We start from the raw sequence: 128,418 nt of genomic DNA, 5'->3' as shown, positions 1-128,418 counted from the left end.
TCAACTGGTATTCACTGACAGGGGAGAGGAGAGACTCCTAACGGGCATTATTGAGAGCTATGCAGGGTGCGGCTAAAATGAACTGCGAACTCGGAACAGAAATGCTGCATGGAGCACTTGTGAGACACAGACACGTCCTAGAGTCTTACTGGCGTAGGCTTTAACACATCGTCCCGAAGCTGTCTGACAGGATTTTTCAATTTGCATGTGTGCTGTTGAGTCAGCTCCATGTCTCCACTGCCTATCTCCATGTATTAAATCACAACATAGGTGTGGCACCACGGCGTCAAATGATTTTTCTGAATCACATTTTCACTGGTTTAATTAATATGCACGTTCACCCTCTACATCATTTTCAAAAATGCTTAAGAAAATGGAAAAGGGACTGAGCAGGGTTTGTAGAAACTCATGGGAATGTATCAAGCAGCAAATGAAAACGAGATCAAGGGCAGGGGCTAGGGGAGGTTGGACGCCCATTTCATGACGTCGGGAAGTCCCAAACTACACTGTAGATGGCGGTGTTGAGCCATTGTCAACCGATAGAATGGAGATTATTACAGTGCATGAAATGCCCTGTATTGTTATTCCTAAAGGCTTCTTATACTTCTTATTACAGTGCATGAAATGCCCTGTATTGTTAGTCCTAGGCTTCTTATAACAGTGCATGAAATGCCCTGTATTGTTATTCCTAGGGTTCTTATACTTCTTTTTATTATTACAGTGCATGAAATGCCCTGTATTGTTATTCCTAGGCTTTTCACAGTGCATGAAATGCCCTGTATTGTTATTCCTAGGCTTCTTATTACAGTGCATGAAAAGCCCTGTATTGTTATTCTTAGGCTTCTTATTCTTATTCCGCTCACCTTTTTCTGCTCGAACCGCTTAACTTAGAAACTTCGTCAAACTTTGTCGCGTAGGTCTTGTAAAGGACACTTATGCTATGTATTTTTCACTTTTCTATACTTTTTAACCTTTAAGAACGTGGGTTTTACATTTTTCCAACGTACTCAGCTGGGTGAGTGTCGCTGCCAAATGTGAGGACCCGCCTGATGTGAGTCCGCATGCGCAAACTTTGCGACACTATTGTAGTACAACGAGCCAGGTAATGCTGGTGGTGTAGGCTACAGCATGAAGTGGAACGACAAGCGCATTTGTTTACGTTTGAAATCCACCAAGGTTTATGATGTTAAGCTTCATGTTTATTGAATTATTAGTTAAGCAGTGCATTCATTAGCCTACTAGTAACAGTAATACAACATAGCCCCATATGTTGACACTGAGCCTTCTGCTGTAAACCGTTGACAAAATTATAAAACACTACGTTAAATAAACCTACATTATGCTTTAAGAGAAGCCAGATACGTTGATATTAAACCATGTATGAGCATGCACGTCTTGGATAGTTTGCTCCGGAGCCTTCTGCCGTAAACCGTTTGTGTTTGCGCATGCAGACTCACATCAGGCAGCGGCGGACTCACATCAGGCAGCGGACTCACATTTGGCAGCGACAGTGAGTTTTTTTTCTGGCTCCTTCACGAATGTTCTACAGGAACATTCTACAGTCATTGTCAAGGCTGCAAGGAAATTATAAATGTTTGCCTGATCTGATGTGCTACCTTCACGTTTTTATCAGCAGTGCATTCGCTTAAATATTTTACTAATATCAGACTAACTCAAGAAGTGGTTCTTTCTCAATCGTGTGACGTCATCGTAACAACGTAGGCCAACTGGTAATAGAGCTAGCTAGCGAATGACATGTGTGAATGAAAAACAATACAAACGTGAATACAATCGATGTCGAACAGATTGTAGGCCAATAGAGCTAGCTAGATGTGAAAGAAAATGTGGTCCAGAAAATAAACGTCTTATTACATCCGTTCAACAAACGTCCTGTACACACAGGGGTTTGACGACACTATCCCCTGTGGCATAGTGGACTTTTCTGGTTGAAGGACTCCACCTCACCCCTCTGCATTTTGGCATCCCTTTTCCTTTCCTGGTGGCCTTTTGCCCCTACACCTCATCCCTGCACCCCCCCCCCCCCCTTTACACCTCATCCCTGAACCCCCCCCATTACACCTCATCCCTGCACCCCCCCCCCCCTTTACACCTCATCCCTGAACCCCCCCCCCCCCATTACACCTCATCCCTGCAAACCCCCCGCCCCCCCTTTACACCTCATCCCTGAACCCCCCCCCCCCCCCTTTACACCTCATCCCTGAACCCCCCGCCCCCTTTACACCTTCCACCACTGCTGTGTGTTTCTCAGGAGACTGATGTTACCTTCAGAGCAGCAGGAGTAGGTAGACTGGGCTCTGTTCAGGAGTTGTGGCTGCAGCTCCACCCTCATCCAACCATGGATTTTACAAATGGTAAGTGGACATACAGTACTGTGCAAAAGTTTTAGGCAGGTGTGAAAAAATGCTGTAAACTAAGAATGCTTTCAAAAATGGAAGTGTTAACAGTTTATTTTCATCAATTCTTCATAAATTAACAAAATGCAGTGAAGGAACAGAAGAAAATTCTAAATTAAATCAATATTTGGTGTGACCACCCTTTGCCTTCAAAATAGCATAAATTCTTCCAGATACACTTGCGCAGTTTTTGAAGGAACACGGCTGGTAAATTGTTCCAAACATCTTAGAGAACTAACCACAGATCTTCTGTGGATGTAGGCTTCCTAAAATTCTTCTGTCTCTTCATGTAAACCCAGACAGACTCGATGATGTAGAGATTAGGGCTCTGTGGGGGTCATACCATCACTTGCAGGACTTTCTGTTCTTCTTTAAGCTGAAGATAGTTGTTAATGACATTGGCTGTATGTTTGGGGTTATGTTCCTGCTGCAGAATACATTTGGTGCCAATCATACGCCTCCCTGATGGTATTGCATGATGGATTAGTATCTGCCTGTATTTCTCAGCATTGAGGACACTATTCATCCTGACCAAATCTCCAACTCCACTTGCAGAAATGCAGCCCCAAACTGGAAAGGAACCTCTACCATGCTTCACTGTTGCCTGCAGACAGGGGTGGACTGGCCATCTGGCATACCGGGCACCGTCCCGGTGGGCCGCTGACCCAATATGGGCCGGTCCCGTCCGGTCCGTTTTTTTTTTTTAATGATTTTTTTTTTTTTTTTTTTCAGAGGGCTAGCAGTGTGTTACCAGCATTGACAAATATTATTGGTCTATTGTTTTTCATTGTCAATCAATCATGGGCTGACAGGCTCAGGGAGCCCTGACAGTGCTGTCAATCACAACACGAACCAGGGTGGGGCGGGACCTCATAGCATGGGCTGGAGTGCTGAGACAATTTTCTAACGGTTAACGTCAGTGTCAGTGAGCGAAAATGGATAGGAAGAAACGCATGGGTGGCGCTGAGAAACAGCGATTGAAAAAGCTGAAGTCTCTGGAGGTGGAGGGCGCTAAATGTGCAAAACTTACGGACTTATTTGGTGCCAGGGTCACCACCCCAGCGCCGGGAGACGAGAAAGGAGGACTCGACAATGATGAGCGAATGGAGGCAGACATGGTAAGTAACGTTGGCCTGGGGCTGGCTTGGCAAAAATGTTGAGACATGTCCAGAAAACGTTTTTACATTGAATGTGATGTAACCTAATTAGCTGCCTGAGGGGGCACATGAAACATTTGCTGTTTGGCCCTATTTTCACGTCAAAATAATGTCGCATAGAGGTAGCACGAGAGCTAGCATAGCTTGCACGAGAGCTAGCATAACTTTCACGAGAGCTAGCATAACTAGCATAAATTATCTTCTAACGTTTACGAACAGATATACGACGTCATGTTGAAGTAATCTATTAGTCTATTAACGTTATTGAATTCTGTTAAAAGTAAAACAAATATTCCCAGATAACTTTTATGAATGCCTGAAATGTTCTGAGAACTTAGTAAGTGGTTAATATGTTATTTCTGTGGTCGAGAATATCAACCTCTTTGCATATCATGTAGCATAACGGCAGTGACTGGGAGAGAGAAGGGGGGGTGGGGAGAGAGAGTGTGTGTGTGTGTGCTTTGTCCAAAATCAGCCTCTTTTAAATCAGCACGCTAATTAAGCTACTAGCTAATGACTGTTATCAACCTCAAGTTTGAGCTTTTGGACAAAGCAGGAGAAATTCCACGATGTTTACAAGCTTGCGCTTGTTGCACTAGTGGTGTGAGAGGGAGGCGCAGCCGCCTTGCCTATCCCAGCCTGTTGGAAACAGCATGTGAACCAAACCACTTTGAGGAATAGGGGGGTTGTCATGGTTTTTAAACTCTTGAAAAACACATATTTTTTTACGTTTACAATTAGCACCGCTTGTGTTGTCGTGCTTTTATCTAGTAATGCTGTATTATTCAAAATAATGTTTTTGTGTTTACAATGATTTTATTTTATTTTTTGGGGGGGGGCACTTTATGGCAGGGGAGGATACGCAACACTACTTTGTGAAAACTCAATGCACTGCTAATGTTGTGGAGTAAAAAAATATGAATGTGGTGTACTTACATTATTCTGTGGTTTTGAGTTATTTCCCCATTCAATGATAAATACTTTCCCCATGTCCAGCCCAGACAGGTTCAGGGTGAGAGCAGGATCGAGGCAGGCAGCTCAAAGACTGCACCACTTGTGAGGGAAAAGGCTGTAGAGAGTGAGGAGTGTGCCAGTCCAATGACAGGATCACCTGAGAGAGAGACTGTTGTAGAGAGTGAGGAGTGTGCCAGCCCAATGACAGGATCACCTGAGAGAGAGAGACTGCTGTAGAGAGTGAGGAGTGTGCCAGCCCAATGACAGGATCACCTGAGAGAGAGACTGTTGTAGAGAGTGAGGAGTGTGCCAGCCCAATGACAGGATCACCTGAGAGAGAGAGACTGTTGTAGAGAGTGAGGAGTGTGCCAGCCCAATGACAGGATCACCTGAGAGAGAGACTGCTGTAGAGAGTGAGGAGTGTGCCAGCCCAATGACAGGATCACCTGAGAGAGAGAGACTGCTGTAGAGAGTGAGGAGTGTGCCAGCCCAATGACAGGATCACCTGAGAGAGAGACTGCTGTAGAGAGTGAGGAGTGTGCCAGCCCAATGACAGGATCACCTGAGAGAGAGACTGCTGTAGAGAGTGAGGAGTGTGCCAGCCCAATGACAGGATCACCTGAGAGAGAGAGACTGTTGTAGAGAGTGAGGAGTGTGCCAGCCCAATGACAGGATCACCTGAGAGAGAGAGACTGCTGTAGAGAGTGAGGAGTGTGCCAGCCCAATGACAGGATCACCTGAGAGAGAGAGACTGCTGTAGAGAGTGAGGAGTGTGCCAGCCCAATGACAGGATCACCTGAGAGAGAGAGACTGTTGTAGAGAGTGAGGAGTGTGCCAGCCCAATGACAGGATCACCTGAGAGAGAGACTGTTGTAGAGAGTGAGGAGTGTGCCAGCCCAATGACAGGATCACCTGAGAGAGAGAGACTGCTGTAGAGAGTGAGGAGTGTGCCAGCCCAATGACAGGATCACCTGAGAGAGAGACTGTTGTAGAGAGTGAGGAGTGTGCCAGCCCAATGACAGGATCACCTGAGAGAGAGACTGTTGTAGAGAGTGAGGAGTGTGCCAGCCCAATGACAGGATCACCTGAGAGAGAGACTGCTGTAGAGAGCCATGAGTTTGCCAGTCAAATAACCAATTTTTTTTCACAACCTGATCAGAAAAATCTCCAGTCATTTTTAAATTACCACCCTCAGCAAATAAGTAGCAATCCAGTGGTGCAGAAAGTGTTCTGTAACAGAGACAACACCAATAGAAAGTGGCTGACATACTGTCCAGAGCGTCACATGCTGTATTGTTTCATCTGCATGGCATTCGGTAAGAGAACTGATAGCAGTCTGTTCATCAGTGGAATGTCAGATTGGAGGCATACCCTGTAAATAAAATGACGTCCCCTAGACGTCCTGTAATGGTCTCTCTGAACGTTCTAAAAACGTAAATGTGTATGGTTCCCGTGACAACTTTAGGACGTTTTGCACGACGTTCCAAGACCGTCCCGAGGACGTTGCGGTGACAACTGGGAAACGTTTTCTATAGGTCATGGGGACGTTATGCAGGACGTTGCAAGCACCTCCCGAGGGCATTGTGGTTACGTCTGGGGAACGTGTTTCTATAGGTCCTGGGGACGTTCTGCAGGAAGTTGCAAGAACGTCCTGAGGGCATTGTGGTGACATCTGGGAAACGTGTTTTAGACGTCCTGGGTACGTTATTCAAGGATGCACCGCGGACGTAGCAGGCACGACCGTTTTTGCTGAGCTAAATGAAGAAAATAAAATAATAATAGATCGCGGAGCCGTCATTTTGCTTACAGGGCGCACATACACACAAGTTCATTTATTTTACACATTTCATATGATATGCATAGACACATACACAGACACACACGATTACGGGCATGGGAATTGAACCGTAAACCTTCCTATTACTAAACGAGATCGCTACCTACTGTCCTAACACTGTCTGATTACGATTGTGTCACTTTAACAGGTTTATCACAGTGTGAGACAGCCAACAAACTTAGTCTTTTTTTCCGAGGGTTTGAGGAAAAGCATATTGTAGCAATCTCAGTCACTACGCATTGAGGGTTTTCCGTAATGATTACTTTTTAAATTAACATCCATGGCACATCACGGACGTGCGGGCAGGGAGGCAGAATAACTAGCCAAACTAAGAATGATGAAATAAAATAAATATGAATGCTTCTTTACTGATCTGTGCTATAAATGTAATGTCTGCATGATTCCAATACAATGCATACATAGGAAGGTGACCAAGTGTCTAGCTTTAACATATTGAGCTTTCCATAGGCCTTCAAAGATGCTGCAACAGAACGAAGAGCTCACCGGTCAAATTGTCTGATTGGAATTTCTTTAAAAATCCCGTCTCGCAAGCAGAATCTGGATTTGACAACAATTCTAATATTTAGGCCTATAAAGCAAACGTGCACTGCCCTTATTATGTTTTAAAGGAACAGCCTAATCTGCCGTTAGAAAGTTATTTAACAACACGCATATGCTGCATTTTAAATAAAGCGCAAACCCTTGGTTTCAAACGAGGAGCGAACTGAGTGAGAAGGATCCAACATGGCCAAGCAGACTAGCCTTAAAAGCTTTTTTTCAGAGGCCAACTGAACTGAACAACAGTGATGAGGGTAAACCTTCTGACGAGGATGAACCTGTCCTGTAATACCTGCAGTGTTGCGCGTTTCCTTTTATTATAGGCCTACTGCGCACCGAAGAGCCGCGAGCGGTATTGCAGACAGAGATTTTGAAAAATTATAGCACTCGCAGCATATTGAAAATTGGAGCTTTGAACTTAGTTCAAAATTTTGAATTATGAACAATGAACTGAGCAAGTTCATGTAGAAAGTGAACTTTCCAAACACTGAATACCTGACTCATTGAACAGAGCAATGACCATGTTGCGGCGCTCATTTTAACGCCACAGCAGGTTGCGCTTAAAGGCCACTTATTGACCCGCATCAGACATAAATGTTTTTGTTTCCCATTGTAAACTTAGGAAAATAAACATGTTGCATTCTAAACTACCTGATTATGTTATTATAGTTTTCTTCAATACGCTAATTTAGAAGCAGAAATAGGTTAGATATTTGGCCGGCTTTTCATTAAAATGTCGGTCAAATGAAAAACATTTTTCTGGTTCAGAGAGGACCATCAGAGGACGTCAAGGGGACGTTTTGGAAGGACCAAATGCGAATGTCCCGCAGAGGACCACAGGTAAAGGTTACGGGGACGTTTTTAAAGGACTTCCTGGGGACTTATGCTGAGTGACCAAATTATAACGTTCCTTAATAGTCCGTTTTAAGGCTGATGCGAACGTCACGCAGAGGACCTGCAGGTAAAGGTTACGGGACGTTTTTAAAGGACGTCCTGGGGACATGTGCTGAGTGACCAAATTATAACGTTCCTTAATAGTCCGTTTTAAGGCTCATGCGAACGTCGCGCAGAGGACCTGCAGGTAAAGGTTACGGGACGTTTTTAAATGACGTCCTGGGGACGTGTGCTGAGTGACCAAATTATAACGTTCCTTAATAGTCAGTTTTAAGGCTCATGCGAACGTCACGCAGAGGACCTGCAGGTAAAGGTTACGGGACGTTTTTAAAGGACGTCCTGGGGACATGTGCTGAGTGACCAAATTATAACGTTCCTTAATAGTCCGTTTTAAGGCTCATGCGAACGTCGCGCAGAGGACCTGCAGGTAAAGGTTACGGGACGTTTTTAAATGACGTCCTGGGGACGTGTGCTGAGTGACCAAATTATAACGTTCCTTAATAGTCAGTTTTAAGGCTCATGCGAACGTCACGCAGAGGACCTGCAGGTAAAGGTTATGGGGACGTTTTTAAATGACGTCCTGGGGACGTGTGCTGAGTGACCAAATTATAACGTTCCTTAATAGTCCGTTTTAAGGCTCATGCGAACGTCACGCAGAGGACCTGCAGGTAAAGGTTACGGGGACGTTTTTAAATGACGTCCTGGGGAGGTGTGCTGACAGACCAAATTATAAGGTTCTCTAAAAGTCCGATTTAAGACTCATGCGAACGTCACAGAAGAACCAAACGTAGACTTGCTACGAACGTCAAAAACGTTCTGGTAACGTCCTCTAGCGAACGTTGTGGAGGGGACCAATTGGGGACGATTGGGGACCTTGCGAATGTCCTGTTAACGTCCTGGGGACGTTCCCTGTTTGCGGGGTATACACCAGCGCACAGAGGAGCATGAGAGAAGCAGTGCACACAGAAACTGTGCTGAAGCTTACCTCTTGAAATCTGCCAGTGCTGATATCAGCAGTATGTTTGGTGGCAGTCAGATGTCGGCGCACAGAGAGCAGGTCAGAAAGAGACGGCAGGTTTTGGAGCGCATCATAGATGTCATCAAGGTTCTGGGGAAGAGGGGGCTTGCATACAGGAGGTCAGAAAATGAGGCAGCATATACCCTGGAAGACCACACAGTTGATCATGGTAATTTCTTGGAACTCATACTTCTACTGGGGAAGTATGATTTCTGTTTAAAAGAGCACCTGGACAGCTGCATTGAGAACAGCAAAAAGTTGCATTTGTCTGGTGGCACAAGAGGCAGAGGCTCCCTTGTAACTTTACTCTCCAAAACCACAGTCAACTCAGTGATAGATGCAATTCACCATCTGATTCAAGAAAACATCTCCACTGATATCCAGAAAGCAGGAATGTTTTCAGTTCAACTAGACACAACGCAGGACATCACCTCTCAGGATCAATGCTCTATCATTGTGAGGTATGTTACTGATGTTGTTCATGAGAGGCTTGTTGCCGTGCTGAAGTGCAGTTCATCCACTGGACAGGCCTTTGTCGACATTTCTGTCGTCAGAAGTTCTGGACAAAATGGGCCTCAGCAAGACCAAGTGCATTGGAAATGCAACTGATGGGGCATCAAACATGCAAGGCCCATACTAAGGATTCTCCTCATTGTTGTCTGCACAATCTCCAAACCATGTGCATGTATGGTGCTACGCACATGTTCTAAATCTGGTGCTAGCAAACACAACCCAGGTTGTTATTGAGAGTGGGTCCCTGTTTGCACTGCTCAATGGCATTGCAGTATTCATCAAAGAGTCTTACCAAAGGATGAATGTGTGGGAAGAGTCTGGCCGAAACAAAGGGCGTAGACGCCTTGCCCCTATTGGTGAGACACGCTGGTGGGCCAAGCATGAGGCCCTGAAAAAGGTGTTTGGCTCCTTTGGAAAGCCGGAAGATGGGCTCTACGTTGATGTGCTGTTGACATTATCAGCTATACAGAACAAGGCAACAGTGAAGCCATGTGTCCGTGTCATGGCCAGAGGATATGCAGGGTCATTGCTCAAGTATGAGACAATCTTGACTGCTCAAATCTTCCTCCGCATATTTGAACAAACCTCCCCATTGTCAAAATATCTTCAGACAGCCGGATTGGACATCCTCTCTGCTCACAGAATGGTGGCATCCACACAGGATACACTGAAAAGCTTGGGAAGGGATTTTGATTCAGTAAAAAAGGCAGCAGACACATTTGTCAACTGGACAAACACAACAATCCATGAGGGAGATGACACAGACATTGAAGTGGAGGCCACACTGCCACAAAAGAGGAGGAGGATGAAGAAAGTCTTGCCTGGAGAGATGGCTCAGGATGAGACCCTGGATGATGCAGAGAAAGCCTATGAGGTGAATGTGCATAACCAGATCATGGACACAGCAATTGAATCCATTCATAGGCGCTTTTTAACACACGGCAATCTATATGCTGACTTGTCATGTCTGGATCCCAGAAACTTCCCTCAGCTCTGCACTAGTGCTCTTCCCCAGTCTGCCCTTCAAGACTTAAGCAAGTGCTTGCAAGGATTTTACAGCAGGGCAACCAAAGAAAATATGCAGGCCGAGTTGAAAAGCTTTGCACTCCAGTGGAAAAGGCTGAAGGCATCCCCATTGGCAGAGTACAAGGCAAGAACAGTTGAAGATGGATCAGGTGGTGAGGAGGACAACACAGAAGAGGTTGAGATCACTCCCATAAGCTGTTGCTCCTGCAAAGAATGCCCTCAGTGCTGCTACCAGATACTTCGCCGTTTCAACATGCTAACAGATGCATACCCTGTCCTTGGTCTTGCTTATAAATACCTGCTCACATTATCCCTCACGCAGGTGGCTTGTGAACGCACATTTTCAATCTTGAAGTTTGTTAAAAACAGACTCAGAAGCACCCTCTCATCTGATAAATTAGAGGCATTTATGTTGATGGCCACAGAGAAAGATATTCTCATTGCCTTGGACTCTGACTCGGTGATAGACAGACTTGCAGAGAAGAGTGAGCTGCTTAAAAAGCTGCTCCACTGATAAGGCGAGAAATGTTTAATTACAGTGCATGAAATGCCCTGTATTGTTATTCCTAGGCTTCTTCTTCTTCTTCTTCTTCTTCTTCTTATTCTTGTTACCTTTTTCTGTGATTAATTCAGCCCGAACCGCTTAACGTAGAAACTTCATTCAAACTTTGTCACGTAGGTCTTGTAAAGGACACTTATGCTATGTATTTTTCACTTTTCTAAACTTTATACTTTTTAAGATATTAAATAAAAACGAATCGAAATTTTCCCATTGACTTACATTGGGCCATTATGACATCATAATAGGGTCTTTAAACTGGCTTGCACCTGTGCTTCACTGACAGCTGCGCCAAATCAAAGTAACCTCTTCTCTGTCCCTCTCAATTTAACTGTAACTAGGAACATTAAGACACCTTCCATTCTCTACTTTTTCTCTCTCCATCTCTCCATCTTTCTCTCTATCCCTCTCAGTCTACTTTCTCTCACACTCAATCTCTCTTCTTCACTCCATTTTTATCTCCTTTTTTCAATATTTTCACTCTTTTTTTCTCTTTCACTCTTCTTTCCTTCTTCCACTCATCTTTCCTTCTTTCACTTTTCTTTCCTTTCTTCACTCTCCTTTCTTCTTTCCTTCTTTCACTCTTCTTTCCTTTTCTTCTTTCCTTCTTCAACTATTATTTCCTTCTTTCACTCTTCTTTCCTTTCTTCACTCTTCTTTCTTTTCTTCTTCCACTCTTCTTTCCTTTCTTCACTCTTCTTTCTTTTCTTCTTTCCTTCTTTCACTCTTCTTTCCTTCATCCTCTCTTCTCTCCTTTCTTCCACTCTTCTTTCCTTTCTTCTTTCCTTCTTTCACTCTTCTTTCTTTTCTTCTTCCTTTCCTAACTTTTGCATTTCATGCACTGGTATTTCCTTCAGGAAATGCATTTTCTAGTATTATTGTTATTATCACACATTGTCATTGTTTAATCATTTATAAACATTATGGATGTAGTCATTTTTTATTTGTCATTCTAATAATTCTTTTCAGAAGTTTTATTTTGCTTAATGTGTTGATCCTTAGTGGTGTGATCGTGTGCACTAAATTATCAATTATTCTCCAATACAGGTTGTTCGGATATATTTGAGGAGTCGTTCTCCCTCTGTTCTATGGACTTGTTCTCTCATTTGGGACCACTGTTAGAATTTGGTAAGTTTATAATGTATTTTTTAATGTTGTATAAATTCATACTTCATAATTATAATAATTTAAAAGAAAGTTTTAAAAGAAATGCACATCCAAACAGTTTTTAACTCAACATTTTCTTTATTTTTCAGACTTGTTGTTCCCCCCTCTGTTCATGTTTGAGGACTTGCTCCACTCTCTCCACTGCACCAAAGTTTGGCTGTTTAGTCTCCTCTACTATGGTGAGTTTATCATGTTTTTGTTTCATGAAATCATACTTAATTTGTGATGATTAGGGACTTAATAATGTCCATGTCCCTCTCAGGTTGACCACTTGATATGTCAGAGCCTGAGGAGTTGTTCCCCCTCTGTTCATGTTTGAGGACTTGCTCCACTCTCTGCCTCCACTGCACCAGTGGCTATGACACTATAACTAGAAAATGCATTTCCTGAAGGAAATACCAGTGCATGAAATGCAAAAGTTAAGAAAGAACTAATAAAAGAAAAGTGAAAGAAGGAAGGAAGAAAGGAAAGAACAGTAAAAGAAGGAAATAAGAGTTGAAGACGGAAAGAAGAAAGGAAAGAAGAGTGAAGAAAGGAAAGAAAAGTGGAAGAAAGAAAGAAGAGTGGAAGAAGGGAAGAAGAAAGGAAAGAAGAGTGAAGAAAGGAAATTAGAGTGGAAGAAGGAAAGAAGAGTGGAAGAAGGAAAGAAGAGTGGAAGAAGGGAAGAAGAGTGGAAGAAGGGAAGAAGAGCCGAAGAAGATAAGAAGAAAAGAAAGAAGAGGGAAAGAAGAAAAGAAAAAGGTAAGAAGAGTGGAAGAAGGGAAGAAGAAAGGAAAGAAGAGTGGAAGAAGGAAAGAAGAAAGTAAAGAAGAGTAGAAAGAAGGAAAGAAGAAAGGAAAGAAGAGAGGAAGAAACAAAGTAAGGAAAGAAGAGTGAACAAGAGTGGCTCTGGATAAAGACAGTAAAGAGAGAGTGAAAATATTGAAAGAAGGAGAAAAAAGTGAAGCAGAGAGATGGAGTGTGAGAGAAAGTAGAGTGAGAGTGATAGAGAGAAAAAAAAGTAGAGTATGGAAGGTGTCTATTAATATTCCTAGTTATACAGTTGAATGGAGAGGTACAGAGAGAAGAGGACCCTTGGAGGCTTGCTGCAGGTGTCAGTGAAGCACAGGTGCAAGCCAGTTTAATTACCCTATTATGATGTCATAATGGCCCAATGTAAGTCAATGGGAAAATTTAGATTCGTTTTTCTTTAATAACTTAAAAAGTATAAAGTTTAGAAAAGTGAAAAATACATAGCATAAGTGTCCTTTACAAGACCTACGCGACAAAGTTTGAATGAAGTTTCTACGTTAAGCGGTTCGGGCTGAATTAATCGCAGAAAAAGGTAACAAGAATAAGAAGAAGAAGAAGCCTAGGAATAACAATACAGGGCATTTCATGCACTGTAACTAGAAAATGCATTTCCTGAAGGAAATACCAGTGCATGAAATGCAAAAGTTAGGAAAGGAAGAAGAAAAGAAAGAAGAGTGAAAGAAGGAAAGAAGAGTGGAAGAAGGAAAGAAGAAAGGATAGAAGAGTGAAGAAAGGAGAGAAGAGAGGATGAAGGAAAGAAGAGTGAAAGAAGGAAAGAAGAAAAGAAAGAAGAGTGAAGAAAGGAAAGAAGAGTGAAAGAAGGAAATAATAGTTGAAGAAGGAAAGAAGAAAAGGAAAGAAGAGTGAAAGAAGGAAAGAAGAAAGGAGAGTGAAGAAAGGAAAGAAAAGTGAAAGAAGGAAAGAAGAGTGGAAGAAGAAAAGATGAGTGGAAGAAGGAAAGAAGAGTGAAAGAGAAAAAGAGAGTGAAAATATTGAAAAAAGGAGATCAAAATGGAGTGAAGAAGAGAGATTGAGTGTGAGAGAAAGTAGACTGAGAGAGAAAGATGGAGAGATGGAGAGAAAAAAAAATTGAGAATGGATGGTGTCTTAATGTTCCTAGTTACAGTTAAATTGAGAGGGACAGAGAGAGAAGCGGTTCCTTTGATTTGGCGCAGCTGTCAGTAAAGCACAGGTGCAAGCCAGTTTAAAGACCCTATTATGATGTCATAATGGCCCAATGTAAGTCAATGGGAGAAATTTATATTCGTTTTTCTTTAATATCTTAAAAAGTATAAAGTTTAGAAAAGTGAAAAATACATAGCATAAGTGTCGTTTACAAGACCTACGCGACAAAGTTTGAATGAAGTTTCTACGTTAAGCGGTTCGGGCTGAATTAATCGCAGAAAAAGGTAACAAGAATAAGAAGAAGAAGCCTAGGAATAACAATACAGGGCATTACAGTGCATGAAATGCCCTGTATTGTTATTCCTAGGCTTCTTCTTCTTATTCTTGTTACCTTTTTCTGCGATTAATTCAGCCCGAACCGCTTAACGTAGAAACTTCATTCAAACTTTGTCGCGTAGGTCTTGTAAAGGACACTTATGCTATGTATTTTTCACTTTTCTAAACTTTATACTTTTTAAGTTATTAAAGAAAAACGAATCTAAATTTTCCCATTGACTTACATTGGGCCATTATGACATCATAATAGGGTAATTAAACTGGCTTGCACCTGTGCTTCACTGACACCTGCAGCAAGCCTCCAAGGGTCCTCTTCTCTCTGTACCTCTCCATTCAACTGTATAACAAGGAATATTAATAGACACCTTCCATACTCTACTTTTTTTTCTCTCTATCACTCTCACTCTACTTTCTCTCACACTCCATCTCTCTGCTTCACTCTTTTTTTCTCCTTCTGTCAATATTTTCACTCTTTACTGTCTTTATCCAGAGCCACTCTTGTTCACTCTTCTTTCCTTACTTTGTTTCTTCCTCTCTTCTTTCCTTCTTTCTACTCTTCTTTACTTTCTTCTTTCCTTCTTCCACTCTTCTTTCCTTTCTTCTTCCCTTCTTCCACTCTTCTTACCTTTTTCTTTTCTTCTTTCCTTCTTTCACTCTTCTTTCTTTTCTTCTTATCTTCTTCGGCTCTTCTTCCCTTCTTCCACTTTTCTTTCCTTCTTCCACTCTTCTTTCCTTCTTCCACTCTAATTTCCTTTCTTCACTCTTCTTTCCTTTCTTCTTCCCTTCTTCCACTCTTCTTTCTTTCTTCCACTCTTCTTTCCTTTCTTCACTCTTCTTTCCTTTCTTCTTTCCTTCTTCAACTCTTATTTCCTTCTTTTACTGTTCTTTCCTTTCTTCCTTCCTTCTTTCACTTTTCTTTTATTCGTTCTTTCTTAACTTTTGCATTTCATGCACTGGTATTTCCTTCAGGAAATGCATTTTCTAGTTCTTATTCTTGTTACCTTTTTCTGCGATTAATTCAGCCCGAACCGCTTAACGTAGAAACTTCATTCAAACTTTGTCGCGTAGGTCTTGTAAAGGACACTTATGCTATGTATTTTTCACTTTTCTAAACTTTATACTTTTTAAGTTATTAAAGAAAAACGAATCTAAATTTTCCCATTGACTTACATTGGGCCATTATGACATCATAATAGGGTAATTAAACTGGCTTGCACCTGTGCTTCACTGACACCTGCAGCAAGCCTCCAAGGGTCCTCTTCTCTCTGTACCTCTCCATTCAACTGTATAACTAGGAATATTAATAGACACCTTCCATACTCTACTTTTTTTTCTCTCTATCACTCTCACTCTACTTTCTCTCACACTCCATCTCTCTGCTTCACTTTTTTCTCCTTCTTTCAATATTTTCACTCTCTCTTTACTGTCTTTATCCAGAGCCACTCTTGTTCACTCTTCTTTCCTTACTTTGTTTCTTCCTCTCTTCTTTCCTTTCTTCTTTCCTTCTTTCTACTCTTCTTTACTTTCTTCTTTCCTTCTTCCACTCTTCTTTCCTTTCTTCTTCCCTTCTTCCACTCTTCTTACCTTTTTCTTTTCTTCTTTCCTTCTTTCACTCTTCTTTCTTTTCTTCTTATCTTCTTCGGCTCTTCTTCCCTTCTTCCACTTTTCTTTCCTTCTTCCACTCTTCTTTCCTTCTTCCACTCTAATTTCCTTTCTTCACTCTTCTTTCCTTTCTTCTTCCCTTCTTCCACTCTTCTTTCTTTCTTCCACTCTTCTTTCCTTTCTTCACTCTTCTTTCCTTTCTTCTTTCCTTCTTCAACTCTTATTTCCTTCTTTTACTGTTCTTTCCTTTCTTCCTTCCTTCTTTCACTTTTCTTTTATTCGTTCTTTCTTAACTTTTGCATTTCATGCACTGGTATTTCCTTCAGGAAATGCATTTTCTAGTTAATAACTTGCTTACTGACTTTGCACAACATTCACAATACTGAATTGCACCACACGTTTGCATTCTTTAATAAACTACTTTTATTATATTTAAACCTGCGTGGTCTCCCCTTTATGTTTGTGCTGTGAGCCGGGCACGTAACAAGATTGATTGATTGAGTTCACAGTTACGTGCTTTATTTGTTAACTGCTATCAAGGAATATTACTCTCCTTTGTAGTATGCATGAGAGAAGACGCCGCGAGATTTGTGGACTTCTACGCGGTGTCCGTCGAAAATGTAGTGGGCTGGTCTGGACAGAAAATGCCAGGGCTGAATTTTGGTCCCAGTCCACCCCTGGCCACAAAACACTCTTCTTTCCTATCTTCACTCTTCTTTCCTTCTTCCACTCTTCTTTCCTTACTTCACTCTTCTTTCTTTTATTCTTCCTTTCTTAACTTTTGCATTTCATGCACTGGTATTTCCTTCAGGAAATGCATTTTCTAGTTATTCTTTGTACCTTTTTCTGCGCTTAATTCAGCTCGAAAAACACTGGGCTAAAACGCCTTATTTCCGGAGATCTTAATTACGTGAGACTACCTGATACTTAGATTTTCCGGACAGAAACACGCTGTTTTGACTCCGGAATGGGACTATGTCACACGCGACAAATCCGGACCCCGGATACTCACCAGAAATCGCCCGTGTATCTAATATTCTGCACGGACTGACAGTCATCGTTTCCGTATACCCACAGCATGGACTGGGCCGCGCGCACGATCCAAAAAGCTTCAGGACCCGAATGTCTATTGGCATTTATCTCATGCCTGTTTTAAGTAGTAGCCTATATTATGTTTAACATTGCAGTATTTAAATAATAAATCGGCATGTATCAACCCTTTTATCATATAAAACATTTTATCTTTTAAATCTTAATCTTCAATTAAAAAAAAAAAAAAAAAAAAAATACTTTTCTTGTCAACTTTTTTGCGGTGGAAAACACCTGCAATTTCTATAACTGCCAACTCACAGGTTAGCGGAAGGCGCTGTCGTTCTTTTAACAGAAGGCAGAAGAAGAATTTTATCCTACAAACATTAGGTTTTTGCTTCTTCCTGTGAGTTGTATAGATCACTAAACTAAATGTATCACTACTTGTCCTCATTTGGACTCTGAACAGCTAGCAAGTCTAGCAAACAAACACCAGGTAAAGCTTAACGTTTAACTACTTCACCGCGAGTCACCGCAACATTGTAGCAAACAAAACACATTAACGCAAGTTTTGCCTGCCATCTGACATCACCACGATGCCTCCCGTCAGTGGTGCACCTGGATGCGACTCCTGCCTCCTACTCATCCAGCAGGTAGTAGAACTCGAAGTCAGGTTAGCGACTCTCTACCAGATCAAGCTGGATGAGCAGTTCATTGACTCCATTGTCTCCGTGGGTCCTCATCACACACACACACACACTGGACATCTCAATCCCTCTCCACCCTGCATGCACACAAACCCAGAACACACACTGATGGGGACCCAGCCCACCCTGCCTGTGAACTCCACTCCTCACCAGCCATGGAGAACAACAGGCAAAAGCAAGCGGGATGGAAGACGCTCGGGACGACACACTGAGCCAGGCCCACCCCTGCAACTGAGGAACCGCTACACTGCACTGATGGATCAGGAGGAGCCTCCTGAGCCTGATGAGTCCCCTCCTCAGCCCGCCCCGAAACGCCCCTGCAGACCAGCTCCAGAGCAACACCAGCATCGCCCACGCCGCCCTGCTCCCCATCCTGGGCCCTCAACACAGTCATCATCCCCTCAACGACTTCTCCCGCTGGATGTGACAACCACCACTCTGGTCATCGGCAGCTCCATGGTCCGAGATGTCCACATCCCCCCTTCGACAAGCGGCCCCTGCAAGGTCCACTACTTCCCCGGAGCCAGGGTCCGTGACATTCAGCGTAGACTCCCCAGCATCCTCGCTGGCTACACCAAGGTTAGCACCATAGTTGTACATATATGTACAAACGACATCAGGGCAAGACAGTCAGAAGCCCTGAGGGCAGACTTCAAAGCACTCCTCACCACCCTCGCAGACACAGGAAGACGGATCGTCATCTCTGGGCCTCTCCCGACCTACCAGAGAGGTGTGGAGAGATGGTCCAGACTGTTCGGCCTCCACACCTGGCTGCAAGCGACCTGCGGCTCATCAGACACTAGCTTTGTTAATAACTTTGACTTGTTCTGGGAGAGGCCCAGCCTGCTGAAGCATGATGGCCTCCACCCGAACCGGAGCGGAGCCAGTGTGCTGTCAGACAACATAAGGACCACCCTAAGGAACTGACATCCTGTAGAAAACATCACAGACTCATGCCCCCCAGGTAGTAACTCTAACACTTTCTATGAAAATGATTCTGAATCTGTCATTGTTTTCTACAGAGCATTATATGATTCCACTACCTCAGAACAGGCTGCTTCATATAATTTTATGGCATGCACCTATAATCCTATTCCAGTTTTAATCTCTACTCGACGCCTAATAAAAAACAAAGGCCATAGTTACAATAGTAAAAATAGAAGCCCAGCAAATATTCTATCTATACCCCGGCATATTCCTCCTTCCTGTGACCCACTATATCCAGAAAATATTTCAATGGCAATACTAAATATTAGGTCACTATCAGGCAAAACATTTCTCATTAATGATCTTATATGTGAACATAAATTAGACTGTATGTTTTTAACAGAAACCTGGCTAAACATAAATGGGTCTGCAGCTCTTATTGAAGCGTCCCCTCCCAATTACAGCTTTTTTAAGTCCATTAGAAATGGTAAAAAAGGGGGCGGGACAGCCACCATAGCCACGGATGCCCTGTGCTGCAGGAGCATCTCCTTCGATGAGTTTGCCTCATTTGAATATCATGCCATAGTTCTTAAGTGCCAGCCTCCTGTTCTGTCAGTAACTGTGTATAGGCCACCCAAGCAATGTCCCACTTTTCTAACAGACTTTTCAGAACTACTCTCCATTATCCACACAAACTACGATAAGATTATTATCACTGGCGATTTTAACATACATATTGATAATGGGAACGACTCAAAGGCCCGGGATTTTATGAATCTCTTAAATTCCATGGACTTTACCCAACACATCACTGAACCCACTCACAACCGTGGCCACACCCTTGATCTAGTTATTACAAAGGGTCTTACGACTGTTATATCGTCTATCTGTGACCTTGCTCTTTCAGACCACTTTTGTATTTTCTTTACAGCACTGGTACCTAAAGTAAAAAATAGTGCCGAAAGTTTTATTAAGAAACGCTATCTTAACTCTGCAACAGCTGAAAATTTCAAAATAATGAGACAAGACATAACTAATACAAAAACGCCAGAGCTGGGGCCATCATGTGTTAATGATCTAGTAACTACTCTAAATACAAAATTAAGGACAGCACTTGACTCTGTAGCACCATTGAAACAAAAAAAGGTTTTAGCCAAACAAAAAGCTCCATGGAGAAATGAGGAAATTATTAAACTTAAGAGATCCTGCAGAAGGTCTGAGCGTACATGGAGAAAGACCAAGCTACAGGTCCACCTTGATATTTTTAAGGATCAACTCTCAGTTTGTAATAAAGCTATAAAAAGAGTCCTCTTTTCAACAATAGATAGCCTTATAAACCCTGCACCCAAAGTAGATGATAGTCTTTTTTCCACCTCCAAATGTGAGGAATTTGCAGCATTTTTCAGAGATAAGATAACAAACATTAGAAATACTATTGCTCAAGAAATTCCAAATGTTTTGTTTTCCGATCCCCCTCCACCATGCTGTACCAGTATTAGCTTTTTTGCACTGACTGATATAGAAACGCTGAACAAAGTAGTGTCACAAATGAAGCCGTCTACATGCTCTCTTGATCCCATTCCCACCAAATTTTTTAAAACCATCTCTGACTCTGTGTCTAAGGACATTCTAGCCATTATTAACTGTTCCTTGCTTACAGGTGTTTTCCCATCAGAACTTAAAACTGCCCTGGTGAGACCACTGATGAAAAAAAGCAGTTTAGACTCTTCTGTTCTAAACAATTATAGACCAATCTCCAACCTTCCTTTTCTTAGCAAAATCCTAGAAAAAATTGTCTTTAAACAGTTAAATATTTTCCTAGATGCTAATTGTGTCTTTGACACTTTTCAATCTGGTTTTCGATCCTATCATAGCACAGAAACGGCATTAGTCAAGGTTGTAAATTATCTCAGGATTAATGCTGACTCCAAAAAGCTATCTGTCCTGGCCCTTCTGGATCTTAGTGCAGCCTTTGATACTGTTGATCATGATATCCTTATTGACAGACTTGAAAATTGGGTTGGCCTCGCTGGTCCAGTCCTAAACTGGTTTAGGACCTATCTAACAGGCAGGGAATACTTTGTTGCCCTCGGAGACCACAGCTCCAAAAACATTTCTATGACCTGTGGGGTCCCTCAAGGATCCATTTTAGGGCCCATACTTTTCAGTCTTTACATGCTACCCCTTGGTAGTGTAATAAGGAGGCAAAACATCGACTATCATAGTTACGCGGATGACACCCAGCTCTATATTTCTGTAACACCCAACAACTACAGCTCTATTGATTGCTTGGTAAATTGCATTTCTGATATAAATGTATGGATGTCACAAAACTTTCTCCAGCTCAACCAAGATAAAACAGAGGTATTAGTCATTGGTGAAAGAAATGAAAGAGATAAACTATCTGCACATTTAAAAACACTAGCACTTAACACCAAGCACCAAGCCAGAAACCTAGGTGTCATATTAGACTCAGATCTCAATTTTTAAACCCACATCAAAAATATAATTAAAACATCTTTTTATCACTTAAGAAACATTGCTAAGGTGCAACCGTTTCTCGCTCAGGCTGACACCAAAAGACTGATGCACGCGTTTATCACAAGCAGGCTAGACTACTGTAACTCTATTTTGTCTGGTCTACCAAAAAAAGCCATTAGTCAACTACAAACCATACAGAATGCAGCAGCGCGAGTCCTCACTAAAACAAGACGGAGAGCGCACATCACACCAGTATTAAAAACCCTGCACTGGTTACCTGTTAGTTCTAGAATAGATTTCAAGATTCTCCTACTAGTCTATAAATCACTCCATAGTCAAGCACCTGAATATATAACAGACATGCTCTCAAGGTACACACCCAGTAGAACCCTGAGGTCCTCCGGCACTGATCTCCTAATAGTACCAAAAGCCAGGACTAAGAGACAGCTTTTAGCTTCTATGCCCCCAGCCTTTGGAATACTCTGCCAGAATACCTAAGAATGGCTGAAACGGTTGATACATTTAAACATACACTCAAGACATACCTCTTTGATCTGGCTTATCACTCACTGTAAAAATGTATTAATTTAACATATTTGAAACATTTATTTATTTACGAATCCGTGTCTCTTTACAAGTGTTTGTAACCCCCAATTAAGTACCGCTACATCAAATGTGTTTCCTGTTTGCCGAGTGGATGCATGTACGGCCCCGGCAAACAGAACGTATGAAATGCGCCGTACAAATAAAGTTTGATTTGATTTGATTTGATTTGAATTATCCATGTTGAAGTTGTAATGAAGCACCATTTGGCCAAAGTCTACCATGCAAACAGTAAATCCTCCTTTTTAACCTAAGTAAAAACAATGTTGCTTAAGTGACTACGGTTAGGATATTCATGACCAATCTATAACCTCTATGACTGATTGGTACTAAGTTACACACTATGACAACAAAAACAATATTATTTAGAAAAATGTATTTTAATTCTCAACATTCTCAACATAGGCCTCTTTTTGGGCTGGAGGGCTCCTTGTAGAGAAGCGGCCCCTCTGTCACTCACCGCCTGGTATCACCCGGCTTGATGCCCCTCCGGCAGGGGCGCAACTACTCATTTCTGGGGGGGGTATGCAAGAACAATGTTGGCGCCCCCCCCCCCCCCCCCTGAACCCCCCCACTGAACAAAATCTGCAACCAAATAAAAGCATCCTTTGCAGTGAAATTGCATTGAACACCAGATCAAAACAAGCCTAGGCTCAGGGAAAACAATTGACAGTGACCTGCAAAGGTGCAAAGGCTAATAGACCGTGACCTACCTGATGTCATCATCATGTGCCTCCTCTCTCCATCTCTGTCTCTGCTATTATGTCCTCCTGGCTCTGGTCTTGTGCACTTACCCATACATAAAAAAAATCTTAATGACTTGCTATGCATATTGCATATGAAGTATCCAGTTAGCTGAGTTTGTGTGAGACTCTCTACACTTGCACCTCATATTACACCTACCTGTTGCTTTCCCTTTCACCCCTTGATCCTGTCTCACTGTCACACCTGAATGAAATGAATAATATAGAAAGAAATACTCTATCATTTCAAATGAACACATCACATATTGGCCACATTTCACAATCCACTGTACATAGATGGCTGTCTAACAGTTAAACATGCAAGACAGGCACCCACTTGTGAGGTTTCATAAGAAATTGCAGATACATATTTTCAAAGGCTCCTGCTGACAAGTCCAAGAAATTGAGCTCCAACCCAGTCATCGGCATATCGTAGCCAGCCTAGTTGTAAAATGTAGCATATGCCTCGATGCAAATAAGAAGTTGGCTACAGTCAGCTTGTTGTGCACAATTCAACTCATTCTGTATGCATTTAATTACCCACATGCGACTGAAAACAGGATGGTTGTTTCATGTATGGTTTTCTTGGCTGCATTCCCATACATTTTTGTCAGGACCCAAGGAATGGATTGACATGTAACTGACGGCAAACTGTTAGTGCCTTGTGAAGGAGGACCACTGACACTGACGTTTGAAATGCAACATGAAATAGAGCGTTTAATCCACAAAAGTAAACCCACTATTATTCGTCTTGGATCATCCATTCCCTATACGTTCTAGAACTATCTATTCCAAATGGAACCGCTGCGTTGTGTGAAGTGAGTGGGAGAAATTCGCACTAGCTCGTAGAGCTTTAGAGCACCGGGTTGCTCAACCAGAGTCTGGAATTAGCAAGCTATCAGGGAACTGTGAATACGCTGAGATAATGGGCCGTCTTATCGAACGGCGTGTTTCAGTTTCCCGACGACAAAAGCTACACATTTAATTCAACAGACAGCTTCACCATCCTTGAACGAGTTTCTATGTCTAAAATCGCAATGCATTTCCAGCTACCAACCAGTCAGTGAATGTCAACTATTTAGGCGCGGGACGCTAGCATTAGCATTTACTGACGTACGTTTGTATCATATATCTCCATCCTGAAAACGGGATAACAGACTACAAATTTGCATTTAATGGCCAGGTTATTCTCGTTAGGCTACCTGCTGTTGTCCACTTATTTTCTGGCGCATCCCTTTACAGTCATCTTCCCTTCTTTTCTTTTTTTTCTGCCCTGTGCACCTGACAGCCTCCTAGCCTTCTCCATTTTTTCTCACAATGACAGTAAAACCACGCTTTTACCCCGTTTACAGTAGAACTCTGCCTCCAACACTAGCAGACCACGGTGGAGCAATGATGACCAATGACCAGTGAGAAACTGACCATCCTGAGCCATGACAGGGAAAGTGGGCGGGAGCCGAGGGTAGAGTAGTCCCTGTATCGCCATAGTGACAGACTGACAGCAGCACAGAGCGCTGCGCAGAGAACACGGACCTGATCGTAATGCTGCTGTCACTCAGCCCCCCCCCCCGACTGTTGTGTAGTGTAAACCAGATTGCCAGTGATTATTACGCAGCTTGTCAAACAACCATTGGAATATTTGTATCTCTTTTGGAATCTTATAGTAGGTCTACTCCCTCTCTTACGCCCCCTCTGGTGCAGCACCCCCCTGCAAGGCATACCTCGCATATACCGTAGTTGCGCCCCTGCCCTCCGGCCATTGCTCTCGAGCGCCTGCTGGCAGCGCAGGGTGAGGCGGCTCAGCCGAGCGCACCTCCACCTGGGAGGCAGGGCGTTGATTTTAAGCTTGTCCTCTTCATCACTCTCCTCATCAGACATGAAGCTGGCGTCTGCCTCCTTGAAGAACAGGTGTTCTTCTGGTGCCAGCAGATCCCGCGCCGCCAGCAGGCGTTTCTGGAAAAGCTGCAAAAGAAAGAGACATAGTGTCAAACAACGTCAAGACCAAATAGTAACTAGAGTAGACTCAGTTTACATGAATGCCTAGTTCGGATGGCAGTGTTTCTCCTACATGCATTCGCTGCTGAATTTTCAGCGCCACCGCAAAACAAAACAAAAAAGTGACGATTAACGTTATATTCACTAGACCCGTTGCGATCTTGCATTAAACTTTGCTAGCAGCTAGCTGGATCTCTACTTGACAGACCTGTAGGTTCCCACTGTATACAAGGCAAAACGCTACTCTACTGAAACCAAAGCGAAGCTCTGGAATATTTGACTGGAAAAAAGAAACATTACAAAGCCAACTGTGCAATTTACTTTGTTGCTATGTTGTTCTAATGACCAGAAATCAACATTTAAACATTTCCTCCGGGCGGGGGCAAGCCCGTTGAATGGCAAGAAAAGCAGTCTTCCACAACTGTCTGCCACTGGAATTTACATTGGAAACGATCGCCTTTCATTCAAAATCATTTTGATCTAATGTTTTTGTGTTAACATTGTCTGACTAAGGTAGTACAATGCAAGGCAGTTGTTGCTCGTTTGGTTGTTCAAATCAGCCAGGAGACAAATCCGGACTATGTTTTATCGCATACCAGCTGCAAGAGAAAACTGAGACATATAGGCTATACAGTCACTAAAAATACATGCTCCTATTTTGGAGATGCTACCAAAGTTAGGCAACCCTCAAAGTATACACGTCTTTGCAGTGATCATTTCATCAACAGTGAGTTCAATTTATGCAATTAAAATAAGTAAATTACCGTCACCGTGTTATAAATCGTGCAATAGTTTAATAGACTGTCTAGCTGAGCTAAAGTTAGCTAGCTCAGATGGTGCTATGCTATCCCTAGTCAGGATAACAGTAACCTAGTTTAGCCTGCACTTAACCAGTTAGCTGCTACCGCTGGTTAGGAAAAACTATATCTGCAAATACACCAACGAATAAATTGTACCAATCAGAATGGAAAAGAGCCCCTCGTAATAAAGCTTTTGCACCCTCTGAACTGGCTAACTTTAACTCACAAGCCGGCTATAGTCAGCTAGTCTATGAAACTAATACACGATTCATAACACGGTGACGGTAGTTTAAGTATTTTAATTATGTAACTTGAACCGCAAAGACGTGTGAACTTTGAGGGTTGCCAAACTTTAGTAGCATCTCTGAAGGCAGGGGGCATGTCTTATTGACAAACCACAACATACGCCTACGGGTTTTCTTTTCTGCTGGTATGTGATAGTCCGGGCTTGTCTCTTCGCCGAATAGAACAACCAACCGAGCAACAACTGCCTTGCATTGTACTACCTAAGTCAGAAAATATTAAGGTAGAGTCATTAAGTGATTTTGAATGAAAGGCGGTCGGTTCTTCCAGTGGCATATAGCTGTGGCATATAGCTGTGAAATGCTTTTCTTGCCCGCCAACTGGGCATGGCTACGTTATACAGTTATACGTGACTGAAAAACTATGAATTGCTAAGTCACCAACTCAGCGCCACTGCTACAAACAATCGAGGGGAAACACTGGTGTACTTATTTATGCCGAGCACTGTTTGATCAGTTGCTAATAAACTGATTCAAACCGTTTATTGGTTGCATGAAAATTGACTCCTTTTCAGATGGGGTGATATTTTTTTTATTACACTTCATGCCACGTACCCACTCTCGCATGCTTCGGAGAAGTTTTTTTCTCCTCACTTCCTCTGTCCTCTTGTCTGGGAATTCCCCGCCCCTTCACTGCATTTCATTTGTTCAGTTAGTCTGGCCAACTCCTCAATGGAGGTCCACTTCACTCACGTAATTGGACACGCCTTCAATCAGACCAACGATACTATACAACGATACAACGGACGGTAATAAAGCAAACACATCTTTTTTCTGTATGAATGGTTCCAGAGCAGGTTTCTGTTCTATTTTCAAAGAAAACTTGCCTTTGAAATCATCCAAGACAGCCGCGAAAGCAGTATATAGTTTACTGTGCTTTTCTCTTAAGTTTCGCTTTTGTTCCGGTAGACGTGGTTATTTTAAATCCTCCAATGGCGCGCCAGGTAGCCAAAAGCCAGTTTGTGATTGGCTCCAAGGATTCTGGAAATCTTGAAATGAACGGCTATCCAAAGTTTGCCAGACCCAGTTCTGAGGCAAAATCAATTTGGCCGGAAGAAGTGGGGCGGGACTTCCCAGACTATCTGTCCTCCCCACCAGGTCCATTTTCCGCTGACTTTTTAAGTTTTCAAAGTACCTGTTGCAGGCTCCTGTTTGAAACAAACCAATGAATAAAACAGAAGAATACAATAACCTCTCTCTCAACATCAGCAAAACTAAGTTATGTTGTGTTATGTTAGTTGTGGTGCGGTGTCCTGTCCTAAGAATTTCAGTGCCCAGTCTGACTCTATTGTACTGTGCATCTGACAATAAAATACTTGACTACATTGCACAGAAAACCAAATAATTGCAAAGTTATATATGTTTAACAGTAACAGTATCTTAATTCTTATTAGGCTCTCCTTTCCCCAGTTCTCCCCGAATCCACATTGGTCTGAATGACCGCACGAGTCACCTCCTCATTGTGAGACGACTTGAAAACTGAACAACAATAAAATACAGTAATGTGCACAGAATAAGTTAGAAAGTTTTGTATGAATGAAACAGACCTATGTATAAGTGCATTGAAGATCGATTCATTTTAAGCGCAATGCAATTACATGATGAGGGGAAAAGTGTACGTTGATGCTTAATCTATTAGATTTATGTCCAAAAAATCCCACCCCTTCACAACAACTGTCTTTTTGTACCTGAATCATGCATGAACCGAACATAATACTGTACAAGGATTTAAACAGAGCAATGGAACAGAATTTGGAGTCGCTATGTTTGGAGGATAAAGAATCAAGAATACCCATGAACAGTAAACCCTGCTTTTAAGTGAAGCATGGTGATGGCAGGCAGATGGACAGGTGTCGCTCTAGGGCTATTTGAATTCCTCTGGCACTGTGATTCAGTAGCATGTGGGATGAGAAGATTTATTCATTAAATTATTTGGATATTTAAGACAGGGGTCTTCAACGTTTTTCAGGCCAGGGACCCCCAAACTGATGGCGAGATGAGCAGGGACCCCCTACTATATAAATTGCATAACATTTTGTTTATAATATACTGGGCCTAGTGCCAAATAAACATAGCTACCCTGTTATTGTGTCGATGGCACACATCCTCCCACATTAAGGAGATGTATCTTCTTTTCAATTACTCCTGACTGACACGATCCAACGGATGACGGAGGAGGAGTCTGGCGCATGGAGTTGTGTTGACAACGTAGACGTTATAGTGAGATTGACAGGTCAACAAACCAATCACACCGCTAGCAAGTTGTTAAGATTGTAGGTAGTAGCTTGCTAACATTAGCTAGGAGGCTCACACACCTCGCAAATCCTCTGACTTATTTTTCAGTTACAATTAACGTTTTTTGACCTTGTACAGTGTCTATTTCTCTTTATTTATTTATTTTTTTAAATCTAAGCAAATGTCAAACTAACAATTTATAGGTACAAACAAGACCAGCTATGGAGTTTGGTTCGTCATCTTTTATTTTTGACCTTCGCGCTCTTTAGACTTGAGCAGAAACGCGATCTGATTGGCTAGTGCCTGTGCATGAAAGGTGCTGTGAGTGAACCGGTGCCCAGCTTGAGAGAGCTCCTGTGGGTAGCTGAATGTGTCGATTGGACTGAAAGATAACGTCTTCTCGATCAATTTATATGTTCGCTACAATATGTCGGATTTATGTTAATGTAAATTTAAAGGGAATAAATACAATTCTGATTTGGAAGACATTTAAATTTGTGGAAAAAAAATTGGTTGAATTTTTATTTATTTATTTATTTTTTTTTAAATATTTTTTTATTTTTTTTTTTAAATATTAAAACAAATTATCTTATCAACCAAAGATTTCGCGACCCCCCTGCAGTACCTCCGCGGACCCCCTGTTGAAGACCCCTGATTTAAGAAGTATCATGCTGTCCCAAGAAATCTATCTAACTGTAAAGTTAGTCAACTGGATAAATTTTCTAAAATGCTGCCATGTTCAAACTAATAGCTCTGAAATTGAACTTGCAAATCCTGAGGACCAACTTGCCACTGCAGAGACTCGCCCAGACTGCGATGTATTCGCCTCACTCGTGCCTGACAGTGGCATCACATTGAGGGAGAAGCAAATGTGTGCAAAACGCCTGTTAAATTACACAATGACCTATGGTCCACCGACTTCTGCATTTCCTCCACTTATTGCCCTGCATCACAACACACAGAAAATCAGACATGGGTGAAGAGGATCTTTGGAAGGGAGGAGTAGGTAGGGGTGATAGAAATGATGCCTCATAAACATCAAAGGCGTATCTGAATAATTCACAATTATAAGTGGAAAACCAAATATGCAGTAGAATATTTATAAATACTGCTCATTGTCTTCTAGCAACATACATTTAAATGGCAGTGGCAATTGGCCAGGAAGGCAGCATTTGTGCATATTAACATGGCTACCGGTAGACAGAAACCCAATGCCTCCATCTAGTAGCTATTAGCTTCCTTGATAGTTCGGCGGTGAATTGGCCATCTGACCTGGCTACTGGGTGTAGCAGCGAGCTATCTAGCATCATGTGTTCACTTTCACATGATTTCTGCTAAGACCTAAGACATTAGCTTGCTAGTAGCTATAGTTATCCAGACATTCCGGATGTCTTATTAAACCAAATGACAGTGTGATTGTGCTTGTGTTATCGCTGGACTGATAATGGGCATTTATGTCAACCACATAACTGATCAAATGGCTTTTCCCGAACGACGATGGTAAATCAGTCGAGTTCAGCGCTAGTGCTAATGCTAACTTCTCACTAGCTGCGCATTGGTCAGTCAATAGGTGGGTTTCCATCCCATGTTTTAATGCGCATTTTCTCTATGCGAATATAGAGAAATGTGCATTAAAACATGAGATGGAAACCCACCTAATGACAGGAAGCTAGCGGATTCTTGGGATACTTAGCAGCTAGTTTAACTAGCTATTAGCTAGTTTGGTTAGCTTGCTACCTTCTTATAATCTAACAACTTCGAAAAACATTTTGTACATGACGTTTGTTTGCATTTTGTTCATAAATTATACTCATCAAACTTACCTCAAAACGTCTCTAATATTTGCACCCATGTCATCTCCGTTCCCTGTGCCCTCTCTAGGGCTAGTCCCTGGGAAAAGGCGGGCACTTGCCCGCCAAGCACTAGCCAACTCCTCTGACGACCGCCTTGGTGTGGGCATCCTTAACCGCTCCTCATCCGCGAGCCGTTGATATACCGGGCCATCTCAACGTTCTATTGAATATCCAGTCACCAGATCTCCGGAAACTTGCATTCACATATCCGGAGCCAGAAATCATCAATATTTTCCAGGATTTTTAATTAGTCCGGATAAGACCAAAATCTACTCCGGAGATGTGCTTTGTCATTGGAAATTTCCTAACACAAGATCTCCGGATTCCAGCCTATTTTGCCCAGTGGAACTGCTTAACTTAGAAACTTCGTTCAAACTTTGGCTCGTAGGTCTTGTTAAGGACACTTATGCTATAATACTATATGCTATATATACTTTTAAAAATATTAACGAAAAACTTTTACAATTTCTCCCATTGACTTACATTGGGCCATTATGACATCATAATAGGGTCTTTAAACTGGCTTGCACCTGAATTCGTGGTCAACAGGGAAAAGAACATATTATGTCCACAGCAGACTGCTCATTTCCTAGGCATGACAGTAAACTCTGTCTCAATGACGGTCGGTCTGTCGCGGGCACGAATAGATGTCATCAGGGCATGTGTGCAACAGTTCAGGCTTGGGCAAAAAGTCACATCTCTTCGCTGTCAAAAACTGATGGGCTTGATGGCGGCCGCCGCCATTGCGCTCCCACTAGGGATGCTGCATGCGCGGCCATTTCAGGGGTGGTATCTGTCAGAGACAAGTTTCACTTGATCACGGTGGATCGCAGATGCTGGCAGGCCTTAGCCATCTGCGAACCCCGTATTTCCTCTTGACAGCGGCTCCACTAGGCATAGTGACGCGCCACATTGTCCTATCCACAGACGCCTCCACTACAGGCTGGGGCACGATCTGCGAAGGGGAATCTGTGAACGGGCGTTGGTCATTAGCGCAAGCCGCGTCACATATAAATGTGTTAGAACTGCGAAAAATGTTTCTATCGCTTCGGCATTTTCTAAACATACTAAGCGGGTAACATGTACTCGTCAGGACGGACAACACATCCGACATGGCATACATAAACCGCCAAGGGGGGGTGCGCTCCCCTGCGCTTTACCTAGGGTCAAACCGACTACTCTTGTGGGCAGCGGACCATGTTCGCTCTCTCTCAGAGTGGTGCACATTCCAGGTCATCTCAATTACGGAGCAGACCTATTGTCGAGGGGCAACCCTCAAGCAGCAGACTGGTGCCTCCACCGACAGGTGGTCGACCAGATTTGGCTGAGATTTGACAGGGCACTGGTAGACCTGTTCGTAAACAGGCGGAACACCTGCTGCCCTCTGTGGTTTTCGCTAGGAGGCGACAACCCTCCACTAGGCGTAGACGCGCTGAGCCAGCAATGGCCCAGCATGCGTCGTTACGCATTTCCTCTGATCCCTCTTCTGCATCAGGTAGTCTGCAGGGTGGAGGAGGAGGGCATAGAATTGATACTGGTAGCGCCCCATTGGCCCAATCAGCCATGGTTAGCGGACTTAATCAGAATGTCAGTGCAGCCTCCGTGGGAGCTTCCTCTGCGCAGGGATCTCCTCTCGCAAGCTCACAGGATGGTCTAGCACCCCAAGCCAGAGCTGTGGCAGCTCAGGGCCTGGCACCTGAAAGGAACAGGCTCTTTGCTTCAGGCCTGTCGGTTCGGTGGTGGATACTATACAGAGCGCTTGGGCAACGTCTACCCAATCTCTGTATACGCTCAAGTGGCGTATGTTCGAGCGATGGTACGCTGCACGTCAGCACAACCCTATTGACTGCGCCCTGGGCATCGTCCTAGAATTCTTACAGCAATTATTTGATGAAGGAAAGGCGACTTCTACTATCAAAGTATACTTAGCAGCCATTTCCGCCTGCCATACTGGCATTAATGGCAAATCTCCCGGTAACCACCCATTGGCTTCACGCTTAATGGCTGGGGTAAGGCGTCTTAGAGTGCCTGTCAGGCATCTTTTATCCTCTTGGGATTTGCTAGTTGTGTTATGGGCGCTCAAAGGTCCTCCGTTCGAGCCCTTGGAAATGGTAGACATGAAGTTGGTGTCTTTAAAGACCGCGCTGCTCCTGGCACTGGTGTCAGCGAAGCGCGTCGGTGACATGCAAGCGCTGTCTGTCACCCCTTGCATTCAGTTTTCGATTGCCGGGGACTAGGTGGTATTGTGGCCTAACGCAGCATATACACCTAAGGTAGTGACAACTCCGTTCCGTAACCAGGTTATTGAGTTGGCCGTATTCTCGCCCCCTCCTTTCGCATCAGCGGAGGAGTAGCGTTTGCATAAGCTCTGTCCGGTTCGCGCTCTGCGCACTTATGTCAGGCATGCAAACTGGTCAGGGGTGAAAAAGGTGAGAAGGTTGCGTGACAGGAAAAATTGCCGCTTCTTCACGCAGGGGTTAAAGCCAAAAAAAATCCTGAGCCTGAACTTTTTTTTCTAGGCCTATGTGGGTGAGTGCGAGGGTGGTGGGGTGGGGGGGGGCGTCCTGTGGCGAGGACACATTTACAGGGTCAAAAAAACAAACAAACAATCAAACAAAAAAACATTTAGAAATGAATGATGGCAGATTATGGTGGGACTTTTGAAACTGCAATCCCAAGAGGGTCAGCAATACTCCACCTCACTAGAATATGGTACTAACACATGTCGCATTTACGATTTCTTTTGATATCAAGTTTTGCTGCTAAGCTTTGTCCTTGGTTTGATTTAAGCTTTGATTTCAAGATGACCTACAACCACAAGGTGACATGTTATAAGGGTATGTGAAATTCAGTCAGTGAAAGAAGATTGGATTTGCAACCATTTCATTGAGGATATATGAAAAAGGACAGTGATTCACTTTTTAAACCGTTAAAGAGCAACAGTGAGCTGTAGAATGTAGTTTTATATTGCAACATTTCCATAATTACTTCGTTCAGAAGAAATAATCGTATAATAAAATATACATCTTTTATTCTAGCATACAGTAGCCTAATTGCTGAGGCATTGGCTACATTTACATTTACATTTACATTTAGTCATTTAGCAGACGCTTTTGTCCAAAGCGACGTACAAGGGAGAACAATCAAGCTAAGAGCATTAAAAAACCTGGTATAACCATAAATATTGCTTATAAAATGACATAGAAAGAATAAAAAAAGAAGTGCGGGCCTGTTGCTGCTTAAGTGCAGGTTGAGCCAAGGTGCCAGTTTAGGAAGAGAGGTGCTCTTTGAAGAGTTGGGTCTTCAAGAGTTTCTTAAAGGTAGGGAGGGACGCTCCTGCTCTGGTAGTGCTAGGCAGGTCGTTCCACCAACGTGGAACTACAACTGAGAATAGTCTGGATTGCCTTGCTTGCACTGGGGGCAGTGCCAGACGACGCTCACTGGATGAGCGCAGCGTCCTGGGTGTGACATTTGCCCTTACAAGAGCATTTAGGTAGGTGGGAGCAGACCCAGTAAGCACTTTGTAGGCAAGCATAAGTGACTTGAATTTGATGCGAGCAGCTACTGGCAGCCAGTGGAGCTCAGTGAGTAGCGGTGTGACATGTGCCCTCTTTGGTTGGTTGAACACCAGGCGCGCCGCTGCGTTCTGGATCATCTGTAGTGGTTTTACCACGCATGCCGGCAGGCCCGTTAGGAGGGCGTTGCAGTAGTCGAGGCGGGAACCCACCAAGGTTTGCACCAGGAGCTGGGTGGCATACTGGGTTAGGTACGGCCTGATTTTGCGGATGTTGTAAAGCGCAAAGCGGCATGACCTCGCGACAGAGGCAATGTGGGCTGTGAAGGTTAGTTGGTCGTCAACAATGACCCCGAGGTTTCTTGCTGTTTTGGATGGAGCCAGAGATAAAGAGTCAGTCTTGATGTTGATGTTGTGGTGGATGAACTGTTTGGCTGGGAAGACCTATATTCATGGCTATATTCATGTTCCTGCCTGGCAAGTGTTGCGTTTTTACTGCGTTGTATCTTCAACAAAAAAACAAACGAGGACATTGTCCAGGTTCTTGTTGGTGGCTTCGTCGACATTTAAGGAAAGCTTTAGCTTTTCCGAAATACGTCTTTTAAACTCTGGTGTTATGCCGTGTGTGTTAAAATAGCTGGCATGCTGATTGGATATTGACAGTTTAGTCAAAGCAACTTTGTCTTCAGCTATTTTTTGGCATAAATTCACCAGGGGTTGGGCGAGCTTGCCTGGATTGTGTTCTGCGATGAACGTACACACGCATATTTTCAGGGCACATTAACGGTCAGTTATTGATGCCGGAACATCAGATGTGGTTGTTGCTCCCGGTAAAAGCGTTGTGTGTTGGATAGCACGAACAGCTGCTCTACGAATAAGTGGAAGCACTGGAAGCACCTTTTTCCCGCTAGTTGCATACAGTAGCTTTCTTGAGCACAACAAGAGAGCACCTGCTTCTCTTAACTTCTTACACCGGCTAACAAAAGGCTTACCGTCCTTCCCTAGCTCTTCTATTCATGCCCAGCGCCATTTCTTTTTCAATCCTTCATCAACTAGGAGGGCATCTTCCCAAGGATTCTTGAACTTACTCTGCTTCGGTCTGACAGTATCTCTACTTTGGCATCTACGTAGGCAGAGCGATACAGAAAAGTCGGTGGTGAAAGCACATTTTCCCAAGACCCGCCCTAATCTACTTCTGATTGGCTAATTATGTTCTTTTGACAGCCTGAGAGTTGTGCTTTTTTCATATCATTGGCAGACGAACTCATAAACTCGAAAGTAATGGTGATGATAACGAGTTTTCAATATTAAAAAAAAATTATATTAGACTTTTTTCCCGCAGCCAAACGCTGCACGCCGGAAATCCCTTTAATCCCTGTTCACGAGACTCACCTCAAAAGTAATGCAGCTGTTCTTCATCTTCCTCTGAATTGCCCCCCCACCAAAAAAAAACCTCCTCGGATCTACACGATTCACGTAAATGGCATATTTCGGTGGGAAAACGGCGAATTTCGCCGAAAAGCGACAAGTTTGCATGCCTGTATGTGGAGCGCACCAGTACGTTCAGGCAATCTGATTAGCTATTTGTGTGCTTTGGTGCAAACGCCAAAGGGAACCTCTGGCAAAGTCGAGCCTCTCCCGTTGGCTGGTGGAGGCTATTACTTTGTCTTAAACAAATTTGTCGTTGGTGCCCCTGGAGAAGCTCCACGCGCATTCTACTCGTGGGGTTTCATCATCCTGGGCCCTGTTCAAGGGAAACTCAGTTGATGATATCTGCAAGGCAGCGAGCTGGAGCTCTCGCCACACCTTTATTAATTATTATATGTTGGATGTGGCAGAGCCTGGGTTCCTGCAGAATGTATTGCAGGCGGGTGATCTGTGATCCTCTGTGGCCTGTGAATATGCTAAATTATGTGTTCATCTCCCTTTATGTATTAAAGGCGGATGGCGCAGTTGGGGTGTAAGTTTTCATAAGCAAGGGATCAGTGATCCCGTTCACCTTAAGTTGAATTCTACCCCATATAAGGCACACTGCCGCCCACCACATGAACCTCTCTGAGGGCAAGGCGAATAGGTTGGCGTGTGTGTATGTATGTTGGCCGACACTGTTGCACGCGTGAATGGACTCGGTCCCGAATGTTACATCGCAGTACCTGCGCTAGGGAACGTCTCGGTTAGCGGGACCAGATGTAACATGTGTTGCGTGCACAGTGCGTATACTTTTCTGGTAGGCTCATTGCTCAGAGTCTTCAGAGGAAGAGCGACGTAGTCACCCCCTATTTAAGGGTACCTGAGGGGCGGGCTCAGGACGGTGATTCGTCGCAATTCGGCCTTCTGGCCTGAAAAGATAGTGCTTTGATTGGTCCATAACAGTGTCATGTCCTGAATGTTACATCTGGTCCTGCTCAGGGAACCGAGTTTACATCCGTAACCGAGATGTTTATTTTCATGGTTCTGCCGGTGATAGGCTACAAACTATAAGACCAGCTAAAGTTAACTTACAATCATAAACTGGTTTTCAGCACCTTCTAGCTTGAGCAGGTTGACCACTTCGATCAGCATACAGTTGTTTTCGTATTTTTTTTTTGATGGTTTATAGTATGGAGTAAGGAAGCTGTCAGAATGTTTGTGTGTATAAAATAGATATGCGTGCATATTTTTTGAAGTTGAGCAGAAAATACATATTTGTAAACTCTTACAAACACGAAATGCAACTTCACGATTACTATTTCTTCATTACAAATACGAATTCACGAATTACAAACACGAAATGCAACTTCACGAATACGAATTCACGAATTACATACACATACAGATACAGTACATACAGTCTGAATCATTTTTATCTGCGCTGTATAATAGGCCTACATGTCTGCATACCCGTTCGGTCAAAATTAAGATTTACTTAAAACGAAAAAACGAGCAGTTTCACTTAGCCACCCCTTCTAATATCATTTGGTAGGGTAAAAGCTAAATGTGTGCCAAATTTCATTATTTTATCACCCCGGTCACGATCGCGTTGTTAAGCCACTACTATCAGTTTCTCTTGGCTTTGGTCGGGAACTTGAATGCATGCGCAGTCTGTGGGATCGATGTATCCTCTGCTCAATAATAATGTCTGAGGTGACATATGGAAGCGGTGACGTATTTTTGACAGTTTAGTCCCGTTTGTGAATTCGTACATTCGTACTGAAGGAACCGTAACTGTGAAGTTGCATTTCGTGTTTGTAATTCGTGAATTTGTATTCGTAATGAAGAAATCGTAATCGTGAAGTTGCATTTCGTGTTTGTAAGAGTTTACAAATATGTATTTTCTGCTCAACTTCAAAAAATATGCACGCATATCTATTTTATACTCACGAACATTCTGACAGCTTCCTTACTCCATAGTTTAGCTGGTCATATCAGTTAAAACCAGCTAAGAAGTTAAAAACATGTACCGCCTGTTTTTTTCAGCAGAGTTTTTCTAAATTTGACAGTACAAAAACCTTTTCCTTGCAGGCCTATAGTGACTTACCAATATTATTTTCATCAGTTAACAATTTGCCATGGTAGCCATACGTTCTGAAACAAAAGATTTGAAGTCAACAGAGAGATGGGGAAAACTTTACATCTCTGATGTCTGAGAGCTGCAGATTAAAGTGATTAATCACACATGGGGCCCTATTTTAACGATCAGAAACGCAAGTAGGACAGCGCCAAACGCTAGTAGCTGTGTGGGCGGCTCTATGGCGCTTTTGCTATTATAACGACGGAAAAAACACACTTGCTCCCGGCGCAAATGTCAAATGGGTTGGTCCAAAGGAGGTTACTCAGCCACAGGTGTGGTTTGGGCGTAATATGCAATAAACCAATCAGAGCGTCATCTCACATTCCCTTTAAGAGCGAGGAGCGCATATTCCATAGCGGCTTGTTATTATAATGGCGGAATTACCTGGAGGAAGACCGTGAGGCCACCTGAACGTGTGTTACCAGAAACAATCACGGCAATATTTTCCCATGCTTGTTTGGAGAAATGTTTCTACTTTTCATTTCTCGTTTGTATTTTTTCAGTTACTAGCATTCGTTTTTTGGTGGCAACATATTTGAAATAAAAGTCACAAAAACATACTTTCTGATGTTTTGGGTTCACCCTCACTGAATCACTAGGTTATGTTTGCATGGTTATAATATTGCACCCATCGGCACATGCAGTTGAACCTCACGTCTTCTAAAGTCCTCTAATCTATCCTCATTTATGTCATTGACACATCCATGATTCATGGCAATGTTGTGTAAAACACTGGGGGGGCACGTATGTGAATATGGGTGCAGTCTATAGCGCCAAGGACGCCAGGGAACCCATACTTCTCCCAGAACGCCTGCTTAGCCCTCTCTTGGCTGTCGGGTGTTACGGGAAATTTTATGAATTCCCCAGCATGTCGGACTAGACCTGACGTAACTGCATGTATAGCCGAACTTATTGCAGACTGTGATAGGGACAGTGTGTGTCTGTCCCCAGCTCATCTGCCAGGAGATGGCAGACATCAGAACCGCCATTACAATTAACCTGAATCATTTGGGTCAATGTGTACGCTAGATGTATGCCTATTTTTAAGCTAGTAGCGTCGCTACAAGCATTACTCACTGAACAGCCCGCTAACCAGCTCAGGTCGAGGTACGTCCTCCCGCTGTCAGTGCTTAAATCCATACATTCTGGTCCCATGTCTTTTGGTCTCTTCTTATCGACATCTGATCGTCAACGAAAGGTGTTCCACGAATAGCTACTACGGAGTTTTCAGTCGCCATACTTTCAGATTCAAATTCTCTGCTAGCTATGGTGCTCCGGTAGATATGTGATATTTAAATGAGATGTGAGGGAATAACAAAAGGTCTTTGATTTGACAAAGTCCAGTCACGATGATATAAGAAACCCTGTCATTGGCTGTGGGCGCAATGAATTACGCCCATGGCTCGAACTGTCATCCGCCAATGAGAAGCTGTCCTTGCTCAAATGTTCCTTCCCATTTTTCTGGCTCTCATAGAGATCCACTTGGCCGGCGCCCACCCGGGGAGGAGTGGTTTCTCTCAGTGATAACGAATGGAAATATATTATATTTGGTCACAGTGGCTGTTGACAGGGTTTTTTTTTTGTTTCATATCAAAATTGTAGGGTGGGCGGCGCCCCAGCGCCCTGTATTGACGCACCGCCACTGTGAAACAAATCTTTTTACTTTGTGAAATAATCTTGACAGTGACACATAAGTAAGGGATAATGTATACAGGCAGGGTGAACCGGACACCGACGCGAAGCGGAGGTGTCTTGCTTCGCCCTGAAGGGACTTATTTTCCGATAAGGACCTGGGCCTCGTTTCCCGAACGCGCACTTAGCCTAAAAAGCACTTGAAATCGTTCGTAAGAGGAATCCTACGTTGCAGACGGGTTTCCCGACGGGGCACTTAGCTTAAGTGTATCTTTCGTTGAGATGAATTCTACGTGTGGTCAGGACCAGTAGTAACTTCACACTTAGCGATTTAATCCACCAGGGGCGTCGTTCGGAAGAAAGGGGATTAAAAAAAAAAAACATGGCTACTTGAAGCGAGGAATAATTTACATTAATAAAGCTATCTACACAACTCTTTATATGTTTATAATGACTCGGTTTGATCTGAAATGTGCTACGCGACCAATGCAGAGTATGAAGATCATGAGAATGTCATTGTTTCACCTGCCTATTCCCATCAAAATAGAAATAAAGAATATTGAGTATTTGAAAATAAAGATTAGGCTATACAAAACTAGTGCAGTGCCCGTAGGAATTATGCATTCTGTAGTGTTAGCAGACGTAGAGCTGTTGGGTAGTGTAATGGCAAGACATATTTGCACTCCACATAGGTACAGGTTACACTGAAGTATTATTGTGATGCATGTTTCCTTTTCATTAAGAAACGTGTTAATGGTAGCCTTTTTGGAGAGTTACCAACAAATAAAGTTTGAGATTATGTAGTGGATGCAGTTGAATATACTGTAGATGTCAACGTTGCTGTCTAAACTATAAACTAAATGTCATAAAGAAAGACATTATTTAAAATGAAGTTATGGTTGAAATAGGATCACTTCTTTATTGTAAGGGTAAGTGTAGGGTAAGAATGGTCATGCAGTTGGACTCAAATGTAGGTTAATTTTATTGAATGTATGTAGCCTACTGTACTGTATGACTTCGATGATGCTAGCTTTGACAGCCCACTCTCAGACAGATCGTAATAAATGTCCTTACAATGGGAACACAGTTTAAATAGGCTACTCTGCTGGAGATGGCGTTACTATCCCCGCCCCGAATTCAGTGCACATTGCACGTTCGATGCACGCATAGGCTAGCTAATTTCACAGCAATTAACGTAAACAGGTTAACCTGACGTAAACAGCTCCTAAGAGCTACTTAAGAACTCGTGCACGTTGCGCTCGTGCACCTGACTTTAAGTTGATGGTTGGGAAACGCACGTAAATAGAAAGTGTTACTTAGTCTACGATGTCGCGAAAATCCACGTAGGCCGTTAAGATACGTCGTTATCGGGAAACGAGGCCCTGCGTTCTATACATTATCCCGCTTATTATACGGTTACTTGCCACAACAAAACAAAAAAACAAATACACTTAACACAGTGTGTCTTTTTACAATGTATTTGTTACTATACGTAGTGTTAAAAAGCAGAGAAATAGTTCGCCAAAGACGTTGAACTTCAAAGACGTTGAACATTCTTTAGAACACAGCTGCTCAACCGTCCGCTGAAACTCCATTGATAAGTTATTGTGGAATACTTGCGGAATAATACGAAAGACCTATATCAGAAGCACAAAACCCGTTGCCATTGACAGCACACCATTATATGCAGGTCATTATATGTCATTATTACACGGCTCTTCTTAATGCTCTAGAATGCTCCATTCACTTGAATGGGGCTTCCCAACGTTCTGCGGTCAACTATTTTCCGATAACTGACCGTTGCTATGCACTTAATGACCGCTGTCAAGGAAAGTGGCCTTTTTGCCTCTGATTCACATCATTCGTAGCACTCCGCAAGTAGTACGGTAACTTATCAAGCTTCGCGTCGGGGTGCTGTTCGCCCTGTCGGAGCTTATTTTCCCGACAATGACCTGCGTTCTATACATTATCCCTTACATAAGTACCTGCGAAGTTGGGGATGGCCCATTCAAATCAACGGGGCTTTTTGGAACGTTCTGAAGAGCCGTATAATAACTGCTCTGAAATTGGAGTTATATAGCCTACGGACAGGTGAGTACTTAAACATTACAGCCATCAGTCGATTTACCATCCTCAGAGACTTAACGACAGGCGGAGTTTTTCACTATCTCACTTTTTGACACCAGTAGACTCAGTAGCATCGTTCAACTTTTTCCCAAGGATGCCCTTATCAAAAAGTCCTTTTGGATTCCAATAGAGGAAATCCTGTAGGATTTCTATCAGATTTTGGAACCGGATCCCATAAAAAAAAATCCTACAGGATTTGAATTCCTATAGGATTTCGGTTCCAAAATCTGATAGAAATCCTGTAGGATGTTACTAAATTAAATCCAGTGGGATTACAAAATTCCTATAGGATTTCAGTTCGAAAATCTAATAGAAATCCTGTAGGATTTTCTGTAGGATGGAATCCCACAGATTTCATTCCTACCGGTTTTACGTTTACAGGATTTTAAATCCTATATACATGTAGACTGCAGAGGCCGGAAGTAGATGTTTCAGATGTTTATTGAAGTACAGGCTAGGCAACGGGCAGTAGGTGTCTAATGGAACTACAAGCCCCTGAATAAACTATCATTAGATCATTAATGAGGGTCGTATCCTACAACGCTCGTGGCCTCCGAGTAGGACATACTGCTGCTGATAGATCAAGACGTTTGGTGGTGGACACATTGCTGGACGAGAGTGACATTGTCTGCCTCCAAGAAACCTGGATGGCCAAGCAAGATCTAGACAAATTGAACACCCTACACAAGAACTTTCATGGTGCTGGAGAGTCCACTACCGATCTCAGCATGAGAATGGTTCGTGGGAGGATAGCTGGTGGCGTGGCTATACTTTGGAACAAAAAATATGACCCAATGGTGAAGGTGGTGCGTCTTAATGTTGACTGGGCTATTGGGTTGGAGTTTAATCATAATGAAAAGAAATTTACTATTTTAAATGTGTACACACCATTTGAATCCTATGACCATGAGGATGAATTTCTGAACAGGTTGGCTTTTATTCAGTCCTTTATAGAGGACAACAGCTCATGTTGTGTCTATGTCATAGGTGATTTTAATGCTGACATGTCAGATAAATCTTTATTCGCAAAACATCTGCAGCAGTTCTGTACTGAAACTAACTTAATTATATCAAGTAAAGTTTTTTTGCCTGATACAAGTTTTACCTATGTAAGTGAAGCTTGGCACACAACTTCCTGGCTAGACCATATTGTGACAACAGCCGATGCTCATGACTCACTGAAAAGTATAGAGATATGTTATGGACTGGCCACCACTGATCACATACCAGTTGCTATGCTGCTAAATGTTGAGAGTGTACCCCTGCTGGCCAACAATGGTAATGCTGCTCCCTCAAAAAAACTGGACTGGTCAAAATTGACCAAAGAGGATATGCACAGATATTCTTTATTAACTGATAGCTTACTCAGTGATGTTGAATTGCCTAGGGATGCCCTTATGTGCACGGATATGAGCTGCAAGGATAAACATCATACTGAAAAGCTCTGTGCCATGTATGATGATATTGTCAAATGTCTTTATACTTCCAGTGAACCTTTTATTAATTACAAGAGGAAGGTCCCTAACATACGGCCTGGCTGGAATGAGTTTGTGTCTGAGCAACATGCTGCTGCTAGAGAGGCCTTTAGACTCTGGTCAGAGGCAGGCAGACCCAGACAGGGAGTGTTGCTTGAAAACAAAAAACTCACAAATGCTAGTTTTAAATATGCACTTCGTTTTGTTAAGAAAAATGAAAACACAATGAGAGCAGACTCGCTGGCCAGAAAGATGCAGAATAACAATCTTACTGACTTCTGGAAGGAGATCAAGATCATAAATAATAACAGAACTCCCCTCCCTTCTGATATCGAGGGGATTAGTTGTCCAGAGAAGATTGCTGAGCTATGGCGAGAGCATTACAGTAAACTATTTAATTGTGTTAAAAGTAACACCGTTAGAATTGATAATGAATGTAAAGGTCTCTCAGCAGACATGATAGTTAGATCAGTAGATATCTATGATTCCATCCACATGCTTGACAACAACAAAGCTTGTGGTATGGATTGCATTTCTGCAGAGCATCTAAAAAATGCCAGTTATAGACTCAGTCCATTACTAGCCATGTGTCTTACTGGAATTATGGTTCATGGTGTTCTACCGAACTCTATTATGTCAGTGCTGTTAGTGCCTGTTCTTAAGGATAAGTCTGGTAAACTGAACAGCAAAGACAACTATCGACCCATTGCATTAGCCAGTATCTTGTCTAAAGTGTTTGAGAGAATTCTATTAATGAAATTGGAAATGTATGTTCTGACTGCTGACAATCAGTTTGGTTTTAAAAGAAAACATGGTACTGATCTCTGTATCTATGCTCTGAAGGAGATTGTCTCTAGGTACAAAAGTCTAAATTCATCTGTATTTTTATGCTTTATTGATGCTTCCAAAGCTTTCGATAGAATTTGTCATGAAAAACTGTTTATGAAGCTGCTAGCGAGAGGTGTCCCTAAACCTTTTTGGTGTTCTGGTATGCCAATCAAACTTTTCATGTAAAATGGGACAATGTTGTATCAGCTCCTTTCTATGTTGGCAACGGAGTTCATCAAGGAGGAATTTTATCTCCCTTTTTGTTTAATGTTTATATGGACGATTTATCAAGCCAGCTGAATAAGACAAATACAGGCTGTCTTGTGGGGGAATCTATTGTCAATCACCTGATGTACGCAGATGATTTGGTCTTACTCAGCCCATACAGTGCTGGGCTGCAACAGATGCTGAGGGTGTGCTCTCAGTATGGCATAGACCATGATATTAAATATAATGCAAAGAAAAGCCACATAATGATAGTCAGAAGTAATCAGGATAGGAAATTAACCTTCCCTACCTTTTATCTATCTAGCAGTCCCCTTGGTGCCCGTGAGGAAATAAGATATCTGGGCCATGTCATTTCTGATGATTGGACTGATGACAACGATATATATCGACAGCGCTGCAAAATATATTCTCAGGCCAATATGTTATTAAGAAAGTTTTCCAAGTGCTCAGATTCGGTTAAATGTTCCCTGTTTAGAACCTACATAACACCAATGTACACTGCTCATTTGTGGTCTAATTACAGGAAAAGGAGTATACAGAGACTGAAAGTAGCTTACAATGATGCTTTTAGATTGCTGCTTCATGTGCCTAGGTGGCATAGTGCTAGTCAGTTGTTTGTTTCTAAGCACGTACCAACTTGTGAGGCGCTCTTGAGAAAACTGATGTATGGCTTCATGTGTCGACTGGACAAGTCTGAAAACTGCATAGTAGAGGCTCTGGTCAACCCTCTAAAGAGCTGTTATCGCTTTACCTCAAACTTAAGACGACATTGGCACAAATGTCTTCATACTTTTTAATGCACTGTATTATGTGTGTTGTATCTTTTTGTTTTGCTCTATTTCTATTTTTATTTATGTATTATAATTGTATGTCTGTTACTTTATATGGAACTTGGTGTCTGAAATAAAGAATAATATAAATAATATAATATATACGACAAATAAATAAGTTAATACACCTTCGCTCGAAGCTAAACCCGTTTCACTATCAGTGTACTCTTCTCAGCTCTGAAAAGAATCAAACGTAGAACTCCCACATCTAATTGAGAAGACACAGGTGCGCACCCACATACAGTCACTAAATCACTCAGGGAAATAATAGTTAGGCAGCCAGAGGGTATGCTACAGGCATTGCGCTATATTTACAAGAAAACATCAGAGAGCCCCACATGAGTGTTAAGGTTTTAAAGTCTTATCTTCAGTGGTCATGTTCTCCTGTGTGATCTGATTGAATTCTAACGTAATGTATTTATCATACTTAACGTAGCACACAATTGATAAGGCTATTCTACATAATGTCGAGACGAAAAAGAACCGAGGTGAGGAATCTTGCCATACCTGTTTGTCTCTCACCTGAGGGTCAGGCTCAACCGCCTCGTTTGGGCGTGGAAGAAGCAAGGACCTGGAAGCTTATGAAAGTCTGGTTGGCTATTTTTTTCATTTTGCTTGAGTGAAAAGGGCTAAAGTGGTAAAGTAAATTGACACGCTACCCGGTTTGTTGAGGGCCGTTTTTGGCCATATATTTTGTATCCATCAAGCCCTCACGGCAGAAACCTAGACTCATTGTATCCTACTTTCCAGGTAGACTAGCCTACAGGTCACACACCCTGGATTATACTACGCTACGGAAAATGAGCTCTGCACAGTTTAATCAGGTAGGCTGTATCCTAATCAATGCTTGTAGGCTACTTGCTGTACTAAGCGTCTATGTATGTGGAGAAAAGCATTTTTCCAGCCTGCTAGTGTCATGAAGAAAATATATTTGAGTATTAAGGAAGGCTACCGAATCAATAGCTGTCAAATCGAGAGAAAAAAGGTCGTTGAAGAAACGGCAAGTTAAACTTGTTTGCAAGGCACAGTTCATACAAGTTCATAACTTAAATAAATTGTTCATCTATAGCTTAGTTCACGCACGACACGGCCTTTTACAAAAAGTTCGATAGGTCTACCTGGTCTGAAATTGCTGTGCTTTAGATCTAAAGCCTACAATCCTTAGGACTACACCTAGTCTATAGCCAATGCGTCAGCAAATCTATTCAAAACATTGAATCCAAAACAGACCACCTTTTTGTTGAATTTCGCTATAATAATTGCTTAATTTTTATTTCAATTACAAAGACTAGTGCAGTGCCCGTAGGAATTATGCATTCTGTAGTGTTGGCAGACGTCGATCGCTGTTATTGATGGTTCAATTCACACTGGTCAAGGTTATCATCTAACTTGGAAGGCTAACAATCTAAATGGTTGGATGAGTTCTGTATCTAGGCTATAACTACGTTCTTAAGTGTATTTTCAAGGATTGTCAGTCACAAACTAATTCCAAGTGTCTGACTAAAGGCGGCTGCTTGGTTCAGCGTTGGGGGTTAACGGTTGCGCAAAATTTACTCGGTGCAGTTCATGCTCCCAAAGGTTGCGCGTGTTGTCATGAGCCTGCCATTTGCTTGGCAGATAGAAAGCTGTTTCCCTAACAGAAAGTCTGAAGCTTGAAGTTCTTTTCAAACCTTTGCTTGGGTAGCACTGTTAAACTGAGCAGACATGCAGACTACACTTGAGTAATCTCATCACGTAACATTCGTTTTCTAAAAACAATCACATAGTATTGCATGTTTTACTGTGGTAGAAAATACGTTAGCTTAATGCTAACGTATATGGAAAATCCTATAGACACCGCGCTAGGTATTAGCATCAAGTAATTCACGTTAACGTTTTTGTATGAGCCTGACATTTGCTCTGCAGATAGATAACAGGTAGCCTGGCCGTTACCAGACTGTGACTCCATTTAATTCCGTCAGTCAGTCTGGGCCAACCCAATGCATTTTGGTTTCCGAGATGGGCGGGTGCTTATCTTGAGGTTTAAAATCATTGGAGTTCCCTTAACCAATCAGCAACGTTTAGTAAGCATTCGGTAGATTAAACTCTTCCCAAAGCGAGTTGGGAGAAGAGCTACGACGTCCTTTCCAATCATAAAACTTACAAGAAAATACTCTTGTTCTCCTTTTAATTTTCTGATGTTCTCGAGAGTTGAGACAACTTCTCCGATAGCTTTTCGTGTCTCTTCCTCCGTAGCAATTTTTGCTATACTGTTAAACTACAAACTCGGCTGGACTACATGCAACTCGGCAAGGAGTTTTGCGTCACAGCTCTGAACTGTTCGCTGATTGGTCCGGCAAAATTTTGAGTTCTGGAAACGATTGTCAATGGGGCTGGGCCAGACTGAGTATGAGCTTGAAATCAATTCAGGCGGAAATACGTAGGCTGGTGTCACCAGGCTAGATAACAGGTTCCCTAACAGAAAGTCTGAAGCTTGAAGTTCTTTTCAAACCTTTACTTGGGAAGCACTGTAAAACTGAGTAGACATGCAGAATATTTTAGTAACCTCATCTCGTATCATTCGTTGATAGAATGCAGGCTGCGAGGCTCGCGTAAGGGCTTACGTAAAAAATGACGCAAGTCTAGAAAAAGGGGCCGACGCACGCAAGACGTAAGAAGTCGCGCCTTGCGCGGCCTCTTGCGCTTGCGCTTACGCTTACGTAATGAAGCATGAATCAGCCTTAAAGGCGGCTGCTTGCTACAGCGTTGGGGGTTAACGGTTGCGCAAAATTTACTCGGTGCAGTTCATGCTCCCAAAGGTTGCGCGTGTTGTCATGAGCCTGCCATTTGCCTGGCAGATAGAAAGCTGTTTCCCTAACAGAAAGTCTGAAGCTTGCAGTTCTTTTCAAACCTTTGCTTGGGTAGCATTGTTAAACTGAGCAGACATGCAGACTACATTTGAGTAATCTCATCACGTAACATTAGTTTTCTAAAAACAATCACATAGTATCGCATGTTTAACTGTGGTAGAAAATACGTTAGCTTAATGCTAACGTATATGGAAAATCCTCTAGACACCGCGCTAGGTATTAGCATCAAGTAATTCACGTTAATGCTTTTGTATGAGCCTGACATTTGCTCTGCAGATAGATAACAGGTTCCCTAACAGAAAGTCTGAAGCTTGAAGTTATTTTCAAACCTTTACTTGGGAAGCACTGTAAAACTGAGTAGACATGCAGAATATTTTAGTAACCTCATCTCGTATCATTCGTTGATAGAATGCAGGCTGCGAGGCTCGCGTAAGGGCTTACGTAAAAAATGACGCAAGTCTAGAAAAAGGGGCCGACGCACGCAAGACGTAAGAAGTCGCGCAAGGGGCTTGCGCGGCCTCTTGCGCTTGCGCTTACGCTTACGTAAGGAAGCATGAATCAGCCTTTAAAGGCCGATTTATGCTCAGTTACGTAAGCGTAAGCGCAAGAGGCCTCGCAAGCCCCTTGCGCGACCCTTGCGCAACTTTTTACGTCTTGCGTGCGTCGGCCCCTTTTTCTAGACTTGCGCCATTTTACGCAAGCCTATTGTTCTAGGTGTGAATTGCTTGGCAACACCCCCAACGCAACGCGTAAGCACCTAGCAATTCATGCTCCCTTTAGAAGCATGCAAGGGCCTTAAAACATGGGTGGTTGCGTGCGTGTGTTTGGGCCAGTCGGCCAATAATCTCTCGAGAACCAGCCTGCAGACTGGCCTCCGCAGCCGTCGTGTCAAATTCATGAGCGGCCCATCGAGTCTGCATGTATGTCAAATCATGGTCCCGTGAAAATCTCTAAGTTCTCCAAGAGTTATACGGTACAGCCGTCCAACCACAATTTATAGCACTATTTGTCTCTGTACATCACACCTATGGTGTGTGTCAAACTCACTCCCATTAATCCAACCTTCTGATTTTTGTTTAGCCTCCTATATTGATGTAATTCTTTTTATTCAGACGCTCCATTACTTTCATGACCACAAATATAAATTGGCCAGCGATTTAATTCGTTTTTTTGTTGAATGTAGAATGGTCGGAGCAAAGGCTCATGGGAAATGCGTATCGTTCTGCCCATAGACATGTATAGATAGACGCCGCCTCCACTGTTTCAGCCCGTTGCCTCGGCGAAACGCGTCGCCGCCATTTTGGGAAAGGAGCTCTCTGCCGTCAGAGGTCTGTCAGACGTGTCAAACAAGCGCAAGTTGCCAGGAGCTGCGGTTTATCTGGATAAAAATCACGAAAACCTTTTACATTTCGCAACCAATTTCATGGAGTATTCAAGGGTTTATGCTCTACGTGAAGTGTGTGAAAAAGATTTGCCTCTACGTTACTTTGAATCTCGCTAGTTAAATCGCCAGTCATACATGTGCATGGGTCTATGATAAACGCTCACTTTTCTTGCAAAGCTCGTGCATTTTGAAAATACTGAGAAGATCTATAAACTATCGAAATAGTGCTTCTTTAGTTACTAGTATTGACCATCATTAAGAGAAAGAGCATACATCAAATAGTGAGAAACTGGCAGTCAGTGTGTTTTTCATAGTTTAATAGTTCCTTTTCAAGTATGTGCATTAAGAAACCTTGAACAGTGCAATTGGCAATACACAGTTATTTCACAATTATATATTGTGTCAATTGCACTGCATAGATCTGAAAATGTTAAGAGCATGATTGTATATTATGTCAAATTGTACAAATGTACACACACACACATATATATATATATATATATATATATATATATATATATATATATATATATATATATATTATAATATGAATATATACTTATACTTAAAATATATTATATTGTATCACATATTATATATATCATATATATGTTATTCCATTGCACATTATACTGAGTCATTATATTATATTGTATTATATATATGCTATGTTATTTATATTACAGTTCAACTATTGAGATGTGTAGGCTATGTATATATTGAGATGTGTATATTTTTACTGCTATAGAAATATATAGCTTTTTTTTATGTAATGTTGATTTGTGAAATAACTGTGTATTGCCAATTGCACTGTTCAAGGTTTCTTAATGCACATACTTGAAAAGGAACTATTAAACTATGAAAAACACACTGACTGCCAGTTTCTCACTATTTGATGTATGCTCTTTCTCTTAATGATGGTCAATACGTAGTAACTAAAGAAGCACTATTTCGATTGGTTTATAGATTATTTTCAAAATGCACGAGCTTTGCAAGAAAAGTGAGCGTTTATTATAGACCCATGCACATGTATGACTGGCGATTAAACTAGCGAGATTCAAAGTAACGTAGAGGCAAATCTTTTTCACACACTTCACGTAGAGCATAAACCCTTGAATACTCCATGAAATTGGTTGCGAAATGTAAAAGGTTATCGTGATTTTTATCCAGATAAACCGCAGCTCCTGGCAACTTGCGCTAGTTTGACACGTCTGACAGACCTCTGACGGCAGAGAGCTCCTTTCCCAAAATGGCGGCGACGCGTTTCACCGAGAAGCAGTGGAGGCGGTGTCTACCTATACATGTCTATGGTTCTGCCTTTATCAAGTGAACCTAGGGAGATAAATTAGCGGCTATCAGGGAGAGAGAGCAGGTGAAGCGGACCTGATGGAGGGACATAAGAGAAAGGAGAAAGGAGGGGGCAAAAAGGCGAGACTGAAAAAGAGGAGGATGCTGGAGGAAAGTGCATCAAAATGTACAAGAATTACGGATTTATTCAACCAGCCGTCAACTAGCTGCGAGTGAGTTGACAGGACACATTGTTGCGAATTAGCATAACATTTGAGCCAATACGGGACGCGATTTGTTCCGTATTTCCATAAATGTACATATACAAATACACTGTCACTGTCACAGTCATGACTGTCACCCACACATCAACACTAAATCTAACAATAACTGACTGAGGTTTATAATATTGCAATAATGAGAAAACAAAGTACACACGAATTATAACAGATACATCGGGACACTAATACATCGGAAAACCTCTCTCATTGCGTCAGTAGATGCATGCCATGAACACATGGTCACTGGTCTAGGCTAACCGGCAACGTTGAATAGAAAGCTAACTCTTATACAAATACATCAAACTACAATATACTACTTAACATGGTAATGAGAGTTGGTTACATGCCAGGCCCATACGCATCAGCTGGGGTAACATCTATGACGACGACTGTTCTATGACTATGACATAATTCACATCGCTAAAATTCATGCGTTTTGCATATGCCATGAATAAGTGCTGTAATCACAGTTACATTTCAACCATGCTTATGAGTTTGCCAAGTTGTAAGTCGAATAAGTGCAGAAATGTACTGTAAAAATACGCTATACTAATAAACAATATGAATATTTTTGATTATTATTCCCTGTCTGTTAGATGACTGTACAACTCTAGACATTACTTTGAAACTTAATATAAAGAAGCTCAAAAATAAACGAATAGATAAAATCAATCACTGTTTTAAGATTACCTGAGCAAAAGTCTGTATCTGTTCACCAAGAAGAATTTGAATGCGGACCTCCTTATCGTATCCAAAGCTATTCTGAACTTTGAGTGAAGGCAGGATAGTTTTAATACCGCTACGCGTTTATGTTCGATTTGACGTCATTTCGGTGCACAGTGGGACTTGCTACGGGAAACGATAACCCATTAGTGCCTACGGGAAACGGTAAAATACAAATATCTCGCGAACTATGAATTCAAAATTCTTCAAAATCAAGGATGCACAGGTTCATGACATGCGTAAGCTACATGCGAAATCTCATAACTAACCTAACTACCGTCAGGGAGATACGCCCTAGACAGACTGACACCCACACAGAGATTCCTGGATTTATAGATAGATTTTGAAAACTACAGGTCTACAAACAAGGTAACATCCTTCTACGAAGCTGTTATTTTTTTCATCTTGGCTTGTAAATACAGTAGTTATGATGTAGAGTGCGGAGACTCAGTTAACAGACTCAAGTTATTCTGAGTCCCTCACTAATCAGATCCGGGTAAAGGAGTCCTTTGAGTCACTTGACTCAGTATCACTAAGAGTATAGAAATCCTAGTGGTGAAACATGTCTCCAACTACAGTACAAGAAAATCAATTCAAATTTGAGAGTTACATTACAGTGAGAGGGTCAGTTTAAAGTTTGTGTAGTTGTAATTCTAATTTAGGAAATGAAATGCTGCATTTTGATCTTGTTAAAAAAAAAATAAACATTAGCCACTTGGCTGTAACAATAGTTCAAAATATTTATATTCGGCTAACATTAGGCCTATATTAAGCTTGCTACTCAAAAATGAGCTATGGGTACAACGTTTGTGAGTTAACCTAATAGGTTTGCATTTATTGCAGTATTTATCTTGAACTTGACGTGATGAAGTGAAATCTGCAGTTTAGTCAATATGTGCACCGCATCTATTAGAGACAGGAGAGCCTGCCACTCATCCACTGACCCACTGCTACACTCAATTAGCCTTCAACTCTTCTATTCTCAAAACTCATACAGCCAGCATCACTCATTCAACTAGCTTATGCCACTTGAGATGATAGAAGTGTGACAAATATAAGACCATAATTACTGATAACAGATGATGCTTGTGCATAAGTCTGCAGTTACGATGCTGTCATGTTGTCATGTTGTTATATCAGCCTATAAGCTAAGTTAAATTAGCCGCAGCTAGAAAACAGAATCTAACAACAGTTCTGTATTTATGTTTTCATAAAGTTTTCAAATCATATGTGCACAGTATGCATCTGATGTTATCACACACAAGGCCTGGCCCCAAATAACTCACTCCCTGAAATCCATTGACTAGTCCAACCATTTCTAAAAGTGAAAGACCAACTTGTGTTAAGTCGGCATGTTTTGCGATGTGTGTAGGAGGTTGTTAGCAAGCGCTTTTACCAGTGCTTACTAGAATGTAAAAAATATCACCAACTCATTACCATGCTATTTTCTCAGTACATTTTCTGCACAAAATTGGCTCACAATTGAACCAGGCCTACTGAGTCTGGTATTGCTTTAGGAGACTCAGAGCTTAAGAGTACATTCAGCAGTGTGTCCATCATCATAGGATGGGGCAAGACTCAGTGTGGGGGAAACAATATCAAGAAAGACTTGCTATTCAATGATAATACCTGATGTGAAACACCTGTAAAGGGACCCACATTTTCCAGAGGTTAGTAAACAGATAAATGTTACAGTGAGTATAAGCGAGACCAATGAGGTATGTCTTAAATACCTGTTTAAAGGTCTCCACTGTTTCAGCCATTCTGAGAATTCCAAAGGCTGGGGGCATAGAAACTTAAAGCTGCTCCTCCATGTCTCTTTGTCCTGGCTTTTGGAACGGTTAGGAGTTCATTCGGGGATCTACTGGGTGTGTACCTTGAGAGCATGTCTGTTATATATTCAGGTGCATGACTATAGAGTGATTTATAGACTAGTAGAATCATCTTGAAATCTATTCTTAAACTAACAGGTTATTAAGCTATTCATTTGTTGTTATGATGACAAATCTGACCAGACAACTGAATTGCTCATTGACAAACACAGGCTATCAGGTATCCTGTGGACTAAAGGAGCGCTCATTGTGGTGTTCCTACTTCTGCATAAAGTATTCATGGGAGTGGAGAGGAAAAAGTGCGAGTTTCAGATGAAACAGTCGGAGGAGATGTGTAAGGAGGGACTCATTACGTGTTTGGTTGTATGTGTGGAAAACTGGTGAGATCACATGTCTGTTTTGCAGTGAAATGTTTTAAAAGCAGGTGTAATCCATGTAGCGAATCTGATGCATGCATAAGGGGAGCCCCCAGAAACAATGGCAGATGTAGTCCAAGTTAGGGGTTCAATTGGGATTTGTGAGGAAACAATTGTACAGTACAAGTGGTATGTGAGTTGGTAATGCTGTGATACTGAAGGAGGCGGAGCTGCTGAGCTCTGGGAGGGAGAGCCATTTGAATGGCAGGGGGTGGAGCTCAGCTTCAGCCTGGTGACCTCTGGCACAATATTAACCCCTGGTCCAAGCACCGTCTTTTGCTCACTTGTGCCATTTTGAAAGCAACGTTTTCCTTTGTCATTTTTTTTGTCTTGCTATCTCTTTTTTTCTACTTCATCCATTGAGTGGGTGTGTAATGTTGATTACACCTTATCGGATCTCTCTGTTTAATGACACCTCAGTAGCATGTATAGCAACTTCCTGATAGCTAAACCTTTATTTGCTTAAATAACATCTATTTTTTCTCTAGGAACAACATGAGCATGTCACTTTTCTGACAAATCAAGAGAAGGTGACATCTAAGCGGAGGGTCATCGTTGTGTTGGGTATCATCCTAACACTTCTGGTTATTGGGGCCATTTCAGGGCTGCTCATTTGGATTTTCAGAGGTAAGCAATTCTTTTTTTTTTGTTTTATTGGCCTTTGTCACAGAGGTCAAACGCTATTTGATTCAACAATGAAGCGATTAGGTTTGAAAGATCATCATTATATGAGATACATTCGTATTACCAATTACGTTTCAAGTGTGACATTTGTCATTTTATGTTAAACTTCAACTAAGGGTATCATTAATGTACACACATGCATGTGATCAGGCAAAGATAATACTGAGGAGGGTGCTACTCTGAGCCAGAAGAGGAAACCAATGGTGAGGGTCTTCAGTGGTCACATGCAGTTGTCTGGAATTCCATATAAGGATACTCTAGAGGATCCCAACAGCAGTCAATTTGAAGATGTGGCAAACACGTTGGAAGAAACTGTGAGTAAATGCATATCCTTTTAGTGAATCTCTAGAATCTCTACAATGAGCATTATCAATCACTGTGCTCCCACAGTACCAAACAACGTATTGTCTTGTCAGTGGTATGTGTTTTCAGGTTACCCCTTGCAAAACAATGCACTGTACTGTTATTCATAGGCTTGTTGTTATTATCAGAGTGCCTGCAAGGTCATATCCAAAATAAATAGTTGCTAGGGTGTCACTATGGTACCCAAGGTTGGTTGGTGTTGGTGTGGTAGGTGAGGTGGTTCCTAGGCTATTACTATGGTAGTTGAGGTGATTGCTAGGGTGACTGTGCTTTGCATGCACTATGTAAGGGATAATGTATTGTCCGGAGGTCATCATCCAAAAATAAATCCCGACGGGGCGAACAGCACCCCGACGCGCAGCGGAAGGGTGTTGTTTCGTCCTGAAGGGATTTACCGACGGACAATACATTATCCCGCTTATTATACGGTTACTTGCCAAGACGATAGAAGACATTCCTCCTACATACCTCTTTTTAATGATTTAGTTGCCGTTTCATGATTCCCGTTTAGAAATAAATAGTTCTTCAAGCAAATAGAACTTTGAAGTTGCAGGTGTTGCGTAGCAACCCATTACTTGCTGACTTCAAATTACCATGAGTCTGTTACGTTAAATAACCGGACTTCTTGCAGAATGATATGAAAGATGTGAATTAGAAGTACAAAACCCGTTGCCAATGACAGCGGTCAATATCTTTTTAACGTTGGGATGGCCCATTCAAATCAACGGTACTTTTTGGAACATTCTGAAGAGCCGTATAATAAAATACAAATAAGCCTAGGAATAACTATTGCTGTTTTCTGTGGTTTAGACAAATATTGTAGCAATGTTTGGACCTCTTTCTGTTCAGCCATTCCATCCAGCATAAAATAGGAAAATCTACAGGAAATGTTGAACCGGCAATAAATACGACCAGGGCCCTGACATTTTGCAGGCTAAGTTACTCAGCTCCAAAGATCCGAAAAATGCCTGTGACTGAAAAAAATGCTTACTTTAAAGGTAATCATCACAAGCACTAAATCAATTCTAAATTGAACATTTTGGAGTAGCAATCTCAAGATTTAGGATATGTCATCTTAGAGTGTATTTGTCAAGGGAAAATGATCAGCCATTTCTGAGATGGTGTGATGGATAGATGGAATGCCATGGAATGACCCAACTTTCAATATGAAGACTCCCTTGTTTCTGTCCCTTTCATTAAAAATATATAACTAGGAGTACTTTACTATTTGTTTTATTTCCATCTGTTTATCTTTCTATCTATCTTCCCCTCTCCCTCTTTCTCACACACTATTTTTCTGTCGTTTTCTGTCATTTTTCTGTTCTCCACTTTCCATCTTTACTCTCTTCACTCTTTTTCTTCAACCTGTCTATTAAGCATATCCACTAGTCCTTTTTATCTTTCTATTGCTCTGTCCCACACTTTTTCTTCTTCAGGTCAGACACAGACTTTCAAGTTATCTTTCAACCCTTCAATCTTACATCTTTATCATTCTTTCATGCTCTCTCTGTCACTCTCTATCTATCTTTCTTTATGTCCTTCTCACCTTTCTAGTCTCACACTCCATGCTGTCTCTCTTTATCTGTCTCCCGTTCTTTCTCTATGTCTTTACACACCCCTTTCTTCTCTTCAATTTTGCCTTCCTTCGCCTTTGTGTGTCTTTCTCTGCATGCATTGAAATTAGTTAAATATTAAACTTTTACTTATACTATATTAAGTGTGAATTGAAAGTGATTTTTTTTCTGAAGAATACATTATTTAAACAAATGTATTATATGATCACAGATTTGTGTACAGATATACATAATGATTAATCTCTCACTGTTATTACTATTACGTTGATCACATTTTTTTTAAAGTTGCTTCAGACAAACGTGACTGCTTAATACCTAAACTTTCACTATAGCTGATTGTTAAACCCTTGTAAATCCATGAGATGTAAAAGAGTGTTTTTATTCTTAGTGATATTTACTATAGCAGGATACAGACTTTCCAGCAACAATATGGGCCTAAGTCATTGTTTTTATATTTCTTTTGTGATCTACACCTATAGTTGACGCAAGCATACAAGAAAGACCCCATCCTTACCAAGTTCTTCACCAAATCGGTAATTTCAGCCTTCAGGTAGGACTCAAATTCTTCTGATTTTGTAATGCTTACATTTATGATTTTTTCCATGACATTAGCTAATACTGTAGGTTCCATGAGAAAGTCACAATATATATTATATATATATCTCGAATAAAACACTGTACCAAATACAGCTGTGTCCAAGAAATACATACAAATGTATTAAATTAAGTATGTACATTAAGACAAGAACTGCAGTATGGACTTGGGCAATTTTTACAATATATCATACAATATCACTCAATACAAGAGAAATTTGCAATATATTAATTGAAGTGGTTACTATGTGGTTGCTAAGGTAAATTAGGTGGTTGCCAGTGCATTGTAATGGTAGTCATGGTGGTTGCTTTGGTAATTTAATTAGTTGCTATGCTGGTTGCTGGGGCGATGCTAGGTAGTCATAGTGGTCGCTAAGTTGTTGCTAGGGTAATTGAGGTGGTTGCTAGTGCATGTGCTAGTGTAGTCATGGTGTTTGCGGTATGTCCATGCATATCAAAGCATAACACTATAATGTTGAAGTTACATTAAATAAATAAGTCTGTGGCATCTTTTTCATGTAACTTTAAACTATTTTATTGTAATTAATTGATGGTGTGTTTTTTATAAGCAGGGCTGTAGTGGAGGGTAAACGCACGTAAACGCCGTTCACGCACCTTTGGAATTTTGGAAATAGCATTTACGCACCTCTTAATATCGTTTACGCACCTGTAAATGGCGTTTATGCACCTCAAAGTTCCATGGGCATTGTATTCCGCCGTTGGAATAATCAGAAATAAATTTGGTGTAATTTTAAAACACCTACATTTCAAATTGTGAGTCATGTAGTCATCATTTTCATCTGTGCTGTACTATTGTCTGTGACCCACCAACCAGTGTCTTTGCTGCGACAGCAATCAGGACCCAGGAATTATGTAAACACATACACGTTGTGAATTTAAATGCCTGCATACCTCGGAATGGATTAATTAGCCATTGATATCATGCAATTTTTGAAGAGACTATCGAGTGCTCCAACTCCCAAAGATGCCCTCAAAAGGCCTGAAGTAAAAAAGTAAGACTGAATAAGATCAATTCACGTTTTTAAACGTTGTTTTGGTTCGGACAACATCGCATTAAAACAGGGACAAACTCTATTAGTAACGCATTTGCAATTACGATGATGTAGGTAACAAGCCAGCCTTCCCGGTCCCATCTAAATAGGCCTAATAAAACGTACATTATTTCAGCAATTGAAGATGCATGAGTAATTATCCACACGCATATCGCCGTAGATAAATAGCTAATAATAAGCTAATTCATTAAAAATTGTAGACAGATTCTTTGCAAGGCAGTTAGACATAGCTAAGTGAATTGCTAGGTGAAGTGTTTTAGCTTAGCTATGTAATCTTTCATTTTCGAGGTCAAGGTCAAATATAAGTCTAGAAGAAGAGACTGCAGAACAAGCATAAACCCGACCGGTTAGGCAGAGGCATAGTCATAAACGTTCATTGATGTGCATTCATCTATAGGCAGAGGTACTGTTTACCTTCCCTCCGTGTATTTTCACTTCGTTTTAATGTCAGATCAGCAAGACTAGTTTCTACGCATAAGCTCACCCCATTAGCGAGGGGTTGCGCAATCTGAGATGAGGCACAGCTCATTGCTGCCTCACCGTCTCGCTGTCTCCTGTCAGTTTGAACAGGACAAGCGCAAATTCAGCGATTTTGATTATATAAATGCTCACAATGATTGGAATCATCCAACAAATACATTAATAGCACAGATCAGTAGAAATATGTATTTTACTTTCATTATGAATTGTGTTGTTGTCTTGACATTGGAGGTTTCTCCAATGGTTAAAGAACAGGGGAAGTGTTTAATTGAAGCATGGTTTCTTTTTATATTATACTTTTCAGACGCTTCTAGACGCCTTAATATTGTTTTCGGTCCTATATTTACTTACTTTTGTCTCCCCCTCCACCCCCTTCATTGTTGTGAGGCCTACACATACTTTTCTTTACTGTTTTCTTGAAATTTAATAAACTACAAACTCACTTATTCAATCTCATTGATTCAGTAAGACTTTAACTAATAACATAATGGAATATAGCCAGGACAGCCTTACAGAGTCGCGACGCTTTGTGTTGCGTTGCTTCGTGTCGAGGTCTGTCTGATCACAAAATTCATAGTTTACCCACCTCTAATTTTACCACTACAGCACTGTTTATAAGGGACCTACACATTTTTTAATTATTATGTTATAAATGTTGTTTTAATTTAACACATTTCATTCATGTGCAACTGATGACCACATCACAATAAAGGCTCACCAGTACTTTTCTTTTTAGTGAGGGTATTAAGGCTTATCACTGGGTCCAGTTTGACATTCCTGCTGAAGATCTGGAGATGCTTCCAGAAGTGTCAGAGGAGCGTATGATGGAAATACTGAGTTCACAGATCCAACTTGGCAGACAAATTCAGAAGCAATTGACTGTCACTGATATTACCGTGTCACGTAAGTATGACCAAAATGTCCATTGAATGGGTAGTGTTGTAAGGATTAATGCTTGCAGGACAGTCTTTTTAACTTCCTACCCAAATCGACTACAACATATTTAGGTTTCTGACTAAATGTATTTACAAAAATCTAACCTCTAATTGAAGTAACATGTGTGCATCTCACCATCACTCACATTCTCATGAATGCATCTCACCATCACTCTTCCCAAACTTGTAAGGTACTATTAGTCTAAGCCCTTTTGGTGAACAAAGTTCCAGAATCTACCTGTGTCTTACCCCTGACCTACTAGAAGGTTCACTGGTTTAGCTTTTTGTGTCAGTCTCTCAATTATCAACATATTTCTCTGTCTTTGTCATTGTCCTTTGTATGCTTTATGTAGGCACAGACCCTAGGATGGCCAGGAACCCTCGAGCAAGTAAGTAGTGCTCCCTTCTTATGTATGTCCTCAAGGAGCCACTTAATGTCATTACATTTCAGCTGTTAAGGTCCGGAGGGAAAAGAGACCCAATAGCAGACCAAAAAATGCAGGCAAAAAACTGGTATTTTTTTGTACAAAAAGGTTAATCTAAAGCTCGAAAAGTCAACACACAAAAGATCCAAAAATTCAGAGCAGGCATAGCAGAAGGAAAAACACAAATAAACTAAGCAGAACTCCAGTTTTCAGGTCAAACAGGCAGAGTCTTTCACACATACTTTTGGTGACGACCAGACAGGGAACAAAGGGCAGACTGAACTTAAATACTGGAGGGGAAACAGGTCATTGGTTGGAAGCAAACAGCTGGCAGGGTAAACTAATCAGGACAATAAGTAGACTCATTAACAGGACAGGTGTGGAAGATGGTGACAGGGAAATCCAGGAAGTGACAGAGGGCAGGTGGGGCGGAGTCTCAGAACAAAACAGAAAACACATGGCATAACAACAACCCAAGAGCACATGTCAAAACAAACACAAGAGGCACATGACAGCCAGTGTCCCTTGAGCAGCAGAGAGGATACTAACATCAGCTTGAAACATAGTGTCCAAAGAAGAGTGACACATTGGGAGTTTTATTTTGAGGGTCACATAATAGCAAGAACATAAACTAAACATCCGAAAGAATTGTCATTAAGTAAAGTGAAATGTAACCATTATATACAGTACTGTTCAAAAGTTTGGACACACCTTAAGTGTTCTTTATTTGTATTAGGTTCTACTTTGTAGATCAATACTGAAGACATCAAAACAATGAAAGAACACATGGGATTATGCAGTAAACCAAAAAGGGTAAAACAAACCAGAATATGGTTTGTATTTTAGATTCTTTAAAGTAGCTACATTTTGCTTTGATGACTGCTTTGTATTCTCTAAAATCAGATTCATGAGGTAGTGTCCTAGTGGGAGCTGGCAAAGATGCCAGATTTACTCTTGCAGTCAGTGAGGCTGCGGGGCCCCAATCTCCACCTGTTTAAGCTATGGCCTTGGTCACCATGACTATCAACATCACTGTCCAATCCCCACCTGTTTAAGCTATGGCCTTGGTCACCATGACTACCAACATCACTGTCCAATCCCCACCTGTTTAAGCTATGGCCTTGGTCACCATGACTATCAACATCACTGTCCATTCCCCACCTGTTTAAGCTATGGCCTTGGTCACCATAACTACCAACATCACTGTCTAATCTCCCCAATCCCCACCTGTTTAAGCTATGGCCTTGGTCACCATAACTACCAACATCACTGTCCAATCCCCACCTGTTTAAGCTATGGCCTTGGTCACCATAACTACCAACATCACTGTCCAATCCCCACCTGTTTAAGCTATGGCCTTGGTCACCATAATTACCAACATCACTGTCCAATCTCCCCAATCCCCACCTGTTTAAGCTATGGCCTTGGTCACCATAACTACCAACATCACTGTCTTATCTCCCCAATCCCCACCTGTTTAAGCTATGGCCTTGGTCACCATAACTACCAACATCACTGTCCAATCCCCACCTGTTTAAGCTATGGCCTTGGTCACCATAACTATCAACATCACTGTCCAATCCCCACCTGTTTAAGCTATGGCCTTGGTCACCATAACTACCAACATCACTGTCTAATCTCCCCAATCCCCACCTGTTTAAGCTATGGCCTTGGTCACCATAACTATCAACATCCCTGTCCAATCTCCCCAATCCCCACCTGTTTAAGCTATGGCCTTGGTCACCATGACTATCAACATCACTGTCTAATCTCCCCAATCCCCACCTGTTTAAGCTATGGCCTTGGTCACCATAACTACCAACATCACTGTCCAATCCCCACCTGTTTAAGCTATGGCCTTGGTCACCATAACTACCAACATCACTGTCCAATCTCCCCAATCCCCACCTGTTTAAACTATGGCCTTGGTCACCATAACTACCAACATCACTGTCTAATCTCCCCAAAGCCATCTCATTCATTTGTGCTGATTAGTACCTTTAAAAGCTACATGTTTTTTCAAGTTACCCATGTGACACATAAGACCACTTTGGATCTACTTGGACAATTATGGAGAGGACTGAGCCAGTGTCTTAGCAATCCTTGACGTTCTGTTACTCCAAAACTACAATTGCATTGTGGGGGGAACAGGGATGGTTTATTCACCTCTCATACAACCTAATCTGTACAGAAATATCCACAGTAATAGGTGCAATAGGTTTGGGCAGTAAAACGAAAGTGATGCATACCTCCAAACAGACACACAAATGTACAATCATTTCTCAGTTATACAGCTCAGTTGCAACCACCAAATGTCATACAACAACATACGCAGCATGGAATGCGAGTGATTATTTGCTTTGAATTTACTGAAAAAAATATTGAATTAGCCCAGAGTTACAACATTTATAATAGCATTTTGAACCAAATTTCACTTTATTGAATTCACCTTGTCTAACTGACATTTACTGCACCTTGTGCATCCTTATTTTGGACCATAATGATCAATGTTCTTGGTCAAAGAAAATGTACTTAACACACCACACAAAACCTCTCTAAATCGCTGATACTACCTGAAGTTATAAGGCTTAAAATGTCAGACATGCTGGTTAAACATGAGATAAATGGATATCTAGATTTGTAACAAATCCAGCGTCAAATGTAATATGATTAATAAGAATTGTCTAAATCATAAGTTCTCATTTTTTATTAATAGCTCCAGGGGTTGTTTAGTTCTGCATTGTTGAAACTAAGAGAAGATTGGCTGGTCACCTATGAAGCATTGTGTAATATAGATAATGTACGTAGGTCTTCAGGAAGCATGGAATAATGCATATTGCAAGGCATTCATTATTGGTATATCTGGTAATTTGGAACCCCTTTGAATTAATTAATACATTAACCATCTTAACCATCTCATGAATGCTGCAGTCCAAGGCTTTGAACCGGTTCACGGAACGAAAACGAAAACCAGAAACGTTTGATGTTTTGCTTGGAACAGAAACGAAACCAGAAACTTTAAAACAAATTATGTTCCGGATCAGAATCGTTTACCTAAAATAATGGTAACCGGTTAATAACGTTATTTTTTCGTTCTTTCACAAGATTCCCAAATGCAATATGATTGGTGATTCACTTAGATAGAGAACCTTGCTGCACACCGCCAGCTAGTAGCCTTATCGGATCAAATCTATGCACAAGCTGTAGCCACCAGTCTCTCGAACTCAATCTCAAGTGATTGGATACTGAGGCAGACCGACGCAGTGCTTCAGTGCTCAGTTTAGTTGGCTAATGCGAAAAGTACATCGGTTTCAATGCTTATTATGCTAGTTGTTTCAATTGGTAAGACTAAATATAATTACATTAACCAACTCAAATAAACTAGTTTACACCAACTTGATAATTCCAGTTTTTGAAACAATTACAACGCCATTTTCAAGACGGAACTTTCAAGAAAAACTCGATATCGTGAGAATCCGGTAAGTTTAATGAAACTGCTTTGCAGGTGGGACAATGCGATGTTTAGTGGACAAACTTGTTAAAGCTCACATAGGCTACTTTCGGTGGACTAAAACTTTGTAGACTAATCTCTGAAAATTGCCTTTTATTTTTAAGTTGTGACAGTAATAGCCAAGCGATCATATAACTGAGAGTTCACTACTCTTAATGTATTGTTAATACGGGTGTATTGATTTTAAATGCTCCGGAAAATATTAATACAGTCTGTTGTACTCGACTATGTTAAGGTGATGCAATGCTCACTTATACTGCCTTTCTGTATAAATATATGGTTCGAGAGCCATGGCGTCATAGTGATGGTATTAAGAGGTGGATTCACTCAGTTTAACATCGTGTAGGACATCGCTGAAGGCCTAGACGTGAAATGCACGGACCGCCACTGATTCTGTTGCAGTATAGGCAGAATCCTTTTTTCATTTCCCTCTAGGCCCTGATAAGGTTTTGGGCATGTGTTAATGAGTTAAATATTCACAATGGTAGCTTTGTAGATACCATTGTAGTTTTGTAATATTTGTATTGTCTCTGTTGACAAAAATGCACTAATTAGGCCCTGACGAGGTTTGGCCAAATGCTGTTTTGTTTTTGTTTGCCCAACCACATAGCATACATTTTCCTTGTCTTAACTCATGTATAATACTAACAAAATGTCAGAATTACAGTTATGTCGCTTACATAATGTAGCCTATAGTGCTTTTTTAAGGTTTAATGACAGGATAGAGACATATAAGATCATTTTAAAGTCCTAATGATCAGCCTACTTATTTGTATGTACCGCAGCTGACATGGAACGCTATTAACCGGTTCAGGAACTTTATTTTTTTGTTCTAACCGGTTCAGGAACGTCAATTTTAGGGTTGAAACGAAACCGGAAACGTTAAAATACTGTTTCTGTTCGGAACGAACCAATTGGGAAAAAATTCTGGTTCAAAGCCCTGCTGCAGTCACACAAAAACCACAGGTTGTGTATCCACTAGACCTTGTCATCTTTTCTACTTCTCATAAATGTTAATGTTGATTTAGGCTGAAGTGTTGATTCCTTGGCAAAAGACTGGATTAATCCACCATGATGCTCTTTTCCTCCCAGAGGAGTGCTTCTTCCGCCTGGAAGCTGATTCTTCTGTGAAGACTTTCGAATCGCCAGAGTTTCCAAAGAAGTACCCACCACGTATGCGCTGTCAGTGGCAGATTCGAGCACCTAAAGACGCCGCCATCTTTGTCAAGTTCCCATTTTTCCATGTGGAGGATGATTGCACCAATGACTTTGTGTTCATTTATGACTCACTCAGCCCAGATGAATCCCAAGCCATCACCAAGTCAGTAAAACTCCTAGAACACGCCAATCCTTTTTGTGAGAAGAGACAAAGATTCATAAAGATGAGAAGACAAAGTGCAGTAGGGATGAGAGAGGAGAGACAAAGTACAGTAGGGATGAGATAGAAGACAAAGTACAGTAGGGATGAGAGAGAAGACAAAGTACAGTAGGGATGAGAGAGAAGACAAAGTGCAGTAGGGATGAGAGAGAAGACAAAGTACAGTAGGGATGAGAGAGAAGACAAAGTACAGTAGGGATGAGAGAGAAGACAAAGTACAGTAGGGATGAGAGAGAAGACAAAGTGCAGAAGGGATGAGAGAGAAGACAAAGTGCAAAAGGGATGAGAGAGAGAAGACAAACTGCAGTATGGATATCAGCATTCAGCATTTTGAAGAGGAGTTTTGTTTTTGTCTGGTTTGTGTTTAATGGACTGAATGTAAAGTAGTCTTATACTGGTATTCTTCCATGGTTCTAACAGGAAGTGTGGCCAGCGACCTCCCACTAACCATCTACAAGTGGTTTCCTCAGGCAACATTATGCTGGTTAACCTCATCACTGACAGCGTTATGCAGCAGCCAGGTTTCAAAGCAGAATACTCAATCATCCCCAAAACCACAGGTTTGTGTCTTTTTGGTCTTCACTCTACCATTCATAAGAGTTGAAAAAAGCAACTTCAAGGCTGATCGATTAAGCTTGTAAGAATTACTGTAGAAATATCTAAAGTGTACTCCCACTCTGAGCATGCAGTAGGACTTTGTAAATGAATGACAAGGTGCAAGGTTTGTTGGACTGGATTTCTACTTGAATCTATGCACTCATAGTGCAAAGTCTGTGTGGATCAGGTGAAATGGCTTAGAAGCTGTGTTGTTGAATTAGACTCTGAGCCAATCATAGGGTACCATCAGGGATTCTGATTTGTGCAATGATCACAAGCAGTCTTGTCACTTGTTCGGTTCAAGTCCAACAGCATGTTATTAAAAAGCAAAATTGTCATTGTAAAATGGAGTTAACCATTGGACAAAGAAACAAGGTGGGGGTGTGGTGGTGAAAAGAGAATGACAATGAAGTAAATTAAGCATTTGGCTAATCTTTTACCAATTTGTTGGTTGTGTTCACATTTTCAAATGGAGTTTCCCGAACAGAACATACTAAGAGAATCCATTGGACTGTGAGAGGATATGTAAATGTGAATGACTGGCTATAATCTCTAGATTAAGGTTAAGGTCTTGGTAGATGCTTCCATACAATTAAAAAAAAGTTTTGGAACATTAGTATTAATATACAGTATGTACATGGTAGTTGATAAACCAGTGTTACTGGAACATAAGTATTGATATGTGTACATGGTAGTTGATAAACCAGTGTTACTGCAACATTAATATTGATATGTGTACATGGTAGTTGATAAACCAGTGTTACTTCATCATTAGTATTGATATGTGTACATGGCAGTTGATAAAACAGTGTTACTGGAACATTAGTATTGATATGTGTACTGTTAGATTCCAGTATTTTCTGTGCTGATCTTAACTGTACGTTACCAGCCGTACCAGGCGCTCCAGAGAGAATATGGAGGCCCCGAATTCCTGTAAGGTTAATAGGTTACCATAAGTATACTAACTACACCATATGGTTCTCACTGAGAAACAGCTCCAGTGTTCATAAGATGCCTGCTTAGGCCTCTCTGTGTGTGTGTGTGCTGTATAGCATTCCTCAAAGGCCCCCCTTCTATCAGGCCCAAGGGCAAGGGCATCGATGCGCTCATGAAGTGTTCATATGTGTTTGTGTGATACTTTGGTAGAGATGTCATACATTCTGTTTGAGTTACGTATTCCCGCCGGTTTAAAGGGTGTGCTGTACAGCACTTCCCTGATCAACACCACGGCAGAACCATCATCAGGAGCACGAGAGCAGCATCCGCGCCTTAAGACTCTCGGAGATCCATCCACGCAGCTGCGTGCGCCCCACGAATCTTAGGCTCTGCTCCGTGCTTAGACGCTTAGACACTTAGGTTTCGCAATGTACTTAGAGTATCTGTAACTATTGCAATAAACCTTATCTGGCTCTGATCCGAACTGCTTCAAGCTGCCTTGATTGAGAGTTCAACCTACAACTATACCACCTCTCCTAATTTAAGGGTATTAGCCTAAATATAGAAAGTAATCTTACAGTACATGGTAGTTGATAAACCAGTGTTACTGGAACATTAGTATTGATTTGTGTACATGGTAGTTGATAAACCAGTGTTACTGCAACATTAATATTGATTTGTGTACATGGTAGTTGATAAACCAGTGTTACTGGAACATTAGTATTGATTTGTGTACATGGTAGTTGATAAACCAGTGTTACTGGAACATTAGTATTGATTTGTGTACATGGTAGTTGATAAACCAGTGTTACTGGAACATGTCATGCATACTGTGTTTACAGTCATGGCCCAGAATGTTGACACCCCTGTACTTTTTTCAGATAATGCACCACTTCTCCCAGGAAAAAGCATTTGCAAATGCTGTGATGTAGCATATGACACATGTTTAAGTCAACGGCACATTTGAATGTGTGGCAGTCATGCAAAAAACAGCAGGCTACAGAAATAAATGTACTGCAATAGAGATATTTCCCATAGAGTGGATGTGTTGGTCTATTGATAGCTGCATGTATTGGTCTATTGATGGATTTTGGTCAATCAGGTGGTGTGCCACTTCTGGTCCACTCTCAGACCACCATCATCTTTTAAGTACCTGGACATGGATAATAAGAAAATTACATCAAAAGTTGGCAATTCTTGGAATTTCTAAATCATATCCTTTGCACATTCTGTTTAAATATCAGCTACTTACGTAAAAGATGAAGTGAACATGAAGATCTCAATTAAAGACATACAAATGTGAAGGGTTGACATTTCAATTAAAGACAAAACTATTTGAAGGTTTGAGATCTCAATTAAAGACATAAAAAATGTGAAGGTTTGAGATCTCAATTAAAGACATACAAATGTGAAGGATTGACATCTCAATTAAAGACATAAAAATGTGAAGGGTTTAGATCTCAGTTAAAGACATACAAATGTGTAGGGTTTAGATCTCAGTTAAAGACATACAAATGTGAAGGGTTGAGATCTCAGTTAAAGACATACAAATGTGAAGGGTTTAGATCTCAGTTAAAGACGTGTAGGGTTGGTGAAAATGACTGAGGAGATATAAATGAGTAAGGAAACATTTTTTCGATGAGGAATTTGTGACTGAGCCACAGTTACAACAGAAGGTCCCAGCCTGAAACTGAGAATTGAGACTTTTGGATTGGACTTGTACCCTAGACCTTCGGATCGCAAGACAATCAGCTCACCACTGAGCCACTAGGGAAAGGAGCAACTTTGGCAATTGCTGATATTTGAAGAATTCTTAAAAATAACAAATTTCCCTGATGCATCAGTATGAGTGACCTGGCTAGAGTTGTTCAGAAGGCCAAGCCAATGTCCAGATTTGAACTGGGCACCTCCACCATGTTGATCCACGGAGCATACTTAATTGGTACTCTCAAATTCACCCAGTCAAACTGTTGTAAGCATATTTGTTGTAGCGCTATTTTCCATGTGTATTGGACGGTCACAGTGGAAATTGCAAGTTGCAGAATTTGAATTGGCTGCTGCCAGCACTTTGTTTAAAATGTGAAAGCAATATTTTCAGAAAAGTTTGAAAACTATGAACCATTGTTCCGGCATTGAACTTTTTAGAGAAAGTTAAAAGAAATGAAATTACATTTGTAGGGCAAAATACTAGGGAAGCAAAGATGCAGCTGACTGTTTTAAAGGAATAAAGATGCAGCTGACTGATTAAAAGGACTAAAAAATGTAAGGAAGTAAGCATGATTATTACAGCGCCATCTTATCCCTTTTATTTTTATAAAAGCAACAAAAACCCAGAGGCCCAGAAACAATGACTACTCATGCACATAAAATGACACATGTGCCTGAGCAGTAGTCATTGTTTCTGGATCTTTGCTGTTAACATAAAAAATAAAGCCTTACGCCACTTGGATATGTCGACTATAAATGTATGATCCTTTACCGAGTTTAAAAATACTCCCACGGCTCCCAAGGATTACTCGGATTGATACTGCAACATGCTTTAAACAACAACACAAATAATGATTGGTACTGCAGCATGGCTTAAACAATAACAATAACACAAATAATGATTGGTACTGCAGCATGGCTTAAACAATAATGTAGCGCCCCCTAGTGTACAGCTGACTACGCCACCCCTTGAGCTAACGGATATGATAAGTGTCAGAGCAAGGGGAACTCTGCCCCAATAAGTGTACGGACACAGGTAAGCTTTAGGAAAGAACAAAAGTATATTCTTTATTTAATACAAGGAAGGAGGTTGTACTGGCTGGTCAATGGCGTCAGTAAAAGGTCAAGCTAAATAGGGAATGGAAGCTACGGTCTTGATACCACACGTGAATAAAGTGCACACAACCCTTAGGGCAACACACTGCAAACTTCACTTGGTGAACCACTCAGCTAAGTTAAGTTAAGGATTACACAGCAATGCAACACTACTCATTCAGTGAAGAAAAGACTACGGAGACCGGCTTCCTTACAGTGTGTAAAGGCTGCTGTGACAAATACAGGGCCTGACTATGGGGAAAACACTGGACAACATAAAAGAAAGAAAACCCCTCTAACCTGGGACTCACAACACGTTTACCACGACATACAACAGTCCCCAGGCTAGAGGGAAAATCAAAGTCAAGTCACTCGGAGTAGCACTCCCTGAGCAACACCATACACACATACCAATAAACACTCTCAAAAGAACAGCAGCTAGCACACTGTGAAGCTGCGTTGTCTAAAAACAAACAAACAAACAAACAAACAGTTAAATGTTCACATTCCATAATACACATATTTCATTATGCTTTAATAAATAAACACGATACATTGCACACATCTCTTTATGATCTAATAAATAAACATGATACATTGCACATACCCCCTGTAGTTAAAGCATACGGTGCCGTAAGGACACAAGTGTTGATGTGCAAACAAAACTCTTGGGGTGGTTCCACATACCTATGCACTACTAGTGCCGTCTGACTGGTTCACTGCAGATTAAAACGTCGCTTCGGACCACGAGTCACAGCCACGTCTGCGTTGGCTCCCGAACTAAACAAACAGAGACCCACATAATAGGTTGGCACATAGAGATAGAGAGGCTACACGATAAGCGTATGAAGACATACCTTCAAACGAGCCACAGCACCCACCACGCTGCCTCGCACAAACACAGAGCTAGCCGCATGAACGAGTTACCTGGCTAAGGACCCCAGGTATCTCTGTAAAAGCCCGTCTTAATCACTGCCCCTTCCCAGCCCTTAATGATGACGTAACCGATGTACGAGAATAAGACAGTGAAGAGAAACATCAAAACAGAGAGTGCCCTCAAGCAAGTAGTTCCACAGGCTACAATCCACCCCCTCCAAATAAATCGGCGGCCCGACGATGGCAAGTTACACTTGACCATCTTGGCGTTCACCGTCCACCACTCTTCCCTGGTCTTCATGGTTTGGCTTGGTGCACGGACATTAGCTTCTCTCTGAGAGTCAAGCTCTGTCTGTTGAAGGTGACCTAATGAAGCTTCTAGAAGTATTTCAAGCTTCTGCTGAAAAGTCTGCATGTCCTCTTGTTCTTGTCTTGTTCTTGACAGAAGGTGCTGGTTCTTCTTCAAGACTTCTTCTTTCCGGTTCAAGTGCCCCTGAATGCTGTCTATAGTTTGTTGAGCACCATACATTTCATTCTGTCGTTTCTCAAAGTGCTCCATCTGGCGCTTGAATTCCACCTCCCTTCCTTCCCAAAGCAGCTGCCGCTCCTCCTGAAGCTTTCTCTCCTGAATGTGGTCATCCTCCAAGGCACTGATGGACTGTTCTTGTTCCTCTACCACATTTGTCAAGGATCTGAGTTCCTCCTTCTGAATACCCACTTCTCTGCTATGTTTCATCTCCAGGAGTCGGGTCGTCTCAAATTTCTTGTGCCACTCAATCGCCTTTTCATCCAGCTGCTGTTCGGCCCGCAACATCTGCGCCTCAAGTTTACAAAGCCGGTTAGTGTTGTTGTCAGGGGATAGGGGGGAAACTGGCCTACAGCTTCTCAGAGGGCAGGATGCCTGACAGAAACGAGCAATGTGTCCATGAATGTTACATCGGTGACAAACAGGTTTGCCATTAGGTGCACCTCTAAACTGACCCCCCGTGTGCCTGAGGAGCTGAGGCTCGTTGACTAGATTGCCCTAAATGTTCGATCAGGGCATCTATTTGGGCTTGCTGTTTTGAGACAATAGCTATCAGCTCAGCCAGTTCAGAGTTTGGAGTACAGGTGACCTCACCCTGTGATGAATACTGAGCTCCATCAGCACTACGCCCTGAAGTCCGCTGGCTCTTGTCACACCCTGCCTGTCCCTCCTCCACCCACCTGATGGCTTCACGGCGTACGTCTAAAAGTGTAACTGTCTGATTAGCCCGTACCAGTCTTTTAAGTTCCCTCAGTAACAGGTGGTCATTAACATTTTCACAGAACTGGTCCCGCAATACTAGGTCAGGATTAACAATGGCATCCGTCTTTGACTGTTTCACCTTTTCCATAAGCTCCATTAATGCATGGGAAAACTGGAACAGTGACTCATTTCCTTTTTGTTTCCTATTAAAAAAACATTGTTGCCAGAACACATAAGACTTTGAGCACTGGTAAACGTCTTTCGGAATCTCAAAAATGTGTATGGGGCTTTCTCTAACCGCCGTGGGTCTATACTTAATTTCATCTCGAGCTTCACCCTCTAGGTGGTCATACAAAAAAATTGCTTTTTCAACATCAGACAAACATCTTGACCTGATACAGCTTTGAGCCTCCCAAACCCACTCCTCAATGCAAAGGGACCCTGCAGCAGCAGAGCCAGAGAATTTCGGGCACCGCCTCTCTCTATGTAAATAGGAGGCCTGTTCCTGTCGCCCCGGCCGGGTACCCTGATCACCAACAATGTCCCAAGTACATCCATTTTATGCACAAGAAAGTCTCTCATTTTCAAGTTGGAGCTGGTCCACACGTTCCCGCAGCTGCTGTAGTTCTGCATTGGATCCTTCGCCGGTCTCGCTCATGTTGTTGCCAGCTGCTGTTCTTTTAACACACACACACACACACACACACACGCTACTCCCTTGACCAACCTAGCACAACACTTCCAAAGAAAAAAAAAAAAAACCTAAATCCTGCCGGGCTACGCCAATTTGTAGCGCCCCCCTAGTGTACAGCTGACTACGCCACCCCTTGAGCTAACGGATATGATAAGTGTCAGAGCAAGGGGAACTCTGCCCCAATAAGTGTACGGACACAGGTAAGCTTTAGGAAAGTACAAAAGTATATTCTTTATTTAATACAAGGAAGGAGGTTGTACAGGCTGGTCAATGGCGTCAGTAAAAGGTCAAGCTAAATAGGGAATGGAAGCTACGGTCTTGATACCACACGTGAATAAAGTGCACACAACCCTTAGGGCAACACACTGCAAACTTCAAGTCTTGGTGAACCACTCAGCTAAGTTAAGTTAAGGATTACACAGCAATGCAACACTACTCATTCAGTGAAGAAAAGACTACGGAGACCGGCTTCCCTACAGTGTGTAAAGGCTTGACAAATACAGGGCCTGACTATGGGGAAAACACTGGACAACATAAAAGAAAGAAAACCCCTCTAACCTGGGACTCACAACACGTCTGCGTTGGCTCCCGAACTAAACAAACAGAGACCCACTTAATAGGTTGGCACATAGAGATAGATAGTGATGTTACAAATGAACCCGAGGCTTGGGAGCTTGTGTCGCGAAAATGAAGCACTTCCTCACCGGAGCGCGTATCGAGGCTTGTATCGTTTTGCCGAGATGATGTCACTGGTGGCGTCTGAAGCCTCATTTGAATCAAGTGCTTCACCAAGTGGTTCGTTCGTTCACTTTTCGCGGGACGCTTCGACTATACAATGTCCCAAAACGTATCTTGTATTCGTTCGTGGTAGTTATTGTCAGTGGTTGGAGAATTAGCGATAGTTGGAGATTTAAATTGTTTGGTGTTGTTGGTAGTATAGATTATTGGAGATAGAGTTATGGGAAGAAGCCAGTTAGGAAGAGAAAGACCTTGATCCAGTTGCACAAAGCACTTTCTCCCCCTTTTCAGTGCCCTGCACTGACTAGTTGGCCAAAAGCACTCATTGGTTTTACAAAAGTACTGACCAGTATTCCAAAAGCACTTTCACTCTGTTCCAATGGCATAGAGAGTAAAGATAATTTACAGGCTTTTTTTTTTTTTTTTTTTTAAATCTAAAGCATCGTTTAGAATTCGCTTTGGTCAGGATTCGAAACTAAACAGACCAATGTTTAAGCCGACGTCGCTTACCGTTGTGCCACCATATAATCTTTAATGTGTAGATCAAACTATTATTAGAACAAAGAATACAAAAATAAAGCCTTTATTGTCATTGTATTCGCCTACAATGAAATTTGAATTAATGGAGAAACGTTTTCTTCCACCATACGTTTGTGTGCGTGTTATTTTAGCAGGCCTTGCGCACCTCAACAAATTTAACAAATTCACTGTCCCGAGAAAATCTTTCTTACCGTATTTTTATTGATATGCAGGTGTCACTGGAGAGCGAACGACGCTTCGAGTAGTGAACCTTTTTTTCAACACGTCTGGCTGGAAAGCTTTGAGGGTTCATGAAGCTTCATTTCGCCATCACTAGAGATAGAGGCCACATGATAAGCGTATAAAGACATACCTTCAAACGAGCCACAGCACCCACAACGCTGCCTCGCACAAACACAGAGCTAGCCGCATGAACGAGTTACCTGGCTAAGGACCCCAGGTATCTCGGTATATGCCCGTCTTAATCACTGCCCCTTCCCAGCCCTTAATGATGACGTAACCGATGTACGAGAGTAAGACAGTGAAGAGAAACATCAAAACAGAGAGTGCCCTCAAGCAAGTAGTTCCACAGGCTACAATAACAATAACACAAACAATGCTGGGTACTGCAGCATGGCTTAAACAATAACAATAACACAAATAATGATTGGTACTGCAGCATGGCTTAAACAATAACAATAGCACAAATAATGATTGGTACTGCGGCATGGCTTAAACAATAACACAAATAATGATTGATACTACAGCATGGCTTAAACAATAACAATAGCACAAATAATGATTGATAATACAGCATGGCTTAAACAATAACAATAACACAAATAATGATTGGTACTGCAGCATGGCTTAAACAATAACAATAACACAAATAATGATTGATACTGCAGCATGGCTTAAACAATAACAATAACACAAATAATGATTGATACTACAGCATGGCTCAAACAATAACACAAATCATGATTGATACTGCAGCATGGCTTAAACAATAACAATAACACAAATAATGATTGATACTACAGCATGGCTCAAACAATAACACAAATCATGATTGGTACTACAGCATGGCTCAAACTATAACACAAATAATGATTGATACTGCAGCATGGCTTAAACAATAACAATAGCACAAATAATGATTGATACTACAGCATGGCTTAAACAATAACACAAATAATGATTGGTACTGCAGCATGGCTTAAACAATAACAATAGCACAAATAATGATTGATACTACAGCATGGCTTAAACAATAACAATAACACAAATCATGATTGGTACTGCAGCATGGCTTAAACAATAACAATAACACAAATAATGATTGGTACTACAGCATGGCTTAATCATAAAAACAAATATAGATTGGTACTGCAGCATGGCTTAAACAATAACAATAGCACAAATCATGATTGATACTGCAGCATGGCTTAAACAATAACACAAATATAGATTGGTACTGCAGCATGGCTTAAACAATAACACAAATATAGATTGGTACTGCAGCATGGCTTAAACAATAACAATAGCCCAAATCATGGTTGATACTACAGCATGGCTTAAACAATAACACAAATCATGAGTGGTACTGCAGCATGGCTTAAACAATAACACAAATAATGATTGGTACTACAGCATGGCTTAATCATAAAAACAAATATAGATTGGTACTGCAGCATGGCTTAAACAATAACAATAGCACAAATCATGATTGATACTGCAGCATGGCTTAAACAATAACACAAATATAGATTGGTACTGCAGCATGGCTTAAACAATAACACAAATATAGATTGGTACTGCAGCATGGCTTAAACAATAACAATAGCCCAAATCATGGTTGATACTGCAGCATGGCTTAAACAATAACACAAATATAGATTGGTACTACAGCATGGCTTAAACAATAACACAAATAATGATTGGTACTGCAGCATGGCTTAAACAATAACACAAATCATGATTGGTACTGCGGCATGGCTTAAACAATAACACAAATAATGATTGGTACTGCATCATGGCTTAAACAATAACACAAATAATGATTGATACTACAGCATGGCTTAAACAATAACAATAACACAAATCATGATTGATACTGCAGCATGGCTTAAACAATAACAATAACACAAATAATGATTGGTACTGCAGCATGGCTTAAACAATAACAATAACACAAATAATGATTGGTACTACAGCATGGCTTAATCATAAAAACAAATATAGATTGGTACTGCAGCATGGCTTAAACAATAACACAAATATAGATTGGTACTGCAGCATGGCTTAAACAATAACAATAGCCCAAATCATGGTTGATACTGCAGCATGGCTTAAACAATAACACAAATATAGATTGGTACTACAGCATGGCTTAAACAATAACACAAATAATGATTGGTACTGCATCATGGCTTAAACAATAACACAAATAATGATTGGTACTGCATCATGGCTTAAACAATAACAATAGCACAAATCATGATTGATACTGCAGCATGGCTTAAACAATAACACAAATATAGATTGGTACTGCAGCATGGCTTAAACAATAACACAAATATAGATTGGTACTGCAGCATGGCTTAAACAATAACAATAGCCCAAATCATGGTTGATACTGCAGCATGGCTTAAACAATAACACAAATATAGATTGGTACTACAGCATGGCTTAAACAATAACACAAATAATGATTGGTACTGCATCATGGCTTAAACAATAACACAAATAATGATTGGTACTGCATCATGGCTTAAACAATAACACAAATAATGATTGGTACTGCATCATGGCTTAAACAATAACACAAATAATGATTGATACTACAGTATGGCTTAAACAATAACACAAATCATGATTGATACTGCAGCATGGCTTAAACAATAACAATAACCCAAATAATGATTGGTACTGCAGCATGGCTTAAACAATAACAATAACACAAATAATGATTGGTACTGCAGCATGGCTTAATCATAAAAACAAATATAGATTGGTACTGCAGCATGGCTTAAACAATAACAATAGCACAAATCATGATTGATACTGCAGCATGGCTTAAACAATAACACAAATATAGATTGGTACTGCAGCATGGCTTAAACAATAACACAAATATAGATTGGTACTGCAGCATGGCTTAAACAATAACAATAGCCCAAATCATGGTTGATACTACAGCATGGCTTAAACAATAACACAAATCATGATTGGTACTGCAGCATGGCTTAAACAATAACACAAATAATGATTGGTACTACAGCATGGCTTAATCATAAAAACAAATATAGATTGGTACTGCAGCATGGCTTAAACAATAACAATAGCACAAATCATGATTGATACTGCAGCATGGCTTAAACAATAACACAAATATAGATTGGTACTGCAGCATGGCTTAAACAATAACACAAATATAGATTGGTACTGCAGCATGGCTTAAACAATAACAATAGCCCAAATCATGGTTGATACTGCAGCATGGCTTAAACAATAACACAAATATAGATTGGTACTACAGCATGGCTTAAACAATAACACAAATAATGATTGGTACTGCAGCATGGCTTAAACAATAACACAAATCATGATTGGTACTGCGGCATGGCTTAAACAATAACACAAATAATGATTGGTACTGCATCATGGCTTAAACAATAACACAAATAATGATTGATACTACAGCATGGCTTAAACAATAACAATAACACAAATCATGATTGATACTGCAGCATGGCTTAAACAATAACAATAACACAAATAATGATTGGTACTGCAGCATGGCTTAAACAATAACAATAACACAAATAATGATTGGTACTACAGCATGGCTTAATCATAAAAACAAATATAGATTGGTACTGCAGCATGGCTTAAACAATAACACAAATATAGATTGGTACTGCAGCATGGCTTAAACAATAACAATAGCCCAAATCATGGTTGATACTGCAGCATGGCTTAAACAATAACACAAATATAGATTGGTACTACAGCATGGCTTAAACAATAACACAAATAATGATTGGTACTGCATCATGGCTTAAACAATAACACAAATAATGATTGGTACTGCATCATGGCTTAAACAATAACAATAGCACAAATCATGATTGATACTGCAGCATGGCTTAAACAATAACACAAATATAGATTGGTACTGCAGCATGGCTTAAACAATAACACAAATATAGATTGGTACTGCAGCATGGCTTAAACAATAACAATAGCCCAAATCATGGTTGATACTGCAGCATGGCTTAAACAATAACACAAATATAGATTGGTACTACAGCATGGCTTAAACAATAACACAAATAATGATTGGTACTGCATCATGGCTTAAACAATAACACAAATAATGATTGGTACTGCATCATGGCTTAAACAATAACACAAATAATGATTGGTACTGCATCATGGCTTAAACAATAACACAAATAATGATTGATACTACAGTATGGCTTAAACAATAACACAAATCATGATTGATACTGCAGCATGGCTTAAACAATAACAATAACCCAAATAATGATTGGTACTGCAGCATGGCTTAAACAATAACAATAACACAAATAATGATTGGTACTGCAGCATGGCTTAAACAATAACACAAATAATGATTGATACTACAGCATGGCTCAGACAATAACACAAATAATGATTGGTACTGCAGCATGGCTTAAACAATAACAATAACACAAATAAATATAGCTGCAAGCAGCGATGGCGGTTTCCTCCTTCAAACATTGCGAACCAGGGAAAAATGAAATTTTGTGACAATTTGTCACTTTATAGAAAAATCCATGCTGCAGACTTGCCAATGGGATATTACATTTCAAATCCAACATTTACAATGCTTTTGCCTTGAAGTTAAGACTGAGTGGAGGTTGTGTGTGTGCGCTTACCCTGTGTGTCTGTGAGAATGTATGTGTGTGACAGCAAGCTGTGTGTCTGTGAGAATGTGTGTGCGTAAAACAAAGCCTGCGCGTGTGTAGCCTATGAAACACTTAGAATTAGTACATGGATCCTGCCATTCTCAATATTCAACCACGTATGATAATCGGTTTAATAAAATGAACAAGCTATATTTCACTTACATTTGGTGGGCAGGTATCAGATTCCATTGCTTAAGATCTCAAGACAGATGTCCGTTCCTATGGCGGGTGGTTGTAATCCATAACGTGATTGGCTAAAATTGGAAGAGCTCTGATAGGCTGCAGAGAATATCTTTTAGAAAAAATGCATTTGTGAAACTGTGTGCGTTAGGAAAGTGTCAAAAATCCAAACGAACGAATGCAGGGATTTGTAACTCGTGTTCGTCAGGTTTCAAACCAATGTCATGGGGTCATATATTTGTGAATCACAAAATACATTTGTGAAAGATGAAATACATTTGTGAAACATGAAATACATTTGTGAATTGCGTTTCGTTTGTTTGAATCGCGTTTTGTTTGTTTGTGACTCGCGTTTCGTTCGTTTGAAACACGTTTCGTTGGTTTGTGACTCGCGTTTCGCTGGTTTGTGAATTATGAAACTAATCTAACTCCATATTAATGAGTGTGCCAAATTTCACAAAAAGTTACCATATGGTTCTAGGGGCTGCCATTGACTCCCATGGTACAAGAATAATAAATATAGCTGCAAGCAGCGATGGCGGTTTCCTCCTCCAGACATTGCGAACCAGGGAAAAATGTATTTTTGTGACAATTTGTCATTGTATAGAAAGATCCATGCTGCAGACTTGCCAATGGGATATTACATTTCAAATGCATTACTTTGAAGATCCTCAAGGGCCATGGCTTCAAGCTAAGAGTGAGAAGGGGTGTGTTCATCCCTACATTTCCTTAAATGTTGTGTGTGTGTGCTTGCGCGTGTCAAAGGAGCCTGTCCCTGTCCCTGTGTGTGTGTGTGTGTGTGTGTGTGTGTGTGTGTGTGTGTGTGTGTGTGTGTGTGTGTGTGTGTGTGTGAGAGAGAATCTGGAGCACACACGCGCGCAAGACCAGAGGGGCAGGGGCAGAGAGGCAGACTTGAGAAACACCCTAGCAATAAGCCAAGCATGCGTATTTCAAATATTCACCAAAAATCTACTTTTCATCTTACAGTCAACTTTTTTTCAGATTTGTGTACTAAACATTCTCAAGTGTCTTCATATGAACTTGTGATTGAATCAGAGTTTCACTTTTTGACCTGCAGATGTGTAAAGCATTATTTTGGCGTTAACAATGTATCCAATTTGCTTTATATCAATCATTTTTCAAGATATGAAGTTGCCTTTGCAAATGGGAACATAGTGTAGTGTCATCCAAGTGATATACCAGTTTGGTGTTGATATCTCAAAGATTAGCTGAGATATGACTTCACTTCCTGTTTGACCGCTTTTCTGCTGAATTTGAGTGGCTGTACCGGACAAACCATATGGTAACTTTTTGTAAAATTTGGCACAACCATTGAGGACAGTCTCTTCTTTATTCATACAAAGTTTCATGTCTCTCATTATACCACTTTAGCGCCACCAACGGGTCAAAGTTGGACTTGTGTTAACACACGCAACTTTTGAACCGTATGACCGATTTTCAAAAATGAGGTAACATTGGATTCCCTGGATCAAGACGAACTAAAACACCCTATGGCGTAAATTTCACTCAAATATTTGCTGACATATGACTTCACTTCCTGTTTGGCCGCTTTTCAGCTGAATTTGAGTGGCTGTACCGGACAAACGGTTGTGAGGATCACAATTATTTCCATAACTTTTGTGAGGCTAGGTCTGAAGATCATCTTTGGTGATTTTGAATAAGATTTGCCAAAAATTGTAGGAGGAGAAGGCTTTCAAAGGTTTTTGATAAAACCGGAAATAGCGGAAAATCTATATAACCGGAAATTGACGCCATCAGGTGTGTTTAATTTGTCTTGATCCAGGGAATCCAATGGTACCTAATTTATGAAAATCGGTCAAACGGTTCAAAAGTTGCGTGTGTTACAAAAGTCCAACTTTGACCTGTTGGTGGCGCTAGAGTGGTGTAATGAGAGCCATGCAACTTGGTGTGAATGAAGAAGGGACTGTCCTTAATGAGTGTGCCAAATTTCACAAAAAGTTACCATATGGTTCTAGGGGCTGCCATTGACTCCCATGGTACAAGAATAATAATAATACCTACGATAAAAATAGGTTACCTCCTACCGGAGGAAACCTAATGATTGATACTACAGCATGGCTCAAACAATAACACAAATCATGATAGGTACTGCAGCATGACTTAAACAATAACAATAGCACAAATAATGATTGATACTACAGCATGGCTCAAACAATAATATTAACACAAATAATGATTGATACTACAGCATGGCTTAAACAATAACAATAACACACACTGCATGAAATGTGGGATTTACGACAGTCTCCGACCCTGTGTATTGCCGTAGAAGCCCACATTGGTGTGAAAGCCCCCCCACCCCTTCCTCTTGGCCAGGCCTAGGTTTTGTTATGTTAATTTAATTGACCTGGATTGAACACAACAACCCCCCCCCCCCCCCCCCCCCCCCCGCCAGGGGAGGCACCCCGTCACTGCTTCACTGATTTAAAAAACCTGAAAGTCACAGGTTCGATCCCCACTAGTGGCAACCATGGCCCAAGTTGCTTAACGACTGTTAACGACTCTTAATGACTGTTATCAGAGTAAGCCTGACTCTGTATAATTACATGCCATTAACGAATCTCAAGAACATTAAGGTGAAATAATAATATATAAGTTAGGAACATTACACATAGCCTAAGTTAAAACTTTTAAACACATACCACCATAAACATGTGAGATAATTCGACAAGAGACATTAAAAGACAGCTAACTCACTGCTTTGTCAAATAAGAGAGATCAACTATATATATCTGGAAACCACTTACAGATTCCGATTAGCTAAGTTTGCGTCTGGATGGAAAGGTGTTATCTTTCCCCATCCCACCCATGCTAAGCCATTTCTAGCATAATATGCGATCTACCGTGGAAAACAGAAGGCAGGCGATTTTTTTTTTAATCAGTTCTCACCACACAACGACGTCGCATCTTTGCTCCTTGAATGTCCAGTGGTGTAGTCCAGTATATACGCAGGTATACGGAATACACCCACTTATTTTTCAGTCAGCATTGGGTATACCCACTTCTCAAAACAGGGTGTTTATCCTGTGCTGTATGAATAAATAAAGAGTACCCACTTCTCCAGGGACAACTACACCACTATGAATGTCGATATGTAATGGTATGGTGTTATTGAAACTTACTACGTGTAAAAAAGACTAGAAATTGAATGTTTATTATTTCAGGTAGGCGCATACCTACGTGACAATAAATCTGTTTCTGTTTCTGACTCGAGTCTAAAGTTTCTAATGTTGCCTCGGGCGCCTTTACGTGAACATAATTAAAACGTCACATAAGTCCACTAAACAATTCCCGATTCGCACGCTCCAGTAACAGAAGAGAAATACCCCAGAGGAGGGAGGAATGATAAACCAGGTACTTGGTCGCACCGACGATCGCCATCAACCACAGACCATACCACTATAGCCAGAAGAAATATTTAGAAGGGAAAAAAAATAGGGGTAATACATTTACTGCAGCTGTCCTAACATTTTTATTTATTTAACCTCGACGAAGTCCCTGTCTGAGCTCCAGTGTGGAGATATTTACATCTACCTAATAGAAACTCCGTCCCCAAACACATCTCAAAAGAGAGAGAGGCTACAAGGCTACAGCACAGATAGTTATTTAATTTTCAGAAGTGGTTGGGTTCACAACGATGTCGTCTGGAAGGTGAAAACTAAAAACATCTTCATAATCAGAGAAAAGATGAGTGCTATTTAATAGCTAGCTACCAGCTAGCAAGCTACCTGCTGTAAGCTACCTGCGGTAAGCTAGCAACCGTAATCCAATTTGAATCGTGTTGATGCTTTGTTTCTTGTCTTTATTACTAGATCTATTCCAATTTAATGTAGTTATTCTGATAAATTAGGCCACCAGAACAGGGTGACAGCTTTTATTTCCAGCTCCAAAAGTAAGGCTACTTTACTGTGTGTCCGAGAAAAGTTGACCCAGAAGACGTCTACGGGCAATCAGCTGGCAGCAATGGCGAAATAAACATATTTTTTTTATCAGCTGGCAGCAACGTGTGCAGGTTTTAAATGCGATAAAAACAAAATCTGGGCTTGTCTCCTCGCCGATTTAAACAGCCAACCGGGCAACAACTGTCTGGCATTTTACTAACTTATATTACAAGAGCTTGAAAGGTGGGTGGTTCCTGTATTAACTCCCGTGTTAAACAGCTGTGGAACGTCTTTTTTGCCCGCCAGCTAGTCATTCTGACGTCAGCTGAAAACTATCAATTGGTATATATAATGTAAATGTTTTAATCGAATCCATTACAATATGTTTACAGCCCAGACCTGTGGAGGATCCTTCACCAACACTAGTGGTAGCTTCAGCTCACCTCACTTCCCAAGTTTTTATCCACCAGCCTTAGACTGCAAATGGACCTTTTCAGTAAGTGAATTTACAAGGTTTATTAATGTATTATTATTAATATTATTATAATGTATTCATATTATATTAATATTAATGTCGGATGAAATACATCTTCAGATAGTTTCATGGTAAAATTGATCGTATGTTCAATTTCAAGAGACTCTGGCTACAGTGATAGTGATATTTGTTTGCAGGTGCCTGAAGGTATGAAGGTGCGTGTGACATTCACAATGTTTCGCATGAAGGAGCCAGGCGTCGACATTCGTGTCTGTCACAAGGACTATGTGGAGGTCATGGGTGTGAAGTAAGGGCAATTCCATTTGTGTCATTCATTCATTCATTTGCTTTGCTTGCCTTCTGCATTCTGGACACAGTTGGTTTCTCAAAGATAACAAGTGACAGCGCTTCACCAAAATAAGACTGTCAAATGTAACATCTACAAAATGTAAACGTATCTGCACACATTTTCTCTGAAGAACCAATGGAATATGTTTTAAAAAACAATTCAACAATCCAACCAATTTTGTCACTGAGAAAATATTCAATGTTTCAAAGACAACAAAAAACTCAATTCAGTATCTTCCTGAGATCATAAAAACTAGTACATTATTTGAGAGACTGCATTATTTTTTACTGATGTTGGTGGATGACTGTTATTGATCATTGTTAGTAAGAAATAGTTACTTCTCTCCAGGCTCAGTAACATATTGCCCATGGTTGAGTTCCTCTGCTATGTTTGATTCTCTTCCCTCCCCTCCTCCTCCCTGCCACCCACGTGATCCCAATTAGTGCTAGCTAACGCACTCATGCTAAATCGCTCATGCGAACACACACTTACGATAACTGCCATCAGTCACACTGCAGGAGCGGGCAGGCAACGACTGTTTTCTACCTCGGCACAACTAGCACTACTGAAATACAATAGATCACTTATCAGGATAAGGATGTGGTAAATGTACACATACAAAACATAAGATGATTTATACATGATGCATACCACATTCATAGTGAATAAGCATTCAGGTATTGTAGAACAACTAAGTAACCTCATAAGCACACTGTATACCCACCATTACAAGGGTAACCAGAGCAATGACATAGAAACTATGCTGATGGTCGCAATTATTTAGATTTGAGGTAAATAGCTAGCACAGAATGCGTAGATGAATCATGATCTGGTTAGAATGAATGTATGACAGAGTGGTGTGTAGGTGAAGGCAGAGGGTTTGTGTAAGTTGATCTGGTGGAGAGACTATAGCATTATCCCACAGCTGAGACAGGAGGAGAAGAGGAGTGCTAGGTCTTGTGTTGCGCTTACTTGAAGTTTGGCTGTGTAAGGAAAGTTGCTTACTAGCTAGTTTTCATCATAAACATCCCTGCCAATGTTATTTATGAAAGAATTGAACATAGGATGTCAACATATTAATGTCATCCCTGTCTCACGGAGATTTGTAGTTTTTCCAGTCCTGTCTCAGGCTAGCATCCAAATACATTTATCTTGTGTCAAAAAGTTTGATCATTCTTCGTAAACCTCAAGCCAATAAGCTTTGAAAGTTTTCAACCTTGACAACTCAACTAGCTTGTAATGAATTACACTGTGCATTGTATATTAATCATGTCGCCAACAACATTTTATTAGATTGTGTAGACAATGTACTTGGGAAACACCAGCAGTATTTCAGCAAAATTAAAACGTGTGTCACTCTAATGCTGTCTTAGACACAAAATAGATGTTGCACAAAATGCCTTCAACAGAGGTAAAAACTTTAAATCATATGAACACAACCTCCCACTTAGGCCTTTAAATCACATGAACACTACCCCCCACTAATATACAAACAAGGCTGACTTCAGTCTTCAGTCAGACAAGGCTGACTTCAGTCAGTGTATTTGGGCACAACGACACTCAACAACACACATGTGCATGTATTAGGTGGCCACACAGGACATGCAAACGCAGGCCGAGGATGCCGTGAATTTGTTTTCTGCATTTCTCCCATCCCGGACTGTCCTTCCTCCAGGACCCCAGGAGCAGAAGGTTGCCTTTAGGCACCTGGGGACCAAGTTGAGTGAACCGTCCGTCTAGGTCAGGGACGGCCAGAAGAGTGTTCTATACTTCTGCTTGTTTTTTGTCTGGGTTCTTAGTGGAGGAAAGCACCTGAGCCACCGTGCCACGTATATGTGCACAACTTCCCACTGACGCCTTTTAATCATATGAACACAACCTCCAACTGAGGCCTTACAAAACAGCGTTATCTCGAGGTCTCATGCTCCTGGGAAGCTTCACTGTGCCAACAAATGAACAAATTTAAAACATCATGTTTTGATCAATAATCTCTCGCTAATTAAAATCAACACATAAACATGCTCCTCAGCTAATCCAAAACCACCTATTTCATCTATCACAGTCTCACCCCCTGCAACAATATGAGCATCTACGTAGACAGTATATGGAAAACACCAATATCCTTCAGTATTATAGACCATATTGTTGACATTTTGTCATGACCAAGTAAAGATGACGTGGCATAACAAACCTTTCTCATGTCTTTGCCAGGTATTGCGGAGAGCGGTCTACGCTGGCACTCACAAGCACATCGAATAGTTTGGAGGTGTCCTTTCACTCAGATGAGTCCTACACAGACAAAGGATTTAAAGCAAAATTTAATGCTTATGACCCTGGCAACCGTAAGTGAAAATGTATTTTGTGAAAGTGAAAAATGTATCCGTTTTTACCAGAATGAAGGAAATGTCGTGGGTGTTCTCCCACAGCAGATTCAAACTCAGCTCTTTGGTGCACGACCCAATTGTAGAGACAACAGAATTGGTTTTTGGTTTGAGCTTACCTAAAAAAACGGACATATCCCAATTCACTGTCTTATATCATGTGTCACAAAAACTGGACAGAAGTTAAGGTTCCAAAATCAGACACAAAAGGGCCAACAAATCCAAATCACAGTCCAAGTTTCAGACAACAGTAAACAGACACAGTTAAAAAACTAGACAGAGGGAAACTTGAGACTACCTTTGTTGGTGTGTGTGTTTTCATTAATTACAGATTTTGAACTGGTAAAATGAGGTCATAGTAACTGTTTGCCCTTAAATGTAATCTTTTGTAGTGAAAGAGCAAACTGCTACTTTTGAACTCATGTTTTCAAAAGCTGAGTTTCATCTTTGTGTTTCACTGAGTACCTGAGGTGACATCCAGGATATCTCCAAACAGAGGCTCATTTCAGCAGAAGTTTAGATCAAATGCATTGAATGTCATCTACAGTATGTTATCCACATCCCTCACTATGTTAAAACATCCTATCAAGAACAATCCAGAGGTTTATGTCGTTTCAGCTCAAGGGTTCATTTTCTCTATTAAAACAAAGCAGTTGCAATATTGGGCGGAAAAACAATGTACTTTTTATTTCAGTCAATATGTATCTGTTTCAAATGTAACATGCTGTAGGACTCAGCCATAGGCTGCATTTCATTTTGACGTGGCAAATATTTTGCAACTACCAAGCATTTCATGGTTATTTAAACAATTTTTAAATGACATCCATGCCTGTCATCAGCTAAAAGCTGACAGATGTCTGTAATTTTTTAAATATAAAAATTAAAATTAAATTGAAACTAAATAGACGTGGATAACAAAATCCTTTGAGACGAGCGCATGCTTAATTCAGATAAGACTTATTAGTTTAATTAATGTCGGCTATGTGTGAGAGGGTGTGACTGTAGCCCTTGGCATCATCTGGCACACGTTGGCTAGGGTGACCAGAATTGAGTTTGTGAAAAAGACACTTTGTCGCGGGGGAAGGGGCCGGGTAGTGTATAGCATTTTTACATCTTTTAAACATGCGGATGTACCCACCCCCTCCCCCGCGGCGAAGTTAAGACATATTTTTCACAGGCAGATGATCGCGCCACCTCCCCCACAACAAAGTTTTGACATCTGTTTCACATGCAGATGACATGTACTGTTGTAAACAATGCAACAAGTGGAGGCGCCAAGGTGCTCAGTGTTGCCAGATTGGAAATGGCAAAGTTTCGTAACAAAGGCTCGAAATGATCGTATTTGAAGGATAATTATCGTACATCTGGCAACACTTAGAAGGCGTTAGACCAATGACAGTTCTCTCTACAGTCAGAGCTTGCGCAAGAAGGTGGAACATAAGGGAGATACCCTTTCCACCTTGTGTAATAAAGGCACAGTACATGTAAGAGTTTTTGATCACTTGTGTCTCCAGCCCCATAACCACACTCACTATTCAGGGTATGGGTCCCATATTCCTCCAATGGGAATCCCCTCTCTCTGTTCATGTCTCCCATCCCAAAACATGTGATCCTTGACACTATTGGAGTTGAACACTGGGATCCACCTGATGAAAAGATGTATGACCACTTTCTCTAACCGGAGATCAAGTGCGTAATCCCTTATGCCCTCACTTCTATCTTTTCTCTTCTTTCTCGTCCGTGTTCCGCAGCATGCCCTGCCAAGTTTGCTTGCTCTTCAGGGTTCTGCATTGATAAAGGACTCAAATGTGACGGTTGGAATGACTGTGGAGATATGAGTGATGAGCAGACATGCCGTAAGTACAAGTGTCTTGCACACATGCATTTACTGTTGTTTAGATTAAGGTGTTTTGTTTAGAATGTGGAGTGTTGATTCTTATCAGTGGTAAGTATTTAACTAGAGACTGGTAACATAGTGTTGTAGTTTGACCAGCCCACTGGAAGAATTGCATAATTTTTTTTACCAGTTTCACCTGAAATAACATACATTGCTAATCTTGTAAATCGGCCCATTTTTCATTGGATAGTGTTCTTTAATGGATATATTCACTTATATAGCTATATAACTTATAACGTATTAGCTATATTTTGCAGAAACCCCCAGTGTAGGAGTTAGTGTTGAGATAAACAGAAAGCATACAAATTGAGTACTAAATCATATTAGTTCATTAGTATTTATATAGTGCCATAACAATACAATTACCTCCAGGTGCTTTACAGAGCCCAGAGCCTGGACCCCTTTAGTGCAAGCTCAATGGCAACAGGGGCAAGAAAAAAAAACCTGTTAGTCAGGAAGAAACCTTAAGCAGAACCAAGGCACATAAGGAGGGACTCATCTGCTTGAGGTTGGCCTGGTGGAGATAGGAAGGGGGGGATGGGGGAGGGTTGTGTGGCAAAATGGGAAGGGAAACCACTGGGGTTGTATACAGCCAGCATTTGGTAGATGTGCATAATATATATACAGATATCGGGTGGTAAATACATGATAAAAGCAAGACCAGTTTAGTGGGTATACACTGTGCTCATAGGGTTCCTGTTACAGGGGTAAGGGATGTAGGGAAATAAATAAAGATGTGTTCACTACAATTCATTGTGGATACATTTTTTTTACTGAGGATTTCCTATTTGAATGGTCAAAATTAGTATAAAATAAGAGCAATAGCCTGAAAAATGGAAATACGTTGAATGTTACATGCTGTCCCCTCCTCTAAACCACAAAACCATATAAATTGTACTCCAACTCACATCTCCCATCTGGCTTTTGAAAGACACAGTCCTCCATCAGAGCATTACTTTCAGAGGAAAGTAAACCATTCAATTCCACAAAATTTCTGTCTGAGTATAACTCACTTTCTCATACACTCTTTATTTCCTTCTGCCAATACACTGATTACACATTTGATGTTTAATGTTTACATTCTATTGATCAGAGTGTGAAAAGGACCAGTTTGCCTGTGCCAATGGAATGTGCAAGCCAAGTTACTGGGTATGTGACCGGGTCAATGACTGTGGAGACAACAGTGATGAGTTGCAATGCAGTAAGTTTGAAGTCTTGTCTTTATGTTCATTTGTGTCTCTTTAATATATGGCAGTGGCTATTTGAACAGATGCTGCTCTAATATACGCACAAGAGAAATGTCACATAATTGAATAACTTACTTTGACATACGTATGATACAAATGTAGGTCAGGAACTTGTGGATATTAGACTGAGAACTGGAGTTTTCTTTTCAGTTGCATTCCCCTTGCAAGAAAATGCAATGAAAACAGGTTCACTTTCATTTGACATTTTAGTGCAAAGATGAACAGCATATCCTGTGCCTTGACGAATGTCTCTGTAAATCCTTCAATGGAAGTCTACTCTTTAGAGATGAGTTAATAGAGCTCTTTTGTCATAATGCTACATTTACAGTCCCGCTCAGCAGTATTGGCACCCCTAGTGAATATGAGCAACAGGCTATGAAAAAATATGTCTTTGCTGTTTATCCTCTTGGTCTTCCACTCAAAATATTCATAAAAATCTTACCTTTTCATTGAGGTAAAATAATTGTGAGAAAAAGTTTTATTTTTTTACATTAAATAAATATTATTCTTCAAAACATGTGTGCACAGGTATTGGCACCCCTTAATTAAATGTTTTGTGCAGCCTCCCTTTGCCAAGATAACAGCTCTGAGTCTTCTCCTATAATGCCTGATAAGGTTGGTGAACACATGGCACGGGATCTGACACCATTCTTACATGCAGTATCTCTCCAGATCCTTCAGATTCTGAGGTCAACGTTTGTAGACTCGGCTTCAGCTCATCCCACAGATTTTCTTTGGGGTTTAGGTCGGGGGACTGTGATGGCCATGGCAAAACCTTTATTCTGCGGCCGGTGAACCATTTTTGTGTTGATTTTGAGGTGTGCCTAGGATCATTGTCCTGCTGGAAGGTCCAACCATGGCCCATTTTAAGCTTACTAGAGGGGGCTGTTAGGTTTTCATTTAATATCTGCTGGTATTTGATCGAGTCCATGATACCAGGGGCGGATTTAGAGGCGGGGCCAGGGGGGGCGAGGCCCCTCCTCTAATTTGATTGGCCCCTGATTGGCCCCTGTTCTGCCAATCACCTGGCGAGAAAGCCAAGCGGAGAATTAAATGATCACTGCTGCAGTTCCTACTGCTGCTATCCTCTTAAGATTTCATAATTAAACAGGTGAACTTAAAAATGTAAAACATGACTGGTAATATACTTCAGTTAGATTTCAATTATAAGATTTTTCTAGGGGTGCCAATAATAGTGGTACACATGTTTTTGTAAAAAAATATTTATTTTTATCTCAACCGTTGTTTTCTCTTACAATAATTTAACTTCAATGTAAAGGTAAGATTTTTGTGAATATTTTGAGTGAAACACCAAGAGGATAAACAGCACAGACATATTTTGTTTGCTCATATTCACTAGGGGGGCCAATACTGCTGAGCGGGACTGTATATGGGGCCTGATAATCCTAACCCAATCGAAAATTGTGTCTTGTGACCACCTCATCTGAAATGAACTTGTCCAACTGACACTGATTTGAACTCATTCATTCATATTGAAAACTGATATTCTGCTGGATAGGAAAATATCAGCTACAGTACATGTTCAGTCCAAAAATAAATAGGAAGTCAGTGTTTAAGTGTAAGTATCTTTTAGTACAGTATTGTCCGCACTATAGGGCGCACTGGATTATAAGGCGCACGGTCAATGAATGGTCTATTTTCGATCTTTTTACATATATAGCGCACCGGACTATAAGGCGCATTAAGCGAAACAAAACAGTCAGTCAGTCAAACTTTATTAAACGTGTTTACAATAACTCTCAACATTGTTCAAACGTTACTGTAATGAGCGTATTCACAATAACTCCCAACCTTGTTCAGTTGTAACACGTAAAAAAACAGTCTGATACCGCTAAATCAAACGTTAGCGCATTCACAATAACTCTCAAAATGTTGCAGAGTATTGTAGGTCTTAACTGAAGCTCTCGACCATCATTGTTAGGTTGCTGCTAACATAGTAGCTAGCTAGCCTCGCTGCTAATAAGTATAACGTTAGCATGCTGATATGCTCTCACACGACCCCCTCATTGAGGCAGAGGTTCTGTTTGCCTCCAGTCTCTTGGCTCTTTACTGCCGTTTTATGTAAGGTCAGCCATTCTTAGTAGGTTCTACACATACCTGAAATACATTCCCTATTTAATGGATACAGAGCAACGCTCCCAGCATTACTCCATAGCAAATTACTTTAGTTGCCATTTCAAGCTTGCTGGAGAAGGCACTTCCAACACCGAGCTACCAGCAAAGAAAGCAACAGTGGTCGGAGGCAATGTACTGTTCGAAGGGTTTATATAAAATACGGTAGCAGTAATGCTGCAAGCGGTTCGGCTTTGTAGTTTACCAAAGTCGCACTAAAACATTTTGACAGAGCGCCGTGTACCACACAAAATCGCTTTGAGGTCGCTTTGCTTTCTCCTTATTCATCCTTTGTGAATGTACAAATGCTAATCCATCCATTCATGGAGAAATATCTGTATATCTTTCTCCAGCAGTATGTATGTTTTATGACACACTTAAGGAATGGTTTCAAGCATTAGCATTCAGATATAAAAATGAATAGAAATAAACATCCTTTCCTTTGTAATAATTGTAATCTCCCTCCAGGCTGTGGTGAGGACGAGGTGCGATGTGGTGATGGCACCTGCATTCAGCAGGCTGGAGTTTGTGATGGCAAGATTGACTGTGCTGACAGCAGTGATGAGGCATCCTGTAAAGAATGTAAGTGAACTATTTATAGCATGCTGTAAAAACATTTATATGACAACATAACCAGAGGCAGGTATGGGTGACCATCATGCACAAATGACCATGTATGTAGTCATTTGGCCCTGCTAAGAACTATATTAATCAAGAAATTTCCATGACTGGAGACCAAACCAGGTTTGGCTAACAGGAGTTTTGATAGCCTAGACAGCTATAGTAAAGTGAGGAGAAGGCAACTAAGGCCCTGCCATAAATGAGAGGATGTGCTCAAATAAGAAATCACTGAGAACTGAGAAGATTGAGATGAAGCTGTAATAGAACTGAGAACTGTAGTAAAAACTGTAAAGAACTTCAACTAATATATACTGTATATGATATTTATATATATACTGTATATTTATATATATATATTACCACACAAACACAGCTTTTATTTTGAAAGGGAAAAGGGAGCTATTAGAGAGAGTCTGTGCAAGCGGCGGATGCCTAGCTTAGCTTTCTGTATGAGAGTCAGCTGGGGTAGTGCAGTAACGTTCGTAGGGAGAGATTTGATTTAGCCTTCTAGCTGCCTGCAGAGATGCCATGAGTGGGATAGTTATGTGATGTGTTAGAACGTTATGGTGTGACGGGGCCTTTACCAATAAAAGTACCATTAAAGTACCAAAATTTGGTAATGATGGCACTGTTCCATAAGAATGTAACAGAAGACGTTTCACTTCCAGAGGGCTTAAAAAGCACTTAATGTCATCTATTTGTTTTGAATTGAATGAATTAAGGTTTTTGATATAGGTGGAATTACAGTACCAGTCAAAAGTTTGGACACACCTAATTTTTTGGAGAACTGTTTTCTTTACTTTTCTTATTTTCTACATTGTAGATTAATACTGTAGACATTTAATCTACGAAAGAACACATGTGGAATGATGTACTAAACAAAAAAAGTGTTATCTACCATGTAGAAAATTATAAAAGTAAATCAAAAACTTCTAAAAAAATGAGAAGGTGCGTCCGAACTTTTGACTGGTACTGTAGGTACAGCGTTAGAGTGAAATTGACAGATCAAAAGGAGCGAATGTCATGGACGTGGCACAGCCACAAATATTTTTGGAATGCAGTACCTTCACAGCTGGTTTAGAATGCAGTACCGTCACTGTTAGTTTGGAGTGCAGTACCATCACAGCTAATTTGGAGTGCAGTACCATCACAGTTGGTTTGGAGTGCAGTACCATCACAGTTAGTTTGGAGTGCAGTACCATCACAGTAAGGCCCAATTTACACACAGGTTTTCGCGATGTCGGCGACATCTGCGTGTAGATGTCGGGGCGCATTTACACACACCGCAGGAAGTTTCTCAGTTTGCCTCTGATGATAGCGATGTTGCCTAGCAACACTGTCTGTAATATGCCTTACAGATGTCGGGTCGCGTTTACACGCACTTTGAAGATGTCGGGGACTCCCGATGGGCTGTCGGGCGAATGGTACGGGGCTGTCGGCTGAAATTCGGCCGACATCGGCACACCGACAGTTAAATTTGCGTTTAGACGCTGAAACAAACTGTAGGTGTACAGATGTCGGCTGTGCCGACATCGCGAAAACCTTTGTGTAAATTGGGCCTTAGTTTGGAGTGCTGTACCATCTAGGGCTGTCAAAATTGCTCAAAAATGACGTTAGAATATTCCATAAAAAAACCCACATATATTTGAAAATATTTGAATATCTGGTTGCGCATTAGGCACGTCAATAACAGGACAATAATTAATACAACCAGACATAACTACTTGTGTAGGTTATTTATTTAAGTTTTAACATAGTTAACAACATATTACCTACACAAAAATAAGTAAACTAACTAATGGCCAAGACCTCAGACCTTGGCCTCTCGCTCGCACACACACACTCTTTCTTTATCTCTCTCTCTCTCTCCCCCGCATCGTCGCGCTCTCTGTGCATAGCTGTAAATGAACGACAACAATAAACTAATGCTGAGTGCTGATCAAGAGTTTGCACAAGCAACTTAAGGTCGCAATTCTTGTCCCAAATATTGCAGGCTTCATTCAGTGATTGAAAACAATATTATTAACATTAATTTAAGTGTTACAGTATAGAACCGACATTGAACGCTCCGAGCGAGCTGTGGTAAACATGAAACGGCAAATAATCAAACCAGTGCATGAAGCTGTTGTAGCCTTTCCTGTCTATTTTATTCATGCAATTTACAGTCACTACAGTCGCGACTAGCCCACACTAGTAATGTTTCTGTTAACGTTAAATAAAATGAGGCACACACTGTTATACAATTCTACGATTCTATTGGTGTATACTGTACGCACGGTACCTCGGTTCCAGTGCTTCACAGAACTCCCTGAAGGCTTTCCCATCCACGATACTGATCGGCCTCATATCCTTGCATATGAACGAAATCAGTTTTTGCGTGCAAGTCTCCTGTCGTGCGCAGACAACGAACTTAACAAAATATGTATCCAGACGTGGCTGTTTCGCTGAAGTTCCACATACTATGCCATATTCACTTGGGTGCACATTTTGGAGATGTAGCCTCAAGTTGCTAGTTGTTGAATGCTAAGCTAACTCTAGCTTACATAGTTTAAACACTACTTTAGCTGTAGGCTCAGCAAGTTTACCGTCAACCGACCAAAATCCTAAATTTTTTCCAGACATCACTTTTTAGACTTTTGGAGGTTACAATCACTTTTTCTGCTGCGGTCAAGCTAGGTTCTGCACTTTCTGGTATCTTACAGGCAAGTTAACTGTCAGCAGTGACGCGGTGCCAGACAGTGTGACTCCTGTGACCTGTCCCTGGCATAGACATTTATACATATATATATATGTCTATGGTCCCTGGCCTCAGACGCGCGCCCACCTGCAAAGCAGACAGTCGTGCTGCTGCTACCGCTGTTGTTCGAAATTCTGTTTTTAATAACCATTCAAATGTATATTCGAATTAAGAATATTCGTTGACAGCCCTAGTACGTTACAATCAATCACAGTTAGATCTGTTTCGACCTCACTCTGACCGTCACTACGGTCTAAAATGGGAATGATCACCGTTGTTCTGCCTGTCACCGAGACATATGTCAACAAAGTCATGTCCATAACCTCCGGAAGCAGAACGACACGCGTTAATAAATAACTGCGATTGCTCCCGGTTCATCCTCTCACCTTGATCGCCTCGTACGAGACTTGAGTATACCTAAATGGGTACACCAGGGCATGTCTTCCACCCGGGATCCCAAGAGGTGCTTGACCGCGCTGAGCGCACGGCAGCATCGAGGGAAGCTGTCCAGCGTGTGCCGTAGACCTGTTCCAACTGCCGGCCGGCAGCCTATGACCAGGTATAGGCTGTGGCAGGCCACCCAGCCTCCCCCAGCAGCTAACATCCCGGTGACCCCACAGGACTGGCAATTTCGTGCGGCCCGCCCGTTCCCAAAAAAGACGGCGGCCATCGGCCTGTTCTCGACCTCAGGCCCTTGAACCGGTTTCTCAAGGTGCTGCCGTTCAAGATGGTCCACACAGGAGTGGTGATGCGGTCCATCCAACAGGGGGAGTGGTTCACATCTCTGGACCTGAAGGAAGCTTATTTCCACGTCCCAATCTGCTGGGAACACCGGCCCTTCCTGCGCTTTGCCTTCCAAGGCAGGGTGTTCCAGTTCCAGGTCCTTCCTTTCGGCCTTTCTCTGGCCCCAAGGGTTTTCACTCGCGTGGTGTCAGCCGTGCTGTCCCCCCTCCAGGCTCAAGGACTGAAGATCCTGCCCTACCGGGACGACTGGCTCATTTGTGCCCCCTCTCGGGAGCAGGTAGTGCGCAACACAGACACAGTTCTGGCCCACATTCAAGCTTTGGGCTTCACAGTCAATCACAAAAAGAGCAACCTGCAACCCCACCAACAGGCAGAATTCCTCGGCATTCTCCTCGACTCGGTCAGCATGACGGCGTCTCTCACTCCACGGAGAGTGGACAGCCTGATCGGCATGCTAAGGCATTTCCGCTTAGAGTCCAGAAGCTCTTGGGTTTGCTGGCTGCAGCAGCAGCAGTAATTCCCCTTGGCCTGCTGAGGGCACGTCCCCTGCAGTGCTGGTTCAATGCTTTCCGTCTCCATCCCAGAGACGACAGGCAAGTGAGGCTGCGTGTGTCTCGGGCCTGCATCCAGGCTCTACGTCCTTGTGGGGACAGAGAGTTCCTCATGCAAGGTGTCCCATTGGGGGGCCTTCCCCACAGGAGACAGGTTGTCTCGACCGATGCATCCCTGACATGCATGTGGCAGCCCCCGTGGACGCTGGACCACATAAACGCCCTCTAGCTGAGAGCCATCTATCTCGCTCTTCGGAGGTTCCTGCCGTTGTTCTGGTGAGAACAGACAGCACCACAGCAGTGTACTATGTCAATCACCAAGGCGGCACGAGGTCCCAGCGGTGCCTCCAGGTGGCGGAGGAGTTGCTGACATGGGCATGGCCTCGACTCTCTTCGCTGAGGGCAGTGCACATCCCGAGTGTGGAGAACAGAGCAGCCGACATTCTCTCCAGGGACGGGGCCACTCCCAGGAGAATGGAGACTGAACACAGCCGTCATCAGCCAGATCTGGATGCGGTACGGTGTTGCCCAGGTAGATCTCTTCGCGTCAGCAGAGGCATCACACTGCCGGGAATGGTTCTCCCTCATAGGGCAGGGGGGCAGTTTGGGCCTGGATGCTCTGTCTCAAGACTGGCCAACAGGCTTGTTGTACGCTTTTCCTCCACTCCCTCTCGTAGCGCATGTCCTCCAGAGGATCAGAGAGGGCCAACATTTAGTCCTGTTTGTTGCGCCACGGTGGCCGGTGAGGCCTTGGTTCTCGAGCCTTCTCCAGCTGCTGCAGGGTCAGGCTTGGAAGCTACCGTGCATAGCGGATCTGCTATCACAAGCAGACGGGCGGATCTGGCATCGGAACCCAGGTGCCCTGTGTCTATGGGTTTGGCCCCTACAGAGTCCATCGCTGTGCAGCTAGATGAGTCTGTGCAAGAGACGCTCAATAACGCCAGGGCTCCATCTACTAGAGCTTGCTACGCTCTCAGATGGAGGATCTTTTCAGACTGGTGTGCTGGCATGGGTCTGGAGCCAGCAGTTTGCCCTGTGCCACAAGTTTTACGCTTCTTGCAGTCCCATTTGGATCAAGGCAAGGCAGTAAGTACAATAAAGGTCTATGCTTCGGCCATTTCAGCCTTTCACCAGGGGGCAGACAACAGATCCCTGGGTAGGCATCCTTTGATCGGCCAGTTCTTGAAGGGAGCCCGCCGGTTACGCCCAGGGCGCACTTTGCGGGCCCCAAACTGGGATCTGCCTACAGGTAACGTCGCTCGCTGAAGGTCCTTATGAGCCTATTGCAGACGCATATCTACGATCTTTGTCCCTTAAGACTGATTTTCTCCTGGCTCTCTGTTTGGCCAGTCGAGTCAGGGAGTTGTGTGCTCTCTCCATCAGCGATGACTTCTAAGGTGGCAGGCAGGAGGCACTGGCGTGTCACCTTGGCCAAATCCAGCTTTCTTGCCGAAGGTTCTTAATCAGCGGTCCATTAACCAAGTTCTGGTGCTGACCCAATTCCAGCCTTCCTCTGCCTCACAAGCAGAGCAGGATAGGCTGCTCACTTTGTGCCCAGTCAGGGCCTTGAGGGCTTATCTGGCACGTACTCAACCTTTGAGGGGGACGCATTCTCAGATGTTTGTCTGCTATGGGGGTGGCAAAGCGGGGACTGCCGCTTTCCAAACAGAGGCTGTCTCATTGGCTGGTGGAGGTTATTTCCCATGCTTATAGGGCTGAGGGGATACCGGTCCCTTCGAGTACAAAGGCTCACTCTACCAGGTTTATGGCTACGTCTTGGGCTGCCCTCAGAGGTGTGGCAGCAGACGATATTTGTGCAGCGGCTTTATGGTCTTTGCCATGCACTTTTACTAGATTTTATAGGGTGGACGTAACTCGCCCGGCTCCGGACGGCGACGCTGCCCTCATGTCTGTGACCGAGCGGGGTTTTAATAACTAATTCTTGGTTCCTCGCGACTTATTTGGTATGTGTCATCCCATTTTAGACCGTAGTGACGGTCAGAGTGAGGTCGAAACAGATCGTAAGTTAGGCATGTAACTAAGGATCTGTGAGACCGAGGGATGACCTTCACTATCCTTTTCGCTCGGACCATCCTGAGGCAGTCAAGGTAGGTGGATGAAGCGGGAGCAATCACGGTTATTTATTAACGCCACTGAGATAAGGGACAAAAGTAATTTTGAAACTTAAAAAACTAAAATGGGCAGTACATTCATTTGGAATTGATTTTCTTATAAACACAGGTCAGACCTAACAAACCATGTAAAGGAACAAGTTTTTTATAAAATCACTTTTTATAAAAAACTACATTTATCCAATTTGTGTGTTGACATTTGTCAACTCCGTCTGATGCATTAGAAATCATTTTATTTAAATTGAAATGATTTGGTGACACTTTAAAGTATTTCAATATCTAATAATAGTGGGCCTACTCCTAGTTACGTAATAAAAAAAAACTTTGTATTCCCTTTTTTATTATTTTACACAGTTGAGGATAAACGCCATTGGAAAAAAACTTAATTTAGTTATTTCTTTTTTAAATTTAATATATTTTATTCGTGGTTATATGCAATCAAGACACCACTGCATGTAGTCCATTCAATGTTTTAGTGAAATAACTCAATAAAATGAACAGAAGTAAAAGGCATTTTTTTTTAAAAAAGACAAAAACTCACATCTTACGCTACGGCTACACCAGACGCGGAATTTCTGCCGTGCGGAAATAGAACGTTCACCAAGCGGATATTTTATTGAACCGGCTACACCGGACGCGTTAAAAATGAAACCAATATCGGTTTTGCTGTCTTTGTTTACTTATTTTATCAATCAAAGTTCTTCCATATTACTTCATCTGGATCAGAGTTACATGGTTAAGTATGAAGTCTACAGAAACCCGTTATTCAAACAAGATTCATGTAACGTTTAATTTATGGCAGACTTGGTTACCAAGCAGACCTATCCTCCAGAGAATAAAAATGTATTTCCTTTGATTGTATACTAAAATATTATCAATCAATAATATCCATAACTTATTAAATGTATTCATAATTAGCTCATAAACATGAAGTGCGATTTTGTCTCGTGTGGTGTACAGTTGAGACACCCATTTAAACCCATTGATGGTGACTGACCAAGCATTACAAATACATTCAACTTTCTTTTAAAAGACAACTGGACAAAATAAAGCACAAGCATAAATCCATACAGGCTACAAAACATGGCTAGCCAACAGTCACACACATTCATATAGGTACATATACAGACACTGCATGCCTGTTTAATTTGTACTATGAGGTAGCATAGGCTATATCACAATCAAGTTGTACCAACTGAACCCGATCTCCCACCTTGCTTATTTAGACCCCAAGATAAAACATTGTTATAATTTTCATATTTGAAAAGACACCCATTAATAGGACAGGTCTAATATCAAAAATATAACATTTTATTTTCATTTGCTTTGTTTGTTGTCTGACTTCTAAACTGCTGATCGCGGATACAGTTGATACATTGTCTCAACTGTACCCCGCTGGCCACCTCACGCTTTTCACTAGATTATGCAATGACCCTGCAGGGCATGATAGCATGGAATATGTAGATTTATAGTGCACAGTTTAACGTTTGCAATGATGTAAGTTGCGTTTGTTGATGAGGTAATGTTAATAACATATTCATTGTAGAAGGGACACGATAAAATCAATATCTTAGGTAGGCTAGTTAAAGGCACAATATGCAACAATTATGCTTCAGGATTAGGGTTAGGATAAGCAGTTTAACCTTACAATAACAGCTTAAAAAAAATTGGGGCGCTACAATGACTTTTAATATGGAGAATTGCGTCCGTGCCAATGGCATAGCAGGGTCGATAGGCATATAACTGCCTTCTGTAGTTTTGCCTGCCGATGCCCGCCGACCTGACTTTGATTACCTTCTGCCGATCTAGTAAGTAGCTTATTTGCCGTCTTGCTTAGTCTTGTGTTGCACATGATTGATGTTTGACTGTGTAAGGACAGTCGTTGAGTAATTAGTTTGTCATAATGTCAAAGTCAGCACATTTCAAGAGATTTCGTTAGTTTTAGCTGCTAGCATACCTTTAGCGAATAGCTATTAATCCTTAATGCACCTTTAAAAGAAAATTCGCCGATATCTCCGACGTTATATGCAGGTGCAAACTAAAAATCACGTTTTATGATTGCTGCGCATGCAGGTTATTGTATCACAGACATCCCAAGTCAGTGTATCACAGACATCCCAACTTGCAAAAAGTCATTTCAGGGAGGTATTCCATTTCAGGGAGGCCTACATATTTCTGTTGTGGTCCCTAAAAGTTATACAAGCATAATATCATTCTATAGGCTATAGCCCTATGCAGTTCTTTGTTAATTATGTTTAAATATGTAGGTTACTTATACTATTTATTATATGCTGCTAAAACTATCCTATTTATGTTAACTGCTTTTATTTGAGGCACACACGCACACTGCCTCACGCACAGTTTCTAGATCCCTCTCCCTCTCTGTTGTGCGCTCGCTACACAGATTTCAACGCGGTTTGGAGCACGTCTGTCTGTGTTGTTTGCTCGCTTTAGATTCCGGGAGATTTTAAGTAATTTGCGGGCATCAGGGAGTCGTTATCAATATGCGGGAGACTCCCGGAACTTAATGGAGACTTGGGATGTCTGGTATCAACTGTAGCCTACACATGTCTCAACTGTACTCAGTCAGCCCTACAAACTAACTAGTTAGCCTACAAATGAAATAGTTAGGGTTTTCACCTCCGACTTCAAAGATATGGCTGGCTAAGTATGTTTGCTATAGCCTAAAGCAAGTTATATTAACCTCCCTGTGGTCGTAAAGCTGTCCTCGTCTTTCAAGTAGGCTATATTAATTAATATAAAGTAATTCATTCTTGAACACTGACAACTATCTTACTTGCTATATATCTACTTACACTGTCTACTTATATCTATCTTCTACACTGTCATATCTTCAATGAGAAAAGTAACGTTAAAAATGCTCTTGAGGGTTTTTGAAATAATCGGAGTTGGCCTTCCTTCATTATTCACAGCAAAATATATAATGATTTTCATTACATTTCATTGATTTATTACCGTACTATATGTTAAAAGGCCCTCGCAAACCTCGCGGAAAATAATTTCTATTTCTTAATTTTCCGCGCGGAAATGTCGGCGCTGTACATTCCGTTTCAGCGTCTGGTGTAGCCACTCTCATTGCTTTCAACGGTTTCGAATTCTGCTGCGTTCACACCGCGTCCGCAAAGCAAAATTTCCACGTCTGGTGTAGCCAGGGCCTTAGGGTGGGACAAAACTGACGGTGTTGACGGACTGATATAGAATTACAGCAAACAAGGTCTGTTAACAAGGCCCGTAAAGCACGCATGGGAAATGTATGTTTTCAGTCCCTCTATGCTTGGTGTGCATCTAACTGTTTAAGGCCAACTTGAATCTTATTAGCAAAGTCAATGAACTATGCAGGATCCAGAATCCTCTGTGTGTGTGTTACGAGACCATCAATTTAGAGAAATGGCACACATAACATAAACAGGCCAAGAAAATGGTGACGGTGAAAGGTAAAGACCTTTAATGATTTACCAAGAATTAACTCAATACACCACCAGCTCTATACTATGAACAAAGTAAAAGGTTAACTTTAAACTAAACCCATCCGAGTTCGGTTGATCAAACAACGTTTTCTGAGCTTTCCTCCAATACTTCCTGCGATGCCTCTGTTCCCTTGGTCCTAATTCTCCTATTTTTCTGACTTTTTTGTTTTGGACCCTGTTCTTCCATCTTTGTCTCTCCTTCTCTAGATTGTCCCTTCTGCTGTCTGAATCACTGTCTATTCTCTGTCTTCTTTTTCTTTGATACTCCCTATTTCTTTTTCTTTGCTCCTCCACTGACAGTTTGCATCTAGCCATGTCTGCCTACAGTATAGATAAAAGCAATAAATATAAATTAACATTTGTGTTGATCATTTATTTTTTGCCAGTCAGTCAGTTTTGTATAAGTATTATGCCAATATTAGATCATAAACACATTCTGTGTTTATTATGCATCAAATAATTAGGTTTTTGGAGCATTTATCAACTCCGTCAGTTTGAACGTCAACACCGTCAGACGGCCATTCTGACGGAGTTGACGTCTGATGGAGTTGACGAAATTCAACGTTTTTATTGTATCCCGTACACTGGAGCCATTTTGATTTTCCCCAGCTGCTAGCTACCTACATAAACTCACCAAAAACACCTTCATTTATTTCACAATTCTTATTTAAAATAATCATTTTTGGATGACAAAGTTGACATACAAAACCTGTGACGACAGTTATATCAACTTTGTTTGCTTAAAATGAATAAAAATGTTAAACTTACGAGACCATGTGCTGTACTGCTGCATCCATCAAGAGAAGAAGCATGTAAAAGGGGTCCTCAGGGTTATGGTTCAGACCATAATATGCCTGATTTTTTTATTTATTTTTTATTCTAACGGAGTTGACATGAACTGAGGACACTACTTTGAGCGGCAAATATTAATGGATAATTTGATCGGTATTTCGCTTTATGTATTCGGTTACATTTTATAAAGCCATGCAATTCATTTCATAATTATATTTATGTATTTATTACATTTTTAATGACTTTTCTTTGCAATTAGAATTTGTGACCTCTTGCAGAGGACATGTTAATTTGCATGTACTTTCTAGGACAATGCTTGCACTTGGTCAAATTGCTATGAAAATATATAAATATAGACAAAACTAAGTACATTGGTGTAGTTAAGTCTTTCATATTGAGCTATTAAAGTTTATTTCAATTCATTAATATCTGGATTTTTAAGCCAAAATTTGTATTTCAGTGGAGGACATGTGTTGTCCCTTATCTCAAGAATCAATGAACGCGTGTCGTTCTGCTTTGACATAGTTAGTTTGGAATGCAGTACCATCACAGCTAGTTTGGAGTGCAGTACCATCACAGCTAGTTTGGAGTGCAGTACCATCACAGCTAGTTTGGTATGTAGTACCATCACAGTTAGTTTGCTATAATGTTACTTGACAGACTACCTAGTACAATACAAATCAGTATTAGTAGTTTTCAAATCTTGATTGACTTAAATTAAACTAAATAATTCATAAAATTTAGGTGAGTATCGGCAGCTCACTGAAGTTTGTAGTTTGCTAAGTCACGTGCTATCTGCTGAAGTAAAAATGTGCATATGGTCGCACTCACACTGTCAAATTACTGATAAAATAACTAAATAGCCTGGATGAACGGTAATATAAAACAAATACATTTCGTATACCTTTTTTTTTTTTACCTCAGTTGATTCAGTAGTCAGGCAACATCAATGTTTCCCAGGGACATATCAAACCTATGTTTTGTCTACAAGTAGTAAAAAGAAAAATGTTACTGTTTCACACCTTATGATTGGTTAATTATTTATAAAATATTAATAAGCCCAGTAGAGAGCAGCTTACAATCAATCAATTAAATCAGTCAATCAATCCTGAGGTGAAGATTTCGGGAGACTCCTTAAAAGCCATCTAGCCCATCTGGCGGAGACTTTTGTTGAATTGCATGAGGCACGACTATACAGTAACCTGTGAGCATTACTTTTTAGCAAGTACATTTTCCACAATATTACTTACCACTTTGTCTTTTATTTATTTATTTTTAGCTTGGGAATTCACTGTTTTTCAATGTTTTGTTGGAGTACCTCATAAGTGCGTTTTCATTACCTCCATTTTGTAGCCATTTATATTTACAATAAAAGGCAAATTATGTTGTCTTATTTATATTTTAATGTACTGTCTTATTATCTCTAAATTACCTTTACAGCCTCTGGGATTTGCACAGATTTCACTTTAAAGTGCCCAGACGGCACCTGTGTAAACAAGGTCAATGCAGAGTGCGACCATGAAACGGACTGCTCCGATGGATCAGATGAGGAAGGATGCGGTAAGTCAGAGCACTTTCTTACGGTCTGTCTCTGTGTTTCATATTCACTTTCCCTGTTAACTCTGCACAATGCAAATTAGTTTTTCTTTCAGTGTGTCTCCCAAGGCATTAAACAATGTTTCTCAATTTCAATGTGTTAGTCCAAACCAATTTCAATGTTTTGGTCCAAACCAAAAACCCAAACCATCACTTGGAGTCTTTCCTACAACAACCTGACATATTAATACAGTAACGAAACATTACCTCACCAGACTTAAGAAACCACCTCTCATGAACACTTCACACATCAGGGTTGTCAAGTGGGCCTCTCATTCAATTGGGTCCTGGAGACGACCCGAGGACTCAAAAGTAATTTCAAACACATAAAGACACTGAAACAAATTGAAGCTGAATGAAATTGAAGCTGGCTCTCTGAAGTACAACTGAAGACCACGAAGGACAGTAGATCTCCGACGTGCAGTTAAATGTATGGTCTGCCAAGGAAGGCCGATGATGGGTGTGTCAATAAGTGAGCCATGACACTGCTTAGTTTCAAAGAAATGTTTGACAGTTGAAAAGGCACGAACACAGTAGCAGTAACACAGTACAGTAGCAGTAACAGCAGTAACACAGTACAGTAGCTTTCTATAGAGACATGATTAACAGAATTGTGCATCCAGTTTCTCCAATTCCTTTATTTTATTACACTCTTTACTCACCTTCTCTATCCTTTGGGTAGGCTTTGTAGAAGTACAATGTTTTAGTCAATTCATCTAAGATTTTCATGTCTCCTGGAATAATTAGGGTCGTACCATTTTTTTAAAGGATGGTTACTGGCTTTCCAACTCCACATTGTATGTGTTAAGGATTACAGGAAAAGACTCAAATTCAGAACAGATGCAATCAAGAGTTTGATTTATATTTAGAGTTCTTAGAGTGATTTCAGCAGAGAAAGCAGATCACAAAGGGTTAAACCTAAAAGTCCAAAGGTTACAAAGTCTGTAGGAACGGCTGAAAGATCTGGTAACTCCTCCGATGAGCATGGGGCTAGGGCAGACATGGGAAAAGCATGGCCCGCGGGCCGTATATTCATTTTACATAAAATTTTACCTTTCTCATATAATGCCCCCATTTCCCTGCTAGATGGCGCATGATCTCGCAACGCATGTGTGGGCCGTGGCGCCATTTTCAGGGTTTGTTTACATTGCTGAGTTAGATACGGTGCTCCCTTTGTCCTGTGAGCCCTTCTGTTAAATGAGCGGATCACGGAAACGAAAAGTGGACAATGAGTGGACAACAAAATACTTTTTCACTGGATTCCAATCGAAGGCCGTATGCCTGATATGTCTCGGTTTTCAAGGAGTACAACATCAGCCGTCACTAAAGCTAGCTTTGTTTATTGTTTCCATGGTAACATGAGCCATCTCAGAATAATTCGCTTTTCTGTTGCAGCTCTGAATCCAACAATAAACTTTAGACAATGGAACCACGAGGTGAATCAAGAATTATTCCTCACGTACGCCTGCAGGGAGTCAATTCCAAATCGAGTAGAAAGGGTAAAGACTGAATATCATCGTACAGTATTACTTTTTATAAGGTCAGATATGGGAGGTCACAGGTCAATGGGGGTGTGTTACTGTTTAGATACTGGTCAATCATGGGATACCTTGGGGTGATAGGTCAAGGTTGGCAAATGGGGATGTAAGTGGGAGGGGAGGTGAGGTGACCACCCCCCCCCCCCACGGAATGTTCCGGAACATGCTTACACAAAGGCCTGGTATGTGTATTACCTAGGCCATGAGTAGAGGGGGGGATGTCTAGGGAAGTTCCGTTTAGCATAGGCCATGGGTGAGAGTGAGTGACAGACTGTTAACACACATGGCACGCACACACACAAGAGCATACATGTATGCAATGGTAATTATATGACTATATCAATTTCCATCAGTCGGCAATTTCTGATATGTAGCACATGAAGGTAGGAGAACGGAGGGTAAAGAAAATGGTGCATGATGTTTTTCATGCATATTTTCAAATTGTGCACATGTAAAACAATATATATACAGTACTGTGCAAAAGTTTTAGGCAGGTGTGAAAAAATGCTATGAACTAAGAATGCTTTGAAAAATGTAAACAATAAATGTTTATTTTTTATCCATTTACATGGTAAGACTGAGCACAGCAACAAGACACAACGTAGTTATACTGCATCAGCAAGATTTCAAAGCAGACAGGGGTTTCAAAATGTGCAGTTCCAGCTGTTTTGAAGAAGACGTTGAGGATCGTAGACGCAGTATTCAGCCAAGGAAACTTAATGCAGCTGATGAAAAACACATCAAGCTTATTTACCTTCGAAATCGGAAGATTTCAAGCAGTGGCATCAGCTCAGAACTGGCAGAAACCAGTGGTACCCAGGTACAGACATTTACTGTCCGGGGAAGTCTGGCCAGAAGTGGTCTTCATGGAAGAGTTGCAGCCAAAAAGCTCTACCCCGACAAGGAAACAAGGCCAAGTGACTGAACTAAGCACGTAAACATAGAAACTAGGGTGCAGAAACATGGCAGAAGGTGCTCTGGACTGATGAGTCAAAATTAGAAATATTTGGCTGTAGAAGAAGGCAGTTTGTTCGCTGGAGGCTGGAGAGAGGTACAATAATGAGAGTCTGCAGGCAACAGTGAAGCATGGTAGAGGTTCCTTTCCAGTTTGGGGCTGCATTTCTGCAAGTGGAGTTGGAGATTTGGTCAGGATGAATGGTGTCCTCAATGCTGAGAAATACAGGCAGATACTAATCCATCATGCAATACCATCAGGGAGGCGTATGATTGGCACCAAATGTATTCTGCAGCAGGAACATAACCCCAAACATACAGCCGATGTCATTAACAACTATCTTCAGCTTAAAGAAGAACAGAAAGTCCTGCAAGTGATGGTATGAACCCCACAGAGCCCTAATCTCTACATCATCGAGTCTGTCTGGGTTTACATGAAGAGACAGAAGAATTTTAGGAAGCCTACATCCACAGAAGATCTGTGGTTAGTTCTCTAAGATGTTTGGAACAATTTACCAGCCGTGTTCCTTCAAAAACTGCGCAAGTGTATCTGGAAAATTGATGCTATTTTTAAGGCAAAGGGTGGTCACACCAAATATTGATTTAATTTAGAATTTTCTTCTGTTCCTTCACTGCATTTTGTTAATTTATGAAGAATTGATGAAAATAAACTGTTAACACTTCCATTTTTGAAAGCATTCTTAGTTTACAGCATTTTTTCACACCTGCCTAAAACTTTTGCACAGTACTGTATATATATTTCACTGCTATAAAAATATAGAAAGCAGGTGTTATATTTGTCTTCTCTGTCAGTAGTTTGATTTGTATGCTAGGCTATTTGCAGATTCTGTTTGCAGATGATGGTCAATTATTATTAGATAAAGAAGCAATATTTCGCAATTCCTATAGTGCATTGCAACGCCGTATGGAAATTACCAGTAGGTCCGCTAGCGTCTGACCCCCCCCCCCCCCCCCCCCCCAAAATAAAATATTTAAAATAAATGACACGTCGACTATAAAAATCCACGTTGACCATTTTTGTCGATTTTGTCGACTTATCGTTGCAGCTCTATGCCGCACAGAGCCTGTGTGGCTGCTCTAACCTGTTAATGTAAATAATAAAGAAGTTCAAGTGAGGTAATTGGTTTGGGCGCAGGCCATGATGTTTGATCAGTCACGTTACGACATGTTTTTGTATTGTTCATGTTCGTGCAATTTGTTAAATTGCCTTGCAAATAAATGCTTTGCTACCTGTTAAAGGCCAAATCCTTTCATGTGATGATTTTTGCATGTCATTTATATTAGTTCACACAAACACTCCATCCATCTGTTCCTGGCCCGGCCCCTCTGTCAAATTGTAGAACCCATTGTGGCCCGGAGTCAAAAGGTTTGCCCACCCATGGGCTAGGGTCATGGAGTCTTCCAAATAACTGGAAAATGGTAGGATTAAATATCAAGCACACTTGCTGTCTGAAGGCAACAGACAACAGCATAAAAACTAACACAAAGAAGAAATCACACCGTGTTTTAAACAGGTGGTTGGGCGGCGGACATTCATTAAACCAGTGGTTCTAAAAATGGGGGACAAACACTCTCCCGGGGGGGCGCGATGTCACAGACGGAGAAAATGTTGCCGACCTGGTTAGTGAAAGCTCTCTCTGTAGCAATGTAAGGGGCGGGACTGACACAGACTAATCATATACACAGTTTTGTTTCTGATCAACCAATTAAAATGGAGAAGTCTCATTAAAACGCGAGTTGCACCTACGGTTCTGTGTATAAAATGAAGCGCAGGCATGGTAAGCGCTCACCCTCACTGAGAGGTCACCCTGTAGAGTTTGTGCAATCTCTCTCATTTCCTCGATCATTCATATATTCATTGCTTTATAAACAGTGGGCCTTATTCTTGAACGCAGTTAAAAACAAGTTATTTAGACATTTATTCTTAACTCTACTTAGATGGATTGGATTTGTGGGAAATTGTTGGGGATTGTGTTTACATAATTATATAGACTTCCTTGGATTAAAATACATTTAATAATAATAAATACTAGAATATTCATTCATTAACAATTACGTTTTACATGTATAGTCATCATTCTACGAGGCATTGTGATGTCCTAAAATTATAATAATAAAAGCACTACACGAACACTGCAAATATAAGTGAATAAATAAATAAGAACAAACTCAATCGCGTGGATATAGCCATAGAGCAGGTATCGACAACCCGTCGATTGCAATCAACGTGTCAATCTCGGAGACCTTCCCTGTCAATCTCCAAAGTTATTTTTAAAAGTTAATTTAATTTTTTTTAAAGTGTCTTCTGAAATGTTTTCTTACGGACTTCGGAAGACCAGCATCAGAAAAGATCTCCATCTGATTCTTGGGTTCTTATTGTTCTCAGCTGTGCTCACCAGAATGAGGATTCTTAAATTGAACACGCATTCTCTGCTCCTGGATTTTCATACAGAAATGCCCCGCCAGCTATTTAAATCAGAGGATGTCTGTAGAGTTGATGTGAACGTAATCAACAACGATTTCTCACAAATTCAGCCCTTCCCACTTAATGCCATAATGTCTGCCCAATGTAGAGAGATTTCCAACATTCTGACAACTTGTTAGTGTTGAACATGCTCATGACGTCAGTGCAGCAGTGTTTTGAAATGTTGTAAAATCCATGATATGATATAATAATACCAGTATTATGTTGAATTATATGATATGGCACACCCTTATTTCAACACTTAAAGTTTTTTATATCAGTAAAATTCTACCAGACCCAATTAATCTGCCTTCACCTCAACCTATTCCCCAACTTAAACTGAGTCATTCTCCATTAATCCATTACTTTGTGGCATCCAAAAGGAATCTTTTGATTTACTTATTTTAGATTCATATTTTATTATTATTTATGATTCATTTTATTATTTAGAAATTAACATGTCTTTTTGTACAATTTTCAGTCATTGAGTTCCTGTTTACTGTATTATTGTCATATTTTGTTGTAGATTGCGGAATCCGACCATACAAACACAACCGCATTGTGGGTGGGCAAGATGCAGAAATTGGAGAGTGGCCTTGGCAGGTTAGCCTGCACTTCAGGACAAACGGGCATGTGTGCGGAGCATCCATCATATCCAACACCTGGCTCCTCTCTGCTGCCCACTGCTTCTCTAGTACAGACCCCATGTGAGTTACACTGGCTCCTCTCTGCCCCTCTAGTACAGACCCCATGTGAGTTACACTGGCTCCTCTCTGCCCCTCTAGTACAGACCCCATGTGAGTTACACTGGCTCCTCTCTGCCCTCTAGTACAGACCCCATGTGAGTTACACTGGCTCCTCTCTGCCCCTCTAGTACAGACCCCATGTGAGTAACACTGGCTCCTGTCTGCCCCTCTAGTACAGACCCCATGTGAGTTACACTGGCTCCTCTCTGCCCCTCTAGTACAGACCCCATGTGAGTAACACTGGCTTCTCTAGTACAGATCCCATGTGAGTAACAATGTCTGTATTTTTTGTTCAAAGTGGGACAAATGGCTGGAATTCAAGTTATATATGGTGTTGGTGTAGATATGAAAAGAAGACCTATAGGTCTCATCATTTTGTGTTTGAGGTGGTAAGGGTTGACTTTTTATTAGGGCCCGAGCTGCTGAAAGCAGCGAAGCCCTATTATTTTTCTACTGTTTATTATTCTTATTTTAAACTTTCTGGAAAACGCACCAAATTTGGCAGGGACGTTATGCCGGGAAATCTAAGATCTTTTGCGTTTAAAATGTTATGGGGCGGGGCAAAATGGCTCTGTAGCGCCCCCTAGAAAATTGCAAATACCCCTATGCATTGGGGTTAGTTTGGTATAGCAAAACAATTATTCTGTTCACTTTTTTGTCATGCCCAGACGCACCAAAAAGTGTATTGACTAATTGGTGGCAGGTCAACAGGAAGTCGGCAATTTTGAGTGGAATGTGCGTTTTGACTGCGTTTTTGCCTGTTTTTGGCCGTTTTCACACCTCGCATCTGATCGAACTCCTCCTACAGATTTAACCCTTCAGGGACAGAGGCCTGTTTGACTTTTTTAGGAAGTCTAACATGCCTTGATGTTTTTGTATATTTCCCCTAGCTATAAGTATTGATGCACAAGTGGCTTATATGATTATGTTATAGAGGACATCAGCCATAACAACATTAGAGTAAAAGGAATGTAGTACAATCAAATTGTATTTAAATCAAATGTTAAATCACCCTTACAAATACCTTTATTCAGAGGTGCTCAGAATTTGTACAAAAAAACATTGTAAAGATTTCAAGCTAAGACCTTTGAACTCTGAAACTTGTAAACATAGGTGTTGGTTAGTTTAGCATTCAGAAACTGTGTGTGGTTTTACTACTACGTATTTATAATAGCAGAGTAACCTGTTTCTCTCCCAAATGTGTCTCCCTACAAATGCATATTGATGAGTTACCTGGCAGACCTCAGACAAAGACAATGGCCATTGCATAATGGCCCTGGAATGTCTTTGTGGCTCACTTCCCCCAAAGGTTTTCACGCCACACCATGGCCCAATGGAGATCACTGAATCACCATTACTTATCATCAGTGGCGGACCTAGTCATTTGGGGGCCTAAGGCGAACATAGCCAGGGGCCCTCTTCATCCGTCCTTTTAATGCAAAAATAAAAAGGCCACCTCAAAGCAGGGGCGGACTGGGGGGAAAAAGTGTCCCGGGAGTTGTCTGTCAGAGCGGCCCACTTAATATACGGCGCGTTGCCCGCTCAATGTATGCAAAATATCCATACACTTAAAGGGATAGTTCGGTTTTTAAGACATGAATATGTATGGCTTCCCCGTCACCAGTGTCATGCAATCGTGCATCACTTACCCCCGACAGCATCCTGTGAGCAGAGTTCTCGTCCAGTTTTGGTCAAACCGAAAGTAGTCCGGCAGGTTTGCTAGACCCAGCAAAATAAAAAGTTTCTCTTCCCGAAACATTATGTGTTCAAAAGAGTGATATATTTGCATCCCAAAAACATTGTAGTGGAAAAAGTCACACCTCGTTATCACTTGGCCCTATTTTCAATACGCTCGATACTGCAGAGTCTACGGCAGATACTACTAGAGTCTACCGAGTTTTGATTCGCGAAAGTTGATTCGCGAAATTTTGATTCACCAAAGTTGCCTGAGAGAAACGTCTATCACAGAAAAACGATGCTTTATGTCAATTTTATCAAATGTTGTCTCAGTTTTCATCGTTTTCCTGTGATGGACGTTTCTCTCAGGCAACTTTGGCAAATCAAACTTTCGCGAATCAACAAGTGCTTGTTACTTTACTTCACTCGCACTAACTCCTGTTTTTTGCAGTTATGTCCTCCAGACAGGTGTACCCGGACTGCGGGCACGCCAGAGAAAAGGGGGACCGTCATCGCCTGTGCCTTCGCTGCCTGGGCAAGGACCACGCAGCTGCTGCCCTCGGTGACGACGACCCCGCATGTGAGCTCTGTGCCAAAATGGATTTGGCCAGAGTCGGAAGCGCCTGGCGTTCTGGCAACGCAGCGGCTCTGGTGCACGGACTCCAGCGCCGACTGGGGGGGCTTCCCCACTCGGTCTTCGTGCTCCTTCAGCTTCCAGCAGAGTGGTGTCTGGCAACCGCCCTCGAGCTGTAGCCTCACCCGCTAGCCCTTCCCCCTCTCCCATCCCTCCCGTCGCCCCGCTGGTGACCAAGGAACGCGAGGCGGTGGAACTGCCCTCCTGCTTTGAGGAGTTGCCTGCCCTCGACCTGGATTTCTGACCGGATACCGAGAGCCTGCCCGAACTCGAGGAGCTCTCGTCTGAGAGCGAGGAGATGGACGTGGCCGAGCAGCTGCCCGTCACCTCCAGGACCCTGGGCCAACAACTGCACGAGGTGGCGCTGAGGGCTGCGACCTACCTCTGTCTCCCTCTCCCTCCACCTCCCGTCGTGCAGCCTTCCCTGCTGGACGGCGAGTTCTACGGCAGCCCTCCAGCCTCAGCTCCCAGCCCCCTCCCCTTCTTCGCGGAGGTGCACAGGGAGGACACAGCAACCTGGTCTACGCCCTACTCAGGACGTGCCCCGGTTCCAGGCTTCGCCTGCTACCTCCACCTCGACCAGGCGAAGGAGAGCGGCTACCTCTCCGTCCCTCCGGTGGAAGACGCAGTGGCGGGTTACCTTTCACCCCCTGCTCCCTCGGCACGTCTCGGCCAGAAGCCTGCTCTGCCCTCACGCATTTCCCGTCACCAGGCATCATTGGCGGAGAAGGCGGAGAAGGCGTATTTGGCGGCTGGTCAAGCCGCCTGTTCCACCAACACCTCTGCTCTCCTGCAGCGTTACCAGGCGAAGCTGCTAACGGAGTTAGCCGCGTCGCTGGGAGGCGACCATCAGGTGGTGGCTGAACTGCGCAGGGCGACGGATCTCTCTCTCCGTCTCACTCGCTGCACGGCGCAGGCTCAAGGAAGAGTCATGGGCGCCTCCGTCGCGACTCTGCGGTCGCTTTGGCTGTCGCTGGCGAGGCTCAGCGACAAAGAGAAGGCTCCTCTTCTGGACTCGCCACTCACCGTCGGCGGGGTCTTCGGTGAGTCTGTGGGTTCGATGGACGCCCAGTTTGAGGATGAGAAAAAGAGTCGCGAGGCACTTCAAGCCTGGATGCCCCGCTCCATCTTTGACCAGCGCTGCTATCCTCAGGCAACTCCAGCCACAGGAGCCAAGCGCAGCGGATTCCATTCGCCAGCACCTCCGCCAGCTAAGGTCCCGGCGCGCCGTGGATGGCACAGACACCCCTTCCGCCTCCCAGAGCAATCCCAGAGCTTCACACGTTAATTCCTGACGCTGCAGTGCGACTAGCGGACCGCTCAATCCATAGGCAGGACAGGAACATGGACTCGGGTAAGAGCAGAAGAGAGCATTTATGTACACAATGACTGGTGTAACAACAGCAACATCATAGACAGTCACTGCTCCACTGACTTAGAAATGCTATCAGCGATATTTAGACCCTTCTACTTGCCACGGGAGCTAACTGTTGTCATAGTAACAGCTGTTTACAGATCACCGGATGCTAACGTTAGCGCAGCACTCACTCAGCTGTACGCTACCACAAGTAAACACCAACAGGTTCACCCAGACGGAGTGCACATCATAGCGGGTGATTTTAATCAAGCGTGCTTGAAGACAATACTACCTAAGTTCACCCAATATGTCAAGTGTGCTACCAGAGGGAACAATACACTCGACCACGTATACTCCAACTTAAAACATGCCTACAAAGCTACCCCCCTCCCCCACGTAGGACAGTCAGATCACCTTTTCACCTTTCCCTCCTCCCGGTATATACACCCCTCACTTGGACATATTCGAACAACAGGACCTGGAGGAATATACAGGAACCGTACTGTCCTACATCAAACATTGTACAGACACTGTTACTGCAATCAAAAGGATTCAGGTGTACCCTAACCAGAAACCCTGGATGACAAGCAAGGTCAAGACCCTACTCCAGGAGCGGAACTCCGCCTTCAGATCAGGTGACAAGGCTTTGTATAGTACTGCTAGAGCCAACCTGAAGAGAGGCATCAAAGATGCCAAGAGGGCTTACAAGGAGAAAATTAAAGACCATCTCACTAATAACAATCCAAGGAGAGTGTGGCAGGGCATTCAAAACATCACCAACTACAAAAACAGCAACACCAGTACTGTCCACGCTGATGCCTCACTGGCAGAGGAACTTGCCCGTTTCAACTTCTTTGCCCGTTTCAAGGTCAACAGGCCCACCACAATTACACTGACTCCACCAACCCCCAGCAGCCACACTCTCACCCTACAAGAACACGAGGAGAGATGTGTGCTTAAATCAGTGAGTACCAGAAGAGTACCAGTACCAGACTGAGCCCACTACTGTACTCCTTGTACACTCATGACTGTACTCCAACCCATCTCACCAACACCATCATTAAATTTGCTGATGACACCACCGTGATCGGCTCATCACAGAAGACGACGAATCACGTACAGAGATGAGGTACAGAAACTGACAGTGTGGTGCTCAGACAACAATCTTGAACACCACAAAAACAAAATAATTAGTTCTGGACTACAGGAGGCAAAGTGCAGATTCGACCCCACTCTACAGCCCTCCTAACAGATGACCTCTCATGGTCTGCCAACACCTCAGTGACAGTAAAAAAAGCACAGCAGCGACTACACTTCCTGAGAGTACTCAGGAAAAACCACCTGGAGTGTAAACTGATGGTGGCCTTCTACCGCACCACTATCGAAAGTGTACTGACGTACTGCATCTCGGCGTGGTACTCCGGTTGCACTGCAGCAGACAAAAGAGCCCTCCAAAGGGTCGTCAACACAGCACAAAATCACTGGCTGCTCCCTGCCCTCCCTGGAATCCATTGCCCGCTCCCGCTACCTTAGCAAATAACATCCTAAAAGACTCCTCTCACCCTCAGGCAGACGGTACAGATCCTTTAGAGCACGGACCATGTCTCTTAAGAACAGTTTTTTTTCCCCTACGGCCATCAGAACACTAAATACAGACATGCACTAAACTTTCACTTTATTGACTGCAAGTCACACATACCATCTCTGTATTTCTGTATTTATTATTCTGTGCACTTTTGTTGTATATATTGTGTATAAGTATATATATGCATATATATTCTGTTATGCTGTGTGCTCTAGTTCCGGGCTTTAACTGTGGTTACTGTGGCAAAGGAAATTTAAAGTGAAGGCACAGGTGCTCTTGTGGTCTTGCAGGGTTGTTGGGCATACCAACAGCTCATTTCTTAATTGAATGTTGATGTCATGAGTCAAATTAAAATGTTTAAAAACGATAAAAGTAGAAATTGTTAGAAAACAAGTTATTGGGCGAAGGGGCAGGTGCTTGAGTACCGCCTAGGATCCATCTTAATTGACTGCTCTTTGCTGTTTATTACCCATCACCTAATAGTTGAAGTTGTTTGTGTGAGATTTTGTTCTCTGAACTGCCCAGCCTTTCACTGCTCTCTTATCCTTGTCTCCTTCTTGACAGGTATCATACTGAAGGAAACTGGCAGACATACAGTGGTCTTCAGGATCAATACAAGATCGTTGATGACGATGTGCAGCTGCGTAAATTGAAGACCATCATTACTCATCCTGACTACAGCTCTATGACGTTTGACTATGACATTGCCCTGCTCGAGCTGAAGGAGCCACTAAAGTTCACTAACCTGATCCACCCCATCTGCCTGCCTGCCAGCTCACATGTTTTTTCAGCAGGTACACCTTGTTGGGTTACAGGCTGGGGAACCTTAAGAGAAGGAGGTGGGTTTTTCTCAAATTCTTAACTTTGCTAAACTATGCCAAACACACTTGAACATCCACAATTCTATTCCAGGTCTACAACATCAATGTAACCTGCATCGTGCACAGGTCTTTATGATTGGGCGGTTATTGATTTTTGTGTTTTATGCGGTTCTGTTACATATGTCTTACAGTAATCGATCACTAAACATGGGTGTACTTAAGCCAGATATAGGGTCAGTTCACTGTGTTCTTGTTAACTCAATCATGCTGAGAGAGATGTTTAGATGGTGCATCATTTAGGAATGTGTGATACATGCCATTTAGGTGGATTCAAATTCTTTGCCACCTTAATCCTCCGGAGATGAGCAACCTTGTGAAGATACTTTCTCACTCTGTACAAAGATGTCAAAATCAAGCCTTGTCCTCTGATCTCCCTCACTGTGGTGGTAAAAGGGACCATCAGAAGTATGCTAGGCTAAACCTCATGGTTGCTACTGTCTGTTGCAAGCACATCTCTTATAGGGTCACAGACTAATTGCTGCATTTTAATTAAAATATCTAAAAATAGCTGATGACTTGGCAGATAAGACAAGTGAACATGTTGGGATGCAACTGCTTCTGTGTTTGGTAGTTTTGGCACACAGAGCCCTTTAGCACATGCCAGAGGGGAGATGTTCAAAGACTTTGTGTCCAGGGTGTTAAAGGTCTTGAAGCCCAAGTAAAAACATTTTAAATACTTATAACAGGAATGAGGTGTTCTAAAGGGTGAAAAGCCAGCTAGCTAATGAGAGAAGCAGTTGTATTTATCTCACATGATCATACGTCTTCACATGACCATATACCATCAAATATATATTTGGGAATCCTATAAAAACTAGCACTATAATTAACATTATGTGAAACTGAACTTTGAGTTATTGTTCACTCCGGGATTTCATGGAATTATAACCATTCTGGGTACGTGTATTGTTCCCTCATAGGACGCCCTGCCCAAGTACTGCAGAAAGCCGAGTTGAAGATCATTAATGACACAGTGTGTAATATAGTGACAGAAGGCCAGCTCACCTCCAGAATGCTGTGCAGTGGATTTCTCTCAGGAGGGGTCGATGCCTGCCAGGTTTGTTATCCAAGTTGGTTTATCTTATACATGGTAATAGATAGAAGTCTAAATATCTCTGTGTTTCTGGGTGATTCTTCTATTTAGGACAGGTTCTACCATCTGAACATTTGATCAAACTAAATTACTACTTATTTTGTTTGAATTATCTGAAGACAATATTAACTTGCTAACATGTAATATATATATATATATGAAACTATATTAACGTGTGGAAAAAAAATCCATTTAAAATGTTTTTTTTTTTTTCTTTGGGTAAGTTGGAAGTTATTTCATTTTTCAGCACAACATTGGAAAATAACAACATGTCGAAGAAGCCTTGAAGTTGTTTACAAGTGAATCACATGTAGTATTGACAATATCAAACTAACAGCAGAAAAATATCCAAACATAGCATAGCCATAATGACATTAAGGAACAATTCATAAGTGTTTGGGGTAACACCCAATGCTCAGCACATTTGTTTTCAAACATGACATTGAACATGAAAGAATGTGAAAGAGAGGTTAAGGTGCATACGCGAAACGGTGACATGAGAAAGATAGATAAATGATAGATCTTCAAAGGTAAATGGCTAGCAGTTCTTGTTGTTCTTGTGTGGTTGTAGTGTTCTAGCAGCAATTCACATCAATCACAAAACGCATCATTTACAGAAAACAGACATTGGGCTAATAGAAGTAAACAATGTCAAGGCAAATGTAGTAAGAGCTGTCATATTTAGATACTTAAGTTCAGAAGCAGTTAACAGCTGTCAGACAGGCTAGACAACACAGCAGGTAGTAGCAACTCTGTCAAACAGGAAAAGATGTTATTCAATGTACGAAATCATGCAAAGAAGTTAATACAGATGCTGGAAACAATGACAGAGACTGAGGGCCTGATTTACTAACATTGCGACCGCAGCTTAATCTGCGCCTTTGCCAAAGCGCAAATTACTGCTCTGTGTTTTTCCGCATTTTCTGTGGTATTTATCAAACCAGATACGGGGGCGGGGACGGAAGGACGGGAGAAATCGCCTGCATGTTACTGCCACCATGGGTGACTCAGGGAAGAGAAAACATAGGTTCAGCGAAGAGGAGATAGATATATTTCGCAAACTAACAAAGAACATTAACCTTTTACAAGGAAGGAATACACTGCCGCATCAGGTTTTTCTGGACACCAAACGTTCACTCAATCACTGCCCTTGATTCAATGTGCGCGCGGTAATATTGTTCTGCTGCCGATGCTGGGTTGGGTATAGGTGTCATTATCCATGGCTGTTGGGGATACCCGCCATCACCTATAGCGAGATGTTTAAAAGAACACGATTATTGATTATTATCTTGGATAGATGGCACTATTCTGGAAGATAAAACTGTCATGGACAGATCCAGGGTATTTGGCTACCACGTTAGTAATGGTCATGTTGGCATCACATATGACCTGGACATTCATTGAATATGTGTGCTTTCTGTTTCAGTAAATGTGTTCGTGGATTGAAGGTGGGGCAGTTTGGATGTGGGTGCAATCAATGGCTCCAATTACGTTCGGAAAGTTTGCAATTTGAAAAAAATCCTGTTTGATGTCTCTAATTTCAGCTATCGTAGTGGGGAAATCTATATATTGACCAGTGCGCAGTAGCAATGCGTCGAGTACCTGGGTGAATATTTGGCTGAGTGAAGGCTGAGATATACCAACTGCTGATGCTATAACTGTTTGATATGATCCGGAGGCCAATATTTGCAATGTTGCCAGGAGTTTAACAACTGATGGAATGGAATGTGATCGCCGTGTGGAGGGTTCGATGTCGTCTCTGATCAGGTTCAGTAATTGTAGTATTGCGTGGCTGGTTAACCTGTGACGTCTAATGATTTCTGGTTCGCTTAACTGGAAAAGTGTTATTTGTGTTGAAAAAATTCTTTCTGCGTGTTGTCTTGTCTGTGTCTTCGCCTTGTTCTAATAACTGCTGCCATATCGAAGTTTTCAGACTCAATCAAAATAGCGCTTCCTGGTCCCGCAAATTAGAGACGCACGCTCGCCAGGCAGTTTTAGTAAATACCACGGAATACATAATTAGGCGCCCTTAACGCCTCTCTTTGCGGCACACACCCACGTTTCCTTATACTCTCCCACCTCTTTGCGGCTCACACCCACACAGCACACATCCCTTACCTACCCCACTCCCCGAGTGCTATATTGCTTTTATAAAACAATTCTACCGTCAACAAATTAACATTTCAACATGAAGTTATTGATTAAAAATGGTTTATTTCGCCATTGTTTCTCCGCAACAAAAAATTGTTCCATTCATGCTCCATCAACGCGAATATTTCATCTCGGAGTGATTTATTATTAGCTGTGAAAAGTCCCAAATTGTTGGTATGTTGACGGATAATCCAACTCATGAAACGTCTCTCGTCCAATCAGAAACAGCTAAATAACGCGATAGAACCCAATTGTTTTGTAACAGTGTTAATTGTATAACAGCAGCAGAAGTTGTTGTACTACTACGAAAACTACAGTCAGGTCTATATTGGTGAAACTAAAAGATGGTTAATAGATTGTAGCTCAAAATAAGACCTGTTCCCTGCAAAATTCTTCATTTCATAATTATGGTAACCGTTATATAAGGAAAAACAGCTTGTATACACAACTGGATTAGGAACACAATGGAATTAAATGTGCTTTAAACATCTCTGCTCATCTTACTCAGCCTAAGAATCACCACACTTGTACGGTTTACAATATACTTAATGTATGAACGCTCTAGTCTTTAAATACATTTTCTACAAGATTTTTTCTACTGGTAATCTGTTTCTGTTTAAAACTCTTTTTCCCCTCATTGCAGGGAGACTCAGGTGGTCCATTGGTGTGTCTTTCAGAGGCTGGTAAGTGGTTTCAGTCGGGCATTGTGAGCTGGGGTGAAGGCTGTGCCCGTCGCAACAAGCCTGGTGTGTATACCCGCGTCACTAAACTCCGGGACTGGATCCTTAAAACCACAGGTGTCTAGTGCAGAAGTACTGGAGCCAGAGGTCACATGTGTCTAGTGCAGAAGTACTGGAGCCAGAGGTCACATATTAGATCCTTCAAACCACAGGTGTCTAGTGCAGAAGTACCTGAGCCAGAGGTCAGGTGTCTAGTGCAGAAGTACTGGAGCCAGAGGTCACATATTAGGTCTTTTCATTTGTTGGATTTGTATTTTATTCAAATGTGTATTGCTCAGGTGTGGTGATGGGATGTTATGGTGGATGATGGTACAATAATTATGATCAGCTGTGGCAGTATAATATAATGTTGCATACACTGTCCACAAATATGGATTCTCAAATTTCTTTCACTCTCTGAATGTAAACTTAACTTTACATTTCTGTTACCTGCAACAGTGCAGTTGACTTTCTTCTGTTCAAAACTGTATGATTGCCTAGTATGTCCCAATGCTGCGTGTTAAGTAAAGTCATGCAGGGTCTTAATTTGAAAGCGCAAGGTGTGTTGTGTACAACAATTGATGTCAGCAATAGAACTGCAAAATGATTGAAGCAGAATTGCACTGATAAGATGATAGAGTGTAGATTGGATTGTAAAATGTATTAAACTATGTAAATTAGAATTACACAAACTGATTATCTTTAAAATTATATTATTGGTGTAATACCGTTGATGTAGCAAGTTCCGATTTATGAATCAGTTGGATAAATTGATTGCTGAAAATTAAGTATAAAACAATAAAGTAAGTTCACTTACTTGGGAGTCAAATGATGACATAGGGTGTTTGGAGAATATTTCTGCCACCCCTTCCTTGTTAAATTGAATCCCATCAGCCTTTGCAAGACGGTAAAGTAATCAAGCTAAGATATTAGTGTTGCTAAAAGTTTTTTTGTGTGTTTGTTGATGTTTTTCTCAGATACCACTACAATTAAGGACATAGGCTGTGTCTTTATGTTTAAATTTCAAATGTGCCATACTTTATTCCTACCAGGAGCATGTCAAGTATTGATAACACTGAAGATCTCAAGTGAATCCGTTTCATTACGAATGCCTCTGTGAATGTGACACTGCAATAAATTGACTCCCAAGTGACATTGCACTTTTCAATATAACATGTATGCTCAGTCTGTGCTGCTTAGAAAACTATGCTGTAATAATATAATATTCATTTGTTGAATTGTCATTCTGTCTCATTTCATAACACCCCAGCACAATACAAACCACCAAAGTGTGTACATCACTGCACCCTTGACCTAATTCTATACAGTATATATGGGCCTGATAAATACTCCTAGATAATGGGACGTTAGCCTCATATAGTGGAAAGGAAAGTGTAAAGGGTAGTAATGAGGTATAATGTTCAGGAAATAAAGAAGTTCTGTAAGTGCTTCTGCGCTGGACAATCAAGAATGTGCTTAAGAAAAAAAGTTATGTTCGAAGTATTTCTGATTGTCTCACAACAGTAATACAATATGCACAGTGTAAAATGTTAAATAAAATATATTTTAAACTAAATAAGATGTCAGTTCCATAACTGAGTAGTTTATAAACTAATTTAATGCACATCAAACTGTGCCTGGATTATAAATAGCAGTGAAATAGACTGGCCTGAATTTGCCTCACTCCAGTATTGCATGACTCGTGATTGGTTGGCAGATCTGTGTCTATTTGTCACCCTGGTTCAAGTTACCCAAAAGCCCAACCTTGGGGAGTGGCCCCTCTGAATAGGTTATGTAGGGCTACCAAATCAGCCTATAAAGGTTCTATTTCTATACGTTTTAAATCAATTGTCCAAACATAAACCATATTTGTGCAAAGTTTAATATTTAAAAAAACGTAGTAAGTAAGTAAGTAAGTAAGTAAGTAAGCTTTATTTATAGAGCACATTTATATACAGCATAAACTGACCAAAGTGCTTTACAATGACATAAAAGGCAAATAATACAGTATAACAATAATACAATAACAGCCCACATAGGCAAGAACAGGGGGTTAACAGTTCAGGGGGAAAGGAAGGCCAGGGAGTAAAGGTGGGTTTTTAGCCTAGGCAGAAATAGAGGGGGCGGATCTAATGTCCTGAGGGAGCTGGTTCCACAGACGTGGAGCGGCGACAGCAAAGGCCCTGTCTCCTTTCTGATTGAGCCGTGAGCGTGGCACATGCAGAAACCCTTTGGTACAGGATCTGAGGGACCTTTGGACTGAATGTGGCTGTACAAGGTCAGTGATGTAGGCTGGGGCCAGCCCATTGAGTGCCTTAAAAACAAATAATAAAACTTTAAACTGTATCCTAAAATGAATGGGGAGCCAGTGCAAGGAGGCCAGAATGGGGGTGATGTGCTCACACCTCTTGGTGCCAGTTAAAAGACGTGCAGCTGCATTTTGGAGCAGCTGTAGACGTCTGAGTGAGGAGTGGGGGAGGCCGAGGTAGAGGGAATTGCAATAATCCAGCCGTGATGTTATAAAGGCATGAATTACTATCTCCAGGCCTTTAAGTGTCGAAAGCAGCACTAAGGTCAAGTAATATCAAGATGGCATTATCACCAGAATCCAAAGTGAGGAGCAGATCATTAGTTACTTTAAGCAGGGCAGTTTCTGTGCTGTGAAGGGATCTAAAACCTGATTGAAGGGGTTCTAGTATGTGGTGGGTGGTCAGAAAGGGAGTCAACTGTGACAAAACAGCTTTCTCTAAAACTTTAGAAAAAAAAGGAAGCTTAGAGATGGGGCGGTCATTTTTAAGGCATTCAGCATCAAGGTTGTGTTTTTTAAGCAAGGGTTGGACAACCGCATGCTTAAAACATGTAGGGACAGTGCCGGATGTGAGGCATGAGTTTAGAATTACCTGAATAGAGGGGCCAACTGCATCAAAAACATCCTTTATGATAGAAGAGGGAATGGCATCATGGGGGGATGCAGTGGGTTTCATGTGCAATACTAAATCCTGCAGTTCAATGAGAGAAATGGCCTGAAATCGGTTAAAAATAGCTGGTGCACCAGAATGATCTGGTGGAGTGGGTGATGGGGAGGGGGTAAACAATGATCTAATGTTCTCTATTTTATCGGTGAAAAACTTAAGGAATTTCTCGCAGGTATCAGTAGATACATCAGCAACTGGGGAGTTAAGAGGGTTGATAAAAGAATTAATAGTGCTAAATAAAATGTTGGGTCTATTAGAGTGTTTGCTTATCAGACCAGAGAGGTGTTTTGACCTGGCTTTTTTTGCTGCTGCCTGAAAGGAAGCTAGTGCAGTTTTAAAAATTTCAAAGGAGACAGTGAGGTGATCCTTTTTCCATTTCCTTTCGGCTTTACGGCAGGCCTGTCTAAGAGAGCGGCTGGCCTCATCCAACCAACATTGAGATTTTTGCTTGGGACGGCTATATGTGAGAGGAGCTACAGAGTCAAGTATGGAAGAGCAAGAAGAGTGGAAAAGGCTGACTAAATCATCCGGGCTAGAAGAGGATGATGCCGCTGTTGCAATGGTAGATGCAACAGTTTTACTATGAAAGCTATCAGAAAACTGGGCTGCAGTAAGAGAGTTTATGTGGCGAGAGTAACGACCTTGAGTTCTGGCAGTTCGCAATGGATTGGAGAGGGTAACATCAAACAAAATAGGCTTATGGTCAGAGAAAGTGGCATCCTCAATCACAATATTATCTACAGAAAAGCCATAAGATAAAATAAGATCAAGTGTATGTCCCAAATTATGAGTAGCTTTATCTATATGTTGAGTAAGACCAAAGGCATCTTTTACACCACGGAATTCTTTAACCATGGGTCTGTCTGGACAGCAGACGTGGATATTAAAGTCACCAAGTATGAGAAGACGATCGTAGGCATATGGGTTATTATGCATTAATGTAAATTTACAGTATACAACACAAACTTTGTGATATTTCTCCAAACCTTATTTTCTGTTATGAAGATGATACCTTAAACTTTTTCTCTATTCATTTTTGGATTGGCTCCAATAAAATATCCAATAAAACATTTCACTTTCTTAACACTGGACTGATCGTGTCTGATATGCCTGAACTTATTACTGAGGACTAGAGAAATACATTTTTGAAGTAAAAGGGCCCTATTATGTGGATGATGATGGCTGGCAGAAGCGATGCTGAAGTGATAAAGCCAGTAATGGTGTGAGCAAAGGCCCTAAGTGAGCACTAAGTTAGTTAATACATTTAAAGCATTGTCAAGCAATCCCTTTAAACTAAATGCATCAGACGACATTGCATTGTAAGATGATGGCAATATTGCCTTTGATTCTGCACTGTGGTACAGTGGGCTAACGTTACTTGTCTTTGGATAGAAAACTGTCACAAAACACAAGGCAAAGGGCCTCATTTATAAAACGCACTTACGCACAGAATTGATCTTAGACTGTGCGTGCGATCAAATCCACGTGTAAGTGCAGATTTATAAAAAAACGTCTTAGACTTAGAAAAGGACGTATCTCTACGTGTGGTTTTAGTTTGTGTAAGTACATTTCCTTGTGGCAATACTGGAGTACTGCAGGAATTCGGAACTCTCCGAGCATCAACAGCCGACACGCAGTTTCATCATCATCATCGTCAGCACCACCGTCACCATTTGGGCTAATGGTGAAAGGACAAATGAATGTTTCACTCAATAAAATCAATTAAACTATTAGAAAAATTCACACATTAATGAGATTCACGTCTTATAGGTATTCCGTTTTAATTTCACAAGTGTAAAACATTTAGCTCAAAATATAGCCTAAAAAAAGTCTAATAGTGGCTTAGTTTTCAGTAGGAGATATGGCTGCATTGGCGTTGTTAGAGGATATTGCCAACTGTGCAATAAGGAGAGAGAGGGTTTTTTCGTGATCGCGCAGACTTTTTGACACAGGATGTATGGCTGATAAGCAGGTGCCGCTTGCCGAGAGCGTTGTGCCCAAATGGCTTCTCACCTGACCTACAGAGGCGCACCAGATGCAGGGATTAAAGCAAAAAAAAATCATCTGACTGAAAAAAAAATCGGCACTCACTTTGGGTCGTGGCTGCATACCGCCTTGATATTTGATCTTCATATTATCACGATATTATCACTTACTAGTTCAAAGCTATGGCATAAAACCAATATTTTTTGCAAGACTTCACCATTCTTGTTAATGGGCTATACATGACAAAACGATTTACTGAAATCCAGGGGCATTTAAAAAAAAATGGGGGCACTTTTAGAAACTTATGAAATAACATTTAGGCCTAACCTTTGTTCAAAATAATAAACACACTTATGTAGGCTTACAGTATATGAACAATTGTCATCAAATGGCAATAATAAGACTATTAGCATTAGTCTACAGATACAAAGTGTTTTCTTAGATTTTTTTGAACAAAAACCAAACAGACAACGTAAATTGGACAATCATATTCAAAAGTATTCTATTATAGTAATAACAACTAATACAATCTTATTAGAGGTAAAAAAAAAAAAAAAACTATTAACAATCGTTTTTTTTCTTTCTTTTTTTTATATTAACACATTATATTTATGGATTTTTGTGTTACCTTTAATCATGTACCTACCATAGTAGGCCTACAGGATATACAGAATAGACTAGTTAGCTAGCATGCAAGCCAGCCTTTGTAGCCAACGTTTGCTAACTAACATTAAACTAGCTTAACCGAACTAAATAATTTCTAAAAGTATTATTACAGTGCATGAAATGCCCTGTATTGTTATTCCTAGGCTTCTTCTTCTTCTTATTACAGTGCATGAAATGCCCTGTATTGTTATTCCTAGGCTTCTTCTTCTTCTTATTCTTGTTACCTTTTTCTGCGATTAATTCAGCCCGAACCGCTTAATGTAGAAACTTCATTCAAACTTTGTCGCGTAGGTCTTGTAAACGACACTTATGCTATGTATTTTTCACTTTTCTAAACTTTATACTTTTTAAGATATTAAAGAAAAACGAATATAAATTTCTCCCATTGACTTACATTGGGCCATTATGACATCATAATAGGGTCTTTAAACTGGCTTGCACCTGTGCTTTACTCTGCCGTGCTAAGGCAAAAGACCATAACTTCAAGTTTGGTCAAAAATGAGTTTTTGACGTATTTGTAAAATATCAGCAGTAATTAAACAAATGTACTGATATTAAATGTACTACTAACATGCCATTATCAAATTAAAGCCAGTGACATCAGTATTTTGCTTGATTTCACGATGTATAGGCTACCGACAGTTAGCATACCAAGCTAGGTAGCATTACCATTAGAATTGCATGGCAGATATGCTAAGCTATCGGGCTATTCCCCCACCCAGTGCCTGTGGCTAGTCCGAAAAAGGTGCATCTAAATCGGGTAACTTCGCTTGGCGAGCGGGGGCATGTGGAGGGGGAAAATGGGCCTCATTCTCTATCGTTCTCTCTCTCTCTCTCTCTCTCTCTCTCACACACACACACACACACACACACACACACACACACACACACACACACACACACCCCAATGGACTGACATAGATGTTTTATGTGTTTCATGTGACAATTCAAGTTCATTGTTTTATGTGCTTAATGTGATAATTCAATGGTGTGTGTGTGTGTGTGTGTGTGATAATCATTGTATTGGTAATTGTGATAAATGAAATAGTATTACTACTGATTAATTAATAGGGTCATTATTCCATTGTTATCATACCACTGAGCTTTAACATAGAAGTTACTGCCTTCTGCCTTAGTATGCTTCACTGACACCTGTGCCAAATCCAAAGAACCTCTTCTCTCTCTGTCCCTCTCAATTTAACTGTAACTAGGAACATTAAGACACCATCCATTCTCTATTTTTTTTCCTCTCCATCTCTCCATCTTTCTCTCTGTCAACTTTCTCTCACACTCAATCTCTCTTCTTCACTCCATTTTCATCTCCTTTTTTCAATATTTTCACTCTCTCTTTATCTCTTCATCCAGAGCCACTCTTGTTCACTCTTCTTTCCTTCTTCCACTCTTCTTTCCTTTCTTATTTTCTTCTTCCATTTTTCTTTCCTTCTTCCACTCTTCTTGCCTTTCTTTTTTCCTTCATCCACTCTTCTTTCCTTCTTCCACTTTTCTTTCCTTTCTTCACTCTTCTTTCCTTCTTACACTCTTCTTTCCTTTCTTCTTTCCTTCTTTCACTCTTCTTTCTTTCCTTATTTCCTTCTTCCACTCTTCTTTCCTTCCTTCACTCTTCTTTCCTTTCTTCTTTCATTATTTCACTCTTCTTTCTTTTCTTCTTTCCTTCTTCCACTCTTCTTTCCTTTCTTCACTCTTCTTTCTTTTCTTCTTTCCTTCTTTCACTCTTCTTTCCTTTCTTCTTTCCCTCTTCCACTCTTCTCTCCTTTCTTCACTCTTCTTTCCTTTTGTCTTTCCTTCTTCCACTCTTCTTGCCTTTCTTTTTTCCTTCATCCACTCTTCTTTCCTTCTTCCACTTTTCTTTCCTTTCTTCACTCTTCTTTCCTTCTTACACTCTTCTTTCCTTTCTTCTTTCCTTCTTTCACTCTTCTTTCTTTTCTTCTTCCTTTCTTAACCTTTGCATTTCATGCACTGGTATTTCCTTCAGGAAATGCATTTTCTAGTTCTTGTTACCTTTTTCTGCGATTAATTCAGCCCGAACCGCTTAACGTAGAAACTTCATTCAAACTTTGTCGCGTAGGTCTTGTAAACGACACTTATGCTATGTATTTTTCACTTTTCTAAACTTTATACTTTTTAAAATATTAAAGAAAAACGAATATAAATTTCTCCCATTGACTTACATTGGGCCATTATGACATCATAATAGGGTCTTTAAACTGGCTTGCACCTGTGCTTTACTCTGCCGTGCTAAGGCAAAAGACCGTAACTTCAAGTTTGGTCAAAAATGAGTTTTTGACGTATTTGTAAAATATCAGCAGTAATTAAACAAATGTACTGATATTAAATGTACTACTAACATGCCATTATCAAATTAAAGCCAGTGACATCAGTATTTTGGTTGATTTCACGATGTATAGGCTACCGACAGTTAGCATACCAAGCTAGGTAGCATTACCATTAGAATTGCATGGCAGATATGCTAAGCTATCGGGCTATTCCCCCACCCAGTGCCTGTGGCTAGTCCGAAAAAGGTGCATCTAAATCGGGTAACTTCGCTTGGCGAGCGGGGGCATGTGGAGGGTGAAAATGGGCCTCATTCTCTATCGTTCTCTCTCTCTCTCTCTCTCTCTCTCTCTCTCTCACACACACACACACACACACACATAGGCCGCAAGGTGAAGCACGAAAAGTGCTTTAGAAAATGAATCCCGTTCCACTCACTGGCATCTACACAATCTTTAGCTTATAAAAAAGAACGAGTCGTGGTTAGTTACCAAAAAAAAGTTCGTCGCTGATTTTCCAGTCGATTGTCTATATGGCTTTGTTTTATGCAGAACTAGAGACTTCAGAGCGTAATAAGATTTTTGTCGGGAGCCGTGCCACGGTTCGACACGTGATCATGCTACACCAATGAGAAGGCTGCTTTTTGACAACAGAATGGAAAAATGGCGGCTCCCGTGCGGTTAGAAACATCGTTAAAGATAGAGGAAAACACTTGAACATCCTCAAAATTGGGCTAAATTAATTCTAATTAGTGCTGTATACATAGCCGCGTCCAAGAAGAACAACGAGGCAAATATACGATAATGTTATTTTTATGTTAAGTCATTTAGATCAAGTTTGACATACATGGGCATACTCATTACTGACGATCTTACATGGACTGTGAACACCCAGCACACCGAAGAAATCAAGGCAAAGACTGTACTTCCTACGTCAGCTAAGGTGATCTTAACTATGAGAAATCATAGGCTTAGATGATACACAAACAATTCCATGCAACATTGTAAGAAGTCATCACAGAAATACAATAATCATCCCAACTTTAGAAATCCAGGGAGGGGGTTGACTTTTCCTCATTGATCTGGAGCACTCACACCTAATTGTAAGCCCTGTCAGACCCTCGTTTGTAATTGTGATTAACATTAAATAAGGGTTAAATACATTATATCAGTAAGACACAGCACAAAATACAGTAGTAATAAGGATAAGTGCAACGGCCCAGTGGTTGAGAAACACTACACTAGGACATCAAGTCTGAAATGCCATCAGCGGTTGCACAGTGAAGAAAAGCCATGTAAATGCTTGAATTCTGAAGTTTGAAGTTTGCCCTTCTCAAATGCATATGTTGATACTCATGCCAATGTGGAAAAACTTCTTAACAAGCTGGGTCTTTAAAACATCACCTGATAGTACATGGCAGGGAAGGTCCACATAAATGTGCCTGACCTTTTATATGTTTACAATATATAAAGGCATTTTCATTGGCATTTTCATATGCAAAAACATACTATGTGGGAAAACATTTACAAGGTCTTCAACTCTGTTTGTGTGTGTGTGTGTGTGGAAGAGAAGACTGGAGAGAAGCCTCGTGAAGGTGCCCAGTGTGTGCACACTCACACTCACACACATGCACATCCTCATATAGGCTGTAAGGTGAACCCTGTTTCCGTTTCAACCCGCTACACTGTCTGGCATATACAGATGTGGCAGTCATTGCTGTAGGTTACAGACAGATTTGCCATGCACTTTATATGTTTTTTTACAGGGACTGGCAACAGGACATGTATCATTGACATTACCAAGGTGTCATCAGCTCTTGGAACCAGTGTGTTTTCAGCCTTGATCGGAATTCAAACATTTTCTGGGTGTGACTCCACAAGTGCCTTTAATGGCAAAGGAGAAAAAAAAGACATTATCTGTTGCATGTGAGAAAGATGAGTACCTAAAGGCTTTTAAAAGTTTAGGTACTAACTTAAACTTGGAGCAGTCAACATTTGCATTTCTTTGCCAGTATGTATGCCACTTATATGATCAGTCGGCAGCTGATAATGTAAATAAAGCTAGGTTCAAGGCTTTCTGTATGACATCATCAGCCTTGCCAGAATTATCCATTCCCCCTACCACTGATGCCCTCCATCAGCACTGCAAAAGGGCAAACTACCAGGCTGCAATAATGAGGTCCTGTCTCAAACATAATATAAGTGCTCCATCACCTGCTGGATATGGTTGGCAAATAGAGAATGGGAACTTGCATGTCACCTGGATGACTAGAAATCCGGCCCCTGACAGTGTTTTGCATGTGATACACTGTGGCTGCAAAGGTGCCTGTGAGACAGACAGATGTTTTTCTGCAGGATTGTGTTGCATAGTTGACCTATGTCGTTGCTGTAGGAACTGGAAGATAACTGTCCTGACACTGACACTAACAGTGAGGACTGAGTGTCCCTAATCTGTTATTTCTTATTCAGTTTTGTACAGTTTTATA

At 41.4% G+C, this 128,418-nt stretch overlaps 1 protein-coding gene across 1 annotated transcript; it reads left to right on the top strand.

The window, feature by feature from the left end:
* Positions 1–44,611: 44,611 nt before the first annotated feature.
* On the top strand, positions 44,612–118,100 carry st14 (ST14 transmembrane serine protease matriptase; the record flags this gene model as incomplete). Its single annotated transcript, XM_080850862.1, has 19 exons — positions 44,612–44,635; positions 53,072–53,210; positions 53,418–53,581; positions 55,684–55,754; positions 58,088–58,254; positions 58,640–58,675; positions 63,315–63,543; positions 64,021–64,160; positions 81,444–81,547; positions 81,724–81,833; positions 84,087–84,217; positions 86,008–86,112; positions 87,247–87,354; positions 90,002–90,115; positions 102,039–102,158; positions 107,698–107,878; positions 113,735–114,009; positions 114,972–115,108; positions 117,939–118,100. 19 exons carry the CDS (start codon positions 44,612–44,614, stop codon positions 118,098–118,100), a joined length of 2,517 nt encoding a protein of 838 aa, XP_080706988.1.
* Between the last annotated feature and the right edge of the window lie 10,318 nt (positions 118,101–128,418).

Source organism: Sprattus sprattus (genome assembly GCF_963457725.1).
Source record: "Sprattus sprattus genome assembly, chromosome: 14".
Taxonomy (NCBI): domain Eukaryota; kingdom Metazoa; phylum Chordata; class Actinopteri; order Clupeiformes; family Clupeidae; genus Sprattus; species Sprattus sprattus.
Note: the sequence above shows the minus strand (reverse complement) of the source record. Positions and strands in the feature narration are given on the sequence as shown.